The sequence below is a fragment of the Pezoporus flaviventris genome, unplaced genomic scaffold (assembly GCF_033815535.1).
Source record: "Pezoporus flaviventris isolate CSIRO_AGI_PZ_B2104156 unplaced genomic scaffold, CSIRO_AGI_Pfla_v1 ptg000029l, whole genome shotgun sequence".
NCBI lineage: Eukaryota > Metazoa > Chordata > Aves > Psittaciformes > Psittacidae > Pezoporus > Pezoporus flaviventris.
The window spans coordinates 14846905-14963556 of NW_026892577.1; the positions used below are offsets into that span (position 1 = coordinate 14846905).

A 116652-nucleotide genomic window follows, 5' to 3' on the forward strand; every position below is an offset into this window, starting at 1 on the left:
AAAAAACTGCTGACTGATCAGAGACTGAATTCACATGCAATTTTCCTCTAATAGGAGAACTTGTTTTGTAATCACATATCAAATGGTATTAGATAAAAGATGCAAACTGTTTGGTAAATTGCCACCATATTTCCCCTATATTTGGTAGATTATAGTGTTAAGAAGTATAATAGCCCTCCAAAACTAATAATTCCTCAGTGTTCAGGATGGAGTCAAGAGTGTAATAGCCTTCTGCACCCTCAGCCCTGCTAGAGCTTCGGTAGACCAGAAAAAAACAGTTTGCAATAGGGCACCTTGGAGTGAATGAAAGAACTTTTGGTTTTGGCCAAACACTCCATAGTTCTGATAGCAAGGCCAGCAGAAGTCTGCATGAGCAATATAGTACCAGCATTCACCTATTCTCTCCCACAGGTGATTCATTTCTGTGGCAGGTTCAAATCTAATTATTTTCCAGGAAAAACATAGCTATACCTGGAATTGAGGATGTAAGACCAACTCAGTTCCAAAATTCTCAAATTCAGTAATAAACTGCCAAGTACCAGAAAGTGGGAATTTCAGTGGTTACCATAAAAAAAAAAAGGAACCCTAACCCAAACCAATAAAAAAACAAAACAAAGAAAGAAATTAATTTGGAAAAAATATGTAATTTTCAGACTCAATGTAAACTATAACTCGCAGTCATGCAGTTACAACCCCTTCCTAATCATCTGCCCCTGACTTTGAGTTCAGGCTGCTTCTTCCTATTCTCCATGTCACAGAAGGAAATACTCCTGAAGATCCAATTATTCCATACAGCGTAGTAGCTCTAATTAAGATGAAGCTTCATCTGTGCTCTGGATTGTTTAAAAGATTTGTGAGCAACTGGCTTAACCGAGAACAGCTGTAAAATTATGCTAACAAACCAGCCAGAGCAAAGATTTGGGTACTGTAATAGAATTTGAAGTTTAAGTCTTCTTCCCTAAATGCACAACCATGTACATTTAAGTTTACCTCTTTCTTAACGCTGAAACATTCTGAGAGGTAAAAATGAGTTTCATAAAGTCTGAATTTAAAGAAAATTCCAATAAACATATTCATAAACTGCCTCAGGTTAACTCCTTTTGACACATCAATATTTTACAAGAATCCTTTCTTCCAGTCACTAATGGAAATCAGGACGCTCAACTCTGTGAAGGAGAAACTTTGGCTTAGGGCTGGGATTCTCCTAGATTTTTCAAAAATAACCTCATATGGCTCCTATAGGAGTTTTATCATAGAATCACAGAATAGTTAGGGTTGGAAAGGACCTTAAGATCATCAAGTTCCAACCCCCCTGCCATGGGCAGGGGTATCTCACACTAAACCATGTTACCCAAGGCTCTGTCCAACCTGGTCTTGAACACTGCCAGGGATGGAGCATTCACAACCTTCCTGGGCAACCCATTCCAGTGCCTCTCCACCCTTACAGTAAAGAACTTCTTCCTTATATCTAACCTAAACTTCCCCTGTTTAAGTTTTAACCCGTTATCCCTTGTCCTATCACTACAGTCCCTAATGAAAAGTCCATCCCCAGCATCCCTGTAGGCCCCCTTCAGATACTGGAAGGCTGCTATGAGGTCTCCACGCAGCCTTCTCTTCTCCAGGCTGAACAGCCCCAACTTCCTCAGCCTGTCTTCATACGGGAGGTGCTCCTGTCCCCTGATCATCCTTGTGGTCCTTCTCTGGACTTGTTCCAACAGTTCCATGTCCTTTTTATGTTGAGGACACCAGAACTGCACACAATACTCCAAGTGAGGTCTCACAAGAGCAGAGTAGAGGGGCAGGATCACCTCCTTCGACCTGCTGGTCATGCTCCTTTTGATGCAGCCCAGGATACGGTTGGCTTTCTGGGCTGCAAGCACACACTGAAGCTGGCTCATGTTCATTCTCTCATCAACCAACACCCCCAAGTCCTTCTCCACAGGGCTGCTCTGAATCCCTTCTCTGCCCAACCTGTAGCTGTGCCTGGGATTGCTCTGACTCAGGTGTAGGACCTTGCACTTGGCATGGTTAAACTTCATGAGGTTGGCATCAGCCCACTTCACAAGTGTGTCAAGGTCCCTCTGGATGGCATTCCTTCCCTCCAGGGTATCAACCGAACCACACAGCTTGGTGTCATTGGCAAACTTGCTGAGGGTGCACTCAATCCCACTGTCCATGTCAGCGATGAAGATGTTGAACAAGACCAGTCCCAACACTGATCCCTGAGGGACACCACTCGTTACTGGTCTCCAGCTGGACATTGAGCCATTGACCACAACTCTTTGTGTGTGGCCATCCAGCCAGTTCTTTATCCACCGAGTGGTCCATCCATCAAATTGATATCTGTCCAAGTATGTCATGTGGAACACTGTCGAATGCTTTGCACAAATCTAGGTAGATGACATCAACTGCTCTACCCCTGTCCATCAGTTCTGTAGCCCCATCATAGAAGGCCACCAAATTGGTCAGGCAGGATTTCCCTTTAGGGAAGCCATGCTGGCTGTCACCAAGCACCTTGTTGATTTTCATGTGCCTTAGCATGCCTTCCAGGAGAATCTGCTCCAAGATTTTGCCAGGCACAGAGGTGAGACTGACTGGTCTGTAATTCCCTGGGTCATCCATTTTCCCCTTCTTGAAAATGGGGGTTTTATTTCCCTTTTTCCAGTCGTCGGGAACTTCACCTGACTGCCATAATCTTTCAAATATGATGGCCAATGGCTTAGCAACTTCATTTGCCAGCTCCTTCAGGACCCACAGATGGATTTCATCAGGATCCACGGACTTGTGCACATTCAGATTTTTAAGATGGTCTTGAACCCAATCCTCTCCTACAGTGGGCGCAAGGTCTTCATTCTCACAGTCCCTGCATCTGCCCTCCAAGACTTGGGTGGTTTGGTCAGAGCCTTTGACGTGAAGACCGAGGCAAAGAAGTCATGGAGAACCTCAGCCTTCTCCAAATGCAGGGTAGCCGGTTCTCCTGATAACTTCCAGAGGTGGCCTACATTGTCCCTACTCTGTCTGTTATTTGCTATATACCTATAGAATCCCTTCCTGTTATCCTTAACATCCCTAGCCAAGTTTAATTCTAACTGGGCCTTAGCTTTCCTAACCTGGTCCCTAGCTTCCTGGACAACATCCCTGTACTCTTCCCATGCCACCTGTCCTTGCTTCCACCTTTTATAAGCCTCTTTTTTCATTTGAATTTTCCTCAGGAGCTCCTTATCCATCCAAGGAGGTCTCCTGGCCCTCCTGCTGCACTTCCTTCTGGTTGGGATGCAACACTCCTGAGCTTGTAGCAGGTGATCCTTGAATATCAACCAAGAGTCTTGGGCCCCCCTGCCCTCTAGGGCTGTATCCCATGGAGCCTTCCTAAGCAGGTTCCTGAAGAGGCCAAAGTCTGCTCTTTTGAAGTCCAGGGCAGTGAGCTTGCTGCACGCTCTTCTCACTGTCCTGAGGATCTCAAATTCAACCATATCGTGGTCACTGCAACCAAGGCTGCCCTAGAGCGTCACATTTCCAACGAGCCCTTCCCTGTTGGTGAGCACGAGGTCGAGCATGGCACCTCTCCTTGTCGGCTCCTCTATTACTTGCAGAAGGAAGTTGTCTTCCACACAATCGAGGAACCCCCTGGATTGCTTGTGCCGGGCTGTACCGTCCTTCCAACAGATGTCAGGGTGGTTGAAGTCCTCCAGGAGAACAAGGGCCTGCAAGTTTGAGGCTGTTCCTATCTGTCTATAAGTTTCCAACAACCTTACACAAACAGCCCTTTTACTTAACAAAGTGGCCACAGAGCACAAGAGGAAAAGCTGCATTCTATGTTCTATGCAAGCAGCAGTGGAGGAGTCATTATGAGGACAGAAGCTTTTCTTTACAATTTGCATAAAATAAAACTTTTCTTTTACAAAATTGTATAGAAAGCAAAATAACTATATATTACTATTCCACCTGCCATTTGACATGTAACTGTCACTTTGATGTATACTTCGTCCCAAAAAGGCACATAAAGACAACTCCTGGATTGCTTGTGCCGGGCCGTACCGTCCTTCCAACAGATGTCAGGGTGGTTGAAGTCACCCATGAGAACAAGGGCCTGAGAGCGTGAGGCTTTTCCATCTTTCTATAGAGTGCCTCATCCACAGAGTCCTCTTGATCAGGCGGTCTGTAACAGATCCCCACAGTAATGTCTCCCATAGCTATTTTCCCTTTAACCCTGACCCACAAACTCTCTGTTAACTGCTCACCTGTCCCCAGACAGTTCCATACTCTCCAGCTTATCCCTAACATAAAGGGCAACTCCCCTTCCTCATCTGCCAGGCCTGGTATCAGATAGAAGATGCAAGCTGTTTTGGTAAATTGCCACCATATTTCCCCTATATTTGGGAGATTATAGTGTTAAGAAGTATAATACTCCTCCAAAACAGGTGATAATTCCTCAGTGTTCAGGATGGAGTCAAGAGTGTAATAGCCTTCTGCACCCTCAGCCCTGCTAGAGCTTCGGTAGAAGAAGGTACATCACCTCCCCATGTGGAAAGGTGTAAGCAGCACACAGGACACCTGCCATTTTGGGCATTTCCTCACCGACAGGAGTTGTGCAGACTTTCTGTGCCCTTAAAATAAAATCCAGATACTGCAAGGATAACAAATGGTGCTATATTACACCACACTTTTAATCTATTTTTGACTCAAAGATTGATTTTCTCCTATTTTTTTGTAAGTTTTCTAAGAGGAAGATATTTACCAAGGTTCACACCTTAGCACAGATCAGATTGCATGAAATTCAAGCCAAAAAATGTTTTGTACATAAACTGTGTGAAGAAAGAGATAAAGTAAGCTTCAAATCCTTCACCAATGCAGGGCTTTGCACCATAGTTTTATTTGTGTATCACCTAATGTCAGCTTCTAAAAGAGAGATCAAATGGACTAAGATGGAGGTAGAGTGTATGATCTCTTCTGGAGTACTTCTGCTTGCAGAGTTAAGATAAGCGGCTGAGGTCCACATTAGGGGCAGTTGCTCTACCCATGTGAGCCTTCAATTTAGCATTGCTCCTTGGGTGTTAATATATTTGCCTTTTAAGTCCTCAACTCAAGCAAACCAATAAACCAGCATCTGGGTAGAATAGGCAGTCCTTGGCTTAACCTCAGAGTAAGGCCATAGTAAGACACTTCAGCTGTCCTTTCCACTGCTCCAGCTACCTCTTGGTACAAGCAAGGAGAAGCAAAACCTGAAAACAGGTAGAAAAAGTAGTATATCTGTTCATCCCCAAACACTGTAACAGAACAACTTCTCAGCCCACTGTTATTAGGCAGTGTCAGCAGGAGCTTCCTTGCTTGTTTACACTTTCAAATACCTCAACTAAAGCAAAAACTGCATTTGAAAGAAAGGCTTTTCTTTGCAGAGTTTAGTGCAATTTCTCCCTCCTTATGTATTGTTGTGAATAAGGTAGCTCAGGAGACAGCTCTTGATTTATGGTCAATATAAATTAAAGAAGGAGCCACTTCAGGGCTGCACACAAACTAATTTGTCTGTGATCCTCTAAAGAGTTTGCTAAACACTAGAAAATTAGCAGTTCTCACTTGCTGTAGTGACAAGAAAGAGCCTTCAGCACTGATAAATATTGAGAGGCTATCAGCTGCTGACTGCTTGCTGTGTTTCCACAGAACTGTACAGACTAACCCCATAGAGGGTCCAAGAGGGACACAAGCTTAAACTATATAAAATCTGGGATTTCAACAAAAATGTTTCAGTTTTTACATGAAACTTACTGAAATTCTTGTGTGAGTCAACTCAGATATCCAGATAGAGATACAGAGACAGGAAAATAAACACAGATGAAAATTAAACTCAGCCTGGCATGTGGGAAAAGGGCACAGGCAGATCATGTAATAACTTTCCAGGGTAATACTATTTCCATTATGTTCAATATACCTGATCCACGCTAAGAGGAGACTTGTAACACTGCAGAGGGGAGCACTGGTTTTCACAACAAACATGGCTAGTACAGGGTAATCCCCATGTTCTTTCTCCCCTCTGGCTCTTTCATCCTCTTTAGATTTGAGGCCATTTGCTCCCTCACCAGACTAGATAAGTGTGGCTAGATGTGCCTCTGCTGCTGACTGTAATAGCTTTTTGAAACTGCAGCTTTAGTTCAGAAGCAAAGCTCAGTACTAATAAACAGGAAAAAATATCTTAACCTTCTTCCCCTGTGCTCCAGGCTAAGCCTCTCTGTTCTCTTATATCACATGCGGGGCCCTGTCACCAGCTAATCCTGCCCACTAAATCAGCAGAAAGCCATGCAACAGTGCCCACAGCAGACTATTAGCCAAAGCATCTTGAATCTCAGGCGTGACAAATCCAAGATTTGCTTTACAGGAGCACACTACAGCTGCCCAGGAACATCCATAGCCCACTGTATGTCCTGTTTGAAAGCAGAGGTGGGAAGTTTGTAATGCTCTCCCATCACTCATCTTCAGCTGAAGCTGTTCATTGAAGTGGAACCCTGTGGACCAAGACTTTGACATTTGTAAGACAAGTGACCAGAATTACAATTAATAGAATAAACTTTCTCTGTCTTAGAAGAGTCTGGAGACAGCATTTGCTGAGAACTAATTTTTTTTTAATGAAAAAAATTCTTCAGTTTTATCTGCTTATATAGTTTATATTGGAGAACTATGGCTGGAACACATCTTGCAACAATTCTTTTTTATTCTCTCTACAGAGTAAAATTATGCTCTGGTTTACACAAAGAAAAATTCACCTCTTGATCAAAAGAATTATGTTCATTTATAGATTTTATTTACTGTTATGTATCCCAGGAGAGCCTGGAATCTTGTTGCTAAAAACAGATGAATATTACTTTCTTAGCTTTTTCTTTGCAAGCACATAAATCTCATTCCACGTAGCAATTATTTGTCTCTAGAGAAAACGCATTTAAACTTCCTTTGAGATTACAGAAGCTCCGCTAAAGCAAGAAGCTATTCTACCACATCCAAAAATGACATCTAAGTCCATCCCACTCCCCTGTGAAGTGGCCAATGCTTCCCACGCCCTCTGAGTTTGGCCAGAGCCCCTGATGCATCACAGGGCAAGACATCACCTCGAAGGCAAGACCTTGCCCCTACCCACAGTGTCAGGTAAGGGATTACAGTACCCTGTGAAGAAAGGTGCTGGCAGTCACCTCCAAATCAATTAGCAAGTGCCAGTAACAAGCTGCCAACATCTGTCGCCATTAAGTATTTATGTCAGCTACTTTTGCTGAAGTTCAGGTTGAAAAAGAGCACAGATTAACTACTGTTCCCCAACAGAGCTGAGCTGATGGATAGGCTGAAGGCCACATGCACCACTACTCCCACCCCACATGGTCTCTGCATCCAGCTGCATCCTCCTGCTCCTGTGTGCTCCTTCTGCAGCTGTGTCAGTTGTCTGCACTCTTGCCAAGCTAATTCCCCCTCCTCAACCCACAGGAAGATCAATTTGCTTTGTTCCTGGGGCAGTTTTCTGTTGCCTGACTGGGTTTAAACCACGACACACCCCAAATTGTCTGTTGGGTGCTGGTATCAGCGCTAGAAATGGGAGCAAGAAGAGGGATGGAGGGGGCATAGGACTTGTGTGTCTGCCAGCAATGGGCCACTAGATGAACTCACCTTCATCACTGAATCCTGAGCTCTGTCATAGTGCAACTGTGAAGTGTGCATTGCGGTGTCAGCAGAGAAGTTGTAACCCTTTCTCACCCAAGGACTTGTTCAGCCTTTAAGGAATGAGAGCAGACACCTGGCCAGTGAAGAGACCTTTTCATTTCTGAGAAAGTGTCAGAGGCACTAATTCCCATATGAGGGAAAAACCTACAACCAGTTCCTGAATAATGGAGATTCAGCAGCTTCTGACCTTATCACAAGATGAGTGGATCAGGCCCGTCTTTTCTGTTTTGGTTGGATTTTTCACATTTTACCTTAACTTTGCCTGAGCTAAGAGTAATTTTATTGTAACTGAATAATAAGAAGCCATTCCGCAACCATGGATCCGATAAATTTACGGAGCGGTCACAACTGGGCACAAAAGCTCTACATTTGAATGCAGGACAAGGTTTACAAACTGTCCTGCTTTCAGCAGTAGCAGTCATTTTTCTTCTTCTTAGTAGCTGGTGCAGTGCTATGGTTTTGACTTTCAGGCTGGGGACAGTGCTGATAACACCGATGTTTTTAGTTGCTTCTCAATAATGTTTACTCTAACCAAGGGCTTTGTGAGCCTCATGCTCTGCCAGGGAGGAGCGGAAGCCAGGAGGAAGCAGAAACAGAACACCTGACCCAAGCTAGCCAAAGAGGTATTCCATACCACAGCACGTCATGCCCAGGATGTAACTGAGAGTTACACGGAAGGGCTGGTGCACTGCTTGGTCGGGCTGGGTATTATCGGTCCGTGGGTGGTGAGGTGTTGTATTCTCTTCCCTTGTTATTTCCTTTATCATTATTATTATTGGTGGCAGCAGTAGTGATCTGTGTTATACCTTAGTTACTAAACTGTTCTTATCTCAACCCGTGGGAGTTACATTCTTTTAAACCACGACACAAACAGAAGAGATGTCACTTATTGGACTAACCTGTACAAAGGGAAGAATTAGACTGCCTTTGGACATTTAAGCCTTTCTTGATCCAATAAGGACAAGTACCTCAGACCACCATGGCTACCACAAATCTTGTATGTTATGTCTTGGATGGTATACATGAAATATATATTTTTTGCATATGGATATATATACATCTATGTATGTATCTCCATGCCATGATATAGCATGAAAGATTAAAAAAAAAAAAAAAGCAGTATGAAGCAGTAACTAAAAGTAAGGCCTGAGTCTTTGTGTCTGATCTTCCCAGAAATACCTGTCAGTCTAAAAAATACACCAAAGGCATTGCCTCTATTTACAGATCTTGTACTGTCTGTGTCTTTGCTCCACCGTAGCTACAGGAAAATATCACAAGTTTTAGCACAGGCTCAATATCCCACAAACTATAACACGCCATGAGGACCTGAAACAGGTAGAGCTGGGGCAGGAGAGGGGGAGGCCTCTTTCCCCAGGTGAGAGCACTGGGTTGCAGCTACTGTTGAAGTTAAAAATTAACTTTATCTAGAGTTGAGTTGTACTATTCTTCTGCCCTTTTGTCATACCTCTCTAACAGAGGTGACACCTGACAGCCTGCAGACACCATTAATCTCTATTACAGACAAATTACATTACTGACTGTAGAAAGTCTTTTTGCTAACGGGCAATTTAAATAATACCACCTCAGAATTTTAGCCTCAAGTTCCTGCCTTGACTAGCTTCATGGATAAATTCACAGCTTTCAAGGAATGGCATTGACAGAATACAGATCAATCAGGGAGAATTCTGACATGCTGGTTTCTGTCCTTACCGGCCACTGATGATGCTCCGTAAGGTTCCTCTGACCCCAGAAGTGCTGACACCATTACCCTGAACAAGAGAAAGTTGATCTTAAGTTGTGAAGACAGATGTGCAGAACTGCTTTGTGACAAAAGGTTCGTGGTGTTCACTAAAGGCAGGAGACTTAAAAATATGGTAATTTAATTTTTTTCATCCCTTCACTGTTTGGAGTGGCACAAAGAACCACTGCAGAGACTAAGCACACACTGATAAAAAAACTATTTAAAATACCTGAGGTGGTCTAACCTTTATACCTCTGCTAATTTTGAGGCTATGGTCCCAGCAGCAGCTGCTAACAACTTCTCCAGCTCCTTTAAATAAAATCACCTTGTCAGCATTTGCCCGTCAGTGAATCTCTCATAACGTCACCAAGTAATTCAGTGCTTTAGGAGTTTTTGTTTGACCAGTGTCCACAGAATGGCAGCTCTTTGTTGTTTTAGCAAACTCTGTCAAAGATTTCTTACTTTTCATTCATAGCCCACAGGTTGCATCTCCCCCATGAAGCTAAATTCTGTTTGCAGGCAAATTTCCACTGAAGCCAACACAGCCATGTACAAATGCATTTATAGACAGTTTTTGACACACTTCAGTTAACAGTCAGGGCAGTTTGAATAATGCAGCAGCTAATACAGACATTCTATTTATCACACAAGCAATTTGTTCCAATTCAATTTACAAATTAAATCACCTTCCAAGCTGGGACAGGACACTGACAAAAAGGTATGTATAATGATGTAGTCTTCTCTTTCTGTTTTAATACTTAGCATATAACTTTGAATCACAGCATTGGAAAGCAAAGCTGTGAGGTATGAAAAAAATAATTCCATTATCTAAAATTTTAAAATTGATACATTCGCATATCAGTATTCTCTGCAAACCCAGTGTGCCAGTCTCATAACCAAGTACGTGATGTTCTGCTATGTCTCAGTTCTGAATGTGGTTTGGGGGTTTTGTCCATCACTGCATCTGTCATGAGCTGTTCCAAGTCATCTGTAATTCACCTTACTATCACATGTACTCATGTTTCAACTGCCTTTAGCTAATGCAAGAAAAACTGACAGCAAGCAAGAGAAAAACATGTCAAAAGAAAGAGTAAAAGGCAGTTTTCGAGTTCTCTGCCCACCACTAATTTAAGTCACTGTTGTCCCTCTGGTAATAAATTAATTCCTTTTTAGTCATTTAAGTGTGGATGCTAGAAAAAAAAAAATAGAAAGCTTTTAGTGACTCACAGCATCTGAAATCTGGTTTATTATTCAAACAGTAAGATTTTGTTAATGAATACAGTTTAAAACATCTGAAAAATTTTCTGTCAAGAAGATCATAGAATCATGTAGGTTGGAAAAGGCCTTTAAGATTGAGTCCAACTGAAAACCCATCGTTGCCAGGTCCACCACTAAACTATGTCCTTAAATTCCACATCTATACGTCTTTTTGATAGCTCTAGGGGTGGTGACTCCACACTTCCGTGGAAAGCCTGTTGCAATGCTTGACAACCCTTTTGGTGAACAATCTAATCCTCCCCTAGCACAACAAGAGACTGTTGCTTCAACCAGCAAAAACCTGGTACCAGTTCTAAATCTAAGACTAGTCCAGATGAACAATTTGCAGACAGTGGACTCAGCAATGCTGACAAGCAAATCTCCCCACATGCTGAAACAGATTCCTTAATGCTGTTCCATCAGGTATTTGGAAATACTTGTTTTATGAATTTCTGTAAATATAAAACCACTACCGCTCACATCTTTAAAATGTTAGTGCAAAAAACAGGCCTTTACTGTCAGCACTAAGATAAAGTAACATTCAATAAGAGAAGCTCTCTGAAGATCCAGCTTCTGCTCCCCACATCAAAGACTGGCAAACAGACCTCAAGTTCCTACTGCTAGAAGCACAACTCCAGACATAAACTCAAGAACTATTAATATAGTCAAATTCAGAAGTCGTTGCGCACTCCTATCAAGCTATAAAGCACCACAAGGTATTGTCATGCTTTTGACTAGGTCAGGCACTGCGTCCTTGAAGCCCACAGACAAGTTGCTCAGCTGGTTTAGAGTATGAGGAAGAATGAGAGTCAACCTGAATAAAACAGCACATAGCACACCACTTTTAATCTCTAGGAAAGGGACAACAAATGCAGTGATGGACATTAGAAAAATATATAAACATCAAGACTTAAAAGTTAACTATAAAAATGACATAAGAAGCAAAACAGAAGCCAGAAGAATGAAAAGCAGTGAGACAGAGTAGATAGCAATACCTCTAAAAGGTGTTCAAAAGATAATATTTAATTCAAAATATAACCTTTATTAGAACATTCTTGCCTAGATTGAAGAGCCCTGGTTTTCCCCTAACTTAATCTGTTCACTGGAGAGGTTAAGGATTCCATAACCATACCAGTTAGTGTCCATCTTACTTTTTATCTGTAGAGCATTGACCTACAAACAACATATTTTCACAGTGGCTTTAACATTAAAGCAATGCAGGGATGAGGAAGGTAATTTCATGAGGTTTTTGTAAAGTAAAAATGAAATTTCAGCATCTTTGAGTTGTTGCATATTGCAAATGTGTTTGAATCAAGTGGAATATTTCATTTCTGCAAATCACAAATTATAAGCAAATATATGGCTTACAAAAAGCATATATATCTTCTACTGGAACATGGATTTCTCCCTCCCACAACACTGAAATGTTTAAGTTATGAAGCACTTAGTATTTTGGCAATATCTGTATAACAGAAATACCCTCTTTCATCAGTTATGTTTATTTCATTAGCAAATAGGAGTCACTCCTTAAATAAAACTCACCTTTAGGGTTTTTCTTTGAAAAGCTGTCATGAGAGAGCAAAGAGACTGACTGTACTTGCTACTTCATTTTTTTTATTACTCATTTGCATCACTAAAGTCTGACTATATTTATAAAGTTTAATTTACAAGAAAGGAAAACTTGCATTCGTGTGAGATTGTCCAAGAGATTTCCTGCTGGGAACTCAGTGTTCCAGCTTGGTTCAAGCAGCATCTGCAGGAGTAAGCGCTTCACTGGGCCTGTTTTACATAAGAAGTTTAGCAGTCGATATTAATAACTAAAGCATCTACCTAATTATCTTAGCATTATTAATAAATGCTGGAGGAAATTAATGCCATGTGGCATTTCACACATCGATATCATATGCTTAAAACAACGACACAAATTAAGCTCAAAGCATTTTCTCCAGAGTTTGCTTCAAAATGGATGAAAACCTGGTTTGAAAAACAAGGATTACTCAAATTTATTACCTGGAAAGCTACCTGTTTTAGCTGGCTATACTACTTGGAAAGACAGACATCCAAAACATTTTGCATGTTGACTTTTCATGAAGAAAACGCTTCCCTGATTTCAGAATTATTCCAACCACTAAGACTAAACAAGCCAAGACTGTTTCTTAGTGGCTGTGGAGGGCCTAGTGCTCTGAAAACTGCCTACCAGGTAATTTACACGTCTTACGCGGAAAGTATAAACAGGTGACTGGAAAGTAGACTTTCTCTTGAGCTCCCATCACAGACAAGGAAAGATAGACTTTAAAGATAGAGAAGCCAGAATGTGTACAAGTGAAGCGTTTCCTGGAACTTTCTTGTTGTGTATTTTCCTAGAAGGAATGCATCTTATTTGCATACCTTCACAAACCTCACAGTCAATGACATCAGATCAGGTCTAGTGACATTCCTCCCTGCCAGGAGAGGAATAAGTGACTTTTCCAAATTCCTATGAAGACAGAAGTGTATCTATAAAACCACTTTCCTTAGTAATTCCATCATAGCCTTTATTTCAACACCTACCACCTCAAAGCCACAAGATTGCTCCAAAGCCACTTTTCCAATGGTTTCCTGTTACAGAAGCAGCAGGCTGTTTCTGTGGGAACTAAAGGCCTCTTTATCAGCATCATAAGTCTCAGACACAAAGATACAGATAAAACCTGTTCAAACGGGCACAGGTCATCAAGCTGGAGTTTCTTGTGAAAGGGAGGATATCAACCTGTGCAGAAGCATCTCAGCTGCCACTGAAATCTATCAGTTCTCACAGATGATCACAAAACCTTCCAATAAGGAAATACTCAGATCATGATTGTAATAGCTGTTTCAATGGAGGAATTTGTGACTTCATGTGTGTGGAGCAAAGTCTGAGACCTCCAAACACCTCCCACATTTAGAAATCAAAGAGCAGTTTTGATTTTCTGATTTTTTTTAAAGAAATTATATTCAAGTCACTGAAATCAATGACACGGTATAAATAATTCATCAAAAATGTGAAAAGTAACATTTTTAAATGCTGAGAGGCAGGTGTAACTAGCAGTGAGGGAAGGCAATTTCCTTCCATTATCACTGGACAACAGGGAGCTCAGAGATTTGCAGAAGTGACAAGCCAGCTAGTGTATCTGTTCCTTAGCTTGTTGTTATACAGTCATCCAAAGCCCAGCCATAGGCACAATGCTGTAGCATCCCAGAGAAGAGCCAGCACTTTCTAGCTTGCTAGGAACCGCTAGTAGGAAGAGAGCAGTGCTGAAAGGAAGTTGTGTAGTAATAGCGTCTCTCTTGCCCTCATCACCCCACAAAGCCTCAGCTCATATAGAAACCACTGACAACATGGTGTTTTAAAAATGTTAATAGCTTTGTAAGATACCCTATTGAGTCCCAGTGTTTAAATGTCAGAGTTGTCAAAGTGATAAAATTGCTATGCTAAATGTTTCAATTATATATTTTTTAGGTGAAGCAACTTACTGCCCGTGCCTGCTGTGCATTATGAAAACTCACAGAAATAAGTCTGAGACTCACCAAACACTGTGACATTTTATAAAAGGTCAATTTCGTAGCAGGAAAGCACAAGACTAGCACAGTAAGTAAATCATTACAGTAAAAAGCGGTATAATATACTGGGTGGTTTTTTGTGCAGTGAAAGCTGGCAATTAGACAATTGTTCTCATGATAAAAATGCTGTTTAAAAAAAAACAACCCTGTGCTTCTGTAATGCAATAGCGTATTATAAGGTATTTGATACAGATGAAGACTCCCATATCTTATTTACCCCTACTTGCCTTTACCTCTAATGTCACATGGTCAATAACCTGCACATTTCTGGGATACAAACATTTGCAAACATGCTGCCAGCCAAGAACCTTTCAACTAGCTTCTCTGGCTACACCTGGAGTTTTAAAGGCCACTGAGGGGAGAATTAATATTTGGGGTTTTGCACAGAGCCTGTGCAATCATTTCTGGTGTTGCTTTGAGGCATTAACACATGTCAAAACAGAAACACTATTTAAGGGCTATTGATGATAGATGGCATCTAAATCTTCCTTGATTAATAATGCACACAAAAATAGCCAGCTAGCTTTCTCCAAGCATGTAGTCAGAACTATCCACTTGAAGTGAGACCTCCAAGATAAAGTATACCTGCCTATGAGGTAAGGCACTTTAAGGAGATCTAAAATACATACAGTGTTTAATATACTGATTTTATCTACACATGCTGCCTTTCCTTTATCCACTTGTTTTAACTCAGAATTTTCTACTCTCTCTTACCTGACATGAAACAGCAATAATGCAACAAATTAGCAATTTCTCTCTGATTAAAAGGACTCCTTTTTAAGAGCAAAGCACTTTGAACAGTTGAAAATGAACTGAAAGAGGTGCAAGCTCATTTTGCCTAAATCTTCTAGTCATTTAAAGAACTGGAAAAGCTGGTCTTTTGGTTCAACTCAAAAAACCTGTCTTTGTTCCCAGAGCAGATTTTCATAATTCATCTTTCAGCAGCAACCCAAGAGTGCATGGAGGCCTCAGTGCACAGCAGGAAAGGTACAATTTGGCATTTTTGTGTTGTAAAGTAAGCCACAGCTTGCTTCATAGAATATTCATTATTCTCATAAATTATCCAAAAATAAATCAATGTTATAGCACTTACAGCAAAATGCATTCTAAGTCCCTATGGCAGAATAGTGATTTTGTTTAATGTCAGCATCTCAGGAGTGAGGTGAGGGAACAATGGGGAAGTCCAACTTTATCCATCAGTGCAAAGAGCTATAAATATCTAGAAACTTTGGAAACAGCTCTTGGAAACAAACTCTTCCTTCACAAATCTGATCTCATGCTCCTAAGTCTTGGAGAAACCCCAGCTCTGCCTAGTAAATTGTTCAATGGGAATAGCTTTGATCTTTGTTAGAAAAGAAAAGCACACTCTTGTGAAATGTTAGCATGCGGAAATTTATGAACGGTTTACAGTAGACACCAGTGCATATAAACCAATACTACTTCTCAGAATCCTGATCTGAGAAACGAAACCATCTGTGACAGGGCTATATGCTGATTGCTCCTGTGCATGGGTGACATCACTGTAGCAGGAAAAAAGATCTGGAGAACAAGGTTCTTTCCAAGAGAATAGTCCAGCAATGCTCCATTCTGAACTTTTTATGAAGCTTGGCTAAATGGGATGAGAAGTGAATTAGTTTAAAACAAAGTAAAACACTTCAGTCCCTCCAAGCCTAGCAGCTGTAGTTCTCAGTGGCGAGACTCGAGATCTCGGGCAGTGTCTCAGCGCCATCTCCTGGGAGTTTTGCAGGCGCTGGCAGTACACCTTAACTGGCTTTGTAGAGACCAAAGCAAGCACGTTTCATTTTTCTTCTCCCACAGCACCAATCAAGTTTCAAGAACGTTCAAGTACTTGCATCATTTAGGGAAAAATCACCCCCAAAATATTCCGCTCCCTTTTCTCACTTCAACTCCCGAGTTACCCTTAATTCATGAGCTGTCTGATCAAATAGTGCCACTCTTCCTCTGTGTTTAGTTTTGCCAAAGAGAAAAGTTTGACCTGTATGAAGTAACGCCTTCTTGTTTTCCATCCAGAAGCCTTCATTAAAGTCTGTAGTTGGAGTGTCATGAGGATGACAAAAGAAAGCCTTCACCCCAAATGACCTGAAGTTGTGGAAGGAATAGTCTTTTCAAGATGAGCCTTAACCATTAGAAAAGTTGGGTTAGCTTGACACAAGTACAACACAGGCTATTTTCTAAGAATTATGCCTCACAGCATGACACATTCAAAATGAACTATTCAAAGACAATGGCATTGCTGTACAAGGCAGTTTGCAGGATTCAGGTGTTACACCAGAAATAAAATTGTTTCATATTACAAAAAAAGTCTCCTTCCTCATGTAAGAAAACAATACACTAGAGAAGCGAGGCCATATTTTAAAAGAAAGGAGGCCATGGCTTAAAAGTCTGTTATTAAAGTTATAAGGATCTAAGCTTATTCTCTTGGTGAAAAGGAAGCTTCATTTTTAAGTATCAGAAGTTTTCGATGTATAGACTAGATTGATACTTTCTGAAGAAGTGAAAGTAAATATGTTCCTTTCTTGGATTATTTTTTTATTCCCTTTCTGCTCAGGAAATAACTGGAAATCCTGACATGGAGAAAGGAGATACATAAAGTATGACCCATTCTCTAGGCTACCAGCATAGACAGGCTCAAACTTCAACTGTAGGAAGTACAGAAATCACAGTCCCTTGATCAAAACAAAAAGGAACATGCTTTATTTCTGTAGTAAAAATTTGTAACCATGGAGTCTGATAACCAAGCCTACACCTAAGAAGGAAGTTAATTCAGTATGGCTCTTCCAAATGCAAAGGCTAATTTTAAGGACAAAAAATGAACAAGGTAAATTTCGTGCATGTATATATAGCTACTCTCATGCTCAGGTTATAATGAAGACACCCATTCAAATGGCTTCCAGAAAAAAACAGTTTTCATAGCCTTTAGATAGCTCAGCAACACTGATGAAATTTTAGTAAATATAAGAGCCTAGAAAAATTGGCAATACAGCTTAAGTGCAGTAGTATTCCTAAATGTCAGTGACTTGACTATACTGACTCTACTTCCTAGTTAGCTGCACAGATAAATTGCAATTTACCAGAGTAATCAAAGTAATTTTGTCAGTTAACCATGAAATCAGGAAGAAGCATATATTAGTTGAAACTATGAAATTTTATATTTGATAAAGAGAATAAACACTATCAGCAATTTCAGTTAAATGAAATAGCTGAAGATATTTCTATTACTTTCCACACATTTAGATCAATAAAGAACTCATACAGGCAACAATTAAGTAATTCAGTGCTCTTTTAATCCTCCATTTACCTTGCATGTTTTCTTGTTAAATAAGAGCTGTAAGGCCATTTGGTGATTTAACGACAAGCAATCAACCTGTCATTCAAGGCAACATGATAACATATGAATTTCACTGCAGGCAAGTGCAAGGTTGTACACAATGGAAGGATCAATCCAGCTAAACAGGCACACACTGATAGGTTCTAAAATTAACTGGAACTATTCAGGAAAAAAAAAAGGGTCAAGATTGAAGCTGACTGCAAAAGAACATCTGCTAAACAGACAAAATGTTAAGGCAAAGAATAAATATCCCAAGTACTGTCCCATTGTTTAAGACTGTTTTATCATAGAAGCACGGGATGGTTCGGGTTGGAAGGGATCTTAAAGATCAGCTAGTTCCAATCCTCCTGCAATGGCCAGGGTACCTTCACCTTGCACATTTCCTGCCTCCATCTATAAAAGACTTCTGTAAAATGAACAACTTGCATCTACGTCAGGTAACAATCTTCACTGGTGTGCTCTAGAGCCCTGAAAGAGACCAGTCCAGGTATCTGGACTGCAGATAGCAGAAGACAGGAAATCTTGAGAAAGACAAAGTATAAAATCCTACCTGTGAAGAGATATTAAGTGACATCACATTTAGTTTTATTTAAAATGATCTGACCATACCTGCATTTTACATTTTTCTATTAGAATGAAAAGAGGGAAGAAAGAAAATGGCAATACCAAACATGAGCTAATGAAAAGGAAATCTGAGTTCACACTCACACAAACAGAAAATGAAACAAAAAGTTAAAGAAATGAAAGAGGTGAAAGATTTGTGAATCAGGCTCACTTTGTCACTGTCCAGTTAGAAAAAAAACAAACTATCAATCTTTCTTTAAGGACAAGACATGGAAGAGCGTAAGGGTACAACTCCATTTCCAAGTCAAGAAACTGGAAAAGCAACTTAGTATGAGAATCTGATCTTGCAAATCAGGATCTACAGAACTGAACTATGTGTTATCCTTACAATGAGACATTTCATGCTCAGACAATCTACTGGAGAAGAGTAAAGAAAGCCTGTCGTGGCTTAAACCCAGTCAGGTAACTCGTTCACTCACCCCCCCCTTCTTTCCCTCCCCCTACTCCCGGAGGGACGGAGAGGAGAATTGAAAACAATGTAACTCCCACGGGTTGAGATAAGAACAGTTTAGTAACTAAGGTATAACACAGATCACTACTGCTACCACCAATGATAATAATGATAAAGGAAATAACAAGGGAAGAGAATACAACACCTCACCACCAGCTGACCGATAACTCGCCCCCCCAGCCCGACCAAGCACTGACCGATACCTCCTCCAACCCTGCAGTCTCCCCAGCCCTTCCGGCTAACTCCCAGTTACATCCTGGGCATGACGTGCTGTGGTAGGGAATACCTCTTTGGTCAGTTTGGGTCAGGTGTCCTGTCTCTGCTTCCTCCCGGCTTCCCCTCCTCCCTGGCAGAGCATGAGGCTCGCAAGTCCTTGGCCAAACCAAAACCTCCTTGTTATCACCTCTGTTCCCAGGCCGAAAATCAAAACACTGCACTGCATCAGCTACCAAGAAGGGGAAAAATGACTGCTACTGCTGAACCCAGGACAAAGCCATATACAAGTTTTGATGTGTAGTCAATTTTTTTTTTCAATCGTAGGTATACTGGCCACCTGAAAAAGCGACCATTTCGAACAGGCATCGTACTTCCTTCATAATGGGTAAGTTATGAACACTTCCAAAGACACCATTCCTAAAAAAACATAAACAAAAATAAAATGGACTCAGACACAAGCTTTCTTGAGCAGCAATTCAGTTTTAATGAAGTCAAAAGTTAATAACATCAGAACAATTGTATACACCTATACACACACTTCAGAGCTTAATGAAATATCAATTACTTCCTATGTACAATCAACTGAAATAATATAATGGAAATATGACCTAAACAAGGAAATACAAACATGCTGTTGCAAGATTATTTAGCTTGTTTTGATCGAAGCCGTCGCTTGATGATTAGATGATCACTTTCCTTCGCTTTTTCTTCTATAAGAATCTGAAAGATTATATTTCAAGAGTTACTCAGCATTTCTTCAGAGACAAATTACAAGCACTTCTAGACGCATGTAACCAGTAACCTGTTTCCCCCCCCCCCAGAAGTTGTTTTCAGAATGAAATTTCCTTATTATCTTTTAGCCAGAGGTCCCCACTACAGAAAATCTCTTGTTGCATCAGAATAAGCGACAAATACCAGGGACATACAAAATCACTTTATTTTTTCCTGAAAGAAATACCAAGGTCCAAAGCAAAATGTGATTTGAAACCAGCTCTCACTTCTAAACTCTAATACTCATTTCATGAAACAGGAAGTGTGTTCAGAAAACATATTTTCATCTTAATTTCCTATAGCTATCTCTGCTATCCTGGGATTTGGTCTGTCACTTTCTCTTTTAATTCCAAGCTTCTTCTTTTGCTCTGCATTTGTTGTTTTCTTCACCCTTCTGTGAAAAACATTTTTGTTTCTGCTGTATTCATTCATACAATTTACAGAAAATTCAATAGCACATCTCACTATGGGCAACCATAGTTACTGTCAAAACCATCTACGTGGATTTCAGAAGTCATAAATCAAGCTCTGGCCTAGAAGACTTGTTCTAGGCTGACTTAGGGCGACATAATTTAAGCACACACGAAGGCTATCTAAACTGTGCTTTGAAAAGCATGGATGTACCATCATCCTACAGTAACAGATATCAGCTGGGCATAAATGGAATTGGAAGTTACCTTTGGTGCTCACTTGCCCTGCAAAGTTAATTGTACTTGCAGACTTTTGTAGCTTTAGTATTTCAATTATGCTATTCCAAATCTATGGACAGGTGAGAAGACAGAGAAAGTAAAACAGCAGAAAGAAGAGGCCAAAAGCAATGGCTAGGTAGAATCAAGAAATAAGTATTTTCAAACTTCTTCTGCAACTTGATTAGACCGTCACATTTGTTCTGTCCCCCTAATAGTGCATTTTAAGTCACTATTACAGAAGTAGATCACAGTGGACAGAACAGTAACCTGTAATCACTTACCGAAGAAGCAGGAATATCTAGAGGGCAAGAAATGTCAGTTGAATACAGCTTTCTCTTAGCTCGTTTTGGCTTCGGCTCATTTTCTTTTATGCTTTCTGGTTCTGCAGAGTTAGGAGAGCTTATTGTTGCAATCAGCTTCTTTGCTAGATGAAAATATTTAATCATAAATTAATGTCTTACTGTGCTTGTAAACCTCAAAACTAATGAATAAAGCAAGCCTTATTAAAAACAATTTAAAAATTAAAGAGATATTGTCTGAAGTTTAAATATAAAAATTCAGATGTGGTATTTGACTACCACAGTTTTCTGTGGCTGGAAAAGTTTTTCCATAGCTTCAGGTGCAAAAGCTTTAATGTGCTATTTAAAGGTATCCTTTAAAATCAGTTAGGATTCAGATTTCACTGGAAAATAAATATTTTAAAAAGTTGAACAACAGGCTTAAAACTTCTTTGTGCTGACAGGAGCACAGGGTAGAGTCAATTTTCTCTATGTATTTCTGTAGTTTTACCAAGGCAGGACTAGCTCTCTAAAGAGATGACTGTATGCATATTATGAGCTAGAAAAGAAGACATCCTGAACAACAGCAAGTTACGTAAAAGACTAAAAATACAGGACATCATAATAAAGGTTACAAACTAGACCTCATCCTCATTTGTCCAAATTATGTATTTTCAGGGTGAAATTCTGAGTACCCTGAATTTGGCTTACATTGATGACAATGCTGTCCTCATGGAGACAAATCTGACAAGGCTGGAATGTTTTAAAAATCCCACTATCTTCATCTAGACTGTCTTACAGCAGGTAAAGTGTACTCTGTAGCAAGTCAAGTTTTTCAGTTGGTATAGAGATCTTAATTTTAACCACCCACACCGAATAATGACTGATCTTGTTTTAACAATTGCATCTTTTAGAATTTAACACAGGCAATTCCTTGTGCTCACTGCTAATTTCATTTTTGTTTTAAACACAGTAACTCAGAAATTATGTTTTAATACAGGAAAGAATAACATGTTCTTTAGTAGAAAGTCCCAGCAGTTAATCTTCCCAAGGCTATGCTTAAACTTAGTGAAACCCATTAATCGCTTCATAGTCAGCTTATTGAAGTCTTCCAAATACTTTCATAAGACACCAGCTTTTGGGTTCTTTAGAACTCATTTTTTCTCCCACATGTGTACATAAAGAAAAGCATTAATACAGTTTCCACAGAAACAAAGTGGTGGAGAGGTGGGGTGTGGGTAAGGAGGGATCGCTTATAGAACAAGGTAAGATTTAGAATCTGGATTCAGCGCTTTTTCTCTTTAGAGCAGCAGGACAAGTCCCTGAAAGTGCCCTTAACTGTTTTACTGTAAGCAAAACGAAAGTAACTCCAACATGTTGAGCTTAAGTTATGTCTTTTATGATGAATTTATATGCATATATTCCACACTGCATCCTTTCATTCCATCCAGTTTACCTTTCACAACCTAAACTTCATAACCATGTGGTCTTTGCAGTCAAGACAGCCTTTTCTGCTCTGCAAGATTTAATATAGCAGGCCCCAGTTCAGATTCCTTTATTTCATAAACAAAACAGCAACTTAATGAAGCAGACTTATCATTTAATAGTATATGTATTAATAGGTTACAGTAGAAAAAAGCTATTCTGCAATGCCCAGAGAATATGCAATAAGACTATTTGCTCTGTACAAACCTTTAGACTGAATAATAGTAGGAGAACTTTGGAAGAAGTCTCCAATTTTTTGTAGTGTTCCACCATTCTTCTTAGCAGAGTTTTTACTTGAAGTGGATTCTTGCTTTCTTAAGGGGTATGGTTTTCTAGGTTGTAGAGTAGACACCTGTACAAAAATACAAAAGTCAATTTGCAACTTCAGCAATGCTCATCTTAAAGTTTAATTCCATTTTATTTTACCTCAATGTTATTTTCAAGCTGACATTTTGAGCTTTCCTACTGACACCTCTGTTCACTGTACTAATGACACTACCACAACAAAAAAATATAAACAGCCTTGTTTTACACCCAGAATTAAAAAACATTGTCAAAGTTTCACAAAATACATTTAAGGGCATGAGAAATATAGAAAACAGTTCCTTAAAGAAAAAAAAAATTGGTTCAAAGTTGTAGGCAATTTCATTAGACCAGCTGTTCTAGTTATAACTAAAACAAGAGAAAACTGGTGGGGAAAATGAATCTACTACCCATCCTCTGAACCCACCCAGTTTACTACTAATGCCTAAAATAATTTTCCTGCATATAGATGAAATAAACCCTGCTTTTACTTCAAAGGCATTGCCTATAACATTATGTATATTAATAGTATGTTCAATATTCAATATGAAAGTTCATTCCCTATGAATGATTGTACAGTGCAGCTAGTACACATTATTGGTAAATACAGACTTACTCTTTTTGGTTAGTTTATTGAGTTTAGGAAGATAACATGTTTAGAATCCTATTCAAGTACATAGATAAAGATAAGATACTGCTGCATATCTCTGCTCCTTTCACAAGTCCACCTTTACAGAAAAGGCCAAACTAACTTCAAAAATAGAATAAAATCAAACCATTTTCTTGTTGCTTGTAGAAGGTGAATTAGTCATAGCAGGTCTTGCATTTTTTGCGTTCTCACTTTTCACAAAATCCTAAGAAAATAAATATGACAAATTTTACCTAGGGTTCTTCTGGAAAAAACAAGAATTTTTTATATTACAGAAGCAGTCACTGTTTAAGTGCTGAGACCAACAGTAGGGAGCCACTGGCTAACACTGGATAGAAGTAATTATTCAAATGTGAATTGAATGCGAAACACTTGTGGAAGGGAACTAGAAATACCTGTTGTCAAAACATTCAGACATTTATTATTTTCTTCCTTCTATTGTTTCCTATACTTCTGGCTTTAAGACATTTGAGAAGCAGATACACAAATTTAAGTTAACTCAATACATCTAAATGAAAATTCAGATTTACAGTGACAATTATAAAAACGTGTCAGTGACATAGACAGCTTAACATGACAGCGTTAAGCTGCCATTAAAAGATGACTTTTATCTCATTAATTGGTGCCAAGAGATTTCAGGTAACCAATAGCCATACCAACTGATAACAGCGTTAGAAGAGAAAGAGAATTTTGTTCTTTGCCTAATTATAAAGAGTCTCAGCAAAAGATGTGGGTTTTTAAAAACCAAACCCAAACCCCCAAAAATTCCAACCCCAAACTACACCACTTTTTAAAAAAAAAAAAAAAGGGAGATGAGCAATATGTGGTTGAGCACCACAGGTTTCCCCCCAGCCCTTACTTTTACGGCTGACAACATGCTTTTCTGTTTCAGACGATTTAAAAAACAAATTGTGTCTTCAGTAGACTTGTGACATGTAAAGTTGCTGAATCCCTTTATAATATATTTAGCATACCAAATTAAGAGTCATATTTGGGTGAACAGAACAGCAAGATACTTTTAAATTTAGTTTCATGTTATTGAAAAATTACTTAGCTAAATGTTCTCCCATAAGGATATGAACACAAACTACACTGAAAGGATTTAAATGAATAGGTAAAACAATCTCTAAAAACATGGAGGTCCTTTCCAACCCTAACTATTCTATGATTCTATAACTACATTAGATTAAATATCTGTAGAAAAAGTTTGGTACTTTTTCAGTGCCTTCAGAATGATGGTTATTTTTCACCTACTTTGCCAGCAAGCAGAAAAAATACTACTCTCAAAAGAAAACTGTTTCAAGCCACAAGAGACTTAAATCAGCTCTGGACATGCTTCCAGAATGAAGTGTTGAATTCCAGATGAACTAACTTACACAGTTTTTAACAGATTTAGCAAAATGAGTTTATTGAAGCCCTGTTGCACAGTAATCATGGAAGTGATTATTTATCTTAGCTATTTTATTAAGAGATTAAAAAACATATCACTTAGGAATGATTGAGCAAGAAATGCTAGAAAAGCATCAGATGCTTCACTCTTCAGCTGAGACAAGTTCACTCACTAAGACATCACTTACTACCTATCATCCACAATCTCACAGTCACCTGTCAGCTTCAGAAGTCCTTAAAAGCATAGAGATTCATAAGCCCCACAAGTATGATTAAAGTACCACCACAATGTGGTCTTATGGTTTCAAGGCCTTCTTAAGTGTCTTGGAGAAAACTGTCTTGGCACTGATAGAAGGCAGAGGGATGGAACATGCAGTTCAGGTAGGAGAAGTGAAGAAGTGAAGATTTTTACCACCTTGGACTGCTGTGAAGCCTTTGTCCCACATGTAAACACCACAGCACATTAAGAGGGCTGGAGTACATAATCTAGTACAACTGAAGAAATTAAAGAGGTATTAAGGCCTACAGAAAACAGGGAGGTTCAGGTGTTGGTACATAGTCCCTTCAAGTACAAAAAGATCAAAGAGAACACAAGCTGGAGGAAAAGTGGAAGGAAGTGGTCTTGAAACTTTGAAATGCACTGATTAAGCTCACAGACTTAACTTGTAATTGACCATTAGAGGGGTTTATAATTGACATCAATAATTGTCTAAACCAAAAGAAAAAATTCTATAGAACTGGTCCACAATCCCACATATATCACAGCTGGAGGCAGAAGCAAACGGTGCTTGTAGGGAGAGAGAAATGTAAAAGGTGAAGAGAAAGTGCAAACCAGAGACAAGGGGCCAGAGTCTGGATAAACTGAAGTCTATCACCTTATTCATCACAGGCCAGAGATTCATTCACTTGACTGGGGGGAGGACAGGATGATGTTTGAAGAAGCTTAAATATACCCTACATATATCTTTTGGGTCTCAGTGAGAATCAGGAAGATAGGATTTTAACAGAGTACTAGAGAAAAGCTGCACAACATAATATGTCAGCTGGTCTAGGTCATACCTCATCCATCTCTTCACTTTTTCTTTTCTTTCTTGGCTTGAGCATTTTAACTGTAACTGGTATGGAGCTACCCTGGTGCTTCACCTCCATCTTACTGGGTTGCAAAGGTGTGAACTGGATTTCCATCTCTGGTTTTGGGAACCGATCAGTTTTTCCATTTTCTGTAGACACTTCAGACGAGTCAAGCACAATTTCAGAATGGTCCTGCAAGCATAGGAACATTTTAAGAAAACAAACTTTAAAATAACTATGACTTAAATGATATAATACATATCCTTCTCCAGTGGATTGCAAAGCAAGCATTCCTTTTTCTAGCAGTCAGCTTTTGGAACACTTCCAATAAAAGCAAAGAAATCTACTTCAACTACAGCAGAATTCAACTCTTATTTTCTAAAACTTTTGTTAAATTTTAAAAAGTTATCACTTCCATACATGATCACAGAACTTAGTCTTGCTTGCTGAACTCAGCCTGACACTTTGTTTGCAAGTCATTTTCCTCAAGGGCAGACAACTAGTCAGTTTTCACAGCTAGCAGTAGTAGCATTGACATGATTTTACTCATGTTAACTCTGCTGCTCTTTAGGAACTGGGCAGTAATAGGAGCTTGAGAGAAAAGTATAGTCTTTTTCTAGCTTGTTTTCAGGGAGCTTTCCCTCCCCCTTCTACACTTAGAGAAGTTAATTGTGCAAGTAACAAAGTTCGACTGATTCAAGCCAAATTAAACTGATGAGGACTTCCTCACTCTGCTTAACAATCCGCCACTTTATAAGTCTCAGCAACAGGTAAGTTTTCAAGAACATATGATTCAGGTCAGATATATTCACATGATTATGTGATACAGCTTTTATTGCTACCAAGAGCAACAAAACTAGGTGATCTGATCATCAAGAAAGATTTACAGAAGAAAAAAAAAACAACCAAAAACCAAACCAAAAAAAAACCATGAAAAAACCAACCCCAAAACCTTTTAGAATTGTTTGGGCAACAGGAAACAGGACATTTTGAATCACTAAAAATCTATTCATGCTAAGAGATTATAAGAAATGTCCTGCTGGGTTTCACCAGCAGTCCATCTAGTTCAGTATTCTGCCTCTAACGGTGGGAAAGGGAGATGCTGTTATTGAGGGATAAGATGTGTGATCCTGGCCACCTTGTCATCTGTTCTCTCCATACTCACCCAGCACTCTCAATTGTTGCATTAGAGGGGTCAAAGGATATACCTTTGCCTAATCCTCAGAGTACCCATTTGTGAATATAGTTACGAATTTCAAATACAAATTTTTCTACTCCCTGTTGATAGTACCTGTTTTCAGAAGATCATTACTGGCTTCAGATAGGAATAAGTTACTTTAATTGTTAACAGCTGCCCAGTTCTTGCAGGATTTTAGGAAAGACAGTTTTGGCTTTTGCTTACCCACCGCAACCATGATTTTGTAAACCTCAGCTCCATAATTCTCCAGTAGCCTTAACCTGTCCTAATCAGAGTGCCATCTTCTTCGCCTCTTCTCAAATGGCAGGAAACATATCCCCTTGAATGCTTTAGTTTTTATTCTTTATCATCATAATGTGTATCCCAGGAATTATTTGACTTCTCCCCCCAAAACTTTACCCCATTCACTTCAACATCAACAGAAGTTTCTCACATGATAATCCTCCTAGACAGCTCCACTTACCCATAGGAACAAGTATTGTCTCTACTTCCTTGAGGTAAATATGTCAGCACCAAGTGTTCACAACAATTCTTCAATAACTACTTTAATAGCAAAAAAAAAAAAAAATTATGGTGCTCTCTTACCTGTTATTACAAAGCTGTGTAAAGCAGTAGCCCTTCTGAGAGCTACTCTGTCCTCCCTCATTCATCACAAGCTTTATCTATATGGCACTAGCTGAACTGATGAACTAGCAAGAATCTAGCCAGACAGTCTTATTTGGCAGTAGACAGGAAAGAGATGAAGAGATGAGTTTTGTCATTCATTCCAGTTCTGTAGCAAGAGGAGAAATGCATGTTCTAGCAGCCAGAGGAGGGATTGCTAGGAAATCCACTTTCAGCCTTGTTCACTATTAATTAGTAATAGAGCCACACAGAATTAATTCAGTTTAGCAGGAGAACTATATCATTAAATACTGTTCAAGTTAACATGCAAGGGTTCAGTCAGAATTGGAAGTCTCAGTATAGCTGCAAGCCTTTCAATTTTTCCTTCCAGAAATAAACAAAGTTGATATTTTCTTTGCATAAACATCAAATATTGTTTTGGTTTTGTGTGGGATGCAAGATACTGTTTTATTCTTCTTTATTCTTCTGAACCTCCATATAGGTTGGAAGCTCCTATTACAGAAACATCTCTATTACCACAGTAGAGGCAATATCACAAAAGTTTTGAGCCGAAATTCCCTGAGCATAATCAAACTAAAATGGCACTACAATGTCTTCAAATCTCTAGAACCTGGATTAGTTAACTACTTTTCCCCTCAGGTATGTAAGTTCTACAACATATCGAGAGATGGTATTCTATTAATGTAAGTACCCTATTTCTGATAGCAAAAGTGTGAGATGGAAAGAATGAACAAGAACTCAGAACTGAAGACAAAGTATGAAGAACTATGAGCAATAAGTTTTGTCAGATTCCCAATGTGCTGAAATATAGAGAAAACAACAAAAGTTATTAAAAACTTATAATTAGTACATACTTTCCATAACAAACCATACCTCTTTGTTTACAGACTGATCTATTTCATCTTGTCCTTCTTCAGGTATAGGTACTTTTGCCATAGACGGAAGACTTCCATGGTTAACGTGCTGTTTCAGTTCCTTTATAAAGTCATCTTTCTCAGCCAGCTGTTTCCTTAGTTCTTCTATATCAGTTTCCTCATCCTAAAAAACATAGCAAAAAATGCCACAAATTGCAGGATTGGCAAAAGAAAATATACACACAAGCATCATTACTTGGAAGCATCAGGTTTAGAACTGCAAGCTAAACCAGTCAGCTATCCAACAAAAAGCCAACAATTTCATGTATGAGTGGTCACTATTTAAAGTGAAGGGAAGTCATGTAACACCCAGGGAAGATGTAATGTAAATTTTTTTTACTCTACTTATGTGGAGTTATAAATAGGTCACCTCCCATTTGCTCATTAAGCCCCTGGGGCTGCGAAAAAAGCAGCAGCTATGATAACTGTTTAAGATCTCCAGTCCAACTTTGCAATCAAAGGATCAAAGAGACTTTAAATATACCACTAAATGTTTTGAAACTTTGGTTACTGTTATAAATTCAGTTTCAAACATAAAGCTTCTATTTTTAATGAGCTGCTAATGGCTTCAATATGACAGTAAGAAGAAAAAATAGAGCCAAAACACAGAAAGTATTGTGTTTTGTAGAATTAATGAATAACAAAGTAAAAAAGAAAAAATAAATCCCACAAGAACAAGAGAGAGAGAACCTTTCTCAAATCCTTTAGTGCAGCCTGTTTCAGTTCCGCTATTTCTTTATCTTTTTGTGTGGTGTTAGAAACCAAAGTCTTGAGCTGCATTTCCAAAGCTTCTACTAATTTATCTCTTTCTTCACGCCACTTTTGAAGATTGTTGTCCTTTTCTATCAGCTGTGCAGCAGCAAGTCTTTCCTAAACAGGGAAAAAAAAATAAAAGATCAGAATTGAATGCCAGTTCTACACACTATCTGAACTGCTCTGATAGTTTGGTTTCACATAGTATTACTATTTTATGGCCCAAGTAAACTTGAAAGCCTCTATTGATCTTACAAAGCTCACATAGAACTTTTTTTACAAAAAATATACAAAAGCAAACTACACTTCAATTAGAAAATATGCATCTATATTTATACTCTTTGTTACTAATAAAATCAGAGCGAGCAAGTCTCAGGCAAGCAAAGTCACAGATAATGTTAAAGTAATCTTAAGCTCCTAATACCCTCCTGTACTGATTGCAGGTCCAGAAAGTCATTGCCAACTATATCTGGATGCAAATACAGTTTTAGATTGGACAGATTCATTTAATAATCTTATATACTCAAGAAATACAACCATGATGCAGTCTGGTGAACAGGTAAGGTATTTACCTTGCTATTAATTCTCAGTTGAAACTGATACAGGAAAAAAAAAACACTAGCATTTTAATCAAGTATTTTTATTCTAAATCTCAAAAGAAGATTTTTTGTTAACTTCTGCTTTTAGGAAAAAAAGCCAAACAAACAATCCTATTTTTCAAAGTATGTTTTCTTAGCTTCAATTAAGCAGCAATTCATGTAAGTGTAGGTTACCGATTAGTGTTTTACACACAAAATAATGTTTGAAGAATTCAGTGAGGTGGTGATAGGATAGAAAGGAACAGGCACGGTAACTTCTATTACATATTAAGCTCTTTCATTTTGTGACCCTCCTATTCTTCCCTTTTCTTAACAAGATGGTCTCATCTAGGTTTCACCATGTGATAAAGTGAGGGGATTTTGACAAAGGTCAGCTACCCTCAAGCATCCACACTGTTAACACTTCACATGAGATTTGCTCTGTACTAAAGACACTAGAAGATTCAATATACTAAGACCTCCAGTCACTTACAATTTCTGCTTGTTTCTTTATGTGGTGCTCTCTTTCCTCCTCAAATTTTCTCATTTCCCTGTTGTGAAGGATCTCAGCTTCTTTTACTTGATGTACGAGTGCCATTTTTTCCTCCAGCCACTTCTTTCTATCATTTTGATACTTTGCCTCATTTTCCTATTTTAATTAAACCAGAAATAAAACCATAGGTAGAGCTTAAGAAATAAAAATCTCAAAATCCGGATTACCATTAAACGGATTTCTTTCAAAAAGATAAAAATCCTAACACAGTTTTACTCTAGCATATTCCCAAGTGCAAGTATTACACTCTCATATGTTCCTCAGTATTAAAAAAAAAAATGAACGATTTTCAGCAAGTTTTATTCAGACTGACGCATCTTCATGGAACCTTTTTTTTTCCTCATCTAAAAATGTGCTGAGTGAGCACACTATAAAAGTTACACCAAAAGTAAACAGACTCTTCTAACTTACAAATTCCCAATCTTTTACACTGCCTTGCAGGACATGTTAGAAAACTTACTTCTACTTCAAGACTGAAAGGCAAAGAGTACAGTACGGTTTGAATAGTAGGCAGAGATAGGGCATACCAAAGAATGTTGCTTCAATCCACAGCAACTTTGCCTCCTTTCCTATCACAATCAAAGCTCTTGTCAGACATCCATCCACATAAAACAGAAGGCACTCAAATAGCCGCTTGTGGGGAGAGAAGGAAAATCTCTCTAATCCAGTGAGAATTAAGTTTAAATTCTCAGCCTAACAAGAAGGGGTTACAGGTCATACAGCAAGTGCAAGATCTTGAAAGAGTTTGATTTAGTTGCAAAAGCAACTGACAGAAATGAGGTTTGGAATAGCTATCATAAGTTAGATTAGCTAAGACAACTGTAAGAAGCCTAGCTATGAAAAGACATCTATGGTAGCATAACATAAGGACGAGTGCAGTTCCTTACAGGGCATCAGTGATGCTGTATGTTACAAAGATATTGCATCCAGACTTTGCTGTACTGGTGCGCAACAGTTTATAGAGGAGGTTTCCTTTACTAGTGTAACAGCTTGCCATATGATGCCCTAGCTCTTGAAGACAGTGACACAGAAAAAAAAAAAGTAGATTTCTAAATGAAAGTTACGGCTTTAAAACTAAGTATGAATGACGTCACCATATTTTACCTTCAGTTCTTTTTGCAGCTTCATTATTTCCTCATTTTCACTTATGTTTTTCTCCTCATTTTTGCTCATCTTTTGCTGCCAGTCACTATCGCTCTGGTTATTCAGCTCTCCAAATTTCTGCTTCCATACTTCCAGTTCTAGTCAGTACACAAAATGAGGTTATATAATATAGAGTTTAAATGCATATTTGAGCACATTCACATCCTTATTCTAAAGTTGCTTGAATTTATCAGCTGTGACTGCAAAGGGACAAAAGAGCCTTTAACTGTTAGAAGTTTGTTATGTACTACATAAAATTAATGCCTAAATAGCAGTCAACAAATAAAATCATAAATTTAAAGTATCTAATCACAATAGATCCAATATAATTTTGCCTCCCTGCTCCCTTTCCATAGATTACCCCAGACTAATCTGTTGTTCTCTTCTAGTTTGGCTTCAATCACTTCTTCTTGTTCAATCTGCGTCTGTTCTTGTTCTTCTAATGTCATCCGCATATTTTCAATTATTTTTTCCTTTGCACACAGATCTGAAGATTTGAAAAATATTTACAATGAGCCCTATCATGTTTTAACTTAGTTCAGGTCAGCTGTCCTGGATGTGCTCCCTCCCAGCTTCTTGCGCTCCTCATCACTAACTGAGCATGAGAAACCACTACTTAACACACCAATGTTTTAATTGTTGCTTTCAACATTAATCTTATACTAAAGCCAAAACACAGCACTGTAGCAGCTACTAGGAAGACAATTTTATCCCAGCAGAAAACCAGGACAGGCCCTCTCCTTGTTCCCACCATTCTCTCCCAAAGGGCCTTTATTAGAAGTCATTTCCCCATTTCCCAAGATCAAAAGCTCTATTAGAAACAGTGCAACTCTATTGAACTATCTGCATCCAAAATTCTTAAGTGACTCTCATGAGCTTGATTTAGGCAAGCATTTCAGTTTAACATCAGACTGTGGCTTGTATTATATGGGAAACTAATAATTATTCAACTGCTAGATGTTTGTCAAGCCTGCAGAAACTGTTACTGTGCTAGTTAGTGTTTCAGTGTTCCAATTTGTTAAAATGACTAATAAATACCAACATTTAATAACCTGACACTGATATCAGCAAATTCACACTTACTCTGAGCGCATATTTCTTAATGAGACTGACTGCTTTCAAATGTGCCTGCAAATAATGCCTTAATAAAATTTAGTTCTTGACTGTATAATTTTAATGCCCTGTTTGAAGTTCCTAGTTTTTTTTTAAATATAAATATACAAAACTGTCCCAAGTTCATTAACAATATGACAACTCATTATGTTGTCATTCCACACCAAAGGGGGGGAAGTAATAAAACTGTCTTTTTCTGACCTTTACATGTTTTCTCATACTCTTTGGAGATTTCTTCCAGTTTCTCATTATTCAACTGCTCCTAAAGCATTTAAGAAAAACAGTCCAGCATAAATTTTTTATGTGGTGTTAAGGACCATTCAAGTTGACTAAAACCCAAAAAGGTTTAGAGGAAAACATTAGTGACACATAGACGTGTTAGTAGTAATCAGAATATCTGCAAGTATTAAGTGTGTATTAATTAGGCAGATTGTTTAAAAACAATTTGACAGTGGCATGCAGTGAGAAATTCTTTAAACATCTCTTATCCACCTATTAATTTCAAACTGTCTACTCTTATCTTTACTCCAGTTTCTGTAAGCTTTTTCCTCCTGCTTGCCTCATTTAAGGATTCATCAAAAAAAATATTAAGAGCAGTAAAAAAAAAAAAAAATCAAAAAACCAACCTTTTTAAGTTGCAGAATTGTGCGCTGTTTGATCCCTAATTCTTCACTAAGCTGGTTTTTAATTTTCTGAAGTTCATTAACCTTGTTCCTCAGTGATTTCTCCTCAGATCGCATTGTACCCACCTGTAACAACGCACAAAGACATCAAGGAAAGCTAGCATTTTGTATAAGCCTCTTACAACCTTTGTAAGTTACCTAAATAACTAATTATTTTAATTAAGAGTTAAATATCTGCAAACAGCTAAATTTCAGGGGCAGAGGGTTAAAACAACAAAAAAAAAAAACAAACACAAAAGAAAAAAAAACTACCAGGAAATAACCTAATCAAGCTACAAATTCAATTCCTTGCTATTTCTCAAACAGGGGATTATACACTGAAAATTTAGTAGGTATAGGTCCTCAAATTATAGGCTGCTGGGGAAGACATTAATACTTCAAGTCTTAATTTTCAAGCCAAACTCTTGCAACACTCTTTTGGATTTTAAGTTCTTGTAACATCTCATGAGGTCCTAGTGCTTGATAAGCAAATACTAACAATTAACATTAAAGCGATTCCATGCTTTCATTTCTTCTCCACACCTTAATAGGAAACGTAACTCAAATTTTTAAAAGTTGATTTTTCTGAAAAACCCATCTCCTCCTTCCAGATATCAGTGTTTTCCCCCTGAAACATCAGCCTTTGAAGTCAGAGCAAATAACATAAGACTACTGTTGTCATAAAGATTATGTTTATAATTTACTTCTCCATAACCAGATTAGCCATAGTTTTTACAAACCTTTTTCAAATACATTAACAAAATTTACATCCCCCCTTCAGTATCTGTATTAATCTGTGTTTTGACGTCTGGTATTATCTTTAGCTTACAACTTTAATGGTAATTTAATTTAAGATTCACTATTATGCTAAACGCATCACTTGAAACAGCTTTATTATTAATCACGTAACATTCATAGCTTGAAATTTGTGAAAACAGGTTTTAATAACAGAACCACAAACAAACTTGAAGAAACATTTGGCCTATATTACCAACCTCTTCTTGTACTTGCTGAATTTGTTTCTTGGCATCAGAAAATTTCTCTTTCAAATCTATATATTCATCCTCTTTCCTCTGCAAGTCTTCTTTCAAACTCCGTACAAGGGCAGAACTCTCAGAAAGATCTTTACGTAGCCTTGTGTTCAAAATTAAGAAATGTAAATGACATTAGTATTACATATCTCAGAGAAACAGCTTTTCCACATTAACTCAGGCTCTATGCTGGTTTTATTCATTAAAAAAAATCTTAGATTTATCAGATTGATGCCAAGCCTTACAATTTTACTTTTGAATTTCAGCCTATTATATGACCCTGAAGTAATAAACTGATCAGATTCACTTCCGAGCACTGCAATTTATTTTTAAGCAGACCAGAGCAACCATTTTTATCATTAGGTGTCCTTACAAAGTAAGAAAAGGAACAAGATTAATATCAAGTAAGTTTAAACTTGATACCTTGATACCAGACCTTATAAGGATCAAAATATGTAAAAAGAAGAATGTGGAAAAAGTAATAATATTGCAACAAGTAATGCTATTACAAGGGCTACAAAATAATTTAGAAGTTTGAGTTAATTTTTAAATTATCATATTTATTTTAAAAAGTTTACAGTAAGACACCTTGGATTTTTACTTTAAAACTAACAGAAGTTTTTTTAGATTCTATAACTGAAGATACAAAACAAGGCCACACAACAGGAGAAACACCTTTCAAGGTGGGGGATCCCCAGACCTTCATGTTAAGTTGTGCATCAGAGTATATGCAGGTACCTACAAATATGGCACAAAAGAAACCCTAGTAAGAAGAAGGGCTACACAATATCTTGAAGCCATTTTTGTCTTGCAATTGCCTTAGCATATAGCAAATATAGTCTGTCAGATACATTTAATCTCTTATTTCTTAAAGATTTAAAAAGTAGAAGGGGCTGGGGAAAGTTCTATCCTTCTAAACCTGTTATTCCTTCAAGTTCTTATAGTAGGCTCTGTTCACCTAGAATAGCTATAAACAAAACCAGCTGTTTCCCTAAGCTCTTCTCTTGTTTTTAACTTTCTTCTTTTCCTTTTTAACATTCAGTCCTTTCCAAAAGAAAACATTACCTGCTTTTAGACAAGTTACAGGATATAACATTAAACTATGTTATTTCCTCCAGAAAGCGTATGCAATATAACAATATTAGAGATCCCCAAAGAATTCTTTATTTTCTTGCATGCTCTTGTTTCCCCCTACAGTAGTTCCACACTATTTAGATGTGTATTTATGAAGAATATACAAACAGGTGAGGAAAACATAGGCAGCAGAATATGCAACTGTAAAATAGTGTATTAAAATTTCTTAATTAGTTTGGTTAAAAAAGTTGATACACATGCAAGTGTTATGTCAAAATAAATTGATGTTCACAGAAAGTAGCTTTGAGTCTATTCTCAAAGGTCTAGAAGTTCTCAGTATTTACTTACAATTCTATAGATTGTATTTGCTCATCCTCATTTTTCTCTTTCACCTGAAGACAGCATTTCATATTCTCCAAACTGCTCATCAACTGCACAATTTCCTCCTTCAGATTTACTTCTTTATCATTTAGCTCTTTAATGGTTAGGTCTGAATTAGCACATTTCTCTTGCAGAGCTACTGTATTAGTTTCTAGATTTAAAATAATAGATTCTTTTTCTTTGAGTACTTCTTCTAACTTTTCTATGCTGTCATCTTTAGCTTTAAAAGCCTCCAATAGGCATTCAAGCTCTCTTATTTTTTCCTTGTAGGTGGTAACTTCCTCCTCGAACTCAGCAATTACTCTGCGATCTTCTGCAGCCTGTTTTTCAAAATCCTGTGTTTTCTTCTGAATTTGCTCTTCTAACTGACTCATAAGTTCTTTTTCCTTTAAGGACTGATGATCTTGATTTGCAATTTCATTTAATTTTATTTTTAGTTGATTATTACAATTCTCAGAGTCATCAAGTCCTTTCTTTAAGTCTTCAACTTGTTGAAGTAGTTCTTGAATCCGCTGACTTTTTTCTGAAGAAACCCTTATAATATTTTTGCATTCTTCCCAGATGCTTTCAACACTGCTGTGAAAGAAGCCCTCCCATTTCTGATCTTCCGTAGCAGTAGTTTGGGACTGCATGTATACAGAACTTACTTGAGCTCTCTCTAGTTCGCCTTTTTGAAAGTCTAATGAAGCTTTTAGATTAACAAAATCAATATCCATAGCATAAGACTCAGCTAGTGAGTGACATTCATACAACTCATCTACTTTAGACAGCACTGCTTTAATTTGTGACAATTTATCAATTAACATTTGTTTTGCACTTTCTACTTCATTATTCAGCTCAATAATCTTTCCTTCTTGTTCCTTATTTATAGTTTTCTGTTTGTCCAATTGAGAAGCAATCTTCTGATAATCAGCTTGACACTGCTTAAGTTCTTCACTTAAGCAAAAAGCCCTTTCTTCAGAAGCAGAAAGCTTGAGATGCAAGTTGGTTATCTGCTCGCTAAACTCTTTTTTATTCTTTTCTTCAAGTGCAGCTAGCTGACCTTCCAAGGTTTCAGTTCTTTCCCTCAGCGCTAATATTTCTGGAAGGTTCTCATAAGCATTTGCTTTCAAATATTCAGCTCCTTTTTGCTCTAGAGGGTCATATTCCCAACTCTCCTTTGTATCTCCTAAGCAAGAAAAACAACATAAAGGTCAGGCTGGTTAAAACAGATAGTACAAGTCACTAAGCAACACCATATGGCAATTACTATAGAGAAAGCAGTCACCATCTGAAAGCCACACCCTTATAGAATGGTTAAGGTTGGAAAGGACCTTAAGATCATCTAGTTCCAACCTACCCTGCCATGGGCAGGGACACCTCACCCTAGACCCTATCACCCAAGACTGTCCAACCTGGCTTTGAACATTGCCAGGGATAGAGCATCTGCCCATATCATTGGACATATTTTTGTCTTGAAGTAGTTAAAGCCCTCTGATTAATTTAAAATGCAGTAGGTGCCTGTTAGGCTTCTAAAAAGTTTGCAGCATGAGAAATCTTAACACTTTTCCATGGCTCTATTCCAGCCTCCTACTCTGTACCACTAGTAGAAAGGCCTTTCTAGTTTGACTAATACGTAGCGATACCTGTGAGCTACATACCATTCACAGTCATATCTAGTTTCCACCTTCGCCAGTTCAACAGTCTTTAATACAACTAGCAACCACTCATACCATGTTTAGAAAAGCTATGTCATATACATTTCTGAGAAGTTTCATTCATACTTGCTATCCCCTTAACTTTAAAAGTTAAGCTAAATATCCAGCATGAGTTTTTTTTGCTTAGTGTTGGGACCTTCCTTTCTTTTCAATTGGTTTCTAAACGACATATAAGGATAACTATTTACACATGCACTTAATATGTTGCACGTAAAGTTCTCCCAGAAAGATGGGAGAAATGTTCCACCCCAACCACAAGTTTTCATAAATATTAGCTTAAGCCAGTTTTTTTTTCCCCTTAAGTAATGAGCAATTCTAACTAAACTAACACACATTTCACCACCTTCAAAATTGACTCCAGCCATGCTTCACAGAAGCATTTTAGAATCCAGCAGTGTCCATTTAGTAGCATGCATTCTATGTTTTAGTATTAAAATCAAGCCTGACAGAGGGTTCTTGCAAGTAACTGCAGCAAGGTGGAATTTGGCTGTCATCTTACTTTGGAAGGATTAAGTAAATAGGCACCGCACAGAAGCATCCTCCAAACAGATCCAACAAGTTTTATAGAGTTAGTAACAATAAATCATACTGAAACATTAGCAACAGTGTTCTCCATCTCAAATGAGGTTCTGATTTCAGTTTGTTGGGTTTTTTTTTAATTATTTTTAGAGTGATCAAATTCCACAGGACATTTTTCCTTCCTGCTTTTCTGTACTTTTCTGTTCTAGGTAGACATATATCAAGTGCTCCTGCTAGGTCAGACACAACAGCAGCTTTACTTTGGCTTGTAAAGCCATGCTTTTGAATTTTACAAGATGAAAAATTCCAGGTAGGGATATAATTTCCTCCCTATCCAAATGCTACATATTTTCACATTGGACATGAGTTTTACACAGTTCACACTAAAAGGGAAAGGTGCCAAGGTACCTTAAGATACATTTTTGTGATGTAAGGTGGCAAGATGAAAAAAGTGGCAGATCATAGCCCAACACTTACAGTGAGTAGGGTATGATCATTCACAATAAGATTTAGAAATTATTTAGATGCATGGTACTGACAATCACAACCAAGCAGCAAAGTAAAATACTAGTGCAAGAAAACACAATATTCAGTCCAGAAGGTTTTTATGTAGGAAGTACTTAAAAAGAAAAAGCCCCACCCCAAAATATGGAAGGTAAGTTTTAAAGATGAATACAAAACCAGAAAGTTCAAGACAAGATAAAACTTATCTACTCCCAAAGTAAACTTCAGTCTTAGGCCATTAGTATATCTAAATACTATGAGAAAATGATCACAGTGTAGCTGCACAAATTGTTCTATTGCACATTTAACAAGAATGGTTAAATGTAAGCATATATTAATAAATGTCATAATTTTGGAGCTTCAAACAACTCAGTTTTAAAAATCAGATGCCTTCTATTCTCAACACCCACAAAAGAAACATGTTTAACATGTCTGAATAGCCTGTTCTTTAAACAGAAAAATCTCAGTGCTTATATTAATTAGCACTGATAGTCAATTTTTTGTTTGAGTACTATCCCTTTTCTATTTTTGTTTGTTTAGATGAGCTTCAGTCATGAGATAACAAACCTACTACTATCTAGTATATCAATAAGTCTAAATGAGCTTCATTTCCCACCCTTATATAGACAGCACCACCAAATGGCCATGCTATGATCTAATATTCATCCTAATCAAAGATAGCAGAGCTGAATTAGACATGCATCTGGTACAGAGACAGAAATTTTCTGTAAGTGTGACGTTTATACACCTTCAAATAAGAGACTTCAAATGACAAATGCCCTACTGCATCACACACTATAAGTTGACGTAGCCTAATATTTTACCACCTTTTTCTACTGTTGTTAGGTCCAGCCACTTCCTACAGACCTTCCCTAATACAGAACAATTGGGAGGGTTGAAAGAATATGGGACAGTATAACTCTGCTTAACCATTTCAGTATCTGTGTGTGGACCTATTGGCTGTTAGCTTGTCTAATCATTCCTGGAATCTGAGAATCACCTGCCTCTCCTACCTTCTAGTGCCGGAAATACTAGAAGTTCATTACCCACTGCATGAAGTGCTTTTTTCCATAAACTTAAACCGATCTTCTACTCGATCTAATGTTCCCTTGTTCTTTCACTGCAGGGTGTGATACATGACAGTCCAGCATTTGGTTTACTCACTATCTCTATCCACAGTTTTCTGTGAGCATGTGAATTTAACAAGTCTCCTTTTAACATGTTTTATCTCCTCTTTATGGACATGTTTTTTGCTTCCTATTTTTTTAAATCTTATTTCTACTTTTCGAACCTATCCTCGCCTGGAACATTTTCTTGCTTGCATCTGTTCTCCAGGAGGAAGGCAAGAAAGTAAGGGACACAAAGGAAAGACACTTCATTCTGCTTTTCTATGTACTTTTCTGTAATTCTGAGAAACTGAAGGCCACCCCTGTCATCAAGTCACTTAGATGCAGGCAGATCTTACATATACCATTTGTACAATATCTGTCCCATAGCTCAACTCTCACTGATTAATAGATCTTAATGAAATAGATAATTTAAGTGCAGTGTCCTTTTAAGTTTCACGCTTACACTTGAAGGTCTTCCACTGTAGTTAGTTTATTCGCCTCATTCTAAGAGAACTAGTAAGCTCACAGATGAAGGAAGGAAAGTGAAAAGATTTAAGTGCAGACATGAGCTGCACACAATATGCTATCTGTGGACTTGAAATAATTTTACTTCCATTTAAACGGAAAGTTTCTCTACTTTGCCAGCACTGTCACGGTGACGAAAGCTGGTGTGTTCACAGCATGCATTTAGAATGAAACAAAGTTTAACAGCACATGCTGTATGACTGAAAACAGTCACTGACCCCTTTGATGATTGCTTAGAATATTTTAAAGCAACTTGAGTGGGAGTTGCTACTTTCCCAGAAGTCCATCAACAGCAAGTTCTGTACAAAACCAGCTGTTAAGAAATTTCTTAAGGACTACAGCTGAGTGTGCAAGTCCATAAAAAGATGAAAAAAAAAGTCTAAAAACTAACGTTTATTTTAAACATTCAGGAGTGCACAGTATAGGATCTGCTGCACGACATGAAATTTACACAAGTTACTTCCATTTACAGTTTAAGACAGTAGATTTTCTCTTCATAACGCAATGTTTATGCTTCACAACTTTTAGTTTCTGTTCTGGGCTACTAATCAAGTTTTTTTGGGAGGCCCCCCCCCCCCCTTGAGTGATGGTAGAAATTTTACCTTTCTTTGTAGGTGGCTCTTCTTCCACAGTAGGCCTATTTTCAAAGCAGCGTTTTCTTCCCACTCCCAATACAGTATCTTCACAATCCTTGAACTGACTGCTTTCAATCACCTGGTTAGAGCTCTTTTCTGCCATTCTTTTAAGGCTAGTTACAGTGTTGTCCTGTGTTAAAATAAAATCAATTACTTTTAAGTTTTACAAAGTGAGCACTTAAAAAGCTTATTAATCTTCTATAACCAAGTATTTTTACAAAATTATCTAATATGTTTAGGGGTTGTGAGAGGAACAAATCAGTTATAGATCAGTTACTTAAATCAAAAGCAGGTGCGCTTTCAGATGCAGTGCAAAGCATTGTGCTTGTCTGAAGTACAGAAGCATAGCAAGAGACTAGGAGATTACAAAATACAAGACTTGCATGTAAGAGGAGTTTGCTTCCCATCTAAAGCAGTGTCCAGTGTCATTTGTACGAATGGCAAATAGTCAGCTCTGTAAATTCATCACTTCCTTGTCATACTTGGTAGTTGGAAATAACTTAAAAGCCCGGTTAGACTGCATGTTTGATTAAGAAAGAAGTTTTACTTTCAAGATGACAGAAGTAACAAGACATGCTGGTTGCCAAGGACCAATTACTTGTCTTAAAGTACTTCCAAGAAAAAAAAAAAAAAGGAAATTTATTCAGATATGAGGTTTGTGGTCGTTTTAAGTTTCGTACCACACACTCTCCAGAAACACTGGACAGATTAGAGTCATCAAAACTCTTACACTCAGAACATCCAGTTTTGAAAAGCTAGGTTGCTGTGGGGCAGTAAAGGGAGCAGAAGATTAAGTATATCAAAGTCTTAAGTTTATAGTAGAAGAGAGAAATAGGTCAGAGCCCTGGCTAAGTTTAATTTGAAGGGTTCTCAGAACTACTTCAGGTTACTGGACATTATGCTCAAAAAAACAACCAACCTTAAATGCAGATTTCTTTTTTTTTTTTCTTAAACCAGTATACATTTAGCCAAGCTAGTCTTTTGATATTCAGCAGGTGGTAGTAGACTAGCCAGTTGCAAGCTTTATTAATCACATCATAAACAGAGATACCCTGGCCAACCACTCCCAGTTAAAACTTTGTTCAATATATTCATATGTCCGCCCTTTAAAAGGGTGTGTGCATGGTGGTGATGGTGGTAGAAACACACTTGATTTTTCTTACTCATTTATGCAATCACTACCCTTCCCACATTAACTTTTTGACTTAAATAACATTTTACTTTTTACTGCAAAAAAACCTCCTTTTCTTCCTCTTCCATTCAGGCAAAAGTAAGAACAGTGATATAACCCCTCTATTCCTACTGTTTAAGTCCTCCCACTTTGAGTTGTTTCCCCACCCCCGCCCCCTTTTCTTTAGAGTGCCTTTTCAAAGTCTCATCTCCTGTTGCCCAATAACTCCAGATCACTGCTTCTGAAAGTTCCATTTCTCCACACCCCCCACACATTTCACTGTAACTTTACTTTCAATGCCAACTCGCCTGCTACCATTCAAGCAAGTAGCAATTCCTTACAGAAAAATTCAATTTTCTGAAATAGTTAAGCCAATATTAAGATAGATTTAGATCTTTGTATAAGGAAAATTGAGAAGCCAAGACTTACATAGTCTTTTATGGTTTCTTCTAAAAGGGATATCAAATCTTGTAGTCTCGTAATAATATCATCTTTTTGCTCCACAATGTCCATTAGTTCTTGAATCCTTTTATTCTGTGTATTCATTTTCTTGGAAATAAAAGAACAGTAATTCAGTCAGTGTTAAATCATTCAATTACTTGGAAGCAATATCAGTCATAAAGGAATTTTAAGCTACTGGAATACTGTATTAAAACACATAATTTTGCACAACTTTTTCCTTGAGAAAGTTACCTCAGCTGCTTCTTTAAGCTGCTCAGATGACTCAGCTAATTTTATCATCTGTGTTTCAACATCTGTAACAAGAAAAGACTGTGTCAAATAAGCAGCCAATATGTAGTTTACTTATTGGTCTATTTTTTCCAGGTCTTCTGGTAACTCAGTAGCTTTTGAATAGATTGATTTATTTCCATGTTGACATCTACACATAAGACATTTCAGAAGTTGCTTAGTTTTTTTTTTTTTAAAACAGAATTGAGCCTTGCAACCCATATAAAATATAGATCATGCCAAGAGACGTCTGTTGAAATTGTATTATAAGGTATTGTTACTTTTTCCTCTATGAACGTTCCACAGGGTACCTGAAAACACGGCATCAGCAAAATGTAAAGCGCTGGGACTACAATATCACGAAATCAAGAATCAATTTTATGTTTTACCCCAGGATTCAGAAGCCTGCAATTGATAAAATTAAGTAGTCTTAGAAATGGAATAACCAAGACTTGTGAAATTGTTCAACTTGAACATACATAAAACAATTGGTTACCACCTTGATACATATGATTTGGTTCCAAAATCCTGCTTAACTGGATCATTTGTTCTACTTAAAATCATAGAATAGTTTGGGTTGGAAAGGACCTACGATCATCTAGCTCCAACCCCCCTGCCATGGGCAGGGACACCTCACACTAAACCGTGTCACCCAAGGCTTCATCCAACCTGGCCTTGAGCACCACCAGGGATGGAGTACAGTCAGTAGTCAGTCCTTTCTTGGTTTTGCCTTTCACATCACAGTTACACCCAGCTCACCCTTGCTTTTCTTTGCCAGCTCTCTTTCAGCTTTGATTAGTTCCTTGGTTTTCATTGTCAGCTCTTCTTTGGTCTTAGTTAGCTCAGTGGTAGTTTTTCCCAGTTCTTTTTCAAGCCAAGCTGTAGCTTCCCGTGGGTCCTCTAGATTCCCAATGTACTTGTGTGCTTCTTCTGCTTGCTTTTTGATATCTGCAATATCATCCTGCAGGGAAGCAATAACGCCCTCAAGATCAGTGTAGGTACCAGGCCCAATGCTACGTTTTTCATCCTGAAAGATAATTTATACCCATTTAGAAATGGCAAATAATTACCCAATAGTCATTATTTCTACGGAAAAATTGGAAGACCATTATGAATTCAAACATATAAGTACAGCTAATTCTTGCTTCAAAACCATCTTGGGGTTTCATTTGTTTTGATTGCCAGTTTTTGTCTACCTTTACACACCACTCTCCAGTATCAAGTCATAGCTATTTTTCTTTTTTAAAACATCTAATGACCCACCACATTCCCTTTCACATCACCACAAAAGCATCCCCTCCAAACTTAGTGTCAGAGCAGGTATTTTTTCTACCAGGAGAACATTGACTAAATACAGCAAGAGAACAGACAATGCAGAAAACCCCAAAGATGCCTAAATGCACACCCATCCAAGGCTCAATAACTGTTATTAAATTGGATAAATACATCTTGCTGAGGATACAGTTACACAGCACATAATCTTTGAAACCACTCTTCTAATTCCCAAGACATAATGGCCATAATGAGTAGTTAATAAAAATAGATGTTGGGGTATGGGTTAGGGGGTGTACACAGGTAAAAGTACCAGAGGTCCAGCTTCCTCACTGCTAGGCCCGTCTTTATATCCTTCATCTGTGTTTTTAATATAACCATTTACAAGTTCCGTGAAGATTTCCAGACGTCTTTCAGTATTCTCTTCAAGTCGTTCTCGTTCCTGAGAAAGGCACTCTCTATATAACAGGGAAAATTAGTCAGATAAAAGCTAGCCAGTATGAGATGCTAAGAAGTTATTAGTACAGCTGCTTATAAACAAAGTTGTTTATTTTAGCACAAGAGAATGATACACAAAACAGTGCTGCTACACCAAAATACAAGTATATTTCCCATGCCACACAGCCCCAGAGAATGAGGGGAGACTAATATATTCAAAGATTATGGATAGCACTTATTTTTTTAGTAAGCTTCTCAAGTCAATATATCTGTCTGGAGTATCCCCAAGACTGCAGTAACTAAAGAACATGAAAATGTCCCTCTTTTTAATAGAAATCCTATGAAAAAAGCCTTTCTTGTAGGGAAAGCGCTAAGGGAACAAGCATCACTTACAGATTAGACATTTTTCCTGAACTCATTGTCCAAATAGAAAACTCATGTATTAACAAATGCAGCAAGTCTATCAGAAGGGTGTGGATGGTTTCTTTTGGCTGAGAGACAGGTTTAAGAAACAAGTGAATTTTACTTTTTTTTAAAAAACAGTAACTTTAAAACCACTTAAAGCTATCTTACTTGAAATCTCTTTCCCGTTTAGCAAAAAACTGTGTAAATTCTTCTGTGACTTCTTCACGAATTTTTAGTTCCATCAGTAGCTTGCTACTTTTTTCAGCAATAAGTTTCTTCTTCAAATCTTCTATGAGATTCAGCAGTGTCTAGAATTACCATAAGATTTCAATAAAGAAACAGTTTCCCACAAGTGACATTTTTCCCCTTTCCTCAACCATTACAGCACTTTGAACTGGCAAAAGTTCTTACAGTTCTTTTACTAGCTCATTCATACAACAGGAGGATTCATGAGTAGATTGAACTATCTGCAATTTAGAAGTTCACACAGAGTAGGCATCATCAAACAACAAGCTTATTACAAGAACCCTGGAAGCTGTCTTAAAAAGACAGGCTTAAATGCCATAGGAATTGGTTCTTGTTTTCCAGATCCTCATTTTGGGGCAATATTAATGAAAACTCCACAAAAACCTCAAGTCCCCTGTTCCCTCACCCTTGTCTTCCCTAGTATTGACCAAAATGCTCTTCCTTAAAGAATAGTTTTCAGATTTTTCCCATACATAGAACACAAAGGAACAGTCTCCTGTATTGCTAGAAAACAGGTAATATTACTTGCTGTGCATTGACCAAGCGTTACCAAAAGGAGAGAAATAAAAATCTGCAACTCTTACTTCTCAGTCTGTACAGTTTTCCCACAGTAGTCACTAAGTCATGAGTAATCCCACTTTTAGATCTCAAGACCATATTCAAGTTGAATAATGGTGATCAGAAAAAAAAAAACACCAGAAAACCATGAGATGGGAAAATGAGAAAACTGCTTTGCTTCAAGACTCCATTCTACACTAATTCTTAAAGAAACCTTAGCACATACCATATAGTCTTCTTTTCTCATACAAACTTGATTTGCTTCATGTTGCTGCACCGCTTCTTCTTTTGACATGTGCTGTTCCTCATCATCTTCAATCACATCTTCTAAGCTCCTATCCCATAGCACAGTAGTTCTTTTCCTTGGGATTGGCATTTTAGTGTCAAGTAGCGATGATTCTTTTGCTGATTTCTGGCCAAATGACTGAACTTGAGGAAGAATAGATGCGTCCATAACAAAGACCTACCCAGAAAATAAAGAACAAAGCCACCAGTATTTTTTAAACCTTTACTGGCACTTCCAGGAGACAGCTGTTGGAACTTTCCTATAGGTCTGCTGAGACTATTCTCTGTTCAGACTCACTACTTAGACTAGTTCCCAGCTAGGGTACCAAAGAGTCACTTTATAATCTAACCCTTCTTCTGATCCTAGGAAAACCAAGTTTCACAAGCTGAACAACCTACAAGAGGGTTGGCACCTCACATACCGACATATTTCTATTTTTCCTATACTTGGAGTTTCTAGTTGCATTACATAAATGTCATCCTACAAATTATGTTTTTTTAATAATTGTATCACTCCTACAATCTGCTCCTTCTGGTGTTGTACTTAACCTGCTAAGACAAGCCCACATGCCAAAGGCCTGGACCCCCCTCCACCTACCCACTGAAACCTCTATGGTGATAAAGATGACCATTCAAACTCTGGTGCTCAACCTATTTTATCAATATTTCAGGTGAGCAATAATTAAATTTAGATGGCAGTAGTACATGGGGAGCTAGAATTGCTCCTAAGTGGGAGCATATCATGACCACAGAAAAAAGTTTACCTAGCTCTCAGGGAATTTCTTCCAAATACAGCAAGCGTCTTGTTAGGCTGGACATTTTATAGGAATTAATTACAGATTTTCAGCAAAGTAGTAAAGCCTGCCTAGGAGTAATTAGTAAATATGATTCAATGAGACAAAAATCCAGTAACTAAGTTTATTCTTACAAGTGAAAATACCTGTCCTTTAAATGCAAATCAGAAGTACTAATCACAAGATGAAACACTACACACTTACTTTTTGTGCAATGGCTGAGAACTTTAGCACACTGAGTGTTTCATCATATGCTGACGCACACTGGCTTATATTTACTATCATATAGATCTTCCCCTTTCCACTGAAGAATCCTTGGAAGTAGTGAGTTAACTTACTTTCCCGAAAGGGTATGTGCTGCTGTAACCTTCGAAGACAAAAGAACAGATGACCAGAAAGTTAATAATTTCCAGCTAGTGTCAGAGCTATGCAGTGCAAGACAAACACTTAAATATTTATAAAAGTAGCTTTTCAATCAATTAAGGTTATTTTGGACTAGATATAGCTATTTGTGAAAAGATTGTGCGGCTGATGTGAACTGCTGCTTTAGCCATTGTCTCAGATCAGCTATAGCAATACATTTGGAGGATACATTGCAACCAACAGCATACTCAACATATAGCATCAGGTAGGTCACATGACCTTATGCTACCTCAAGCTATAGTCCCACCTCTTTTCCTTTCCACATTCATGGAAAGCATATACTTAGTTCTAGGCATGCAGTATCCAACACTACCAGAGACCTCTTGTTCAGTATCCTGTCTCTGAAAACAGACAACTGCAAGAAAACAAGTATACATCAAACACATGGAGATACTTTTCAGAACTTTTCCTAATTCCCAGCAGTTTAGCATTTCAAAAATCAAAAGCTGTGACCCTGAACATAACAGCTGGTGATGTAGTTTTTTTATGGTAAAAATTTTTATGAGAATTCCTAAGATATGATTAAAGACACTTGCCACTGAATAAGTTACCTGCATTTTGGACACACAACAGCTATTCAGTTATATGAACAGTAACGTAGAACTCAAGATAGTGACGCTCCTGCCAGAATACATGTACAGCTCATAAGTAGCTTTGCTGCAGGACTGAAACAAAACTCCTTTAAGAAAGTTACTGCTTCCAATCCAGCTTGCAAAGGGGCACATATTAGCATTTTAAGAGATCATGCTTTAGAGTATTTCTTCTATATTGTTAAAATTCAAAGTTAAGATCAAAAAAAAAAAAACAAACCACATTCTAAATAGACTAACAGCTTATGAGCAGCTGCCAATAGAAGTATGTAGAAAATAGAGTTAGCTCTAAGGAATAACAGAAGGCTGAAAATCTGACTCTAACACAAGTTTAAAACACTCTTTTGCAAAGTTTGTTGGATAAGCCAAGCTCAGAAGCAAGTTAATTTGATAAAATCCATAACAGCATATCTAAAGGATGTCAGAATTTGAATGAGATAAGGAACAAAACAAAGCAAGTTTAACAATAGCTTTCCTAGATCAACACAACTTTACAATATAGATTTTACAAGTCTATATATCTTTTCTACCAAAACCTTAGTGAGAGCATTGTCTATTTTAAACAATAGCTTTTAAATGTTCTAGGCAATATTTAAAATCCACAACCAGTATGCAATTCATAAGAGGACTTACTTTGACTGTTGACAGTTCTTGAGTGCGTTTATACACTTGCCTAGAATCAGAAGGGAGGTGTTTATATTTCCACTCTCTTTCAGTCTATCACCTTCATTACGGGTCTTGGTACATCTTTCTGAACCAGCAAGATCACACAATGACAATCTGAAAGCAGATAAAGAAATCCACTTTATCTACCTTTGAGCATGAAAAAATTACTTGCTTTTAAAAACACTTTTCTTAGAGAAAGATTTCTTGCTGTTTCCCTAAACAAGTTTCACACTACTGCCTGCCAAACTCTTTCCCAACAGGTTTCCCCTTCCACCTCAATTCCTTTTGAGGACTTACATGAGTTCAGGAGTACAGCAGGCTAACTGAACCCTGTGTTGAATAGAGGGTACAAGATACAGAACAGCATTGCCACCTGATGGCTTGTGATGGAGGACCAAGTACCATATGAATTTAGAAAGTGGGGAAAACTCTGTATGTGCATGAGGCTCTACCAGGGAGTTCTGAGTGTATAGTGCAATACTAGTACATCAACATGCAAGATAACTGACATCATAAAAGAAGAGGGAGACTCAGCTCTGAACTTACTCATTGACTCGAATCACTTGCGGTGCTCCTGAATCTTCAATTTTCAATACTTTAACTGTGAATATGCTGTGACTAAAAGAAATTTAAATCATTAGAGAAGTGAAAATATTTTTAGACTCCATCACGTCTGTTTAAAACACTGTTGACTCTGCCAACATACTTAAGCATATAACCTATCAGATACAAACTTTTGAAGAGATACTTATGTAGCACTTATTTTGCTTTTTTTCCTCAGACATTTAGATTGAATAGGAGCCAAGTGCTTTTCCCTGAAGGAGACTATTTGATTAAAACACTGTTCGGTTTAGTGCATGTTCATCTTATTGAAGGACTGAATCTTTTTGGCTTAAAGCACTGCTAAAGGATGCCAAACCCTAAACCTAGATATCTAGACCTTCTTCCTAAGCCTAGATATCTAGGCCTTCTTAAAGCTTCTTCCCTAGACCTTCAAGACATACTTTTGTTGCATGCTCTGTCCCACACACCATCCTATGCCCAGTGTTATTCAATATGTTTCTCACCTCCTGCTGGAGTTAGCATTTAGTTTCGTGCTTGCAATACTCTGCTGTTTCAACCCCAGTTTTAGAAGTCGAAAAGCTTCTTTAGAATCAGAAATCTGTACCCACTGCAGACCTTTAGGAAGAACAAACATGATAAATTTGTAAATATCAACAAAAAGTAAGAAGGGCTTCAGAGATAACATATGCACACCAGGAGTAATACTATTTGGCAATTTGCAATGTATTCCCATCACCTTTTACATACGAACATCCCTTGATGTCTTGAGCAAGGCGTAGCGTCCTTCTCTTCTTGTCATTTGATACAGGAATCAGGAGATCATAAAAACATTCATTGTAAATCTCAAAAAATGAAACCCAAACAGAAAACTTCACGTAATTTTTCACAGTTGGGCTAGACTGTTCCGGGTCTTTTAAGAGCTGTTCCAAATCTGCCAAGAACAAAGTATTACAAGTCAATATAGGCCTAGTAAAGTGAATTTCATTTTAAAAAAAATTAGTAAGTGAAAACTGAGCCTTCTAGAACACACGTCATAGACAAAAACAACTAAGATCCCCTCCCCCTTTTATTAAGCATCACATGCTTGCCCTACATAATTGCAAGAGACACTCTACCACTTCCTTTTCCACTAGCAAATTCTATCAAACACACACAGCTTGCCTGGAATTATTCAAGTCTCTCCAGTATCTTTAGAAGATTGAATTAAATCAACAAGTACACTTCATCCTGACTTTTTAAAGCAAACCTAGGTAGTTTTTAAGTGCGAGAATTAGATTACATACAGTTACTCTAAAAGCCTGTCAGGACACAACTAGGGCCCACAGAATAAGTAGTACTGTTTTCTGCAGAGATAAATTGCTTACTACCCAATTCATAGGCATATAAAAATGTCAAGTAGTCACTTTATTATTAACATAGTCCATAAGTCATTTATTGACCTGATGAAAACTTCTTTGTGAGCTTCAATTACAATTCCTTAATATTAAACATACCATTAGAATCAGCCGGAGCTTTGTTGGTGGTGCCATTTTGATGGTCTACCTATAAAAGAGAACAGACTTGAAGATATATTGTTGACTGTACTCCACCAGTTACTCCTGTAGTAGCTCTATTGTCCTACTAGATAGGAATGCAGCACAGTTGTAATGTATCAATACAAAAACTCTACCTACATATTATGCCTAGTGCACCAGTAGACTCCTGTTGAAAGGATTGTTCCTACTTTAATACTCATTCCTGACACTTCTGTTAGGCCTTATCACAGCATACAGCACTTCAGCTTGCTGAACCAGAAGAAAATGAGCCACAGAAAAAGAGGGAAGTGAGAGCCCACACAGAAACAGGATTATTTAAACAGGATGATTTGCAGGAGTCCAGTTGCAGTTTACCATTACTCTTATCACAGCAAATGTAGAGTCCTGATTATTTTTTATTATTGGCATTTTGCTAATCCAGAATTCCTTATTTTGAAGCTTATTAGGTCAACTCTCAGAAACAGTTAAGTGTAGAACATATGTTCAACTTAAGAAATTAAGTGAGCAATTTATTGCTTCGTGATTCAATTGTGAAAGGTTTCTACAGCCTGTAATAAAGTCTAGGTCTTAGGAAGAGAACAAAAATCTTCCGCTGTGCTCTTCAATAAAAGAAAACCACAAGTCTAGAAAAGACCAAAAGAACAAATTAGAGCTTATGAGGTTCATACACATGTACTCCATTCCCAGTTTTAGTTTTGGTTGAATGATTTTTGTTTAGAAACAGAACTGCCTAAGAGAGAGGAAAATAGGTGTGGTTTAGGTCAGTTGGGTTTTGTTTGGGTGTTAGGGTTTTTTTTTTTGGTTGGTTTGTTTGGGTTTTTTTTAATATTTTGTCAAGGTTATATTTCATTTAAAGTTGGAATTCTATAAAGATATTCCTGAAATAGTTAAATAGTTAAGTAATCAAAACTTTTAGGTTTGAACTTTATACATAAAAAACAGCCATCAAAATCTCTTAATATAGACACAAACTTTGCCACCAAATTTATAAGCTGAAGTATTGTTCTTTTAAGCACAGTTTCAGAAGATAGAGGGAACATATACATGTATTCAATGCACATATAACAGGCTTTTCTGAAATTCTTAAAGACTCTTAGAGCAAGATTTAAGATGAGCCTAAGCTTTTGAAGTGAAGCTTGAAGAATTTTGCTGCCACCTGCCTTCCACACTGGAGAAGTCCAGTTAACTAAGATGAAAAAAAAAGAAAAAAAAAAAGTCACATATATTCCAAGACACAACAGCCAGAATACTTCATTATAACCTGACATACTACGAGGGAGATAAATTGAACATTTTCATTAAAGATTAAAAAAAATTAAAAAAAAAAAACAAAAAACCACAAACAAAAAAAAAAGCCACAATAATCCCTTCCTAGTTCAAATTGCTAGCATACACTCAGGTTTCTTATTTCATTCATTTCAGAATTAAAAACATCAAGAAAAAGGGTATCCTTACATAACATACAAATCCCCTGTAACTGTAATTAGACTAAACAGCTTCAGAATTCCAGACAGCTCGTGAAACTGAAGTGTATTTCTGGACTATTCAACAGTGATCTGTTTCAGAAGGAAGCCCAGCAGAAAGCCATTTTAATTCAAATCTTTAGAAGTCCACTGGCTTTATAGCTCTGCTGTTAAAAAAAAAAAAAAAAAGAAAAAGGAAAATGAAATAAAAATTGCTTCTTTTGAGGATACTTGCCAAACAAAGAGGGGAAGAACCTCAAAATCATTAATTTCAGTCAAGTATCCTGAAAGACAGTAATTCTTTAAAAGAGCAGACCTGACAGCATCTCCACAGATGGGGATACTGTTAGTGTACAGTCCTTTTTAAGTATCAGCAACCCTAGAGGACAAATTGTCAGGTGCCCAAACTACAGAAAAAACACACCCTTAAGTTTACATCCTACCAAGTACTCAGCTACAAGACAGAAATCCACAGGAGAACAGGGTTCATCAGCTCTACTGGCCACTTTACTGCTCATCTGAATAGCTGGCTGACAGCAAATAGATATGTCCATGCTTAAATACAGTGTCTTTCTAGTGAGAAATGAACAGGGTAACACTAAGTTATCTAAAGATGTGCATACTCATCAGTACAGGAAGAAGCGATTCTCTACCTCTTTTGTTAGGCGAAGTATTGAATTTTTAATAGCAATTTCTTCTCTCACTTGGTCTTTAGTCAGCTTTATATAATCTCTACAACGATGGGGTTTGAGATCCATTGCTGTATATAACTTTCCTTGAAAGCTTTTAAACAACATATCCATAGTCCTTGGCAGAATACCAACATCATCTTCTGTCCCTGAAGGCAACATACAAAAGAAAGATCCTAATTATTACTGGGACCAAGGTAATCAGATACATGAAGACAAAAACAAGCAATCCTAATCTCAAGGGATACATGAGGAATTTGGAGGCCACTTACAGCATCAAGCAGTAGAGTTTTGGATTTTTGTCATTGTTGGTTGTTTGTTTTCTCAATATAACAGAAACATCATTTTTTTTTTTAAATATTATCAGCTTTCAACAACTGCTCATGCTCTACACTTCTGACAATAAGGGGTAAAACATGACAAAAAACTGCTGTGGTATTCTCATAAGCTTAGCCTTAAAGGAAAAAAAAACAACCCAAACAAAAATACTACAACCAACAAGACATTTAGAGAACTGCAGTTTTTGAGATTGCATTTCACAAGGTGCTTTCACTCACTCTCTCAAGGAAGTAATCCTGAAATACAAGTCATTACTGATCTCTCAGCTGTTGTCCTGTACTAACTCCACAGACCCAACAAAAGTAGTACTAGAAGCCTTGTGGAAAGACACAGGCCTTTCACTGTCCCAGACCCTTTTCTCAGAGCATACTACTTTTGCTCCTGAAAGGCAAAAAGGAGACAAAATTTTGTGCACATTCGATTTTTCTGAATCCAGATGCAAGTTTAAGAAGGGTTCACTTAACTGATTTCTAAACAGACAGAATGTGATAGACTAGAAGAGAAACTACTGTTCTATCTCAGACTCTGAAAATAATATCTTCCAGCCTCTGACAGTTTCTGCTACTCAAGACAGATGGGCTTCTAAGAGTTATAGCACTAGCTGCGCCACATAAATCAGAACTTATGTAAGATCTAGGTAGCACTTAAAAACCAAACCAGGAACTAAATAACATAGGAAATTAAAGTACTGTTGCCTTACTTTTATTTCTCATCATTGTCTCTCTTCTCTAATCATTTCTTGTTTATTGCGATGTCATTTGTTAGTCAACTTAACATGAACAAAGTAACACTCACTGGCAAACAATAAACAGTCTTAAAAAAAGACACAAAAACCCAAACACTAGTCTAGTGTAGAGTAACTTACACACCTTTCATATCCTGGTACATAGAAGGTATGTTTTCCTAACTCCCTCTCCTCCCTGACATTCTAGATACTTCAAGGGGAAAAGAAAAATCAAACAACTGGTTGAAATTATTGTAACCTTACAAATCACTATATGCTTACTTTAACTCTGGGAGGGACTCCATCTGTTGGCAGCTTAGTGATATTTGTTATGGAAGGGGACTTTGAAGGTTATTTATTAATATTCAAGATAAGCCAATGTCTAGGACCTACACTTTAAATAAAGGAAAAAGCTATAATATTTCTGCTAGAAACAATGAGCACTCAAAAGAGAAATTTCATTCAAGGAGCCTCATTTCTGCTTATACCTCGGAATGTGTAGGTTTTCCCAGCATTTGTAACACCATATGTAAAAATAAGGCGATTATATCCATCTAAGAAATCCTGCACAGGTTGCCTCATGGCACCTTCAAAGACTTCTTCTTGAGTTGTTTCAGGTCCAAACACCTGAGCATAAACAAAATAAAGATATCTCTTGGTAAAGCGATCATTAGAGGCTTCTAAAGAATCTTTTAAATATTATATATTTGTAAACTTAAAGACTATTGACAGTTTAAAAATCTAGTTTGCTTAATATTAAATAAGTTGAACCAAGTTTTCCCGTGAATAAATTAAAAACATTTAAAGACAATTAATTTACTCTTGAAAAAGTGAACTTCTGTATCATCTGTCCAGCATTCTTTTCACTTAGTCGACTCAAACAGCTTTGGGGAGCCTTCAGTATGATGCTTGTTGAGTCTTCAAGTGAAACACAGTCCTATTAAAAGGAAACATAATCAAAGCAGGCATGAAAAGAGTACAGAGAGCTCAACTTACAGGGGAAAAAACACCCCTATACATTTAAAGTATTTTTAAACTAATTAAGTTTCACACCTGGAATTCATTCTCTCTTTCCAATGACGTAAATGGCCTAATACGCAGACAAACTTGTATGTGTCCCTTAGACTCCAAACTGCTCCTCTTAAGTAAAAAAAGAAAAAAAAAATTGTTAGAAATTTGTTAAGATTCTTTGATAAGCAATTTTATTTTCAACAGGCTATTTTGAACAAACTTATTTGAAGACATGGGAAGCAAAAGGAATTCATTACATAAGTTTTTACAAGTGCCTAGGCCACTGCAGAATGTCACTGTCATAACTTAGTTATTAATCTAGCAGCACATGTATATACACTACATACAGGCCAACTAGATATCAAGAATGAAACCCACAAAAACATTCAATGATTAAGCTGCTCTAAACTGGCAATTAGCCTCATTCACAGAGGACCGATGCACCCTGCAAGGTACTAGTGCAGTGCCACACTACTTAGTCTAATCCTATGCATCTTCTCCAAATTAAAGACATACTAAAGATGCTTTTCATCTTCTATGTAAAGTTCTGATTATTGTTATCAATGAAAGGTCTAAACTCCTTTAAGAAGATATCCAAACAATGCAAGCATCAAAATTTTCTTACCTGGCTTGTATCTGAGCTTGAAGAAACCAAAGAAAATTCAGTAGAGAGATCTGCTTTAATATCTTCCACATTTACTGGTCCTGTTCTTTGAGGTGGCTCAATACTAGCAATATAGGAGTGTCTGAAAAGTTGCTCATTATCCAGCATTGGTTCCATCCTGCAAGATAAAACAAAACTATTTTTTGCTCTTTGATCATACAATGTAGAGTTCATGAAGTCCCTTAGAATACAGTTTGAAGCCAATAGGTTCAATTTCTCCAAGGAGAAAGTTTTCTTTATTCTATATGTAATTTACATAGCCAGTTTCTGATAGCTGGGGAGAGAGTCTGCAGAGGAGTTAGCATCATGATGAAACAAGAACAGCCATGCTTCCATTCTTCTTTTAATGGAAAGTAACTGCTTACCAGGAAAGGCCTTACACATATACCACAACTTTGCTAAAAACCATGTCTGACAAGGAAGATAAAATAAAATAAAAAAAAACACAAACAAATTATATTGCTCCACATCCACTTGTCCATCATCCCATTATAGCATCCATTTTGAATACTCATTGCACGAGTAACCAAAACACATGGTTATTTCTGCAGGACCTGAGAAATTCCAAAGACTAAAAAATACCTTTAGCTATTAAGGGGACACTAGAAAATTAGAAGACCTCATGTCACAGCATAAGTTAAAGTATTGCCTTTTAGTATTTTTCAACCATTTTATGCATCAGCAATTCATTTATAAATCCATAACTTAAAGACTTTTGTCCAGCTCAGAACCTGGGAATTGAAAATTTGCTATAGAAAATGAAATAAATTAATTCAATGTTGAGTAGACAGGTAAATTTCAAAATAACTTTTTAAAAGTGCATTTAAAAATATTAGTATATTTTGTTGGCATTTTACTCTCTTACTGCTTTTTCCTGTGGAGTTACAGATGTGACTTGTCAGCTTAATTACGGATTGAGTTTAAAATAACTAACTCATTGGGCAATTGCTCATAGAGGATGGCAGCAAGCATTGTAGCAATTGGACACCTACTATATGACCTCCTAGTTCTGAAATGCACATGCAGTGTTCATTAAAGCAATGGACAGATCAGAGCTGGTTCAAAGTCCCTTTGCTCAGGAAGAGTCATGCCTATAAAGCAGTTGTAACTTTTTTGCTCCCCCCAGCATAAAATCTGAAACACATCTGCACTTCAGAGCCAAAAAACTTCGAGGCTTAGTCTTCCTACCCAGCCTGTAAAAGGCAGACACAGAACTTCATTAAGTTAGGTAAACGTCACCAAGCTACAAATGAGGTAGAGTTAGTTATAGGTAAACCAAGCAGCAACATTTACTTTGTTTCTTCTAACATACAGTTTTTTCTAAGATATAGTTTTATTTTGTCAGGCCTGGTAAGAAAGCGAGGAAAACTTGGCCTGAAATACTATCACAGCTTGAACACTGACCTGTAACTAAGCTACTACAGGAAACAAACATACCTGCGCTATCACCACCTAGAAGTCTTACTGATCAGATACAGAAAGTCACACTGTAAAACTTTTATCAGGACTTGACAGGAAAAATTTGTTAGATAACTGTCACCTTAGTTGCTTTAAATATAAACTTAAAACATGATTTGTGAAGATTATGCTCTTATTCTATACCTTTTTATGCAATTCAAAAAACACTAAGCTACGTTTGCAAAGCTGGAACTCCAAGTGCTCATATGAGCCCAGCACTCAAACCAGTAAAGTTCGGTCAGATAACATGGAAGACCCAAGATGCAGACTGTCCACCTCCACAGCGTGTCATACAGCACAGTAATTACCACAGGTATTCTTATGTAAACAGGTATACTACCTGGCTGTAGGCATCAAAGTGCACTTACATACTGGGATATGTTATTGTAACTCTGCTTATAGTGACAGCAGAGTTTAGATCTGCCGGGACCCTAGCAGAAAGGGATCCAGAAAGACACACACAGCAAACTGCAAAGTACACACACAGGCTGTGTAGCTCTGTTAAGCAGCACAAGAAAGGATAGAAAAGGCTCCACACAGACTAGCAGCTTGACATCAGATATTACACGAAAACAAAGATTAAAAAAAAAAAATAACATTTTCCCTCTGCAAATATCAACCTTTCAGTTCAAGGCTTTGCACTATTCTCCCGGTTTTATGGGACACTGGCACATTGCCTTGTCAGCACCACGGCCCTGGCCCAAGCATCACCCGCGGCTTTCAAGTCCGGCAGCCGCACCGAGCTTTCAGACTCCTCCCACCCCAAGACTTCCCACCCACCATTCCCAACCGCAGGCGCCAGCCACGATGAGCAGAAGAGGCCTCAGCACCACCCTCCGGACGGGCACCCACACTGCTGCTTCTCAACTTCGCCACCCGCGGGCCGCGACCACTGCCTCCTTTCCTCCTCAGAGGAAAGCCCAGCAGCCCCGCCACCCGCAAGATTTACCTGAGAGCCGAGGCCACGCTGGGCGGGCGTAGCCGCCAGCTCCAGGCACACGAAGGCAGCCCAGCGCTCCACTCTCCCGGACCACTTGCCGTTACCACCGGTACCAGGATACCGGCACGGCCGCGGCTTCTTTTCAAATCCCACCAATGGCAGTGAGCGGCGCCGCGCGGCCTGCTGGGAGTGGGCGTGACTGGGCGAGACTGGGCGAAAGGGCCGGCGGGAAATGTAGTCGCGGGGGGTGGGGTATTAGCCGCAGCGCTACGGCCTGACTGGGGTAGCGGTGCAGTATGTGATGTGTGCTCAGGGTGCGACTGGGCTTTGCTGTGGTGGAGGGCTATGAGGGGGTGCTTACTGGGCTTCAGCTCTGTCCTCACCCAGAGCCACCGGGACCTGGCTCCTCCGCGGCAGCAGGAGCTGGGCTGCCACGGGAAGGCGCCCTAGCCTCGCCGGGCCTACCTTTACCTGCTCTCCTCGCCGCTTGCAGAGTCCGTGCTGTGCCTCCCTCAGGCCTAGCAGAAGGATATATGTAAGTTCAAGCTTGTCGATTTTGTGGGTGATTGCAGGGATGCTGTTTCCACAGGCGTTTTGCAGTTTGTGTATCAAACAGGATAATCACTGTTTGCAAGCGGTAAAAGAGAAAAGGCCAGATGAGCCGCTCCAGCTGCACGTGTCTTTTATCAGAGGAAGGATCAGCAGAACTGGGAAACTCCAGTTTTAAGTTCAGGCTGTGCTTTTTCTTTACGTTGATTTACAATACTGACAGAGTGACAGCTGTGGAAAATGCTTAGTAAGGTGCTTTTGCTTAAAACTATCCCCAGGTGGACAACACCTGGTTTGCAAGATGGGGATTTAATTTCTTAAACAAGGATGAGAGAAATCATTTGGCTTTATTTTCAAAATAGTATCATAATGCTAAACAGATCATCCTTTCTTAGAATGGCAGGGTATGGAAATATACAGGATTTGGTAATGAAAATCATCTTAAGTTTCTCTTTAGGGAATTCAGAGAGGAATTCATTGAACTTTAATAAGGAATGTCTGCCTGCTTTAATTTGAAATTAAAGGAAAAGTAACTTGAACATAGCCAGTAACTACCAAAACCAAATGTTTGGTTTTCATTTGATGAAAAGAATACCAGCCAGTGCAAGCAATCCTATAAAAAGAATAATTCTACACAGATCTTGTATCAGCTGCTTTGATGAGGTTGTTAATTTTAATATCAAATCCCATCATTCTTTAAACAGAGGCTATGTCATATCCAAAAAGATGTGTACTTAATCTCAGTTTGGGTGCAGGCTATGTTGCAAGAGTGGGTCTGTTCTAACAGCAGAATATGATGCAACACTGGATTTGAAATTGTTGCCAAAGAAAACTGACAAGCTCTTGTAGACATGCTTTAAGACTTAGGCTTTTTAAATAAAAAGTATCTCAGTTTCTGACTTGAACAGAACAGTAAATACCAACTGTTAAACTAAGCTAATGCCAAAACAGCTTTCTCATACCAGGAGGGGACTGAGAATGGCTGTCAAGGAAATGGAAAAAATAGCTGCTAGAAGCAAACCTGAAAGTTGTTCTCTTCAACTTGTTGGAGTATTTTACAAGGTATATTCCTAAAAAGGTTGGGATCTATTTCCTGCATAACTTTGTTCTTGCTACATTGGAGCATAATAAAGCTCATGGTACAAACAATATTTTGGTTTTATTTGAATATTAAATTTCTGAAACTGTTTTTATAATATTGCACATGCTGCATAATTTAAACTAGTATCTCATTAAACCAGTATCTCAAAGGACTGCTAGCAGCGTACTGAAAGAGCAAAGAAAAACACAACCTAACATGTGTTCCTAGCTTCACACGAGCCATGATAAAGAAAGCATTAGATTAGCATAAACAATCCAGCCTGCTTTGGAGTGGGAGATGAAACTCTGTCTATGTAAATAACCTTTATGGCTTTCCACCAATATCATCTCCTTAAAGTGGTTTGTGCAAGCACAGCCAGTTGCAACAAAAATATTTCCTGCCAAAACTGTTAACTCCTTCACCCCTGAAATTTGTTTGTTTCTTTTCAAATTCTCTATAACTTGTGGAGCAAGGCTGCCTCTGCCCAAAGCGGAAAAGATATTCTATAAATTACTTGCTAGAACTCTCACCATTACCCTTAGAATCTTATGCTCCTAGTATTTGGGACAGCATTCCAAAGTTGTGGATGATCTACTCACCTGAATGATGAGATGATGCCCTATGAGACAGCATAACTCAGCTAGCTTTTAAATTGCTGTCAGAAGTAGAGACACAGCCAACACTCCTGGGACTTGGCCCAACATCCTTCAGCACATCTGAGCAGCAGCCAAACCAGGAGTAGCTTCAGCTTCTCTGTACTCAACTCACCTTCCCCAGGGAATTAACAAAGTACTTCAGTTTCTCCTCAGCCTTCCTGTTTCTGCTGTGCTTCATGCTCTGACTGTGCTGCTTTCCCATCCTGGTTGCAAAGTTCTGCAGGGTTTGCAGCCAACTGTCAAGAAAACCCCCATTCCTTGTCCCATAGGTGTCCTGAAGGAAAATGGTTTATTGTGTTATCTTCTTGGGAGTCTGCCACATCAGCCCTTTTTCACCCCTATCTTTCAGGGCAATGCTTGTCATTTATCTTGTTGCTTGCAGTCCTGTGGATGCATTTCACACTTCATTTAATTTGAGCATGTATAGTGGTACCCTCACTGTCCCACACCTGTCGGTTGCTTTCATGTGCCATTATTTCTGATGCATAAACAACTGATTTTATGAACTCATGACTTTGTAGGCTGTTCATTTGCTTATTTTTCTTTGGTAATACAGACATGTTTTCCTTTATCATCTGTTTTATGAGCTACTTTTCAGTCTCACATTTCCCAGTTTGTTCAATATTGGTTTTCTGTGGTTGACTTTTGAATCTTTACCTATTTGTTTGTTTTCTGCTTATGCCTCCTAAAACATCTTTTGGTTTTCTCTAAAAGTTGGTATTACATTATCTGAAACAGCAAGACTAGTTTTAAGGTCACGAAGAGAAAAATGGCTTGGGTTTGTCAGTCTAATTTAGCCTGCTTTAGTGTTGCATATGTTCAAGTTTTCCCTTGAACCATGTGCACAGAGGCAGTCCACCTGAAAGCAAACAAATGTTCATGTTGCCATCCTGTGCAAGTTGAATAGCACTGCGTTTCTTGCTTCAAACAGATATGAACACACATCAGATTGATTACAGGAGATGAGGTGGCGTGTCCCTGAGTGTGAGGCTTGCAGTAGTGTCCAAGGTTACTGCCTCAGCCCCACCACAAAGGTCCTTCCAGCCCTGCTCACTACACTGCACTGGGGAAGCCTCCTTGGCTGGGACTGAGACCACAGCTTGCCCTCCACCACCCTGACCCTGGTTGGTTCTCAGGCTAGCCCCCAGCAGAAGACTCCCAGTCTAGCCTAGGGGAACCAAGAGCTTCCGCAGGTGTTCCCTGGCTCCTGAGATTTTGCCCCGGGGCGGGTAACGGCAGCAGGGGTGGAGGATGGCAGCAGGGCTGGGTGATGAAGGGCAGCTTTCCCCAGTAGGCGGGCAGGGGCTTTCTGCTAGCCACAAATGCTGCGGCTGTTTCATGTCTGATTTGGTTAACTGAGTAATTGTGGGATTTCAGCTGGGGTGGGAGGAGATCTTTACTGGAAGGAGCTTGTGGATGGTTGTGAGGTCATCTGGGAGCACAAAATACAGTTTGACAAATGAATCATAGACCCACTGACAGAAAGGTTTGATGAGGAATCGTAGACCCATTGGCTTGAGGAGCACAATGCAGTGTGGGATATGCAGGTAGGAGGCTGGGGAGGAGGGAGGGGATTGCTGATGAGCAAGCTGGAGGCAAGCTGGAGTGTCTGATGCTGGGCCTGGGGCTTAATTCCTGGCCTCTGGTTGCTTCCCAGGACGAGGGCTGGTTGCTTCAAAAAGTAAGGTTATGGTTGTTTAAAAAGTCATTCACTGAGAGAAGAGACAGGGAGCTCACAGCTGGAGATGTGGTTGTGTTAAGAAGGCTTGTTTAGGTATTGCCACATGTGTGCTTCTTGTAGATGGTGTGAGGCCTCCTGGTCGCTTGCCAGTGTTTTGTGTAATGAAAGTGTGCTTCATGTGCCCAGCATACTGTTTTTATTTGAAAATCTGTGCATGGCAAGCATAGTATTACTCATATAATATAGTATTGAGCAGGAGCTATATTGTCTTATGCAGGGAAGATCTGAAATAAATTTACTGACTTGTATTTTGTTCAGTTTGAATAACTCAAGGCTTAGTCTTTGGAGAGAGTACAAATGAGACAAAGTTATTGCTGTTCCGTTTGGATTCTCCTTCAACCTTCTGGTTATTTGTTCTGTCCCTCTTTTAATTATTGAATAATTCTCTGATGAGCTAAAGAGAACATTTCAGCTGTAACCAAACTTTCAATCTTGGAATTAAACTAAAAATTTCCAAAATCAATTACTCTCTGTAATGCAGTAATATAAATAATAACCATTTTGAAAGTGAGATCTAGCATTTTGAAATCAGAACCTTCTACCTCTCATCAACAGGTTTCAAACATACCTATAGACATAATCAGGTGCCTTGAATCATTATGCTTACCAAGTTTTTAGGTTTTCAGATTATTTGAACTTGAACAGCTCTTTAATAAGCATGTGTAACAATGTGTCTTAGTGATAGTATTCTATACTGTCTCTGGTGACTAAAGCATGTAAATGGCTTCGATATTCTGAGGAATTAGTAATGCAGTTAGGGTGGGTTTTTTTCAGTATTAATGTTGTATATTTTTCCACCCACACATATTTAAATCTTTTGTTATTATGAACGGGAAACTTTTCAAGACAGAATCACTAGGGCCTTTCATTACAGCAGCTGTACTCGTGTTTTCCTAATATAGTGGGATTCTTAACCTCAGGGGTTTTTAACCATGATCACAGCATAAATGATGATAAAATATGTTTCTTAAATGTTTCTGTGATACACCCTACTCATTTGAACTGTCAATTTGGAGTAAAACTTTCTTAGACTGTCAAGATTAATAATAATTGAGAAATATTTTGGGTATGTGTGTGTATATATATGATTTTGTGTGTTTTATTCTAAAGGAAATTGAAGCTTTACTAACTGGAGGGAAAAAAAAAAACAATTACTTCTATTTTTCTGCCTTTTCTAGGGTCTTTCTGCAACTCTGGCAATCTGTGCTATAAGACCACTAGTGATGGCTAAGTATTTGGGGTTTTTGTGCTGAAGCATAGACATGAGTCTGCTGATCAGGCTAAACAACACAATATCATGCTAGTCAATGTAACAGCAAAAGTGGCCTCTGTTGGAGAAAATGGTATGAACTGTTTTCAGGTTGTGACAGAAGCATTTGTCTTATAAATGTATCAGCTATCTGTCTGGTTCATAGTCATGTATGAAATAATGTAGTTAGTTATCAGGTGTTTAAGATACGTGGTGTGAATAGTATAACTATTGTTTAAAAATATACAGTCAAAGGATTCTTTTGTGAAAGTATATTTATATGAGAATAGATGATTTCTTTTAAATTGTATGCTGTCTTATTTTTTTAAAACCACTCTGCACAGATGACTTTTACGTACAACTGATTGCCAAATATAGTTTCTGGGGCATTTATGATGTGCCCCAGAAAGTTAACTCCATTATAACCAGACCCGGTACTCTGTGTCACTTTGGTTTGTCATTATGCTAAATCATGTAAACCAGGCATTTTTGATCTACTGATAATCGCGTAATTGGAAACCGTAACAGAAAATCCACAAGCAGGAAGACTGATGGTTGGTATTGACTGGGTGGGTAAAATATTCTTCCCTCCTAGTCGACATTATACTGATGTCTCAGGACATACTGTTAGAAATGGCTCTACAGCTGGAATACTAAATTGAATCCTGTATTTAGATAAGTCAGTATGAGTTTTGTCACTGATTACACATAGCCAGAGTCTTACATCTCAGTTTTCCTGTGGATTTCAAGTCTTTGTATCCTTTGGACATAAAAATGGAGAAGTATTGTTGATACAGAAGGATACATTCAGTCCAGAAGCATTGACTACTTCAGAAAATGTTTTTTTTTTTAATGTTGCTTATATTTCATGAAGGGTGTTGGAAGTATGTATCCAAATTTTGTTTGGTTTCCTAAACCAGTGCTTAATTATGCAAATATTTGCATAATATTTTTTTAGCTCCAACTCTAGGCCTAGACCTGTTGCCACTTTTTGCCATACCTGATGTTAATTATTTTCTTTGCAGAGCATGTTAGCTTGTAACCTCTAGGTTAAGGGCTGGGGGTGTATTCCAGATCTTATCAGTAAAACTTTATTTCTCTCCATGTCTTGCTGATTCCTTTTCCATCATCCACAGAGCTATATAAATACCAAGATGGGTAATCATGATTTAAAGGTAAAATCTCAGGGTAGACTTTCCTAAAATGAAACATGTGTTTCAGATTTATTTCAGTTCCATTTCAGTTCCAGGCTGCTTATGGAAATTCTCCATGGCGTAAGAAATTCAGGCTTTAATTCTTAGGATTACTTTGTTTTGAGAACACCGTTTCTTCTTTTGTAGTGTTACGTAAAATATGGGTTATAAATAGCTGTCTAATGGTCCCAGACCCCTCAGAACAGCTCCAGAAAAATTCACCAAGACATCCTGGTGATCATTGCATTCTCAACTTTTGCTGTGTCATCTTACTAAAAACAAGAATAAGTTGGAACATTAAGTCAGTAAATATCTAGAAAGTCTGAAATAGGAAAACTGGACAAGATACTAAGATCTGTCAAATAGGTATGATATATATAGCTAATAGCTGAAGAAACTGAAAGATTTCCACTAAAGGGGTGTGTGTGTGTGTGTGTATTTGTGTGCACATATATATAGATACACAGACATAAGTTCTGTGTAGAAGCTGGAAGACTGGACAGTTCTGTATGTCAGAAATACAAGGTGCCTGAAAAAGATGTAGTTCAAGAGCAAGAAGCTTGCTGCTCATGTAACATGGGCTGAATCCAAGAAGCAGGATACATTACAGTGCAGCCATTACAATAATTCAGTGTAGTATTACTCATCCTTCTGGCTCTGACACCCAAGACTGATCTTTTGTTCTTGGCAAGTGTCAACTGTCTGCCTTGACCTCAGAAACTAGTGCTGTTCCCTGACATTATGTACCCTTCCTTGGAATGTCATCATGGCTTTGGACACTTGGAGCTTCTTGAACTCATGTGAGGATGTGATTGAAGTGGGACAGTCATACCACTGACCTTCAGATTTTTTTACCTTACGCTTCCTGTAGAGCTAGTGGCGAGAAATGCTTAGAATAGTTTCAGGTCTAAGTTAAATTTTTGTTCTGGAAGGGCAGTTATGCTACATGGTACAGGTAAGCAACAGAACTGTAACTGAACTACCCTCTGGAAGAAGTCAGGAATGAAGCCTTAGCTGTCTTCACTAGCCTATTATTCATTTATCAAAATGAATGTCTAATATTGGGTAACACAGTTATCCTACAGAATGATAAAAGAGCAAGGAATTAACATCTTTCTTTTTCTAAGCTTGTATTTTATTAGTATTTCAGTCTTGGCATTGACCAACCTATAGCAAACACAGAAGGCAGAGAGCTTAATACACACTAGACATCTGCCCTGCACAGAATGAAGTCATACTCCTGAAAAGAAGAGCCTATACTTCTGCCATGTAGTCAGACTACCTTGCTCTTTGCAGTCCTTGAAGAGAAACACAGTCTTCTTCCTTGAAAGTGGAGCAACAGATGGAAGATGATGAAAACTCATAAAGTCTCAGTTGCTTCTAAAGAGTGGATTAATGAGCAGCTAATTTTTTAATCACATTTTATACCAGTAGTTTCAGCCAAATCAGCAAGTAGACCTATTTGGTCAAACAGATGCTGGAATAGCGGAAGAACAGGCAGAAATGCTGGTGGGACAGAAGGGCAGGGCTGCTTCTCTTCTGTTAGGCAGTCTTAGATTGTCTAAATTGCTTGTGAAGTTGCACCTTTGGCAATTCTTCAGCAAGGAGTTAAACTGCAGGCAGCTGAATGGACTGCAGCCTTTGGGCATATTCAGACTTGCAGAGTTAAGAGTATTTCCAAACATAGTTCCACATACAGTTCTCAATTTTATGCTGCTTTGCCTGATGTCACACCATGCTGCAGCCAAGGAAAAGCAGCTTTTGAAACAGGCCAGGCTTCCTTAATGAAAGTTTGCTCACAGTTGATATCCGAAGAAATAGAAAGGTTTCCACTGAAGTTACTAAGCACCGTCTGATCTGACCTTCTGTAGTCAAAATAAACCCTACTGTGCAAAAACTGAGATGTAAACAGCAAAATTCCATTGTTTGTAATTCAGTTTTGTGCATCTGAATTTCCCTTTGCTATTTCAGCAGATAATAGGTTCTAACTGCAGTTCCAGTCAGGTGCTTTTGTGTGGTGCTGCCAGGTACTGTCATACTACTACACTTCATCGTAAATGTGGGTGCTCTAAAAAATACACACACATTTATAAAGCACCATAAGATCTCTGGGTGAATGGCATAATAAAAAGAAGATAATTATTCCAGCAGTTAATCCAGCTATTCTAAATAAAGCAGATTTTGGCATTGTGAAAAGAACTAAAATGTGCAACACTTTAAGGGTAAGGAAGGAATCCTTTTATTTTAAGGAGAATGTTAATAAAAGTTAAAATGAGTCATTCTCTAACTCATTTCTGAGTGACTCATGCTGTTGGCAAATTAATTATCCAAGATAAATGACTCAGAAGTAGATGCTATAGTTTTATTATTGTTTTAATCAGATGGCTATTCTGTTACACATAAACATGAGGCTTGATTTTATGTATAACAAATGTTGCTATACCCTGCAAATTACTCCAGAGTTCTTCTTGAGGGTGTGTTACACATGTCAGTTTTTTTATCTGACTCTTTTGTTCCAGTTTTAGGTGGATAATGTAGCTAGGTACTGGGCATCTAAAGCAGCCGTGGTCACCAGGAATCTCTGCAGTGAACTTAGACAAGGAAAATTTAATGTGGTATGTATTTCTTCCCATCCAGGAACTGTGATTTATTAAAGCCTCATCACATGAACATCGTATGAATAAACTTTCCATCTCAGAATTCTTAGTAAATTGTTTGATGTATATTGTTGAGAACATTGATAGGGGGATGATATGAAGATCTGTGCCGTCTTTACTTGGGGTGGATATAGTATTGTTGGCTTCAACGCTCTCTGTTGTGTTTCTGTTTCTCTCCCTGCCCTCCCTCCTCCTCCTTGGCTGCAGTTTGCAAGGTAGTATCATAATGTAGGGTTGATCTAATGAAACCACAACTAGTGCCAATGCCTGCCTATGATGGGAAGAGAACCCAGACCACAAACTTGGGATTTCTAGCCTCTTACCGGGCAAGTTTGTTGCTCATCTTCCCCTTTCCCCTCCAGTTTGCCCTGTTGCTTCCTCTGTATCATTAACTCACGTCAAAGTTCACTGTCACTGGTTGCTGGGGATGTAGTTCATTTGGCTGTACATGCACTCTTCCCTGAGGAAGTCAGATATTACCTCCATGTTGAACATTCATCATGCAATGAAAATATGGAACACAATTTTATTGTAACAGTTCTGAATGATTTTCAGTTGAAGTAAGAAAGAGGAACGTCTGGCACATTTTAGTGAGATGTTCATGTTTCTTAAATATGATTCTTAAATTGGGAGTTGAAGTAACATTAGAAATTACTAATTCTTCATTGTACATACCTCAACATCCTTATCCTTAAAAAGTAGGCTACTTACTAGTATAGCTGAAATTAATCCCAGTACTGTGACAGGAGAATGTCTTAAGAAAACTGCATTGAGTAGTAGTTTCTATTCTCTTTATTTTGTTCAGCTGTAAATATAGTAGACAACAGATGAAACTACTATTGACATAGAGAATAACACTGTCATGGTTTAAGCCACAATTATGTCAGACAAGGTCTTCAAACAGCGTGTTTTGAGGTCAATAACCTGTGTACCTAGAACCTTGATCACGGTGGTAACAGCCAAATGACACAACTTATGTGGATGTACCTACCTGCAAAGATAAATAGCTTTTCACTGAATTTTACAAGCAGAACAGCAAAATGACAGTGAAATGAAAATGTATGTATCTAAGAGGCTCAAGGAGCTTCAGCAAAGGAAGCTAATACTGATGAGTTAATTTGCTGAAACTGCAGGCAGGGGTTTGTTTGTGTGTTTGTTTTTTAAACCTAAATGGATCCTGATTATAATAAGCAGCATGAAGGAGGAGTCTTTCCAGGGCCCTGACACATCAGATGGAAGACAGCATATTCTATCTGGTGAAATGTAAGTTTGACTGCTAATTGCTAGACTAATAGCTGATTTTGTTGAGAATAGAACTTCTGGGGATCTGAAGCTGTTCTTGGGTCTGTCACTGGTTGAGAAAAACAGGAATTCTTTTTAAGAAAATCAAGATATTCTGATTTTTTTCTAACAGAAATCTCAGATTTCCATTTCAGCACTCACCCTGCCTAGACAAATGAGTTAAAAATCTGAAAATGACTGGAATACTGCAACTAAATTTTCCAGTTGAGGGGCATGGGTATTGTAATTACCATTTTGGGTCAAACTGATCCAAATACAGATTTCATTTTGGAGGTGAGACCTGTCTGCAAGTCCTTTCTCAGCTGGCTCATTACTTTTTGGTTGTTTTTGTTTCTTTAGATGGGAGGTGAGAAGAGCAGTGAGTCACAGTTTGCAAAATGTCTGAAGATCTGTGGCTACAGAGAAGTGCAAAGTATTTGAATTCAGAACTATGTTATGTCTTCTTCCTTTTTCCTTATGCCACTCTGTGCTGTGACTGAAATCAGTCTGCTTGTAATCAAACTTAAACTTCGTTGGTGAATAGGGGAGAAGTAGTGGTTTGGGTTCTTTTTGTTTGCTTTTTTTTTTTTTTAATCACAGGCTTTCTAGTTCACTGAAACTGGGGTTCCAGCCTGATTTCTCTCTGCAGGGAAGGGATCTTTATTTTTTAGTGTTTTCATTGATTGTGCAGTCTTTATTAATGCAATGGAAACAGTCATGGTGTGTCGATCCAGTGCTGTTTGCCTCAGAATGTGGGAATTAATCTGCTCTAAAAATGATCTGGTTTATGTACGTATTGTTTATATGTTCTGGGAGGTTCTTAAGGTATGGAAACTGGCAATAGTAAGGAGGTCATAAATCAGACAACTTTTCTTGGGTTAGGATTTTAGGTCAGACATATCAATTTCAGTTTATACTAGGTTACAGTTGTGCCTGTGAATGGAGACTAGATCATGTCGGGATTCTTCTATGTGCATGCCTCATAACTACTGTGGCAGTGTTTTCCTCGTATCTGCAGATGATGGAGTAGCGGTACCTCCGTTTCTGGCTTGTGTGCTTTTCCTTTTTAATTCTCCTTTCTTCTAAGAGGAAGTGGAATGAAGATAAGATACATGTCTCCTTTGATATTTTAAGTAAATTTCATAAATGGAGGAAAAGCAAATAAATTGGTTCTTGCTACATCTAGAGCAGTCAGGCAAAAAGTATGAGAAGTCCATGTCTTAGCCGTATCAGTTCTTTTTTCAGTGGATAAACAGAAGTTTTGTAAACAAAAAAGGTATCTGTTTTACAGGAGATGCACAATGCTTTTGGTTTCTCTTCCCATATGTGAAATTACTGGCACTAAAAGTAACTGTAGCTCCTTTATCTAACTTCCTTGTCAAAATCAAGGACAAATACAACAAATCAGGTTAGCACTGTTCATGAGACCAAGGAATCTGATTTGCCATACTGGGTTCAAAACAACAATAAATGTGGATAGTTAGGACTTTATACGTGAGTGTCAAAATAATGTTTTGATCCCAAGGTGTCCAGTCATATGTTACAAAATAATACAAAATTTTGTGCTCCGTGGTACTTGGCATATGTTTTTAAGATCCTTCCAGGTTAATCATTGATTCAAGGAACTTGTTTTGTGACCCAGGTGGTCTCTTTGCATCTTAAATTCCCATTAGACCAACTGTGGGTTTGTATTATTTATGTTTTATTACAAAAAACGAGTATTTTGGTGACACTAAGATTCCTGCACTGAAATGCAAGTTGCTTTCTGTGCAGGAGAGACGCTGGAACTTACTTCCTATTGGTTTTCTTTTGGTTCGGGGTTTTTTCTTCAATGTCTGTAATGAGAAAACAGAAGTCTATGATTTTAGTTCTGTTTTTCTTTTGGTTTGTGTGTACATAGTTTGTATTGACCTTGTGAATATCTGAAATCTCTAAACTGGCCTCTTGAATGAAACTAAATGCATTGCAAAGAACAGACTATTCACTGTAGTATTTACTCTGAAAGGTCACTAGTCCCAGAAATATCAGAGAATGTAACTATGGCAAACCAACCCAATGTTAGTATAATGTTTGGTTGTTTCCCTTCTTTGTTACTAGGTAGTTGGAGCCTTTAGGAACAAATTTGTCATTTATAGCACAGCCCCTTCCCACACAAGACTCTCATTCTTTGCAAACATGGATAAAAAGATATTTTTAAAAATAAGATTAGCATTTGAGTTTTATTGTCTGTGGTTTCAGCTTAGTCTCACAAGGACGTATTAAATATTCTTCTCAGCATCAAAAACCTAAACAAATCTTTGGCTTATCTATCTGAAAGCAAAGTCATATTGTTCAAGTTCTAAAATTTTAAGTCCAGATTAGTTGTGGTGGTTAGACTTAACCCTATGCTTAAATGCTCATTCAGACATACATTCCCCTGCTACTGAAGGTGGTCGAGGAGAAATACCAAAGGTGTGGTCTGTTTCTGTTTTACACTGATTCCCATCTGTGGACTAGTTTGGAAGAAGGAACATAGAAGTTCTGTGTCCTCTCTACCCTCTGACGGACACTGTGGTTTTTTCTGCATTAGAAGAGTAAGTCAGGTTTGTCTGCTTTGGAGGTATATGTGTTTAGCTAAAACAGTTCAGACAGAAGCCTTTTTTATCCCTTCCCCATACAAATGTAGAAAGTCTGACCTGGTTTGTAATCATTAATATCCATGAGGATTTCATGTCAGCATGTAAAATCTGGGAATACAGACCAAGGCAAGTGAAAAATCACCATACAGCTGAGTATCGATAGGAGAACCTGTTTCTCCTCTTCAGATGTAGCAGTGATGAATGATGAAGAGATTATTTTGTAATTGTCAGCCTTTCTGTCATTGTCTTTCAAAGTACTGGTTCTGAAACTGTTACTTCCCTCCTGTTTGAGATTATGTAAGACCGCATAAAAATGCCAAGTTGAAAAAAGTAAAGACAGCCAAGCAAAGACAGTATGTAAACATACATGAGGGTAATTGTCTATGGGGAGCAGTCAGTAGCAAAGGCCTTTGTTTTCTCTACCAAATACTCTGCCACTTGTTGCAATTATTTTTTTTTTTATGATGATGAACAGTATTTCTCAATCATCTGTGGGTTGTGAACTTTCATGTTTTCCAATTACCTTTTGTATATTTAAGTTTGATAAAGATAAGCAGCAATACACTGAGCCATAGTTAGGTACAAGATAGAGTGGATAGGGTCAAAGGAAACTGTAATTGAAAAATCAGGTTTTTTACATACCTGATAATTTAAATCCATTACCTGGCCTTTTCTTTTTCACAAAATCACTTCAGAATAGAAACTGGCGTGAAAAAAAAGATGATTCACCTCCAACACCTACTTTATCTTCATAGACTAGATTTAAAACTGAACTGAAGGCACTGAAGGTTTTTGTCCCCTATAAAAGAAGGGCACCAACAGCTCTGCCAGGGTTCAGTTAAAGTTGTAGAGAGTAAATGCACCTGCAGTTTTTTTGTAGTTGTCTAGTTGGACACAGAGAAACAAAAGTACTGGCAGGGAAAGATTTAGAAGGAAAATATTTTCACTGTTTTGTGACTGCTGTGTGTTTTTTTTTCAGTTGGGATGAAAGACAGCAACCGCAGTCTCTAACCTCATCTCAGAACTGCCCAAGGATAGCTACAGAAACCACTTGGGCCACTGCAAAATCTGCCCACAGGGATTGGCAGGCTGGTAAGACCAGACTACACCTATGTCTTCTTCTGACTGTTATTCTCTAGTCCCGGCTATTGTGTATATAGACAAGTCATGTCCTAGTCCAGACAACTTTATCCAGATAGCATTCTTACTGCCTTGCCTGGACACTCCTCTTGACCCTTGCACCAGGAGATCTATCTATGCCCCATTTGTCAACAATGAAGTGAAAGAAAGTTCCTCTTGAGGGCCATTCAGACTGCCAAAGCTAAGTTCCTACTTAGGCAGAGTGTCTTATCTTTTACTCCCTTGATTAAAGTGAAGGGGAGGTAGCCTCAACTCTTTGCAGGGGAGCAGGACTTTCCTTCATTAAATCTACAGGTTTTGTTTAAGTGTCACAGAAAGCGTAACTGCACCAGGAGGTGGGTGGGGAGGGAAGGAACTGATGGTCTCAATATAATCTTTCTTGGCTTCCATCTGGTAAAGATTTAGGTATATGACTATATTTATGCCCTTCATTTTCTCTGTCATCTGCAGTCAGGCCCCCTCTCTCAGAAGTGTTAGTGTTCAGGGAAAGCAGAATTCTCGTGCTAGCTGGCTGTTGTCATAGCAAGGCTGAATTTTCCTGTGATCACACTGACAATACTAGAGCCCTTTGGGTCCTTTTTTAAATACTCTGTCATTGCATTTTCCAGATAAGAATTTTACACAGTTTTAGAGCTGTTTTGTCCCATTTGATTTATACATCTATAATTTGTTATTATATACTTATGTTTGACTGTTGGTCTTCTAGCCCTGCAGTTTAAAGTAAGGGGAAAAGAGCATTGAAGTATATTTTAAACATGTGTCTACCAAAGAGACCTGCAGAGACCAAAAAAGTGTGGGTTTTTTCCCATTCTGAAAAGAAATTGGGAAGAAATACTGGACTTCTGGAGTTGGCACTTTTTTAATATGTGTAAAATGTGAATATACCTAAACCAAATCAACAGGATATTAATTTTTTTGCAAGGAATGTTCTTAATATTTTTATATTAGTATATTAAGCCATACAGTATTTGCTTTATTTTTAAAGGGAAAAATTTGAATAAGATCTAGTGTGATTGTCCTGTAATATAGAAACAGGATAACCGTAGAAGTAACCTGAATGGAAATAAAAACAGGAACGGCTGAGTGCCAGCAACCCCTTGAACATAAGTCTGCAGGCAGCTGTGCCAGAAGTCTGTTTCATTACACTTTTGCACTGCGTAATACAGTTTATGTAATTTGAGATGTGTAGATGCTCCTCATTACCACTTCTCTCCAAAATGTGACCAAAGCTTTGTAGCTGCCTGGCTTTGAATTAGAGTAACACCACTGGTGCTCTGTAATAATCTGTTTGGTTCTCGGGTGATGTATATACATGTGGACTGCACCTGTTTGATGGCTTTTTTTTAGCTTGTTCTCAGACCAGGAATATGTGAGCCCCACAGAATGAGGGAGGAAGAGCTAATCCTTGAAATTCTTTACTATAAGGGTGGTGAGGCACTGGAATGGGTTGCCCACGGAAGTTGCGAGTGCTCCATCCCTGGCAGTGTTCAAGGCCAGGTTGGACAGAGCCTTGGGTGACATGGTTTAGTGTGAGGTGTCCCTGCCCATGGCAGGAGGGTTGGAACTAGATGATCTTAAGGTCCTTTCCAACCCTAAATATTATATGTTCTATGATTCTATGATATATTCCAAAAAGTTTCAGGCCAGGGTGCCTGATAACATATCTGAAAGGGTGGGGTGTTTTGTTTTGGGTTGGTTTTGTTTTGTTTTCCAGTGCCATTGGTTTTGAAACAGTAAGGGCTGGAGCACAGCACTTTTGATCCCGTGGCATAGTATCTTAATCACAAGGTAATTGTTAGTTTGTTGAAGCTGACTCATAGAAAATTGCAGCCTGGCTCTCCGTGTTTTCTAAAGAAATAAATAGAGGTAATAGAAAGCTTGATGTCTGAAGTGTAGGCAGGTATCGAATAGTCCATGAAGTGTTTGCCATGCAAATGTGCAATGTGCAGTGAGTCAGTACAGCAGACTTGTTCACTGTTCTGAGTCCATACATGTCCTGGATTCTTCAATATGCTATGTGTTTGTAGTCCTTTTCCCAGCAGATTTCTGTTTTACAGTGTTTTACAGTGAAGTATATCCTGTTCAGAAAGGAAGACAGAAATACTGAGTAAATTAATATTGAAAGAACGGGAAGCATCCTTGATTTTGTCAGTACTGCATCTCTACCTGGATTGTTGTCTTGCAAGCTAAGACTGAAACCTGAACTGACTCACAAAGTTTGTTTAGGAATTTAGAGTAAAAGGAAGAGGAAAAGTTGAGTTTGGTTGCACCAAAGTGTTAGAAACTGAACCTTTAATATATGCCATTACTTCACTGATTTATGTTCTACCTAGTCTTGATTTGCAACAACTTAAATATATATAAAATAAATTAATATAAAGGGATGTAGAGCAGGCAGTACCATACTGGGTGTGTATGCATGTGGTGTGAAGGCAAGAGAGTACAACACCCATTAAAAATAGTACCTGCTTTCAGCCAGTTGTGCTGTGATGCATTGTCTCATAAATAGTATGGATTAAAAAAAAACAGCAGACAGAAGGTCTTGAGCCTGCTGCTCAACTGTGAGAGTAGCAGGGCTGTTTATTTCTACTTTTTGTCCTGTTTTAAGGAGGTGACATTATCACTTCTGTCATACTTAATCTGCATCATGTTTTTTAAGACAATCCATATTTTGAAATACTGAGTATAATGCAAGACCATCAGGTCACCAGTTTAGCCCCTGTGCTGGGTATTAGAAGAGCACAGGCTGTCTGCATCACTGTATCAGGCAATGAGTTTGTGAAATCTGGTGCTACCAGATTTCCACCTGTGGCTCATAGATTTTCTACCTGTGGTTCACAGCTGATGCAGAACAGGATAAATGGTTCATCTGCTCCCAGTTTCAACTTGATTAATGCAAAAGGCTCAGGTCTTTTTCCCTGAATGCCAGATGATTGCACTGTAGTTTGCTGGTGCCCAAGATAAGCCAGGCTGTATGCACTGGAGGACATGAGATTTCTTCATTTTAAACACAGGTGATCACATACTACATCACACATACTCTAATTTTATTCCCTTTGTCTAAGTTTACATTGTAGAAGAGCTGGAGAATTACGAAATCAAAACTAAAGAGGGTCTGTAAAACTTTTTGAAAAGCTCATTCCAAAATTAATCAAGTGTAAACAAAAATAATATGAAAAAGGTGGTATTTTGCAGTGCAGAAATCAGCTCATGTGAGACTCACCAGTACAAAAGTCTGAAATGGGTTTGATAAAGCAGCGTATTAGCTTGAAACTAAACCTTTAAACTCTTGAAGTTTGGAAAGCGTTTTCATCCATTTCTGCTGGACAGCTTACAAAATCAGGGAAAATTGCACACGTAGAATTGAATCTGTCCCTCTACATAAACCCCGTCAATTCACTTGGACAGTCTTTAACATTTCTCCATTCTTATATTTTCTCCAGCATTATTTGAGATGACATTTTTTGTTGTTACATGCTATTGGTCTACACTGCCCCTGACTTGTCAGTGATTTGAATCGTATCCCAACAGTATTTTCCTGACCTACTTCTTCTATTCAGCAGAGTCTAATCCACTTCTACCCTTGGCATAGTTGTGCAGTATTTACAGTGAAATATTAGGGAAATATTTAATTAGAAATAAAATATTGGAAAGAACTTCAGAAAGGTGTTCAGGCCATGGCTTGTTCTTGCTCTAAGTCAGAATCAGCTCTACTGTTCCTCACAGATACTTACCTTTTCCTAAAAGCTTGCAGCAATGGACAACTGAGTCTGACAGTGCAGCCTGATACTTGTCTAACTTCATCCTAGGAAATGTCCACCTCAAATCTAAAGTGAATTTCCCTTACTGCAGTTATTGATTATAGATCCTTTCTGGTTTCTCAGCAACTGTGATATATTTCCTTTGCTGTTACCTGTTCCAGAATTTAATATCCCTTCAAGTGCTTAATTTTCTAGACTAAAACTTGATGTTTTCATTTAATACTGTGTTAGTTATTACAGAAGTTTAGTGCCTAAAATTGAGCACAATACTTGAAACAACAGCATTCCATTGGAGAGTCAGTGGAAGGATGGCTATCTTACCACAAAGTAATGTAAGCATGCAGTTAAAGGTGGTCTTGTTTTTGTTGGAGTCAGGTAAAAAGTTGCCACCCTTAAGCTGAGATACCGTAACTGCCCATGTGTCTGCTCCCTGTTAACACTGCAATTGCAGAGAAAAACGAGTTCATAGGACTGATCCTGTTCTACACTGGACTGGTTGGGTGTACAGTCAGTTTCTGTGTCAGGGATGGAGCGAGGGACAACCATTGCCACCTGGGGACAGTAGCAGTAAGGATTCCTCATGCCAGGAGAGGTATGAATTAACAAGGGAATTTCATAAAGCAGCCAGCTGCATAGAACTACCAACAAGTGTTGTGAAGGTCCCTCCAAATCCATGCAGCAGCCTTCTGGTTTTTAGGTTAAACATAATTCAGTAAGTTAGGGGGTCTTGAAAAATTTCAATTTTGGAAGCACTACAGTTCTAGCAGTAAATGTATGTAGCCTGCTTTCCTTCCTGCCCTCTTCAGGGCAGTTGCTTTTGGGCTGGTAATTACAGCAATTGTTTATTCTTCAGGATATGAGGAAAACAGCAAGTGTTTTGATCACCTTTGGAACATTGGTAGCTGTTTTTTAGGAAGAAAATTTTACTTGTTCGTTGTTCTCAAACACTTTCTTCATTTCCGCAACTTTGTGTACATTTTTTCCTGTGGCTTGCTCTTAGAAATCTTAACATAATGTTTTGGTCCAGCCAAAAAGGGGAGAATGTCATGTTACATCTCATGGAGCAGTTTCTTAACACAGTATCCCTTTCTGGAGGCAGTTAGTAGCTCTTCATTCTCTGTAGGTGTTTCACAGTGGAGGGCCTGTGTCCTGTACTAATTTTAGGTGTAGGGAGGGGCCATTATGTGACCTGGTTTTGCTTTAAGGACAATTGTCTGTAAGTGGCAGTATGTCTATAGGAATAACCTTCATGTGCAGGGCAAAATTCCGTTAGTGTTTCAGCTACACACATGACACACACTGCAGCACGCTTCACATTGTTTTATGTCCACTTGATATTTAATACATTTCATTCAGAAGATGTGTTTTTACACTTGGAGGTCTCAGTGGTCGGGGAGTAAATCACAGTCACAGGATTGCCAGTGTTGGGCAGGGAAAGCGAAGACACTAAAATAGCATGAGGTCAAACACCCTCAAGGTCACACTAGTCCCTCTACGCTGTGCAGGAAACACGTGATGATGTAGACAAACGTGAACGCTGATGCCCGAGTAGGTGTGTGAGAGGTATAGGGCACACCTGGGGTCACAGGCCCCCGAGACGTAGATACCCGAGTCACCTGAGAGACCCTGTGGACACCTTGAACCGAAAATGACAGTGTGCCGCACCGAGCCGGGCCGCGGGAGAGAAAGCGCACTGCAACCGTACCGCTGCCTCTGCCGGCCCGTATCGTGCGAGCGGGAACCACCCCGAGCCTCCCGCTCTCCCTGGCGCGCTCCTGGGCTGCGCGTTGCCCCGCAGGTGCCGGGCGCGGCGGCCGGGAGCGCGCACGTCACCCGGGGGATCGGGCTGGGAGGGTCGCCGCGTCCCCGACGGAGGGCGGTGGCCGCCCCACTGCAGCGCGCTGCGGGCAGGACGCCTGCGCCGTGCGCCGCGACCGGCGGGGGGGGCCTGGCGCTGCATCCCAGCGCACGGAGTTGCGGGCACGGGCGCCGGCATGAGCAGAGGCACTGCCGCGCCCAGCCGGAGCTGAGCCGGGAGACAAAGGGGAGAGGCTGCCGCCATGGGCGAGCAGCTCCGCGCACAGCCCGCCGCACCGGCGGGACCGCCACCGCCCACCGCCTCCTCGCTGCTCGGCGGGCTGCTGCAGAACGGCTTCCACCCCTCGAGCCAGCCCCTGAGCAACGGCGGCTGCGGAGAGGCTCCGCACACGCTGCTGCTGCGGGCGGAGCTACCGCCGCTCAGCCACGGCTCCCCGGCCAAGAAATGCAGGCTACGCAGGAGGATGGACTCGGGACGCCGGCACAGGCCACGTAAGTGATGAGCGCGGCGGCCCGGCCTCTTCTGTGCGGCGCTGCTGCAGACCGGCCGGGGGGGGCCCTGTATCAGCCCGCTGTCAGGCGGCTGCGGATGCTGCGGCTCTCTCCCCTCTTTCCGCCCAGAGCACTGCCGGGCCGGGGCTGGCTGCCACCCGGCTGATCGCGCCGCGGGCGTTTCTCCTCCCTTCTCCGCGGACCGGGCGGGCGGAGCGAGGGTCCCTGGTGCCGTCCAATGCGGCGGCAGCTGCCGGGTACGGCCCCGCTGCCGCGTGGGCCGGGCCCGCCCTGCGCCAATGGGGCGGCGGCGGGCGGGGAGCGGCGGCCCGGCACGAAAGCGGGCGGGCGGGCGGCAGCAGCTTCGTGCTAGCGCCGAGCATCGCGTCGGGCGGTGCCCAGGGTCCTGCCGGTGGCTGCCGCTTCCCGGACGCACCCATGAAGCTCATAGTGCCCAAGCAGCGCTGTAAGTAATGCTCAAGCCGGGTCGGCATGAGAGCGCTGCTATGCTTTGAGTGGTGGGAAGGCTCTGCGGTCTTCATGTTCCTTCGCCTTCCCCACACGCTGTTAAGAGAAAAGAAGACCTAGGAGCTGAGTGCGAGTTTTTCTGACGGGGGGGGGTGTATTGCCAACAGGGTAAAACTGTAATATGCTTCTTTTGAGCTTTGCCTGTGTCTTTTGGTTAGTTGATTTGGGAGGTGTTAGTGAATTGCCTTCCATGTTCTTTTCAGGCTGCAAGCCTCAAGCATCCGTATTTGTAATTTACTTAACTGTATGAAGTTTGTTGATTAATGACATCTTTTACTTTCTTGATCATAGCTAACTTCTGTGTAGGTGTGGCGCCATTGAATAGTTTGATGGTAAGCTCTGTAAGTAAAACAGTCCAATGGAGAAAGCACTCTGTTTCTTTGTACTCTCACTTCGGTAGCCCTTCCAATAAAGCCAGAAATGTTTGCTTCTTTGTTAAAAGTTCAGCATGTTCTGAAAGGGTAATCAGGAATAGTCAGGATCACAGCTACCCACTGCCAAAACTTAAAGATGTTTCTACTCAGTAGGAAGTAGTGTGCATTCAGCTGGTCTGAATCTCTTTCTTTCTTTCTTTCTTTCTTTTGAACTGAATACTTAAAAAACTTTTCTGTATAAGCAGAGCAAAATAGTTAGAAACAGCCTTGGAGAGCTGCAGCTTTCACAGGGCTACTTTAATAGCCAGTACCTTGTCCAGCTTTTTAAATGTTTTTTTGCTGAGCTACACATATCAGTTTCCCTTAGAATGTTCTCTGTGTTCATTAATCGTGTAGTGTACCTGTTGGAAATTAATTTACCAAATTTAACATGTTGATGACCAAATCATTCTCCATCACAAACCAGGTTAGCCTTTGTCCAGTTTCACACTTCCGTTCAGCAACAAAACCTGCAGAACTTGGACTAACACATTTTGATTTGGTGTAGCTAGGAAGAGTCAGCACTTGCATATCAAACTCTTCATAACAGTAAAAAATACTTTGAAGCGAAGCTTAAGGCTTTTAGGATTCATGGAATCACTTGAGTAAAAAAGAATCTGGAGTTTGCAATTTCATTCCCATCTTGAAGGGATAAAAGAGCCCATCAGAGTGAAGAGCATCAGTGACTGGCTGTATTGCCAAGATGTGTGACAACCAGGTCTTCATTGTGGGGTTTTAACGAACTGAGGCTTTAGTGAAAACAGCAGATGAGGGAAATGCTTTGTAGAACTATTTTGTAGGCATTTTCTTTGCTAAATAAATGACATGAATTCTTGCTGCTATTGAACTTTTTAATTTATATGATAGGTTTTTTTTTTTACAAAAAAAAACTAATTTGCAGTTATTAGTCCTGCAGGAAAATATGATAGCAGACTGTCACCAGCTTAAAAAAATAGTTAAATTATATTCAACTTCTCCTCTCTATCCATCTCCAGTGAATACTACACAGTCCCATTTTACTGGTTTTTGTATTTAATCCCAACCTTTGCAGATGTTTGTTCTGTGTTTAAGGATACATTGCAAAATGAAAAGCAGTTGCCACATGGCATGTAAGACTTCAGTATTGATTGTGGGGTTTGCTTTGTACTGTGGAAAAGATAATGAGGTAATTAGCATTTCAGCAAATGAAGCCTATCTTTCCACAACAATTATTTCTTTAAATCCTTATATGTTTTCTTGACTGCATTTACTTTCTGCCAGCATGAGGTAGAGTTCTGTATTCCTAGGTCTGTTTTCACTCTGAGAAAGGAAGATTCCCTGTGAAACCAGTGTGCTTTGCTGATTAGAGTACGGTGAGAATGGATCTGAGGACCAGTTTATATTCTTTTTGACTTGCCTTCTGCTGAAAAGCTTGTCTTTGCTTTGTGTTTTCCTTAGCTGAACTGGTGAGTTATCAGGGATTTTAGGCTTATTTCAGTTTTCTGGTTCAAATTACTAGTGCAGAACCTTTGTGAGACTAAGGTCTGCATTACCTTTCTGCAGCACGGCATAATGAACGCAGAAAAATACCTGTTATGATGCCTCGCATTGTGAAGTGCTCCAGAAGGTAATAAAACTGTAAACTCTGCAAATTTCAAAAGCCTCCTAAACTGTCATGTTGTTCAGTCTAAATGTGATCTTTGAACAGAAGAAAAAAAAAAAAAGAGCAGTTAAGTTCCTTCATTGATCCCTATTGAAACAGCACTGTAGCCAAGTGAGGACAAAGGATTTCAGAGCAGCAGTTAACTAGACTGGTGCTTCACAGCGTTATTCTACATCAGACATAGAGAAGAAGCCAGCTGGGCATCTTAATGCTATTGCTTTTCTTAAATTAGTGTAAAGGTCAATTCCAATCAGTATCTTATTTCACCCTGAGTCAGGTGGTAACTGTTACATGTCAAAGAATGTGTGTTTTGAGGTAGTGTGACTGTTTCTAGTTATTATGAATTATAGTTGTTGTGGATAATTTCTGAACACTTAAAAAGTTGTAGCTTCACTGTAAAGAAGGCTTTTGACCAATATTGAGGTTGTTATTGTGATGTTTGGCTGCAGCATGCTTGTGTACCTTAAGGCCAGGTAGAAAAGAAAGAAAACCTAGGCTTTTTGATATGTTGTGATGTTACATATGGATTGCTATGATTATCTAGCCTGCTTTAGTGAAGACTACAGGTGGGAAAATGGTTTTGATCTTGCTACTGTTTGATGTGGTGAATAAATACAGTGTTATCAGTTACTGAAATTTTGTCCAAGGTATTGGAATATCCTGCAGTCTTTTTAATCTTAGGATGTGACCTGAAGCATGTGACCTGAAGGAATTCTTAAAGTTAGTCTCCAGCTGCTTTTAATGTAGTTGGAAGTGAGGGTTGCTGAAGGAATAGGACTGGTCATAAAGAACTAGTTGGTGTGTTGTGGTCCAACATCCCATGAGTTAAAACTGCATATCAACTAGATAATGCATTTCCAACAGGAATGGGAGAATTAAACTTATCACTTCCATTGGGTTGGGTGCTGTTAGATTAAAGAATGAGATTCTCCGTAGCTAATCATTTCTTCTTGTAGCTTTGCAAATTGGGGTTTTATTTTTCAGAGTTTTCTAATGAAGCTGTCTGTACAGGCTAGGTGTTGGCCTAGTCTCTTAGCGCTATCTTCAGAAATCAATCCATGATAATATGACTACTTGCATGTGATAGTCACACTTGTTTAACAAACAGCTCTGTGCTTCCAGGTTTGTTGGTTTCTGAGTTTGTTTTTGTGTGGGGTGTTTTTGGTTTCTTTCTTTCCTTTTCTGATGAGGAGGTAGACATTCCATAGGACCTTGCTGCTGAAAATCAACTGGAAGGCATCACCTCATATATGTGCATGATTTATTCAGCTCTAGCTTTGTAAGTCTTGAAGAAACTTCCATTACTAAGCAGATATAATTATTTTTTAAGATACGTACTCTATTTTTGTTCAAAGGAAACAAGTGCTTCCATTTTACAATTTATTTGGATTGCTCAAAACTGCTGTGAAAAATAGGAGAGAGTGATTAAAAAAAAAGTAGGCTATTATCAGCTTTTTTAATAAAAAGCAGCTAACAAGCTGCGAGAATGCTGTCTCATCTTATGTGTGTCTCTTGATCTCCCCTCCCCTCACTTTTTTTGGTGTTCTCTCGCCTCTTCCAATTAAAATGGGAAGTTCTTAGATCATCCAACTGTCAAGCAATGCAAATGAAATGTAAATGGAGCAATAGGATTTCATCATGTATGTGTCCAGGAAGAAAAGCAGCTGAACCTAAGGTATTTTAAGGTATTTTATCTGAGATATATATGACTAAGATATCAGAGTATTGATACCACCATTCAAATTATTGTTAAAAAAAAAATAAATGGAGATACTGTACCTGTATTTGAGGAAATGCATATCTTGTAAGAGATGTGTAAGCTGAAACAGTTTTGGCAAAAGAATAAAACTGCTGCAAATTGGTCATGAGTAAATCTAGGAGCCAGATAGAGAGAAGAAAGTTCTAACCAGCAGGATTCAGGCACAGTCTTTGAGAGTTGAGAGGTAAAAAGATTCAGCCAACCTTATGTTGTGGTTGTTTGAACATACGAAAAGGATTACTCTTGGTTATCCTGTTTAATGGAGGGGAGATGTAACTTAGGGACTCAGGAGTTCCTCTTCATTCTCCCTTCTCCTGAGCTGTTGTCCATGTGGAGCAGGTTGTGATTTGGTATTTACCCCTCACCCCTCTCCTTACGTTGTGTGTTAAAGGCAGGGTTTTTAAAAATCAAATGTGTTCAATTGTGAATGTAATAATGCCTTATAGGAATAGCTCTGTAGGTTCATACCCTTCAAAGTTTGTACAGAAACTAGGTAAAATATGTCATGGAATTTCTCATGAGTGAACCTTTCCCCCAGATAGCACAGCTGTCGGTGTGCATCAGATTACCTAATTATGCAATGCTATTGATACCTTCTGTTTGCATTGTCACATGCTTGTGCAGCAGATTTTGGAGTAATGGAGATCTTTAACTCAAGATAACAAGCCAGTAAGTAGTTGGTGCAGCTTATTAGCATAAAGAGAATTAATTTTCTTAAGGTAAGTAAAGTCTTTGGTTTATGCTAGGCTTTTAAGAATGCATAATTCATCTTGACACTTTCTGTATCAGTTCCATGGGACTTAGATTTTATAGTGGTGTTACTTTTTATGACCTACTGCTATGTAGCAGTACAGAGCAATACAGTAGAATAGGTCTGTTTTCGCCACCGTAATAGGTTGCATTGATCCAGTACTGACAGCTGAAAAGAGAGAAATTGGCTCATAACAGTCTTGCCAGACAATTTTAGTTAAGTGCATTTTTTACACTGTGAAAGCATCTCTGCAGCATATCCCGTGTCTTAAGTCTTCATGGTAAATCACACAATTTTGAATAACTGTTATCAGCCTAAGATGTGGATATGATGGATTTCACTTTCCCCTCCTTGCTTTTCTGGCTTTTAAGAACTCAACAAATGTTGAGTTTTATTCAGTGTTTTGTCTGGTTATCAATCAAATGCTGAATTTCCAGTTTAAAACAAAAAATCTGAACAGCCCTAAAAAAAACTCCACAATTTTCCCTCAAGTCTATGGAGACTGTATCAACATAAATACCTTTCTTTCTTCATGTCCCCAGTTTGTAGTAGTGAGGGCCCTAATAATTTTGGTGGCCTCTGTATGGTCTTACTGCCTGTATTCAGGGAGGTGGCAGAACTCAGGAACACCTTGCAGCCTGCATGTATGCTTCCATTACCACTGCATTCAGCAGTGTCAGGGAAGTTGAAGTGTGTATGTACCAGCTAAGGTGGGGTGTCTGAATATACCGAAGTGACAGAACTTCAGTGGTGCGTTTCATTTTGGCATGTGACAATAATAACAAAAGGTACAATGAAAAAATCTTTTAATCACTGTAATACAGAAGTGTTTCTACTGTCACTCCAGTTTTATGGAAGTTACATGAATTACAGTGGGACTTGTCATTAGCTTTGAGTCTTGGGTTTTGTCCTCATTGGTCAACCAGTCAAAATAGTTGTCTTTGCTGCAAGTGGGTTCAACAGACAGCTGGTGTGAAAAACTGTGAAGAAAATTAAGCTGTTGTTCTGTGTAACCAAAATACTGGTTGTCGTGGACTGATCTTGTGCTCTCTATTTGTGCTGAAGAAAACTGCAGTTCTAAGAGCAAAGTTCTTTTCTTTCTGCAGCTCTTTTTGGCTTGCAACAAAATGAAAGGAGCCTAGATTCACAGAGAGAAGAATCAACAACAACAAAAAAGAAAGTGTTTTGGTATTTCTGCTTGCTTTTTAAATGTGAGCATTATCTGTACCTCGGCCAAGAACTGTTTTCTACAGCACCTGTTCTTTGTTAATGATTTATTTATGATTCCTCAGAACGTTAAGATATAAAATAAATGTCTTGGCAGTCATTTATGGGCTCTCAGCTGTTAGTACTTAATGCTTTTATTGTTGGATGTGTGTTTGATAGGAGGCTGGAATGCTCCTTCCCTCTCTTAAAGAGTAAATCTACACTGTAGCTTTAAAGCAACTGTTGGTACAGGTAGATTTTATGCCCGTGATGTCGAATATTGGAAGTTGACTTACATCTAGCTGCAGGGTGGTTCTGTATCACATAGTCCAGCCATGCTACTTTTAAAATTAAAATTCCTGCCTACATAGTTAAGGTACATCTGAGGAGGAGACTTACTGTTCCAGTGGGACAAGTAATTAAAGTTCTCAGCAGCTTAAATAAAGATTTGTGAAAATTACTAATGCAATTGGCATCCTGAGCTCTGCTGCATTATAGTGTTGGTAGTGTGGACCAGACCACTCTTGCTTAAATATTTACCTTGTACTTCCAGAAGTGCTTGAGTTACACCCCCACCCCCACCACCCCCCTCCCAAAAAAAAAAAAAAAGCAAGCACAACCTATTTTTAAAACACCTGGTTTACATTTTTCCTATTTCAGGGAGCTCTTGTTCATCTGCATAGTATGTATCTTCCCAAACATCAAATTAGACTTCACTTCAGTGCCTTAGTGTCTTTGTGTCTGGCAGCTTGCAGGATATGGAAAAAGAAATTAGATGTTAAAACAGATAAGAGTAGGTGCTTTTAGAAAAACTGAACAGTAAGCAAGCTACTTCGGGGAGTTTATGCTTTTTGTCTGCCTTGTCCTTGGATAAAGAGGGAGAAACTGATTCAATTATTCGGCATACAGCAAAGGAGAAAAATTAACCTTTTTAAACCTCTGACATTTAAGGATTGGTTTAGGGGGTGGGGAATGTTCTGACAATTGTGAAATTGAAGTTTGAATTAGCCAGCCAGACAAGAGTGATGCTGAGACCTTTGTAAAAAGTAGAAGACTCTAAGCTCCTTTCAGCATAACGTTGAGTAACCTAATAGTAATCTGTGATGATGTGAGGAAAACTGTGATCATTACCTCCTATGCTAGTTAAAATCTTTGCCCCAGATTGCTTACATCTTGGTTCACTGGCAGAAAAATCAGTAATGTAAATGGTATTCATGGTTTGGAGTTTGTAGCAACACTAAGTTGAGATGCCCTAGCTGGTAGAATCTCACTTCTGGCAAGTCTGCCTGATTGTCCCTAAAAGCAGGAAAGTGACTATGTGACTCCTATTTTAGAAATATACCTTGGATGTTAAGCCACATGCTCAATACTTTTCATTTCATTTCTTTAGAAACATTACTAGCTGCCTTCCTTTGCAGTACCTGTATGTAGATTTTATATTCTCACCTCTTATTGCTTTATAAAGTTACTTGGCCTACGATTTGAAACGTGTGCTTGTGTATACAAGCAGAGCAGGTACACCAATCGAGTTAGTATTTTATGCCTGTGTGTTCTCCATACTCATTTTCTCTTGCTCTTAGCAGAACAAAGGCTTTGGTTGATCTAGGCTGGCTGTGGCAAATACGTATGAAGCTGTATGAAGATAGGCTGAGAAAGTTGGGGCTGTTCAGCCTGGAGAAGAGAAGGCTGCGTGGAGACCTCATAGCAGCCTTCCAGTATCTGAAGGGGGCCTATAGGGATTCTGGGGAGGGACTCTTCATTAGGGACTGTAGTGACAGGACAAGGGTTAACAGGTTAAAACTTAAACAGGGGCAGTTTAGATTGGATATAAGGAGGAAATTCTTTCCTGTTAGGGTGGTGAGACACTGGAATAGGTTGCCCAGGGAGGTTGTGAATGCTCCGTCCCTGGCAGTGTTCAAGACCAGGTTGGACAAAGCCTTGGGTGACACAGTTTAGTGTGAGGTGTCCCTGGCCATGGCAGGGGGGTTGGAACTTGATGATCTTAAGGTCCTTTCCAACCCTAACTATTCTATGATTCTATATATGCTGAGAAGCAAATAGTGGCATTTCTTGTATAGTTGTATGATAGCCTAACACATACAGCAAAGGGTATGTTTCATATTTTCTCAAAACAATTGTCAGTGGTAAATATGGAACTTAAAATATCTTATTCTCTCCGCTAATATATACAAGCGGTGTAGTTCCAACAGAGCTGCTAGTTCTGGAGGGTTGAAGTCTGGAGACTCCCAGGATAATGGGAGTATTGCTGCTCAGACAGAGCCTTGTGACAGTGGAAATTCCATCTGGTCTTAGAAAGGCAGTTGTGGATGTTATGCAGTGGCAGTGTGACTTGAGAAATCTTGTTCTTCTGTTTGGTTGTTTCTTTCTCCTCTCCTCCTTAGTCTATTCTAACAGCTGGTGCCGGGAGTCAATTGGGTGAAATGCAATAAATGTACTCTGTCATAAGGTGCTGTCTGAGGAATAAATGTTTTCCTGGCAAAAATACTTTCATTTTATTAAAACCCACTTCTCCAGAGAAGAGTACCTTGAGGTTTTCTTTGTTCTTTTTCTTAACTGAGGTCATTGTGACTGCACTAAATTGTCCTTCAGCAAATGCTTCAAGTGATATGGATAACCTCTATATTTATAGTGACTTTCTCTCTCCCCTCATCCTTAGCATTTCCATGGTTTGGAATGGATATCGGTGGAACATTGGTTAAACTGGTCTACTTTGAACCTAAGGACATTACTGCAGAAGAGGAGCAGGAAGAGGTGGAAAATCTGAAAAGCATTAGGAAATACTTGACCTCCAATACAGCATATGGTAAAACTGGCATTCGTGATGTCCATCTTGAACTGAAAAATTTGACTATGTGTGGACGGAAAGGAAACTTGCACTTCATCCGCTTTCCCAGCTCTGCCATGCACAGGTTCATACAGATGGGTAGCGAAAAGAATTTCTCCAGTTTGCACACTACGCTCTGTGCCACAGGAGGTGGAGCTTACAAGTTTGAGGAAGACTTTAGAACGGTATGTGAATGGTTCATATGGGTTCAGTGGGAAGTACTTTGGGAAAAAAAATTGTAGGAGTCCTGTAAAAATTTTCAGAGAAAACTTGTTTTGTAAGTCCATCCTAACTGGTTTAAGACTAACAGAATTAATTCACATTTGTTAATTAGTGGAATTGCTGAGATTTTGGAGGGGACAAGAAGAGGGTATTCTACTAAGTATTAACCATGCAAGATAGCTTTAGAAAATGAGGGTTGGTCTGCTGGTTGTTTTTTTTTCTTTTTAGAGTATAGCTGTGATGATCAGATGCTTCATAATCAACTGAGAGTGTGTTACAACAACCTAGAAGCTGAGATTACAGGTGTTGTAACCTGTAGTTACAGGAACCTGAGAGTACAGGTATCGGAAAACCAGAAATGAAGCCATGCAGGCTGGAGATTAGGTTGAGGTTCCCTTCCCCTTGTACTGATCGTTAAGCAGACATAAGTCAAGACCTGGAAGACCAAGTGTGGTCCAAGGTTTACCTAACAGTAAACCTCACAGAAAATAGAAAAGGTGAAACCAAACATTAAACAGAAACTTGACCAAACGTGAAACCGAACTTAAACAGAAAACCATGCTTACTTAACAGTAGCAGCTAGCTTTTGATTTCAGTTCTGGGAGTGCATTATGAAGAAAAGCAGTTCATGAGATGATGGGGTCCCAGATCTTCTAGAAGTTAAAAATAACCTCTGTAGGCACTCCAGAAGGTGATGTAAATCTGATGTATTGGGATGCTGCTGTTTGTACAAACTTCGGCAGTAGTCTTAACTCCCAGATGACTTCACTGAGTGCACTGCAGAAATTGATTGTGGTGACAGAGGCATAGAGAGCCATTGTACAAACTGTATTAGAACTAGTCATTTGAAAGACGATTGCCTGTTGTGTACGTGTCTCAACTGGAGCATGTCTCCATTTATTTTCTGTAAAAGAATGACTGATCTGCCTGCACCAGAGCAATCTCACTAAGATTAATGTGAATGATTTACTTGACAGACAGATCTGATATTTATGTCCCTAACTTTTGACCTGATCTTGGGGGCGAGGGATGGCTGCTGGGAATGACAGATTACATCAGTTCCTTTTCTCTCTCCGCTTCAGTCTAGGGAGCTATCATACTGATTCAGAAACTGCAATTGAGTGCAGTCCTTGGCTTTGTGTGCTTCATGTTTAACTCCAAGCATCTATTCCTGCAGTGCAAGAGGTTTTTTCTTTGTGAATACCCCTCACCTAACAAATGACAGGATCCTAAGGAGGAGAGAGAATGCTGAAGATCAACAAGAATCCCAGCTGTTATAGTGTTGTATAATCACCCTCAGTAAATTTTTGACATGGAAGCAGTTAGTCTTACGAAGTACTAGCAAGTTTCTGAATTGCTGTAGTAGTCCACTGCTAGTTACAAATTTCTTGTCCTTTAGGCTGGTTGCAAGTCCCTCATGTTAGGGTCTGCTGATGATTAGTCCTCCAAAGTTTTAGTTTGTCTCACAATGTGTAAGGATGTTGGCACCACATTAAGGAGGTTAATTCTAGTGTTAGTCAGTGTGGTATCAGTTCAGGTTTCCAAGCATCCTTCCACGTGTCTGGGGAATGATTCAGGTCATGTCATGTTCTGTAGTAACAATGAGAGGTCACTTTGAGACTTTCTGAAGAGGCTGACTATCCCTTTGGAATGGTCAGTCTTCCCAAATTCCTCTCTCCTATATATTGTACTAGGAGCTAGAGTTGCTTACTTGACAAGCAAGTTCATGACCCTTGCTCCCCCAGCAGTAGAACTGAACTGGAAGTTACCTGGTGGCTATCACAGCTTGGCATTTCTCTCCATAGCTTTGGCTTTATCTGGTATAAATATGCAGCTTACAGTGAGGGACAACTCTCTGTAATCTCTGTTGCAATATAATTAATGTAGCACTGGAAGCCATAACTGAAGTTGGAGCTGTTTTGCTAGTTGTTGTGCAAAGATATGAGGTCATGTAGCAAATTACTGGCAGGCTTAAGCATGAATCCCATATCACTGCAGTGTTGGTTAACATTCTGTGTGCTGCAACGCTTAAGAGGTAGTTTAAGAAAAACACCATAAAATCTGGCTGTGATGTTTTGTAGCAGTCAGTGAAGTGCACTCGCAACTACGTGAGTGCTTTGGACATCTCTTCTTACAGCTACCTAGATCCACACCTTCCTTTATAGGAAGTATTTGTTGGCTCACTGTAATACCCATAGAGTATCACAGAAGCACAATACTATCCATTACATGAAGGCTTGCTTGCTTAATCTGTCTCAAAGGGCTGAGTGTCCTGGGTACTAGCACTTAAATTGTCATACTCCATTAGCCATTGTAACAGCACCTGGCTATCTCAGTGTGTTCTGCTGACTGTAAATTGACATTGGACAACAGCTTCAGGATTGCTCTTTCAAAGCATTGAAATGTCTGTTTCAAATATTTGATCACTCTAATGCACCTGCTGAAGTGGAGAGTACGTGCCAAGTCCTTCTGTTGCAGGATTCAATATTGTATAATGCCTTATATGGAAGAGACTTTAAATATTCCTGTTTCTGTTACTTGGAAGTAACGTGGAAAAACTAAAGTACATTTGTGAATGTTGATAATTTCATGAGAAATTTTGACTAAATGTTATGAAACTCATGAAACTGATACAGATCACGTGCTTTTGTTCTGGCTTTTGATTTCTCCATGTACATGATTTTAAGTTATTTGTCTTTTATGGTATTTCTAAATGCTTATGGGACTTTCAGGATTGCATAAGTTTAGGACAAATCATCCAGCATATTGCAAAACAGCGTTCAAATCCCAAATAAGGAATCCTTCTAAAATAACAGCAACTTTTTCTCCTTAAAGTAGACAAACAAGCAAGCACCCTGTTGTTCCTCACCTGTCCCAGTGTCTAATTTCAAATCCCTAAATGAGTTAAATAGGTTTGGTCTAGACGTCTCTTTTGTGTATTACAAAATAAAATAGGGAGATGTTTTCTGTTTACCTTAAGCCTGTCTTATGTGCCATAGAAAGGCAACTAAATCTACAAAGATAGCTAGGTTTAGCTATCTGATCTCCCTCTTATGTGATCCACAGTGTTGAATAGTAGGAGACCTGGAGAATTCTCCATGAACTGCATGGTAACTGCCAGCAATAACAATCAGTAGCCTGGCAAATCATTTAATTCATTCTTAAGATCTGAATGCTTCCCCTAGAAGCACTCTATTCATTAAGCTGGACCACAGAAATCATTTTTACCAACTAGAAGGTTATACTCATTGAACAACATCAGTAAGTAATGCACTGAAGGACTGTTTCCAGCTTAGAGCAGTTTTTTGGTTTGATTTGGTTTGTTTGTTGTTGGGTTTTGTTTGGTTTTTCTTCCTTTCTGAATAACTGGTTTTTATGTCTGGCTGACTTTACTTTCAGGTAACAGTGGTGTTAAAACATAGATGAATATGTTGATATGTCTCTAATTCTGATAATCTTTACCCAGTTACATACTGTTAACTGTAAATGCTTAAGTAACATCAGTTCTGTAAAAATAAGGAGTATATATGCTTATATACCTGTAATAAAAATCTCTTTATACTTTGTGACTCCTCTGTCACATTACTTGTGCAAAAGTATGCTGTTAATGTAATGAGGAATAAATTAATAAGCTGTCACTCAGTTTTTTAAAGCAGCTGAATGTAAAGGATACATGGAGGATGAGGGGAGAATGGACTAATCAGACTTTTGCCTAAACCTGCTCTGTTGCAAAATTCCTTTCTGTTGCAGTGGGATCTTTGTATCCCTTTACTGAACACCTATCGAAATTTTACTGTCCTGTGTTGTAGGATGAGTAAGCTGTGTAACTCTAGGTTAGTGTAACTCAGTCAAAAATCTCGTTGCACCTCACTTGCTTGGAGGAGGCTGAGTGCTGCTGCTCAGGCCATAGATGCTGGCTTGTAGTGTGTAGACTGGGCTGGAGTTGAAAGATGCATCTAAAGAATGAGTGAAATAAGTGTGGTTAACTTCTGTTACCACCACTGGACTTCCCACTGATTGCTGGAAGACTCTTCAGTAGGAGTGGGGAGAAGCAGTGTGCATCCGTTACCTGCCAAGAGAGGGAAGCTATTCTTACACCTAGCTGGGCAAGAGGGCAGATTCTCTGCAGAAGATCCCGGACTAGTTGGGTTTTTTATGCCTCAGCAAAGTTGGGCTTACCCTTTATTTGCATTATACTTTGTCTTGTTTGAATGTGAGTGGCTATTTCCCACCCTCAGGGTGTGGAATCAGCTGGGGGAGTGCCTCATTTGAGCTCAAAAAGAAGCAGGTTTAGCAGTTGAGGTAAAGACAATAAAAATCTAAAGGAAGAAAAGTACGTCTTTATGAAAGTGGAGGATCCGTAATGGGAGGGAGATAGAAGGAAAAGCTAGGCTGTAAGCTATTATAAGAAATAAAAACTGGCACAATGCCCAGAAGGCATATAAAAGCCCCAGTGGTATACTAAATGAGGCTGTTGTCATTGATAGTTAAAAACTTGCAAGATGTTAGTTCCTAACAATTTCTTACAGGAGAAAAAAAAAATCATGTGTCTGATTGAAAGTCCAAGAGACAGATGAACTCATTACTGCATATAGGTTTGGACATTTCTGTGCTCATCAGAACTTGGTACCTGAAAATTCAAACTGAGTGAAATCTTGGGCTGGAATTTCATGAAAAATGTCTGTACACCAGTGTTGATCTGTTAGGGTGCATAGATGTGTTCACTGCTTCCTTGCTGTCTTGCACTTGCTTGTGTTGAAGTCCCAAGTCCCTCCTTTTGATGGCGCTGAGGAATTTGGTGAGAGATTCAAAGTGTTTTGTTCTTTCCCTTACCTCAGTATTTAAAAAGCAGTCTAAAATAAAGAGGAATTTCTGCAGTGCGGAAAAATTGGTCTTGTAAGAAATGTACATATGGTTTCCCTGTAACCATCATCAATTTTCCCTCCAGGGTCTTGTATGCTGCTTTGTTCTTCAGCTTTTCCTTGCATAGCACAACTTTCTGACATAAATCTTTTCTGGATAGTCACATAGTTACAGGAGTACAGAGTAGGGTAAGTTGACCATCATGCTCTCTGCCCTCACATTAGGGTTTGTAAAGGGCTGGAAGCTATCTGCAAATGCATTTTGTAAAAAGTAAGAAAAAAAACCAACAACCCGTAACATTAAAACATGCTTCTACACACAGCTCCTGGTTTTGCTCTGCACTTTTGCACCTTAAATTTTGTTCCCTCAAGAAGCAGCTGTTTGAACAACTGAAATATGAGGACTAGTAGGGTGTGGTAGGTCAGATCAGAAAACACCCTAACAATTTGCCTAATCACACAGCAGTTATCATCTTTACAGGCACATCTATTTTGTGGTACAGTTCTGCTGCTTGAGCAAGGACACAAATAAAGAAAAGGCAGTTATATATACAGGGAAAAGTCTTGGGAATTGTGACCCTTGTTTTATCATGACTTATTGTGCAAGACTGGGTTACTGCATTTCTTGCAACTGTGCCCTCATTTGTGTTTAGAAATAAGAGCAGTCGTAGCTCACTGGGCTGTTTGGAGCCTCAGAGGTCTAGTGGCTGCAGAGTTCATGGTTCTCTGAATGAAGGTGGGTTGACATGGAATACTGATGCCAGTCTTGCTCCTCCCAAAAATGAAAACCAGACTGCTGCAACAATGCAGGGAAATAGTTTTTCTGTCTATGGATATCATACATGAAAGAAAGCAATCGCAAGGCTTTTCTGCTTACAGTATATCAGCTGTTAAATATAGCACAGAGCTATAAAAAGCAGAACAGATTCTAGTATGTCTTTTTTACATGGATGGCTGGACCTAATAAAACTGCTATGCTTAGTGCTTGGAAACGAACCTTTGATTAGGGTTTTTTGTTCTGTCCTTACAGGATTGGTGGGTTTAGTGGAGACTTTGTAGAAACCAGGATTTTGTCTGTGTTTTTGCGCTGACACCAGAAGTGTTTTCCTCTTAGATTTATATTGCTGGCTTGTGTCTTGCAGGGTCTCTCACTGATGCTTAACCTATTTGTAAAGGTATAACATGGATGAGACAAAAGCAGCTTGTGGCTGTGTGTTTGGCTTATGAGAGAATGGAGATTTTGACAGTAGGGGCTGTAAATCTACTAATGACTTGTCTTTATATAGCAGGATTCTGGTTCATAGCATGTTTATGCATGCTGTATCTGTATTAGGTCATGTTTGGTCATGCTGCATCTAGCTTACACAGTAAGATGAGGAAATTGAATATACAGCACATAACCTAGAGAGAGATCATAATTAGTATAGAATCTTTCCTTATTTTTACTAGCTTTGTGCAATGTTTGTTGTGTTTTAATAAAACAAATCCTCTAACAAGTGATGACTCATTGGGCTCACAATGTTCACGGTGAAAGATAGTGCATGAAGTATTTATTTTATTAATGCCTCATAGTGTGTATCTCTTGATTGGAGCTTTTCCTCTCAGTCTAATAGCGAGAAATTACTGAAATACATGATATTTTCAAAGCAGCCTAAAGATTTTTGTAATGTTTCTTTAAAAACCTTTTCTTCCGGTTTGTGTTTATTCTTTTTATTTGTTGGCTAAGTGGTTTAAGTCTTTTATGCTGCACTTCTGGGCTTGTAATTTGTGTAGCCATGTGGTAATAAATGAAAATTATTTCATAATAAATGAAAATTATTTCAAGAAAAAAATACAAATGGATTTTAAAAGTTGCAGGAGGAAATACTTAAAAAGACATTGTCTCCACCTTCCTCTGTTGTCCTATGAAGAACTGGATCTATATATTGAGGTCTTTGAGACTGCTAGTTTGGGGTTTTTTGGTTTTACTTCTTTTCTGTGTTTCTAGGGTTTGAAGATTAACAAGTGTAACAAAAAGGCAGATGCAAAGAATAGAATGGCTTTCAGTTAAGGCAAGTTAGAACTATGTTCAAGTAGAGAAAAAACTTGGGAGAGATTTAAATAGCTCAAAAGAATGTAACCTATTGGCCATGCCCGTTCCACAGAAATATCTTGCTTCTCTATAGTGACTTAATATAGCTTTCAGAATTAAAAATAGGAGGTAGTTAGCCTTGTAAATCTCTTCCATTAGCTGTTATAAAAACATTCTGAAATATGCAAATGTTTGAGAACAGCTTTCTACTTACAAATTCCTTTTGTTCCTAATAGCCTGTAGCTTTTTCTGCTAGAAAGTAGAGTTGGGTAAGACCTGCTTTTGGGGATGCAGACCGCAGGGTTTGGATGGACAGCTACTATTTTATTTTTTCCTCCCTCCCTCTCCTCTCCCTAACACCAGTCAAAACTCAATGTCATCTGGAAAGGAGACTTTCTAAACAGATTGTCACTGTATCCTATTTCAAGAAAGGGATGCGATTTCTAATTCTAGTAAACAGAATGCTATGGCAAGTAGGCACGTCTGCTTAAATACAATCACAGATGACCTGTGAGATCTCAGAGGGCATGTCCTTTGAAGCTCTTCTGATTGTTTTTCTGCCTTCTGTCACAGTTGTATTTCTGTTAACATTTTGCTGGGGGCATGGGCCTGACAGTATTTTTGGTTGGTTGTGGGTATTTTTACATTGTTTTTCACCAAACATAGGGAATCCTCTTTTTTTTTATATTGCAGCATCTTATAATTAATAAATCATAATTATTAAATAATTAATAAAATAATAAATGAAAATAATTAATAAAAATAGCTCTCTTAGATTACTGCTGATGCATACTGGGAAAACATCAGATCATATAAGCATAACCCACTGCATATTTAATGCATATTAACATAAATGTGCACTTCATAAGGCTTTATCTTCTTTAACCGGAGTTTCTTGCTCTTAAAGTTTCTATTAAAAATCTCATTGAATTGCTGGGAAATGTAGTTGGATGATAACTTGGATATAGCACTTTGCATCCTGTCCAAAAGCTGCAGAACACAGGTCCCCTTGGCATGGGATAAGGGGAGAAAGAAATTTATTGCTTCAGAATACTGGGGGGAACGACACGGACACACAACGGAGGGGAGGACAACGGAATGTTTCCTGCTTGCAGAGCAGGGAATGTCTCGAAGGCAAAGGAACTAGGCGATGTTACTGTGCAGCATGTCATTGTTTTGGGAGTTGTCCATTGTTGGGTGGATAACAAACTTTTTATTTTGGACTTAATGCTTACACAGATCTTTGTACTGTTTAAATAGCATAATGTGTACTATTAAAGTGATCAAAGTGCTTCAGCAGAGCCTTTTGTCCTTCTCAGTGTTGTATCATACTAGGAAGTGTTTGTTTATTAATTTCCTGTTGCTGTTTTCCAGATTGCTGATCTACAGCTTCATAAACTGGATGAATTGGACTGTTTGATCCAGGGCCTCCTTTATGTTGATTCTGTTGGTTTCAATGGCCAACCAGAGTGCTATTATTTTGAAAATCCTACAGATCCTGAACAGTGCCAGAAAAAACCTTACTGCCTTGATAATCCATATCCTATGCTGCTGGTTAACATAGGCTCAGGGGTCAGCATCCTAGCTGTTTATTCTAAGGACAACTATAAGAGAGTCACAGGATCCAGGTAAATTTAATTCCATGTTCTTTTAATTCTGTTTTCTCTACTAATTGAACAGATAGAACCAATCAGTGTGACTAGTAGGTGAAGACCCAAATTGTGCTTGTCTTTTTATTTCTTTTAAAAGCCTACCAGTACCAAGGCTGGAAATATCCTAGGATTCCTATGGGGGGGGAGGGGTCTTTATATCAGGAAATCATTGATCCATTCAACTTTAGAGCTGTCTTCGTCTCTTCTTGGTGTTCTTACCTACATTCTGTCTCTTGCTGTGAACTACCAAAATAAAGCTGTCCTGGTAAAGGAATCTTCTTTCCCCTGCTTTGATTCCCCCAGAACAGCCAGAGCAGTGAAAGAAAAGTTTTGGGGTTAAACAATAACCTCTTGCTTAGTAGTTAGGTTGAATCCAGGATATAGGAAAACTTTGCAGAATTACCCGGTACTACTGGATTTTGGCAGAGGGATCTCACTAGATCTCTTGTTTCCTTACTGATTGCACTAGTCTTTGGACCATGCTGCTAAATTAAGAAATGCCATCATGTAAAGACTAGAACCTGATTGTCTGTATTCTTACTTTGTTCTTAGCGTGATTTTAGCCTCCCTTAGCTAGTGCTCTCTAAAATGGCTTGTAAGGTACAGCTGAGTTGAAATTGTCTCTGGGCTACGTTCCGTAATAAATTTAGATGTGACTGCTCTGTTTAGGAATCCAGGATTTCAGTAGTGTGGATGCAGAATTTTGTTCTCGAGGCCAAAAATCAGCCTTAGGCATGTTTAAGTTCACACTATAGAGATGGCAACCATGCTTACTTATAGGAAACCACTTGGTTACAAATATGTCCAGACTAGTAGTAAAACTATCTATAAATCTAACCCACTTTTTTTCATACATGCAACTAAATTGATACACTTCATTTTTAGTAATCTTGTAATCTTAAAAACAAACCCCCAAAATGGAAACCTAAATAAAAAAATAAAAATCCCATTCCAAAACAACCACCGAAGAATCTTTTTGGGTTTGCTGTAGTCCCTTCCAAACTGCATTCTGTTCTTCAGTGCATGGTACATATAATAAAGCTTTTCCTATATAGTGCACAAGACTGCCTATGTGTCTTCTGTTGGCTTATCTAGGGCATATCTTTGCCGCCATGGTAGCCACGAGCTGTTTTCTGTTTACGATACAGATGAACACAAGTTGAATGGAAGAGGCATCAGTTTTCTTGCAATTCTGATTGTTTTTCAAGCATAGCACTTTTAGTATCTGTAGATGTGCTTTCCACCTTTCTACTACAAAAGGAAAAACATGACTGCAGTAGGTTGCTGACTTACTATAGATGATGAAATAAGTCCTGTCTTGTGGCTGGTGTACAGAGCTTGCTGCTGTTCAAATACTGAATATATTACAGTGCTGCTAGACTGTTGTGACTAAATGGTGTTCTATCTGACCACCCATACTTTCTTGTGAAGTGCACGTGTGTGTCTCACTGGTCCTCTCGTTTAAAGTGGCTACAGTTGGTGTGACTGCGATCAGTACAAATAAAGTAGCTTTCTCAAGGGTTACGAAAGAATGAGGAAGGATGTAGAGCTTAGTAAGTTGAAGTTCATGTCTGTTAAGACTAGAGAGTCCAAAGTAGAATTTTTATGAATGAGTTACCAATCTGCTAAATTTATGTAGTCAGTAAATACTGTAAGATATTAAAGTGACTGATTTCTTCTTGAAGAAGAGCTCTTCAGAGGGCCGAAATGTTAACAGCTGATACTAGCCTTACTCTGAACAGGAACCAACCAGACTGCTGCTGGCTAGGGGGGCAGGATCTGTCTTGGCTGCCTACCCCAGTGTAGATATTTAGGTTTGATCTCTATTTATTCTTTCATCACTGTCTTAAGTGATCTGCTGGCCAATTACTCTTGCGCAAGGGCAGCTTGCTAGAGTGCTACAAATAGCAAGCTGACATCTGCAGTGTTGGATTGGACTTTATTCTCAGCTAACCCTTTATTTAGTATCATTTCTCTGATTTAAATATTAAAGACTTAAGAGCAGTTCAGTTAAAACCATGCTGGATGACATTTGTTAAATAGAAACTTAATTCGGGGTGTCTGTCTTCACTGCTCTGAAGGAGGAGTTATAAGTTACAGTTGGTAGCTATCTAGACCATATTGCAAACAGGAGTCTGAAGGGCTGTGTTAAAAGTTGGTTCAAGCTGCTGGTCTGATGGAACTGTGCTTTTCTAGTCTTGGAGGAGGAACATTCCTGGGCCTGTGCTGTCTGCTGACTGGCTGTGAGACATTTGAAGAAGCATTAGAAATGGCTGCGAAAGGAGACAGTACCAATGTGGATAAGCTGGTGAAGGATATTTACGGAGGAGACTATGAGCGGTTTGGCCTTCAAGGGTCTGCTGTAGCCTCAAGGTATGTGTTAATTGAGCTGGTTTTAGTTGTTCCTTGGGAAACTTACTGTGCAGGCTGAGCTGAGTGCGTAATCCCTGAACTATGTACCAGGTCCATGTGGAAATGTCACTCTGAATGTATCATGTTGTTTGCCCTTAGATCTCTCACCTACTTCCTTCTTTTTTTTTTTTTTTTAAACAGGTGTAAGCAGTGCTTGGTGTAGTTTGCTTCAATTTAAATTACAGTTATTTTAGACATGTCTTTGCCCATTGTTGTGCCTTTCCAATGAGATCCCTTTTCACATTTCAGGTCTGTCTCAAATCAATGGATATCAAATCCAAGCAAAGCTTACTAAATGATAAAATTTATAAGGGCTTTAAGCACTCCTGAATAACTCATATTAAAAGGAATAATCTTCCTTACACAGCTTTGGTCATATGATGAGTAAGGAAAAGAGAGATTCCATCAGTAAAGAGGACTTGGCTAGAGCTACTTTGGTCACCATCACCAACAACATAGGTTCTATTGCTCGCATGTGCGCATTGAATGAGGTAAGAGTGCATATTTACTATGAGCTTAGAACCTTTACAAACAACATAGTAAGATTATCAGAATATGAAAATGCAAATTGGTGATATAGCAGGTGTGTAGCTGGCCTTGGGAAATACGCATGTGTTTAACGTGATGTCCTAACTTTGTGTTATGTGTATGCTTTGATGCAAAGTGTAAGGTACTATGAGCTTCAGAGTTAGGGAGAAAAGAAGAAACATTGAATGTAAAGATCTCCTTGAGCCATTGATGCCTAGAGCTGTTCAGTTGCTCTCAAGCTGTATGTAATACGTAGTGTATTAACACTTTTGTAATCAAAATTAATACTCCCAATTACATTGTAGTTATTAACAGTCTTACCTATGACAGATACTTTTTTTTTTTAATAGCATTTTGTTTGACTGCTTTCAATAGCATGATGGGTTTAAACTGCATATTGTTTTAAATGGTTAGATATGAGATCCATTGTATTGGGTCAGAAAGAAAAAAAGTATAGGTTATTATCCTGCCTCAAACTCCTATCAAATGCTATTGCATTATTTTCTTTAGAATGATAGCTAGAGATGGATTGTTCCATTCATACACCTTTCCAGCTTCTAGCAGTTTAAAAAACACCCCTCCCCCCAAAAAACCAAAACCCAGAAAATAACACCCCCCAGAAAAAATTCAAACCAAACTCAAAAAATCCCCACCAAACCCAAAAAACCACAACCAACCAAAGAAAGAAACCCCACCAAACCAAACAAAAAAAGCCCCAAGTGCTTTAGGCACTTGTTTTCAGCTGCAAATTACATCCTTTACTATTATGTGGTAATTAATCGTTATCTGCTCTCAATTAATTTATCAAATCTCTTTTTAATACTTAATATCTTGAGCTCCACAGCATTCTTTGTTTAGAAGAAAGTGCTTCTAGTTTGTTTTTTTTTTTTAATCAACAATACACCCACACAGCCCTCCAAAACCCTAATAAAACTAACCCAGGAGACTCACCAAACTGCCATCTGATTACTTTATTGGGTCCTATCTAGCTTTTTGTTTTATGAGAAATAACAAATATTGCTTTTGGTGGGGTTTGGTTTTGTTTTTTAATAAACCTTTACCATGTCTCTCTCTAGGCCTTTTCACCTGCTAGTTTATCTTTTTAATATTGTATGGTTCTGATTTGGAGATCGAATGATCAGATCTTCATGCAGTATTCAGAGTGTGTTTGCACAGTGAATTTGTGTGATGCCATACTGATAAATTCAGTATTCTGACTTCCTCTACTAACCGTTCTTAATATTTGATTTTTGTGACCATGGATATCACTTTTAGGAAACCATCCACAGTCCCTCCACAGTCTTGATTGGGGGTAGCTAATTTGGAGCCTGTCATTGTGTCTGAATACTGAAGTCTCTCTCCCCCCTTCTGTTTGTGTCATTTCACTTTTTTTTTAACTTAAACTTCATCTAGTATTTTATTCCTTGGCCACTGTGTGTCTCTTCAGCATTGCTGTGCTGTTAATTTTTTTATCCTGACTTTCCTGAATATCTGCCAGTGCTTGTTATGTTTGTTGCTGATACTCAATATATTGAACAGGACAAATCTTAGTGTCTGCCTCTATCAAATGCCACTGATAACCTCCCTTCTTCCTGAAGAGTGGCTACAGACATCATTTTTTTGGCAATTTGACTCTTTCAGTCAGGATGATTCTCTTTCAGTGTTCTCTTTGCTTTCAGCTTCTTTACAGTGTTGCCTTGTGGCATGGAGTTCAAGCAGCATTGTACAGGGCTATCAAAGCATGGAGAGTTGCAGCAGGGAGCTACATGTGATGCATTCAGAGGAGGAAATGGGCTGCTAATGAAACGAATGCTTCTGAGTCACTGTGAAAAAGTTCCTGACATCTTTGTTTTGTGGGCAGGCTTTACTTAAAAACTGAACATGATCCACAGAACTTTGTGGAGGAATGTAGATTGATATGTAAAGCATTCTTCATTTTGCAAACAATGTCAAAGTGTAATTTCTCCAACACATGTGCTAAGTTATTTTGTAGCTTTAGAGAATGAAACCTTCATTTAGTAGCTTTACATGCTATTAAAAAATTCAAACATGATATATCATTGCAAGTAAGCTGATCTCCAGAGAGCTTGCTCTCAGGGGCGGGGGGAAGTAATGCCATTGTTTTCTAAATAATCTAGACACCAAAACTACTTTTGGGTGATATGGCTCTTACTCTCACCAAGCTTGATGAATGAAATGCCTAAATAAGAGATTAAAAAAGCAGTCGAATATGATATATTCTTTTGTGGAGCTTTTCTGTATTAGATTAGGGTTACGGTAAAGCTCACTTTTAAGTTGTCAAAATCAATTTATGCCCTGAAGCATGAGTTTTGATAAGTTGGTTTTAGTTTGTTGTTTGGGGGTTGGTTTTCTGTTTTGGTTTTGGGTTGTTTGTTGGATGGGGGTTTTTGGGTGTGTGTTTTGGTTTTCAGGTTGTTTTTTTTTTCAATGCTTGCAGCTTTAATATTGTGTTGAAAATTACTTGCATATGTGCAGAAAAAAATGAGGCTGGGGAATAAATGAAATACTTTGTCTGCAGAACTTCAAAGCAAAGTTTGCTTGCACAAAGTTGGCAGTGGGGTAGAAAAATTCCATAGTCTGGAACCATTTGGCTGCACATCATTTGAAACAGTCTGTCTTAGGCACAGGAGAACTGCATAAAGGAAACCAGTCTCCCTGGTTTATACTTTCCTTACTAGCAGAACATGTAAGTTGCATCTGAATGAGGCTTCTTGCAAAAACATGTGTAGGAGGGTATTTTTTATTGCATCTTTGATACAGATTCCCCTATTCAATTATATTGGAAATATGTGTGTGTACTATATTGAAGCTATATTATAGCTTTCTTCTGTAGGGTAGTTGAACAAGTTAGCAAGACCCTACAAAGTGAAAGAGTCTTTTCCATGATGTTGTAATTTAGTTAGCTTAGTCATTTCATCACCATCAGTTCATCAGTTTAAGACTTCTTTCTTTCAGCTTTGAATGTTTCAGCAGTGAACAATTTAAAAGTAAATTGGCAAGACTCCCTTAAGAGATGAAAGTAGCATTTCTTCATTTTTTGACTCCTGAAATATGCCAAAGCTGGTTTTAGTTCAGTTCAAAACCCTAGAAAACTTTTAGCATAATTTTTAACCTAGTGAAGTCAAGCAATGTTGGAAAATGAAATTGATGCAAAATTTGCATGTTGATATATACTCTGCAATTCTAGTAGCTATGACAAGTATTTTTAAATTTGAAATTTTCGGTGATTTCTGTATGCAGTGGTAGGTATTCAGTGTTGGATTTTTGGTAACAGTAACTTGTGTGCATTCAGCAAAAAATACAAATTCATGAAAATGAAATCCAGATGTAGATTCTAATAAATTTGATGGCATTGCATTATAGGCAATTAATTAGTTACATGTCCCTTCTTTGTCGGAAATTACTTCAGAGACAAAACTGCCTTGTCAGAGGATGCAGAGTGCTCTCAGCCCTGTTTAATAGCAGCCTATTGAAAATTGAGAAGTTCTTATTTTCAGTCATAAAAGGTCCCATGAAGAAGTATGAATGTTTTGTGTGGCTGCAGGGTCTATGGGGGTAGATGACTGAATTATTTAAAGTTTGTTGATGTTTGGTTTGAGGACAATCAGACATGTAACTCAGTCATCAGAGACTGAACGAATGGATGATTGATTACATCTGGCAATTAACACTCTCTAATACTGAGTATTCAAGTGAAGATGTTCTCTGTGGTATGTCACGTGCACAGTACCGGACATGACAAAACTGTGGTCTGCAGGGAGAGTAATTGCTGCAGAGCCGAGTGTTGGGCTTTATAGAGCTGAATGAACATGGAGAAGCAACACTTGGTAATTCTAGCCTGTGCAGATTTTTGATGGTAATTTTCAGCAGAGAACTCTTGAAGACACATTTGTAGAGCTCCTTCAGGACTCCTGTGAAAGCTTGTCTCCAAGATGGCCTTATGGCCTCCTACTGAGTCTTCTAGACAAATTTTACTGTATGGTGAACATCATATGGTACACCAATTCAAAATGCAAGTATGTTTTTGTGTATAGCTGGCAAAAGGTGGCTTGAGAAGATAGTTATGGGTATTGCTTAAGCACCAGAACTGTTGCTTACGTGTGCTGGTGTGTGTACAGGTAATGATAGTGTGTGGCTTTCTTAATGACAGTGTAGTGCTGAGTGTTCAAAAATCTTAAGCTTCTGTATGAAAACTGAGTACAAGTGAGCTTTGAAATAAAGGAATGCAATATATTCAAATATCATGTTGGCCATGTTTCACTTGCGTTTTGAAAATGGAACCAAAGTTGAGATAATAGATAACGAAAGATGCTTCTTCCCATCTGTAATGTAATCCTTCTTGGATACCCTTCAGAGGTTGTCCATCTGCATTTAATAATCATAGTGATCACTGAAAAGTTGCCTCATTTAACAAATGGGGGAAAGATGTCTTCAGTGCAGCCGAGTCATAGTCATATATGATTTAAAAATACCCCTCCTACACACACCCCCCGAAAAACCCAAACAGCCACAACCCCTCCACCCCCCAAAATACAGCAAGACAATCATAACCCTGTTCATGTTGGGATGGCCATGAGCTTTTAAGCAAACATTCACTGTATTCAGCATCTGTGGTATCAGCCTCTCACTTTCTTTGGATAACTCTTTTTTTTTTTTTTTTTTTTTTTTTTTCCTCTTGCAAAATCTCGACTTAGCAGTCAGTAACTGTAATTAATTTTCAGTCTGGAGATTTTAAATGTTACCTAAAATTCCCATTTAACTTTATAGTGGAGGTAGAAGTACATGTTGGATGAGGCAAATAATGTAGCTGAATATAAATTTTCTGGTCTGGTTTTCAATTTTACAGAACATCGACAAGGTGGTTTTTGTTGGCAACTTTCTCAGAATTAATATGATTTCTATGAAGGTGCTAGCATATGCAATGGATTATTGGTCCAAGGGACAGCTGAAAGCTCTGTTTTTGGAACACGAGGTAAGCAAATGCATGTCAAACTTTTCTTTGTAATTCCAAAAATCTTGTGGTTCTTGGTGAAGTTAAAAGGGAGAGTTTCAGTGTTAACTGCTTTGAAGTGAATGCACAAACTTAAGTTCAGCATCAATATAATTACACATTCATTTGAGAATATCCCTTGTTAACTCCCTGGCTTGATCGCGTGCTAATCTCGTGGTATTTGTTGCTGAACATTGCACATCTCTTATTTTTGCTCTCTGACCTTAGTTACCAGCAATGTTCTTTTGCATGGTCTGGTATATAAATCTGAACTAGAACTAATTTTTTAAGCACAATTTTGAGATAAATATCAGATGGATGTGTTCATAATGGAAATTGCCCTATTTCAGTCCAGCATCATTACAGTGGTTCTGTAGTTCCTTCTTTTTTGGCGATTTTGGACAACTGTGTGAGATGTCTCATGGTATAAGGCCTTTTCTTGGACCTAAACAAGATCGTATTAAAGTAAATACTTGGCACAGCAGTCTTATAAGAAAGGTCTTTAAATTGCCTTAACAGAACTGAAGACTGTACATGTTCATGCTTATGTCTTATTTTGGGATTTGATTGGTTTTGGTTTCCCTTTGCCTTGTTTAAAGGGTTATTTTGGAGCTGTTGGGGCTCTTCTAGAATTGCTTAAAATGACAGATGATCAGTGATGAAGCTGTCTGAAGGAGATTCCTACTGCAGATGCTGCTGGATAAGAGTGAAAGCCACTACAAGGATGGAAATGAAGCCATTATGGTAGTTCTACCTGCTGGATTTGTAAATAATTTAAAATTCTTTTAGTGATCTTTAACTTCTGGGTTTTGAGCTTATACTTAAGAATTCATACTGGGAATAATGAGATTTTTTTTTCTGTAAACTGTATTTTTTAGGGGAAAAATGTGCAAAGCGGCCAAACATACAGATTTTATGGATTTATTTTAAAAAGCAGATACTGTTTAATATAGAAACTACAATATGAGGCATCTGCTTTTCTTCTGGGGTTTACTGATCAGTGTGGTAATTATAACTTCATTTAGTAATCACTCTAGGAGATTTTTTTATCTTATTTTCATGACGTTTCATGATTTGTTCTTGGTTTCAAATGAAACTACAAAGCTGATGCATTTTACTGTGAAAACTAGTCATTGATTTTGTTTGCCTTTCCTTTCCTCATTAGATGAGACACTTTCTTATTTAATATCTTCCCTGCTCCTCCCAGAAAATAGATTTACAAACTTTCTGTGGCTACATGGGTTTCTGGGCAAGACTGTGAAAAAACTTGGTGGGGCAGGGGGTTTAAGATTATAATGTTTTCAGTAGTCATGACTTGCAGCAGGAACAGAGTGCTAACTGGTTTTGCAGGACTAATTGTCCTCTATGTTAAAAACTTTAAACAAGATGTAAACTAAAATCTTAATTATTTGCTTGACACTAAAATGAAATCCTGTTCCTGTTGAAAATCACTGATCTATACGAGGAGTACTGTAGTACAGATGTTATTTATATGGTACATACTTGGTGTTAGATGACAAAGGGAGGAGTTTGTGTTCATTTATTTGAAGAATTTTCTGTAGTCTGCAATTTTAAACTTGTTCTTAATCAAAAACAACTGATAATTGCATTATTCAAGGCCCAGTTTCTAAAATTAGCAAAATACTGACTAATGTATTTTCTGTTTTTAAACTGAGGTTAACTTTCCCTCCAGGACACTAAGACCTGAGTGGGTTTTCCAATACAGTATTTTCTACCTTTTTTGATTTGTAGACTTCTCTAGATTATTTTTTTCCCTGTTAAATAGAGACCCTTTTGAAACCTATGTTGTTAGGTTGCTGCATGGCATGTAGAAGCTTGCTGTTCTTGGACACCCTGAGGGCTCACAAATCAGAAGCTGAAAAACAGTCCATAAATTTTGTCTTGCAAAAACTGTATGTGATATCACATAACGTAAAGGGCTCATCAGATGAACAGTATAAAATTCAGACACATGTATTATCCAGTATATTTTTGGAAGAGGGTTTATTTCACTTTTTTTAATAGTCATTAATTTCTCCCAAATGCTGAAATAAATTAATATTGACAAAAGTGTTAACTTGTCTGATGGAAATAAAGACCACTACTGTTTTGACTGTTTTAGTGTTTCTGTGGTATTCATTTCTTGAAATCAGTGATGTGAAATACATAACACTGTTTTGTCACATAACTTGTTATTTCTATGATAATTTTTTGATTCTTGACTTTTTTTTTTACTCTTCGTTACATTGCTTTGGTCTATGAAGCTTTTTGCCTCCTTGAAGTTGACTCTTTCACAGACTGTAAACTACAACATGAGACTAATGGCACATTGTAGTTGATATTTCATCTAATATTGAGCTTGAGGTAAGTGGGGATAGTTCTGCTTAGTGCCTCCTTTATCTCCTGTTAAAAATGAAACTTTCATTAAGCTTACTTGGTGAGTCTTGCCTGCAACTGATTGGTTTATATATATGTTGGCGCTTTTTAAGGAAGACTTCAAAATATTTAAGAGGTAACTGCATTTCTTAAGGTAAACAGTAGAGGGAAGCATAACATCGACAATGTAAATATGCTTTGCTAAAGCAGTGGAAGTCGGGGCAGTTTGTGGGGTTGGCTGGTTTGTTTCAGAGAAAGATTCCATCTTTTTCTGTAAGATTCCAGGGACTGTCAGGTAAGCTGATGACAGCAGCCCTAAGAGAAACACAGAATAAAACTTTAACTGCAAAATGCTGATTTGAAATTTAAAATGCTCAATAGGCAAGTTGCTGTAGTTAAAGAGCTGGGAAAATACTCTAAAATGCACAAATGAGTACATTTGTTTGGGGAAAATATTAGTAGGCTAACAGGATGAAGAGTTTTGAGAATTCACTAAGTAGGAGAAATTAGTCAAAAAAAAAAAAAAACTCAGAAACAAAACCCATTTTAAGTTAAATTCTTCCTTTCCCAAAGGAGAAAAGCCCGCTGCAGCAGTATTTCTTTATTACCCTGTAATCTACAGTTGACTTTTTTTTCCTCCTTCCCCAGCAGCACCATCATTTGAATCTGCTGCTACTGTAATTTGCCTTTAGACTATCTGCCTGCCTTCCCCCCTCCCAACTTCATTTTCCTCCCATGTATCATAGTTAAGGTGGATGAATGACTGTGATTGATTTCTAGCCCTGTTCCAATGCTTTTGCTTTAGAGGAGCACCTTGGGGCTGTTCTGGGAGCATCGCTGTTGTCTTGAATTTTTGTATCCAGTCACTATCTACAGTCATCTGACTGGGGGGGGGGTCTTTGGCCCACTTAATCATCCAGAGGCATCTAAAGAGTCTGAAAACAGTTTTACTTGACCACATAGATGATCCTCTACTGTGACTGGTACAAACTAGAAATTTTGAGCAAGCAAAGCTCAATGGTACCACTATTGAAGGGTTGTATTGAGAATCTAGAAATACCCAGATCCTTGGGAATGGTGAGGGTGAAGGAGCAGGCCTCCCTAAGGAAGATCAGTGAGTCTGCAGATTTAGTATGTATTCAAAGCACTCATTTTGGTATAAATTGATGAGATATCTTAAGAAGTTAGGCCATATTAATCTGGCTTCTCTTCTGAAACAAGGTAAGTTGGAACAGAATGAGTGGGATTCCTGTGCCAATTTCTTGCTTCTTTTAGACTTGGAACATTTGTTTTTCGTGAAACACATGCTACTCTCCTCATTCTCTCACCCCTGCCAAGAAACCCTGATTTTTAATAGTTTTGACAAAAAGCTTAATTACATCCTGTAGGAAGAAATTCTATGTTTTAAAGTGAATTTGGGGACTAGATTATTTGGGAAAAGTTGCTAATGCAGGCTGAGGAGTGAGAGATGACTAAGATAAAAGTATTTGCTTGATCAGATTTGATGAAGACCACCATGGGGTGCATCAGGACAATTCAGAGAATCTAACTTCTAGGACAAGTGGGGTGTTTGCAGTGCATTCCAACCTCAGCAAAGCTGTCCTGGTGTTTCGCTGTTATCAGCGCTTAAGACTGTCACAAGATACTTGCAAGTGATTTTTGGCAGGACACAGCAGAATTTTAGAGATGGGAAACCATATGGGGTTGAACCGATGACAAAATAAACATACATGATTGTTTCCAGTTGGATGAGTTCTACTGGGATCTGTTTTTCAAGTACAAGGTGTCTTTGAATTTGGGATTAAATACAGGCTGTGAGAAAGACCACAGTCTGTCTTGTGTCTTGCTACCTCCCACTGCCTGAGAGGTAGAGGACGTCTCATCTCTAGGATGTCCTGAAAAAGAAGTGGTTGCTTAAGCCTAAAAATGAATGAAGTTTCTGATTCAGTATTCTGATGCTGATGGGAACTTACTAGCTGCATGATTACTAGTGTGATTGGAGAAAAAGAAATGTAGAGGCTGTGCAGTAAGAGTCTGTTCTTCAAACCTCCCCCTACCACCTACCCCAAAAATCCCAAGCAGCAAATAAAAATTGTGGTTCTAATTGTAAAAGTGGGAGAACCTGCCAACTGCCTTGGGAGCTGAGATTCACCTCAAGCAAGAGGAGGTACTAGCACTTGAGGAGTTGGAAGAGAAATGAGTGAGAAAAGTGAAGTCTCACAAGAGGGGTATCTGCTGTGCCTTGGAAAGGGGCATGGCAGCATCACCTTTGGACGTTTCTGGGGGTGATGTGAACAAGGTGAGAAGAGCACTGCAGGGTAAACAATGCACTAATTCTTTGTAAGTACAGCCAGTGAAAGATGGGCAGCAGAGATATGGAGGCCAGGTTGTTTGACAGAATAGCAGAGTTGTTCTAATTCAGCAGTTAATGGCTACTACTTGCATTGAGCATCCTGTGTAAAATACCGAGAGACTTGCGCCGAAGTGTTGGGTCTCTAGATGCAGATGTGCTCTCGTGTGTGGGGAAATGGCCTGGTCTCAATCATTGCTTGTCTCAGTACGTGAGACACACAGTGAGGAATGTACTGGCCTCCAAATGATTTTAATTATTTTTTTCCATCACAACCAGCTTTATTGTATTGGCAGAGACAGCTTGTTTCTGCTCGCCTTCAGCAGCTTGCTCTGTTGTGCGCAGCTGTGCAAAGCAGCTGGTTGCAGCAAGGGGTCAGCAGCCTCCTGCAGCTTCCCCCCAGACTGCTTTCCAATGGCAGGGTGGTGCAGGCAGCAGAGACCCCCAGCACAGCGCCTTGGTCCTGTCTGCTAGATTCCTAAACACTGTAGATGCAACTATGAAACACAAGTTAAAGGTATGATTTAAGGCAATGAAGGAGGGCAAGCAGCCTGAAACAGCATCATGTTGTACTTAAAACAGCAGTGTGTCACTCCCTGTTCTTAATTGGGTTCACTTATTTTGTTGTGAAGAGCAGAGCACTTCCAGCTTAAGAAGTGCTTTACCAAGTAGACAACTTCACTGTTTTCCAGCTTTTTGGCTGAATGACCCATCCAGTCTCATTGCAAACTTAAGTCTGAGCAAATCTGAACCCTGTATCTAGAACCCAGCAGAAGGTACCCTCTAACAAATGCTATGATATACCAAAGTAGCCGTGGTGATGTATGCAGAGTTGAGTTTACCCCTGTCACAGAGATCTCAGTTTATGCCCATCCATGCAGATGTGGCCTTAGCTAACCCTGTTGCCACGTTCTGACATAATATATTTTGAGTTATTTTTTCCAACTGGCATACTTTCTGGTTTTAAGTTCTTTCATGAGAGGAACTTTCCCTTCTGAGGGAATACATATTCTCTGTTGCATTGAAAGCATCGAGGAACAATGCGTAGAGTAAGACAGAGCCTCAAGAACAGCCACTGGTTTGATAATGCAGAACGTTATCGCAACGGAGACATCGGTGCTTCAAGCAGCAAGATGTTGTGGCCATTGGTATGTTTTAACTCCATCATGGGGGTTGTTTGGGATTTTAGTTTTCATTCATGTGTTAGCCAATTGCACAAAAAATAAAATAGCTGCTCTCAGCTTGTAGGAGTTCCTACTGCAAATGCTTGGCTGGGTGGAATAGGGAATACGTGTGTGCCAGTAAGGATGAGGAAATTAATGCATCAAGCTCATAGCAAAGATGTTCTGATGAAAATGTTCTTTCCTAGCAGTTTTTATGACAGTTGCATCAGTTGAGAGACTGCAATCAAAGTATTCTTGTGTAAGTCAGTAAATCATTACCAACTGGCAGATGTAATACCATGTTAAGATCTTCACATTTTTTACCTACTTTGCTGAATCTGCCCCCTCTATCCTCCCACTGGCATTACCCCATCAATATCCTGATTGGAAGCATACTATTAGCCCAGCATGCAATGGAGGCAGCACAGTAAATGTTGTCTGTGAACTTCTGTCTTGTGAAATTTAGTAGTATAATGTGGGCAAGGCAACTGAAGCTGTGAGAAGCTTCTCCCCTGAGGAGGTCAATAGGCTTCACCTGGAGTTTGAAATAAGTTATTACTGGAACTGATTTGAACAGTGAGAATGCTCTCTGGTATTTGAAAATTATTATTACTATTTTTATATTTTAAAAATTTAATTGTAAAATAATGCATATTCAAAAGACTAAAATGAATTTCCTGTTTTCAAAGCTGGCTGGTTAAATGGGTTGCAAAATGCTGAATGTACTTAAAAGAAATTTTAGTTCCTTTTAGAAGAATTGTTTTGTTTTTTGAACAACCTCACCCCAGTGTTATTTGAATAAGTAAACAAATACGTGCTGTTCCTATGTCCTGAGCATGGACCATGCTGTTACCCAGCTAGCATCCAGCATATTGCACTTGGCTACAAAAGGCTGTGCATGAAAATATCCAGAAACATTTACAAGATAAGCCAAAACACTCCCAAATTTCCCACTGTTTTAGTAATTTATTCTTCAGCTTAGAAATTAAGTTATCTCTTCTCTTCAAATAGAAGAGGTTTGAAGTCAAGCAGATTTGCCTGTGTAGTATGGCAGCTCCCTGCCTCTTCTCTGAAAGGGAAGAATACCTCAAGGAAGGCTATACCTGCTCTCTGATGATGCCTGTGAGCTGGCCCATAACCCATTTCATACTACAGCCACTTTTTTACAGGTAGGGCAGAAAGTATTCAGGAACTGAACTTCCACAAGGGTTTTCTGTCCCCTCTACTCTGTGCTCTCATCACATGAGAAATCTCATTTAAAAAAAATAAAAAGATCACCAACCCCTGCAGATGAATTTACCTTTTATTGATGGGAAGAATCACCAAGGGCAGCTTAGTTTTTGTCAGGAGCACTTCCCTTTTTCAATTTCTAATTTTTTCTCCACTATTAGGAGGGGTTTTTTAACCTGCCATCCAACAACTCGCCTTGTTCTGGCTCTCTTACCTGTAAGAGTTCTAAAATGTTCTGTGTCAGATTTCCATGAACATCTGCTTCACAGCCTTACGGGATTTTTGAGTTTTGTTTTGCATGCGTTACTATAAAGCTCCTGGATACCAACCCTGAAATTTTAAGTACCTTCATCAGTATAGGAGCAAAAGAGCTGTTACTGTGGAGTCCATTGACTACTGGTATCAAGACACTGTAGAAATCTGTCTTTCCTATGAATAGAGATTGTTAGGCTTGGCAACTGAAATCTCTTTATTCACAAGAATAAGAGAAGAACTGGCTTTTCCTTTTCTAGTCTATTTGCCTTGCAGACCTGTTGTAGGAAAGAAGATAACAGTCAGTTCCCTTTCAGTCCCTGACCTTTCCACTTTGCCTGATATACTAGGAAAGTGATGGTACCTGACTGGCAACTTGATGACGGAACGTCTGGCCACCCAAAAAAAAAAGGCTGATTACACATCAGAGAACTGCTTTTAAAGACAAACAGCAAAACTCTTCAATTAGTAGAATATTACTCAGGCTTGAATCAGAAATCTATTGCCAGCAGGACTAGCAAAGTAATAACCACCCTGTACTTGGCACTGGTGAGGCAGCATGTCAAATCCTGTGTTCGGTTCTGTGCCCCTCACTATAAGACATTGAGGTGCTGGAGCAAGTCCAGAGAAGGGCAGTGGAGCTGGTGAAGGGACTGGAGCACAAGTGTGATGAGGAGCGGATGAGGGAACTGGGGTTGCTTAGTCTGGAGGAGTCTTGGGGGACCTGGCAGCTCTACAGCTACCTGAAAGCAGTATCTATGCGGGTGAGCACCCCCACAAGTCAGCCTGCACCCGTGGCCCTATGACCACCTCTGGGCACCCCACAGCTCTGATGGGCGCCTGTCTGACAGACATTTCTCATTTCAAGGGGCTGCTGAATTTCCATGCTGAAAAGACTGCTGAAAACCCATGAGGCACCTTGCTTAGCTACTGCTGTGTGGCCCGGGGAAGCCAAACCCTCAAAGTGTTAAAATGGCAGCAGTTTGGCTTTGCAGCTACATGGCTGGTACTGAAATGCAAGGCTGTGGACAATCAATGTCATGATATTTACCAAAATATCTTGCTGCACAGAGCAGATAGTTTCTGATGTGCTTTTAGCTAGCTCTGGTTTAGGTCTCTGTTCACACATGCTTAACTTGGAGAGGAAAAAAGCAAACAAATGGCAGGGGGGAAAACCCTTGCACACACACAAAGTAAAAAGAAAAATGAAGTTATCTGTAAGGTTTTGTGTTGCATAAGTGCCCTGGAAATAATCTGATACATCTCCAAATACAACAAGAATCTGTGATGCTTGTAACTGTCTCTGAGTGGAATGACAATAGTTCGTGTTTAATTCTGTAAATGTTTGCTGAAGATATTATCAATGGGCACCTTTTATTTAAAGGAGTGTATTAAAGCTTAAAGCAAAGAAATTCTTTCCCCAACCAGTGAACAAAACAGATGCAACGATTGGGTATAAAATCAGAACTGCAAGTATTCTTAGCTGTTAAGGTGTGTGTTTTACAGGTGAGCTGCAACGCAACCACATACAGAGGCACAGCAGACCCTGGGTTCAGTGAGGAGCTCTCCCTGAGAGCCCCATCAGTCAGCAAACACCAGCTGGAGTTTGGTGGGAGGTACTGCCAAATCTTGACAAGTGACTGGTTTTCTGTGCCGTGCAGGTGTGGAGATCCAGGGGTAGCTCACGATCTTTTACTTGGTATTGTGTGATGACTGGGGGAATAGGATAAAGGTGATCTGCTCTGCCTTCCAGCTTCGAACCCTGGTTCAGCCTTCTTTGACTTGTGCTTTTCCCCGAGAGGTGGAATAGGCGAGGGTGCTGGTGATGAGCAGGAAAAACTGCTAACACCATCTCTGCAGAAGAGCACAGCAAGCCATACTCGTTATCCAGCAGGAAGAACAAAAACACAGTGCCAGGAAAGGTTGCAAAGCTGTGGAGATGGTTAGCTCTCCTCAGACTAGAGTGACATTACAGCCTATATTTGGTGTTGGATTCCTGTATGGACTGAAATAGCCCAACCCTCTTGTCCACAGTCAAGGGGATATGGAAGAGAGACTGGAATTGCTGTGCAAAGGCTTGCTTCCAAGCACAACTAATTCAAATTTATTATTCTCATGCTGTGAAAAATTCCAACATCCAATTAAGTTTTTCTTCTGATGTGAAATGAAATTCTGACATTTTGAAATTTCCCTTTTTTCCACCCAAAAAGCCTGCTAGCAGGAAGTCTAGCAGGCTGCCAAAACAATCATTTCACAGATAAGGGCCTATTTTAAAGCTCCTGCCTTTGTACAGCCAAAAGTTTTTAGAACCATAGGACTTTTTTTTTTTTTTTTTTATGTTATCTGTATTTTGTAGTGAAAAATTGTTGCACTGTAGAATTGGTGCATTGGCTAGCTGGAGTGCTGTTTTTTGTAAAACGTGCATCAAAATGTGTCCAAAAAGCTTACAGTGTGTGCTTGGACCAAGGTTTTCAATGACAAACCAGAAGGGATACCCCAGAAAAAGGGCAGTGGCAGTACAGCATCCTCCTACAGAAGGAGGTTTGAAACGTGGAAGCTTGTAATCATCCTCTTGTTCAACTAATAGTAAGTATTGATCTGCCTATGCTTACTTTATATCAAGAAAGAGAGGATATTTCTGCCCAAATTTCCAAAGGTTCTGGAAGATGAAACACTCAGGCAGCATAGGTTGCAAGACATACCTGCATGTAGTCTCACATTCCAAGAACTGCTATTATCCATGTAAAAGGGAGGAGGCCATGGAATAACAATTACATATTTTCTCTTTTCTGACCCAGGTTCCATATAGGACTTATACGTATATTTATTTTGAGGAATTGACCACAGTCTTTTGATCTTCTGCTGAAGCCCCTTTATGTTGGTAAGAAACAGAGCTTTCCTTCACCTTTGGAAAGGAGCCTTTCGCAAGTGGAAAAGAGCTCGCAAGTGGTGAGTACTTCACCTTCTTGCTTTGGAGTTGGCAAGATTTGCTGCGGTGGGGGAAACTCAGGGAACCATAGGGACTACAGTTTCTCCAGCCTGTGATGTCTTTGGCTGAATTTTCAGGGTGTCAGGGTGTCCTCTTGGCTACAGGATGCCAAAGGTTGTAGAGCCACATGGTAGTGACCAGATTTGAGCATGATACTCTGAGCATGCCATTACAGCGTATCCCTGTGAAGTTGGCTGGCTGTAACAGCAAGGGGAGAGAAGAGGGCAGAGAAAGGAGGGTAGTGGGATTTTTAGTTTACGACAGGTATTTGTATGTAAAGGTTCCTTTAAAGAGCGCACGCACATTCATAGGAAAGCTATTCATGTGTCATGGCACCTAACCATCCTCCAAACTGTCAAAGCATTTATTTTACCTGTTGAGTTCTATAGCGTTACAGTTCCTGATTATTTCTGTGGCTTGGAAAGTGTAAGAGAGAGCAAAGGTACTATTCTTGTTTGCATAGGGTCTAAACCAAAACAATCCCCTTGCCAGCTGTGTTGTCCTTTACCTGGTCAGGCACTCCAGGTGAGGGAATGTATTCATTTCATATCTTGGTTATAGCAGTTCTAGAGGAGCAGCATGCTTAGTCCTGCAGCCCTGGAAGGAATTCTTTACTGTAAGGGTGGTGAGGCACTGGAATGGGTTGCCCAGGGAGGCTGTGAATGCTCCGTCCCTGGCGGTGTTCAAGGCCAGGTTGGACAGAGCCTTGGGTGAGATGGTTTAGTGGGAGGTGTCCCTGCCCATGGCAGGGGGGTTGGAACTAGATGGTCTTAATGTTCTTTCCAACCCTAACTAATCTATGATTAAGGTCATTAGATCATTACAGGTAAGTAATAGTATGTTGCTTGTCAAACTGCTAGATGGAGCAGTGCAGCGACCATTTATCTGGTATTAGCAGTTGAAACTTGCATGAGAAAATCTGTTTTAGCAGTAACAAGAGGAAACCTGTCATGAATGTAAACCAAACCCTTGTATTTCTATTACAGTTACAACATTGCTCTAGAGATCCAAATGAAGTCATGCATATTGTTTTGGTGACACCTTCTTTGTGATGCTTCAGTGCTTAAAATGAATTTATATAAAAATCAAATAGCACAAAAGTATTTTAAAGCCATTGTGGTGCCAATGGCTAGATCAACAGCATATGAGCAATGTTACTGCCTCTCTGTGTATTGCTGGTATGTATAATGCACAATGTGGTTCTGTGGTGCTCTGACAATATCCTTTCCACACCACAGAGAAGAAAGCATTACCTGACACCAAAATGTCAGCAGCCTGCATAGATAACCATTGTGATTCCCACTGCTGATGGGAGTTGTCATAGAGATGCTGCCAACCAGATTTGCAGAGGAAGTTTGTTGCAATGCTTAGATCCCCAGTCTCTTAAGTGGTAGCTTAATGCACAGCCCATCTTATTCAGAGCTGTCTATTACCCTTGAAGCATTACACAGTACAAATAAACTCTCTTGCAATTGTGTTAGCAGTGTATTTTTGCAAGGAAAATCTTTCAACATGAAGCACAGTTTAATCCAGCTAAGGTTAGAAATCTTTCCAAATTGTAACAGAACTGTAAAAAGAGGAAAAAGTCAAAAACTCATCAAGAAAGTATGAGGAAGAAATTCTTAGCTAGCACAGGTTGCCCAGAGAAGCTGTGGCTGCCCCATCCCTGACAGTCTTCAAGGCCAGGTTGGATGGGATTTGAGCAGCCTGGTCTAGTGGAAGGTGTCCCTGCCTATGGCAGGGGGGGTGCAACTAGATTGTTTTTAAGGTCCCTTCCAAACCAAACAGATCTATGGTTCAATGGAAATAAGAGCTACATTTTTTTCTCATTCATGAAAAGTTTTTGTTACCCATGCAGTTGGTGGGGAAAACCTACCCCCTTTACAGCTGCTGTGAGCTGCCACTGCAGGAAGGGGAGTGCTTGCTCTGGGGAAGATGTATGCAGGTGATGCGGGCTCCCCAGTGTGCAGCTTCATCCCAGAGCATGCAAAAATAAGGTAAAACACTTCAGGCCAGTATCTCACAGCTGCCTCATGCCACTGTCGTGTACAGTAGCTGTCACCTGGTCAGGAGAGTCTTTTCCAATCAATAAGCCACCCTGGAGCTGCCATGCTTATCCAAATTGCGTCTATTTCCTTATATTGAGGGGGTTTGAACTTAGCTTGGGAGAGCAGTATCACAAACACCTCCCTGCCACCCGCTGCTTTTGTACTCCTGGGAGCTTTGCACTTGCTCTTTACAACATCCCTGAAAGGCAGCAAGGTCCTGGGTGAAAGACAGGAACCAAGCAGCCCTTGCCTGGCGACAGTGTTTGGAAAGGGTAAGAAAAGATCTGATTTGTTTCATTTGTTCTCATGGAAAGTGTCACAGGATGTTTAATGTCCCTTCTGAGCAAAGACCTGCTGTTTTCCAGATCTTGTCTGAAAACCCATGTACTATTCAGCAGGCCACTTAGTTTATCTTCTTTGGATAAACAAAAGGCTGCTGGAATTTGAAACTTGTTCCAAAAGTCTAGGGTCCAAAGCCCGCTGAAATCTGTGTGAGTCCTTCCCCTGCTCCGGGGTTTTGAATTGAGGTTGAAAATTTAGACTAGCAAGCGATGGCAGCATGACTTCTAATGGTGTATAGGGCAC

General features: G+C 39.0%; 2 protein-coding genes across 8 annotated transcripts; one reads left to right on the forward strand and one right to left on the reverse strand.

Moving 5' to 3' along the window:
• Positions 1-19369: 19369 nt before the first annotated feature.
• KIF20B (kinesin family member 20B) lies at positions 19370-57661 on the reverse strand. 2 transcript variants are annotated; one of them, XM_061459185.1, is made up of 34 exons: positions 57531-57660; positions 56561-56618; positions 55085-55241; positions 54502-54588; positions 54269-54385; positions 53937-54075; positions 52350-52534; positions 50192-50240; positions 49435-49629; positions 49202-49313; positions 48681-48752; positions 48102-48248; positions 46660-46822; positions 45603-45839; positions 44741-44880; positions 44043-44187; positions 43217-43484; positions 42422-42483; positions 42158-42277; positions 40525-40687; positions 35536-36736; positions 34078-34216; positions 33047-33169; positions 32622-32682; positions 31669-31794; positions 31269-31405; positions 30105-30260; positions 28971-29150; positions 28240-28404; positions 25533-25736; positions 23212-23289; positions 22340-22484; positions 20651-20793; positions 19370-19629 (listed from the first exon to the last, which is right to left on the reverse strand). In XM_061459185.1, exons 3-34 carry the CDS (start codon positions 55238-55240, stop codon positions 19552-19554), a joined length of 5493 nt encoding a protein of 1830 aa, XP_061315169.1. In that variant the 5' UTR covers position 55241; positions 56561-56618; positions 57531-57660; the 3' UTR covers positions 19370-19551. The 2 variants fall into 2 exon arrangements, with proteins under 2 accessions (XP_061315169.1, XP_061315170.1); XM_061459186.1 differs by lacking the exon at positions 23212-23289 and having other exon boundaries at positions 57531-57661.
• Positions 57662-57847: 186 nt separating this feature from the next.
• On the forward strand, positions 57848-105777 carry PANK1 (pantothenate kinase 1). Of its 6 annotated transcripts, none has more exons than XM_061459191.1 (9): positions 57848-58056; positions 66510-66605; positions 71526-71638; positions 86734-87086; positions 95431-95684; positions 97905-98081; positions 98488-98611; positions 103516-103641; positions 104259-105777. In XM_061459191.1, exons 2-9 carry the CDS (start codon positions 66601-66603, stop codon positions 104316-104318), a joined length of 1212 nt encoding a protein of 403 aa, XP_061315175.1. In that variant the 5' UTR covers positions 57848-58056; positions 66510-66600; the 3' UTR covers positions 104319-105777. The 6 variants fall into 6 exon arrangements, with proteins under 6 accessions (XP_061315175.1, XP_061315174.1, XP_061315173.1 ...); XM_061459190.1 differs by lacking the exon at positions 57848-58056 and adding an exon at positions 62801-62891; XM_061459189.1 differs by lacking the exons at positions 57848-58056; positions 66510-66605 and adding an exon at positions 67647-67910.
• Positions 105778-116652: the final 10875 nt, after the last annotated feature.

Coding starts and splice junctions, on each gene's coding strand:
- KIF20B (XM_061459185.1), bottom strand. CDS start 55,240: ATGGAACCAATGCTGGATAATGAGCAACTTTTCAGACACTCCTATATT. Junction 34,217..35,535: donor CAAATACAATCTATAGAATT/GTAAGTAAATAC, acceptor TTTGAACACAAG/GCTACGTAAAGATCTTTCTG. Junction 31,795..32,621: donor GTATGAGAAAACATGTAAAG/GTCAGAAAAAGA, acceptor TCAAATCTTCAG/ATCTGTGTGCAAAGGAAAAA.
- PANK1 (XM_061459188.1), top strand. CDS start 77,508: ATGGGCGAGCAGCTCCGCGCACAGCCCGCCGCACCGGCGGGACCGCCA. Junction 95,685..97,904: donor AAGAGAGTCACAGGATCCAG/GTAAATTTAATT, acceptor GTGCTTTTCTAG/TCTTGGAGGAGGAACATTCC. Junction 103,642..104,258: donor CTCTGTTTTTGGAACACGAG/GTAAGCAAATGC, acceptor CCTTGTTTAAAG/GGTTATTTTGGAGCTGTTGG.